Consider the following 144,179-nt stretch of genomic DNA (forward strand, 5'->3'; position numbering starts at 1 on the left):
TAATGCTATTTCAAATGGACACCGTCAGGGTCAAGATACAGAACAAAAAAGCCAACAATATTTGGTGTTGATTTCATGATGTTTCTAAAGGCGGGGTCATCATTTTGCTACAAGATGCCATAGAGCAACCATTTTTGGCTCTATGTAAAAGTATTAGTAAAAGGCAAGAAATAAATGGTTCTTTGGGGAACCAAAAATGGGTTTAATGGGTTAAGCAGGTTAAATTTGGTTTTTCTGTGGCACCACTGTGAAGAGCGTTTTGTAGCACCTTTATTTATAAGATTGTGGAACCAAAAAAAGGTTCTTCTATGGCATCAATAACTCTTCAAAAGCTTTATTGTGAGTGTTTTGCCATTTGTTGGGGCTGTGGTTAACTAGTCTTAACTTGTAATTGTTAACATTTGATTTGAACCTCATTGTTATAAGGTCAAATTTTTTGTCTCTAGTTGTTCAACTAATTTAAATAGCAGGTTTGTACAAAAATGTCTTTATTTAAATCTGTATTGCAGCAATCAATGAGACTTGTTTTAAACTAATGTATGGTTTACTGTGTACACTTCACACTTTCTTGCTACCTAGCAACCTTTATAAAATTGTCCTTCTGTGATGCTATATGCAGTGCTTTTCATGTGGAGGTCAAAGCAAGCAGTGCATAACGTTTGCCTAGAGAGGCAATTGAATTCAACTGTATGTACGATGACAATGTCTTTATTTCTTTGATTAGTAACGCAGGGTAATATTGCCTTTAAGTAGCCATTTGTTTTGTTGCTTGTATTCACGAGTTCAAACAAAACAGCTTGGGTGAGATATGTACAGACTCAGAACGATATGTGAGTTGTAATGTTTAGTAGTGATTGTTAAATCAAAGGGCAATTCAATGTTTTACATTTGCTCTGTGAACATGTAATGTATTTAATCTTTAAAAAATGTCATGCCGTTTTTGTCTGGAAATAAAACATGTAGGCTATATATTCACTCTAAATTCTGCTGGGTTGTTTTTAACCCAATGCTGGGTAAATATTGGACAGAACACATGTTGGGTTAATAAATAAACCTGTGCTGGGTTGTTTTTATGCAATGCTGGGTTGTTTCAACTCATGGTTGAGTTAACAACAATTAACCAGCATAGGTTTATTTATAAAAGCATTCTGTTAAAAAATAACCCAGCAGAATTGAATTAAGCTTGTTCCATGTGTTACACACACTGTAAACATTTTTTATAGCATTTTATTTTACGCTACTTTAACTTAAGTTAAACAATTTAAAGTTGTTTTTATAAGTCAAATTTTAAAATAGTAGGTTGAATTGACTTCATGCTGAACTTTTTCCTGTAAATAAGCAGCACTTGTTTATTTTGGCAAACATGTTAACATGTTACAACATTTATGGTACATACGTAAACACTGTAGATATCAAGTTTAAAGGCTACATTTCGAATCACCCTGCTGAAAAAACAGCATGGACCAGCATAATTCCCATGCTGGTCCACGCTGGTGGTCACAACCAAAACACAACATATACTGGTCTTGCTGGTATGCTGTTTTTTCAGCAGTGCATAGTCATAAGCTGGATTTCCATCCAAACGTGAAGTTAATATTTTCAAAATTCGCAAAAAAGAAAACAAACTAATGTAAATTAGGAAACGTTTCCATCAAGTAGTGATGGGAGAAACGAAGCTTTTCGAAGCTTCGAATCAATTGAACCAATTGCTTCGAAAATTGATTCAGTTTTCCGAAACAGTTCGAAACCCACACACGCTGGCGACCCCTGCTGGTCAAAACAGTGTAAAAGCAGATCTGTCCACACATTTGACACTTTTTTTTACAAAATAATAGCAAGATTTTTATTAAAATATGTTAAAAAAAATTATTTAACTTAATTAAGACATAGTTAAAAGTGTATAATGTGTTTTTAGTTTTATTTAAGGCAAACAAATGAATAAAACTAACTACCCTTTTAATTATGCACATTTTTGTCATTAAATATGTCTATAAACAAAAAGTAGACAACATGGCAGTGTTATTAGTCAGAAGGATAAATGTTTTATGAACTTTCATAATAAAACTGACCCGAGTTCACCTAAACTTATTAGACACTGGTCATGTGATCAACTCCCCCTAGTGGTGAACCATCGGATTTTCGAAACGTTTCGAAACAGTTGTGACGTAATGAAGCCTCGTTTGCTAAAATCACGTGACTTTGGCCAGTTTGAAACAAGCTCCGAACCACTGATTCGAAACAAAAGATTCGTAAATGTTTCGAAGCCTCATGAAGCAGTGCTTCGAAAACGACCATCACTACCATCAAGTCGTTTGAGCGAATGACGGTGAGTGGTCTTGGTAACCTAGTTACCGACAGTAAACAAAACAAGGCACGCTTGGAAAATTGAGACAGGACTTACGATGGGGCAAGTTATTAATGTATTTGCCGTGCAGCTTGTAATTTCCAAACTGAATGCTGTGCACAGAAGAAAGAATGCAGACTATTACGAAGGCACTCGACGTCGAGCCCCTTAACGTTATATGGGGCACGTTCAATCTCACACCGGTGCACAACGTTTTGCTACGGTTTCCGGGTTGAACGACATGTTTCCTTGAAACGGTGTGCAACGGAATGCAACAGGTTTTAGAAGCGTTTTCTCGTTTGGTGGGTGTGTCAGAAATGTCAGCCCAATCAGCGGCAAGATGTATAAAACCACGCGATAGTAAAGAGACAGCTCTCTCAATGGGTTCAAGTTGGAATGTTGTCTTTCATTCTGGACGGCAAGGTCAGTGACTGTAACATCGAGGGTATTTTACAGTATTAAACACACATTTATAACGATATCAAGCTTCAGAAACATTTAAAAAAGAACACAAAGAATGGCTTCTCAGCTACCGTAGTTGCAACTCTTGCGTCATCACAACAGGGTGTTCAATGCATCACCGTCTCAGTTTAATAAACGTTGTGCAACGTTTTGTCGGGGCTGAACGCAGCCATGGTAAAGACAACTCCAGCGGAAACAGCAAGACGGTCAGTCAAGTGGGTTTAATGTTCACTACGTCGGAATTATCCGGCAAATGCGTTTCCAGCTCCCATGTTCGCATTCACTCTTTATTGCATAAATTACAAAAACCATAAATCAAGCGAGCGCAAAAACGTTTTTGCAAATTAATTTGATCGAAATTTGGCGTTTCTATATCACTCTTTGATGCGATACTTCAAAATGAGCAGAATTCATTCGGCAAATGCGTTTCCATCTCCCATTATTCGCATTTACTCATTATTGCATAAATCATAAAACCCGAGCGCAAACGTTTTTACAAATTAAGGGATTTTAAATCGAAATGTGGCGTTTCCATCACTCGTCTTTGATGCGATACTTCATAAAACCATGGTCAACAATAGCTGGGTTTATCCAAACGAGAGGCGAATCTTTTCAAAATTAGCAAAAAAAGAAAAAACTAACAAATGCGAAATAGGTGCGTTTTCATCAAATTGTTTGAGGGAATGACGGTGGTATTGGTAACCTAGCAACCAACAGTAAACAAAAAAGGGACGCTTGGAAAATGGAGTAAGGACTGCATGCAGTTACGATGGGGCAAGTTATTAATTTATTTTTACAGTAGTCATGCTTCCATTACCATGATTTCTAGCGCATTTTGAAGTCAGAAACGAGTGATGGAAATGCCAATTTCGATTAAAAATTATTTTATTACATGTAAAATATTGATACCAATAGCTGGGTTTTCATCCAAATCTTTTCAAAATTCGCCAAAAAAGAAAAACAAAGAAATGTGAATAAGGTGCTTTTCCATCGGTATTGGTAACCTAGTAACCAACAGTAAACAAGGCACGCTTGAAAAGTGGAGACAGGACTACATGTAGTAACGATGGGGCAAATTATTAATTTGTTAGCCGTGCAGCTTGTTTATCTATGCTTAGAAGAAGAAGGAATGCAGCATTTTTGATGAAGGCGACGACGTTGAGCCCCATATATGGTAACCTCCAACTCCAGCGGAAACAGACGGTCAGTCACGTGGGTTTAATGTTCACTACGTCAGAATTAATCCGGCAAATGCGTTTCGATCTCCCATTATTCGCATTTACTCATTATTGCATAAATAATAAAACATGAGCGCAAAAACGTTTTTGCAAATTAATGGATTTCTAATCGAAATTCGGGGTTTCACTCGTCTTTGATGCGATACTTCAAATGCGCATAAAATCATGGTCAACAATAGCTGGGTTTCCATCCAAACAAGAGGCGAATCTTTTCAAAATTAGCAAAAAAAGAAAAAACTAACAAATGCGAATTAGGTGCGTTTTCATAAAATTGTTAGAGGGAATGACGGTGGTATTGGTAACCTAGCAACCAACAGTAAACAAAAGAAGGTACGCTTGGAAAATGGAGACAAGACTAGATATGTATAAAGGCTAGATGGCTTACCGCTGAGTCCCTAATGGCATCACCTGGCGGCCATCTTACGACAGGGCGCTCGCTCACTCGTAGCATTGAGTTTAATTGTGAAGGTACTTTTAAATGACCATAACTTGCTCAATTTTCTACCGATTTTCAAACGGTTTGGTTTTTACAAACGTTATTAACGTGGCTATAATACTGGATGCTTTGACATGTTTCATGAATTTTTAATATATTTTTAGTATAGGTATGCAGTGTCATAGTTACATCTTTGATGTTTATAACAAACCAAACCGTTTGAAAATCGGTAAAAAATTAAGCAAGTTATGGTCATTTAAAAGTACCTGCATCATTAAAACTCAATGCTAGGAGTGAGCGAGCGCCCTGTTGTAAGATGGCCGCCAAAATGCAGACGTTCCACTCAATTGGCCAGCAGCGCGGGCGAGCCATCTAGCCTTTATACATATCTATGGACAAGACTGCATGCAGTCACGATGGGGCAAGTTATTAAATTATTATTATTATTACAGTAGCTATACTTCCATCACCATGATTCCATGCGCATTTTGAAGTAGGCTAGCATCAAAAACGAGTGATGGAACACAATTTTGATTAAAAACTTCATAATTCGCAAAAACTGTTTTACTCTCGCTTAAGGTGGTTTTTGATTCATGCGAAAAAGAGTAGCCTAATGCAAATAATGGGAGATGGAAACGCATTTGCCGATTGGGACGTAGCGAACATTAAACTGACCGTATGTTTCAGCTGGAGTTGTCTTTACCATACGTCAACGTCGTCGCAATGTCATTGTTGCTAGTGCCTTCATCAAAAATGGTGCTAACCTTCTTCTTTGCACAGCATTCAGTTTGGCAATTACAAGCTGCACGGCAAATAACATAATAACTTGCCCCATCGTGAATAGGATACATGTCCTGTCTCCATGTTCCACGCGTACCTTGTTTGTTTACTGGTTACTAGGTTACCAATACCACAGTCATTCACTCAAACAACTTGATGGAAACGCACCTAATTCACATTTCTTTGTTTTTCTTTTTTTTTTTTTTTGAAAAGATTTGGATGGAAACCCAACTATTGGTATCAATATTTTACATGTAATAATTCAAATAAAGTTGAATTAACTTTATTGAGTTAATTGAGATTTTTGGTGCATCCATATCACATCAAGATTTGCGAGATTTGGGGGTTTGGTTTTCACATAATTCACACGATACACCTGCCCATGTAAACAGATTTCCTGGCGATCAAGTTCGTATCTGCTCTCAAATCCATTTCATAATTAATGGCTGTTATCCAAGAAAACACTTAATGTGGTAAACAATATAAATAAATCACTAGTTTCTGTGTTGTCGAGGCATAGTTTGCATTACATCGCTTTTTATTGCTTCGGCTCTGCTTACTTGCTGCTTTTTCAAGCGCTGTGAAACAGGCCTTTGTAACTTATATGTAAATATGGCAGTTCTTGTCTTTGGTACAGTGCGTTTTATGTATCTCAAGTAATATGAAAAGAGAAACACATTTAATTTTATAGGAAGAATGTACAGCAGTTGTGAGATGTTGTGATTAGACATGCTAAATATTGCAAAAAAAAATCAATCAGTCAACGCACATAGTCCCTTGTATCAATATGCAGTTCACTCAGTGTTAATATGAGTTTCAGTGTACAGTCGTATCAATACCCATGTTTTCTAAATAAAATATTTTGTGAATGAATATTCTATTGCTTATTTATTCCCTTAATATAATAAGTCGATCTATTGAAACTAATCTGACTTGTTCAAGTGGAAATAATGGAAACAGATATAATAAATATATTTAATATTTAATGATTAAACAGAGCGTGTGCTTTTAATTAACACCCAGATGTAATTCACCACGCAAAGCTTCTTCCTGTCAGATGTGGTTTTCTCCTATTTAAAACTTGACTGTAATTTAGTTCATTAATGAGGTTTGTTTGCAATTGGTTCTCACCAGGATGCAAAATGTAATTTCTCACGAAAATTGCTTAGATTTAATATCTTGACAACTATTATACATCATTGTTACTTTAATTACCAACTTACAATGAAACGGGCAGACACATTGTATAGAACAACTCTGTAAGAGAAATGTGAGCCACAAACAGAATATCATTAGGGCTACCAAGGAGCCTAGCAACCACCTATAGGGCACCCTAGCAAATCCATAGCAATCCACTATAGACTATTCAGAACACCTTTGGTGGTTACACTTAATTTTGATAGTCCACTTGAGACATTTTACACACTACACTCAAAAAAGCTCATTGACTGTTTTATGATTCAATCATGGACGTGATTGGCCTACATTTCTCAACATGTAAATAAACATGTACTTAATTATTTCATGTCAATAGAACATGACTAAATCATGCTTACTTACAATGAAAAAACAAATACTTTATGTAGACACAACATGACTGAATCATGTAAACCCAACAAGATTTTTAAATAAAAACTATTTGTCACTCTTTGGTTAACTTTTATCCAACTTTATCAAACAGTGCACACTGACATCAAGGTAAGAATCAAAAGCTGATTAATCAATATAATGCCCTCAGATCAAGCGACATTTAAAGGGACAGTAAGTAGGGTTTTAAGTTTTTTTTTATAAATATGTCCTCGTTGGTGTCAAATGACCTCTGCCAATGATCTGACTTTTTTGTATGCTTAGAATTTCTTCTCTTTATTTACATTGAACGGGTAAGTCCAAGGAGGCTTCCATGTCGTTCCGCCATAATGATAAAATATAATAGCAGAGAGGGACAAAAAGCACTAGCCTAGCAACGCGTTTCCACAACGCGTTTTTATTCAAAACACGTGAACTAGCTGAAACGGACAAGGAGATCAGTGAGTACATAACGGCTACCGTAGTTGCAACACGCGAGGCGCTAGAGAGCACTATTCGTTGAATGCAAAATACAATTTCATCACTAGATGGGGGTAAATCCTACTTATTGTCCCTTTAAAAATATCTTCAGTTACTCTGTTCACTACATATAATGCTCTTCTCTTCGGCACAACGATAACCTCCTAAAAAGCTGATTAAAAATGCATAAAATAGGACTTCATTTCTACATTTGCTCTCCTTATTCAGTCCCATGTAAAAAAAAACATGGGATACCATTGGAAAACTATCATTAGACTGTAGTTACCATATTTTTTATTATTTACAAGACTGCTGACAACATGGTGTGACAACCTGGTTATATCGTGTTGTTGCTGAAGCAAACTAATATGTTGTCCTTATGATAATATAATATTAACATTTATTATTTAATTCGGAGGGCATAATTCATAAAACATTATTCTACATTAAGACCTAATTACTGAGATATACTCCCACTTCCCTGTGTGACATCTAGCCCAGGTCTCCCTTTTAATTTAAAGCATCATTAAAGGATGGCTAATTTTGTTCTCATATCAACATGCATTAATTAAGTATTTCTAGATTGCCCAAACTCTTCAATATCCGTAGAAAATGATATACTAGATGATAAACAACAAAAATAAAAGATGCATCTGCACGGAAGCTCCCAAACACAGTTTTCCCAATGGTGCGGAGCTTTAAGATGAACATCAAGAACATATCAAAGAAGAAGATATTTTAATAAATGATAGTAAGCACACAGTTAACAGTAGGGGATAGTTTTCACACTGTTTAACATTTACTGAGCACCATACATCACAATGTATAAATAAATCTCATACCAAACGAAAAAAGGAAGTCTTGGGCACGTTTGCTTTCCATCATTTATCAAAATATCTTCTTTTATATTCAACACAATAAAGAAACTCATACAACAAGATGAGGGTGAGTAAATGTTGACAACATTTTCATTATTAACGATCCCTTTAAATTATGATACTAATGATTTCAAGGCCGTCACCCACAAGGAATGAATACATATAGCTTGAATCCATTTACTGTACTGTAAGTAGCTTGTCTGCCAAACATGCAATAAAAGTCACTCACTTTTTAGTACTGATCTTAGATGTGTAATGCAGCTGTCGTATGCATCACTTACCAATAAGGACATCAAGTGACTTTATTGAGTGCCGCTCAAGGGCTTCTGCGCCCACTTCTACAGGTCAAAATCTCGTGCACTGAAATGTGACTTATGAATTAAAATTTCTCACTCGAGGGTTTGCCATCTGCTCTGGTGGATGTGTCTTACAACACTGCTTCATCTTAGCGACAGCTACTACCTACTCCTTTATCCCTCCTGGGAACCGAAGGCACCCTTACTTCACTTAAACTCAATATAACAGCGGAAAGTCTGGGTTTGCGGGTTTATTGCGCATTAATGCTTTCTGACATTTCGTCGTAGCAAGCTATCGAGCTTTCAAGCTAAATATGTTCACATTTGCTCCACATCTCCGAGCTAAGAGTCTCAGATACTCACAAACACCAGCTAATGTTAGATGGATATCTAGCTATATGGCAATTTTTGCACATTGCACCATCATTAAGTTCTGCATAGTGTTGCAACATTCGATCCACCTCATTTATGAAAGATGTGCGTATTTCTGTGTAAAAACAAACTGCAAAAAATCCAGGTAGGATTGCAAACAGTTGAGCTCAGGTTTTAAAATAAATCACAAGAGTTGGCAGAAAGAGTCACATAAAAGACTATCTCATGTAATTTTTCCAACTGCCTTTGTGAAGTGCTGTCCTATTATTGTAGGGCCTTTTATAAGGTATTTTGGTTGAAAAAAATTAATAGACATAGATTGCCGGGAGTTGGGTCACACTTAAAGTAAAATTACATGCACACATGCACTTACAAGTCGAGCCAGCTAATACAACTAATTGAAATGAGATCAAAGCAGAAGAGGCGGAAACTTCAAAGTGTATAACTTGAGTACTATATGCTGCTTGATAGGAAACTATATTAGGTTTGCATTGACTGCATGGGATCAAAGAGGTCCCATATGCACAGACAAAGTTTTTTAATTGCCATTTATTGTCATTGCATTTGGAATAGTTTACTCACTGAGGTTAGTAATTCCTACATTTTCTAACCTCACACCGCCATTCATGTAATATTAATCCCTTTTATGCCTTACAATTTTACAGTGCATTTTGCTCATTTTATTTGATATAAGCTATGCATATGATATAAGAAATGCATCTACATTTATGCATCATGCATATGTGTATCCCTGATATAATTCATTGCACCTGCAGTAATGTAATTTAATAAACCAATGAGAGTCTCATCGCTCATCCCCTTTAAAAGCCAATTGTGCTCACACCAAAGTGGATTCCCTATACATGGTTGCATCAACTTCACTTTATGAAGCGCCATGGCTACTTCCGTCTTCCATCATCTCGCTTTCTGATTGGATATTGTTTCGTTTCACATGCTAATCTCAAGAGTGTGCGTGCAATTGTCCTCGGGGTTCCCCCCACACATCAGGATTTCTGATTGTAGATACGATTCGCGATCGGGGTGGCTCTGACGTTCTTCCGACCAGGTTTGGACACTCTTAACATACCATACAAGATAGTCTGTAGAACCATCAAGATAATCGGGACATAGTTAGGCTTGTCAAGATAAATAATAGTAAGTTGACATGACTTTTTGACATGACATTAAAAACTACAGTTTTACAGTGTAAAAAAAATCCAGTTTTTAAATTTAGTTAAATAGTTAATTCAACTTAAAAATATTAGTTGACAATATTTACACAATTCTTTTTGAGTCAACTAATATTTGTAAATTAAATTTGAAAGGAAACCAGCTAACTTACTTTTTTAAGTTGAACCAATTAATCTTTTTTTACGTGTACAGTGTCGAATTTGAGACTTTCATAAAAATAAGTACATTAAGCCCTCATCTAGTGATCTCAATGCCCCAAATAGAAATAAATGATCTAAAATGATCTTTTTTAAAATGTTTTCGAGGTGTACACTGTAAAAAGTAAAAGCTGCTTTACTTAAAAAATGTATTTATTTTATAAATTTTTTTAGAAACTTAATTTTTTTACTTTAAGTAAAAAAAATGTAAGGCTAAAAAACTTTTAAAAATACTTCATTTGGTAACACCTAAAATTTTTAAACATTTTCAACTTTTAAGTTTCAAAATTTAAGTTGAAATTTTTTTTAAGTTTTATGAATTAAAGAAATAGTTTTTAACTAAATCCAGCTTTTACAGTGTACTATGAAAGTTTTTTTCTGCTAATTTGATAAATAATGGTAAGTACACAGTTGATGGTACCCAATGTCTTCCATAGTATTCATTTATTCTATGGAAGTAAATATGTATGTCAACTGTGTGGTAAGCATCAAAATATCTTTTTTTGTATTAATGGTCTTAAATTGAAATAGAAAACAAAAACATGCTAAAGTACTAAATTCCAGAATAATCTGCATTTTGTATAGGGTCATATTGTAACTTATACCTTACATAATATTTTAAGCGTAAGAGTAACTATCTTATACAGTACATACTGTATGTTTAACTATGAGGTCTACAATAGCAACATTTAAAAGCTGCCAGTTAGCATTCCCATTGATTTCAGCGGTAGTTGCTCCGCTAGCCCAGGAAGTTCACAAGTATGCTGTGCTCATGAGACCACAGGACATTTTCAGCCAATCACCTTAACTGTAAATATCATGTACCATAACAAAACTGACTGGATGATGAATGCACCAGAACATACACAGTCCCTAGAGCCTCTTCATCCCAAAAATGAACAGAATACTGTAAAGGAATATCGGTGATATATAAAACATGTCTCATTATGAACGGGATCAATGGAGAAAATGCTTTTTGATTCAAGATGGTGTGCTTACCCCATCCATCAAAATGAACTAAAGGGTCTTTTTCAGCTCAGACCCATTAGTTTTAACATACAGCTATAAAATTGATTCCATAAATGTATATGGCATAAAATATATCTCATATATAATCCAGTTCCAAATCTTCTATGACCCCATTTGCAATTCTAAAAAGTTTTTTTAAGCCTTATTGGTACAGTACATATAATGAACACTGACTGAAACGAGCAGGTGTATAGATGAAGTGATTCTGTTCGTTCCCCATGGTTGTCTTTTGTCTATAGATGAGTCATAGGCGCTCACGTGACCCGTCTCCAATTATTCTATTGTGGGAGTAAAACAGCCAGAAGCCCATTTAGACCTCCAGAAAGTGAAAGAAATGGCAGTAAAGTCTAATGACCTGATGGGCCACCTGAGGATTTGCCACTCCATCACACAATGAAGATCAGCAGTGGCGCTCCTGCAAATTAAATTCAGCTGAACATTATAGACAGGGTGTTTTATGAGGTGGGCACAGGAGTGGAGTTTGTGCGGAAGTAATAAGTGAAAGTGACTTCCGCAAATGTGGTTAAAGTCAACACGTTTAACGTATGTTGCTGTACTGTATAGCTTTACTGGTAAATCAATGTGTTACCTAGTGGTTCTGGGTTTGTGACATGTGTCAATTTATTCTATAAAACCTATTCAGTTTAAAGTGCACCTATTTCATTGTTAAAAACTTTATTTTGTGTATTTGATATCATACAATGTGTTCGTGTGGTTAATGGTTAAAAAACACATTATTTTCCACATACCATACATTTTTGTAGCTCCAGATGTCACTCTCTTCCTGAAACGCACTGATTTTGTACAAAACTCATCGATTTGAAAAGCGCTGTGTCCCTGATTGGCCAGCTAATCTGTACGTTTATATGATCACAGACATTGCACACCTAAAAAGACAGTCAAGTGGAGTGCACTGATTTGTGAGATGCAATATTTCATACAGTAAACCACATACTACGTAACACAGCCTTTTTAAGCAGGTCACTAAAGGGTTAACACTCTCAGCTCCCTGGGTTGCTATTTATTTATTTATTTACATTTGTTTGTTTATAACAAAAGTATGATTTATTACATTTATGTACATTGTACATGTCTGAAAGACAACAGTAATTTAATCATTTTTGTACCCAAGAAATAGCCCAATAAATATTGTTTATGCTGCCTGCGAGATCTACTGTATTGAGCACTGCTGACATCTTCTGTTTAACCATGGCAAAAACAGGCCAGCAGGCAATAAATCAAACTTTTTACAACTGACAGTGCCTGTTGTAATCTATCTAAAGACTTTAGTGTTTAAGAAAAGATCTGCAATTGCCTTAAGTGCATCAATTTCATACATTTACAAGTGAGGCTACTTTCAGTTTATTTTATTAATAAAATCACTAAAATCCCTTTACGCTGCAAAGTGATATAAATTATACCAGACAAAATAATGAAAAAATATTTTTGAGCGCAAGACAGGGAGATAATATTTTTTTTATTATACTTTTATATTATTAGGAATGAACCATAAAAACGAAACTGAACAAGCGGGCATTGTTTCTTCATTTTGTTAATTTTCTTCCTTTTCTTAATTTTTAAAAATAAACCCATCAATTAAGTTAGTTTTGGTGCAGTGATCTGAAATGATTATGGGGTCGACAGAACTGGAATTATTTCATAAGAAGAATAAAGCGGTATAAGAGTTATATAATACAGTCACCCAAATCACATTCATACCCAGAAAATGTCTTATCGTAATTCTCACAATCAATTCATGTACACAACACAGACTGTAACATGAAGCTTTTATTGTCATTGTTGCACAGTGTTACAGATAATTTGGTGAGATGCATGACTATGAACATACCCATGACTGCTGGACAGTATCTGTTGTAAGCGTGTGATACATGATAACACCTATATGCAGGTTCCAGTTTAAACCCGAACCTCCGAACTTTACAGATTTGCATGTGTCTTTATGTGTAGCGAAGATCTTCTAACTTTGTTGTTTTTTTTTTAAAGCCAGTTACAACCTACAGTGTTAAGCGCAGACCAAAAGCCTGAGCTTAGCACCAAGCCTGAGCTTAGATATTTCATACTAATTCACGATAAAAACACTGTAGCTATGTGCACGAATAGGTATTGTAGATCATAATGCCGTTTATAGGTCAGACTCTTGATAAATAATATAGACTAAGTGTCCATGCATTTTATTTTATGAATGATCTAGAACGTTGTTCTTTTAAGAACATTTGGTTCTAATGTTAGAAATGTCAATGTAGTGATCTTTCTTTTTTTACATATAAACACTAACAATAAATAAAAACAATATGATATATGTACATCACCATACATGTGTGGGATACAATAAATTAAGTTACACATTGAAGTGAAATATCAGTAACCACATAGAAAAATGATGGTTAATTAAATCTTTGTGTAAATATATAGGCCTATATTATAAATTTCTCTGGGCACTTTTAAGATTTGAATTGTATTGATGTTAAGCGTAAAGAGGGAGTTGGAATATTCATTATGGAATTCCATGAGAATCCATGTTTTCAGACTTGATGGGAAGAATCCTCATCCTGCTTGTTATTTACGCCTTATACTGTTGTGAATGTGGTTGAAATAACATTTGGTAATGTGATATCATCTCACTTGCTTATCTTGACATGTCTGCATAGCATCCGTATTAGATTAGCATGGATATTATTGGTCTCTCGGTATGGAGAGTTTTGAGTGTCCGAGTCCAAATGTCCACATGTTAGAAAAGGGACACTTTTTTCTTCAGGTCATTCCGTTTCCAAAGTGACAGACGATCGAATTCTGTGATGGTCATTTCAAATAAAGTCTGAAATTCCTCTGGAGACAGGTGTCTCTTTAAAGAGGGAAAGACAAATAAATAAAGTAAATTACATATATAATACAGTACATTACGTGTACAGTACAGTAAAACTTAATTTTCAGGAATGTAAAACTTTATAATCGGTGGGACACATCCCCCACCCAGCTGTGTAAGACACTGATTTACAATTAATTTTATAAATAAAATGCACTGTTCACTGTACAGATTCTACATTGCTGTGTTTGTTTGATGAACTTCTTTCTTAAGTTTGTTAAGTTTTAAAGGGTACCCTGCCTATAAACACATGTATGTTGTAATAGATTAACATTGGGATTGGCTATATAAATGTGAAATAAAAAAACTGTACAAATGTAAGAGTCTTACATTCATAATTTAAAAAAAAATTTTTTTAATCAGAGGCCGTCATTTTGTTTTTAAAAAAATCCTTAAAACTCATCTTTTTAGAAAAGCGTATTGCTAAAATTGCCATTTTAATGTCTTTTAAGTTATTTAAGTCTTTTGTGTGTTTTGTAGGACTTTGAGGTCATTGAGTTGATGTAAAGTGCTCTATAAATAAAATGTATTAATATAATTATTGTTGATTATTTCACAAGACATGCATTAAAAACATTTTAACACTACAGTATTTAATCAGTATGTAAAATGATGTGAAACAGAAGAGTAATAAATGCACACAGACAGTAGGTGGCGGTATTGGTCTTGACATCCGCATGCCATTAAAGGGGCCATGGCATGAAAATGTTAGCATTGCCACTTTGTAGGTGTGAGCAAAAATAGGTCATTGAAATTTGGCTTTCATTATGATGTCATAAGGATATCTTATTAGAATAATACCGCCCCCTTAATCTGGACTTTCCAACCACTGCACTGCTATTTAGTGCAGAGAGAAAGAGAGAGAAAAGAAGGACTTGACAGCACAATTGAGTTTGAATTACAACAAACTACCATCATTGTGATCAGTGTTTGCACTTCAGCCGCTCATTTGCATTTTAAAAAACACACCCAAAACGACACATTTTTGCTCAAACCTACAAAGTGGCAATGCTAACATTTTCATGCTATGACCCCTTTAAAAATACAGGAACATCAACGTCTTCTGTTCAGACCTTTCAATATGAACCGCAGAGTAACATAAATAATGAACAATACAGAAAACATACAAATGAAAGATGATCAAAATAAAGATGATCGGAAAGTAAAACATTATCACATAAAAAACTATAGTGGCCTAGATGTCATAGTATTTACTATAGTAAACTATAGTAAAATTTTACGATAACCATTACACGTCAATGATCCAAAATACACTTTGCACGAAACATAATGGCTACCTCCATAGGTTAAAATAAGCATTACATGTTGGGAATTTTTGAAGTAATTCTATCAGTGCAGTATAGTGGTAGAAGGCAAATATTATGAAGTATTAAAGGGACACTACACTTAAAAAATTATAATAATGGGCTTTATGCCCAGCTGCACTACTTCCTGAACTTCAGCCAGCTCCTTTTTTCCTGTCTTCCATTATTGGACAAACCGATTAATCCAGGTGTGCCTGACCTCAGTAGTCAGAACAACAATAATAATCAGACCCACCTGGATTAATCAGTTTGTCCAATAATGGCAGACAGGAAACAAGGAGCTAGCTGAAGTTCAGGAACTTGACTACAGAAGAGTCAAGTTTTAAATATTAAAAATATCCAAACTCTTTGGTAATTTTTGAGTTCAATGCTAATGGTCTAATCAGATTCAATGGATTATGCTAAGCTATGCTAAAAGTGGTACCACCAGACCCAGAGATCGGCTGAATAGATTGCAAAACGATAAAAATTAAATGTTTAACTCTAGGGGAGCAGGAAAATGAGCATATTTTCAAAAAAAGTGGAGTGTCCTTTTAAAGCATACAAGTCTTCATAGTTGGGGTACCCTTTACATAAGTTTCATTAAGTTTGGTACTAAAAGCACAGAAACTCAAAGTAAACTCACATATAGTCCTTAAACACCGACTTTTTTGTAATGATTTTGAAAATTAACCATGCTTTTACTTCAGATAAAACAATAAAAAACATGATTATTATAGTAAAACCATAGTAACACCATGATATTACGAATGCTAATCAATATGATAAAAAACATGCTTACTACACTTTTACTATAACAAAACCATGGTTAATGTTCGACAAAATTAGTGCTTAGGAAGTCATTTACCTCTAATCTGGTCCTGTCAACTCCTGGTGGAAGTTTAGAGCGCCCTCTGTGTGTCACAATCAGCATTTCATATGGATATATCTAAAGAAAGATTACATTTAGTACACTTTTAGCGTCAAAATCAGGTCCTCTTTGTTTCACAAGACACAAAAACAAGAAGAACACTTACTAAAATTCTACCTCCAAAGTTTTCAGTTTAGAATAAATTTCAGAAATAAAGCTTTATTGAGTTCATTCAAGGGATGCAAGGCTTAGAAGCAATATGAAATATGATGGCATGATGACATGAGGTTAAAAACAGCGCATGAAAACCTGAAAACCCAGCAAGCAATAGCCGTCATTTCACCATCTAGGTTAACCAAAGACCCAACATAGTCCGGCTATGAGTAACCAACTTCTAGCCAAAATAAACACATTTTTTGCTTTCATTAACTTATTTATTTTATTTCTTTTTTTGTAGTTCGATGCCTATTAAATTTAGACTGTGTTTGGACGACTTTATGACGTCTTGTCGACGCACAATTGCTTGCTGGGAACTGTGAGCGTAACAGATTGAGTCACCACATCTACCTCACCTTTTGCTCCAGAATACTAGGAAGAGAGTTTCCTCGGTCCATTCGCCCACTCTCTGATTCACCGTTCTATAAACAGACATCACCCCATCCCCAAAAAATGTCCCCGGGACAAAGGAGACCAATGTGAGAGAAACAGTACATTTATTGAGGGGGCTCATTGCATCCGTAATAATGAAAGTCATTGGATTCATTATTAATAATCTGATTCATTATGAATACGTATGGAGTTGGAAGCCATGAAATAGGGAGGGAAGGCTAATGTCTGCCACTTAGGGCAAAGATACATTAGGAGCAGGAAGTGGCAAACAGGAAAGGATGTGGTTTCCACGTGAAAGCCTAGTAACTGCATCAGCTTTTTTCATTTCGTAAGATCCAATAGCCATGCTTGTTAAATGTAATAGTGTAAAGCATCTTACCTGTACACCTGCAGAACATCAAAAAAAGAGATATAATGTGTTTTTACATCATTTTGGTGATATATCTTGTACATTATGTGGCAAGATTTTATGCCACATAAAACTAAATTCTAATCTTACCTGTTTTTGCTTTTCCATTCTCTGTAGAGGTAAAGTCTGCCGACTGCAGCTGTAGCGAATAAAACAAAACACAAATAAATCAGAAACACTTAAGAATGACAGTAAAACAACAGGTGTTTAACATGCATACTGTATCTCATGTTGAAAACTCTTGTACTATAAAACAATCTGTGACTTTCACTTTGCTTGCAAAACATCTTGCTCAGTGCTTGCCGGGTTGTGCTTTTGTGTTATCAAAATCACGAACACATTAACAGATTGCCACCCACATTTAAACACTTTGACAGATGGCCACCCACACCAGTGCAACCGAACTGAACCCAACAGCAAACCCAAAAACACATTTCACATGCACAGAGGTTAGTCAATCATTACAGAGAACATACATATTCAAGATCATTTGCGATATATATATACAAGAAAGGGGTGTCACTCTTACCCTTGTGAGGCCTGTTCGACTGCAGGGGGGTAAAGATGCAGATTTGGTAGTACTGGATGTGTAACCTGCAATGAACAGAAACACAGTAGAATTGTAGTTCAAGACTGATTTTAATAGAGATATAAAGCTCTGAAGATGCAAAAAACACCTAGCACACACAAATATTAAACATTATAATTTGATAAAATTGATCACAGACTGACTACCTTAAAGGAATAGTCTACTCATTTTCAATATTAAAATATGTTATTACCTTAACTAAGAACTGTTGAATCATCCCTCTGTCATCTGTGTGTGTGCACGTAAGCGCTGGAGCGCGCTGCGACGCTACGATAGCATTTAGCTTAGCCCCATTCATTCAATGGTACCATTTAGAGATAAAGTTAGAAGTGACCAAACACATCAACGTTTTTCCTATTTAAGACGAGTAGTTATACGAGCAAGTTTGGTGGTACAAAATAAAACATAGCGCTTTTCTAAGCGGATTTAAAAGAGGAACTATATTGTATGGCGTAATAGCACTTTTGGGAGTACTTCGACTCGCCTGAAAAGTCCGCTCCCCTTCTCACTCTCATAATGGGAGAGGGAGGGTGTTACTGCGCCGAGTCGAAGTACTCCCAAAAGTGCTATTACGCCATAAAATATAGTTACTCTTTTAAATCCGCTTAGAAAAGCGCTATGTTTTATTTTGTACCACCAAACTTGCTCGTATAACTACTCGTCTTAAATAGGAAAAACGTTGATGTGTTTGGTCACTTCTAACTTTATCTCTGATTGGTACCATTGAATGAATGGGGCTAAGCTAAATGCTATCGTAGCGTCGCAGCGCGCTCCAGCGCTTACGTGCACAAACACAGATGATAGAGGGATGATTCAACAGTTCTTAGTTAAGGTAATAACATATTTTAATATTGAAAATGAGTAGACTATTCCTTTAAGAATCAAACCCATTATATTAGGGTTGCTAGCCATAGACATCATAGAGGTAGACGCCCTATCGACCGCTACTGCCTACTGGCGCGGTGAGATATGGGGCCGCCATCTTAGATCGGTCACCCGCTCCACTCAGTGTAATCTGTATGACTGGTGGAATGAGCTATCAGCGCATTTAATGAATCATATCTCAGTGAATACCGAACAGATTTTCACGCGGGTTTTTTTGCTGCAAAGGTCATTCATGGAGCTATGATATAGGACACATGGTTCGGCGTATTTTAACCCCTTATGTGCCGCAAATCCCGTTTGAGTGGGGGTGACAATGTGATGTACATCTTTAAATGAATATTTCTCTGGGATTCTTTGGGCTAGAAACCTAATCTTGGTCTTGTTTTAAAGAAGACAATTTAGGGTTTTTCACAAATGAGTTGGAACATAAAAATATTGAATATAAATACTTTTATAGCCGTTTACCTTTATTTTAATATATCAAATTATGCAGTAACATATTAATTTATAAATAAAATTACATAAAAGTTAATGTTTCACACAATAAATAATGTTAACATGAAGCAATATGTCTCAAGTAGTTGTGATCCAAATCACAAAAAAATGATGTTTGGGTCACAATTTTAATGGTTTTACCAACAACTGCCACTAGATTTTGCCACATACTCTTGTACTCTTGTATACTCACAAACTAATAAATTACTGTCACCGCAATATTATTCATGCAAAAAGATTTTGAAATATTAAAACTACATTCTGAGAGCTTTCCGATGATATATAGCTTGCCATGATTTTTTAGGTTTAGAGTAGGGTTTTAGTGTTATATGCAAAAACAAATTTGGCCTACCTGTGGGCCCGTAACATTTTTAGAAACTGACTCTCACTGTGTCATAATTTTCCCCAAATGGTAATGAAATATGAAAATTATACTATTTGAGCTTTCCAACAATATATAGTTTGTCAATATTTAGGTTTAGAATCTTAGTGTTACCAACACTAATGTGGACAGCGCCACTTAATGTTCATAGTAGGAATGAATGAATATTCACTAAACAGTAATAAAATATTCTGATATAAGATATAAAGTGAGTGCAAAATCAAAATGTGGTGTAGGACATAAGATATTTTATAAATCACACACTATAAATATGACAAAGATGCAGAAACAGATAGTTGCAATAAAATAAGACTTTTTAATATGGTGAAGAAACAATTTAAAATGATTTGTAAACCCCCCCACACACTCACACGCGCGCGCACGCACGCACGCACGCACACACACACACACACACCCCTGTCCAGAGCTTCTTTCCCGTGCTCCCTTTCTGTAGTTCAAGAGAGGTGAGTTTGGCAACATGGTGGAGCCAAAAACACAGACACAACCAGTGACAACGAGTCAGACTGATAGTTGTCGATTCCAAACCGAGTCTCCTCAATGTCCTCCCTACGAAGGAAAACATCCTCTGTTCCTGTTGACATCTCAGCTTTTTAAAGCTCGGCGGATCACGCAGCTCACAGCACCTTATAATAATAATATTAATAATAATAATAATACACATTTATATAGCGCTTTACACAATACTCACACCAGAGAAACTCTTGTAATTATTACTTTACTTTACCCCACTCTCCTTGCAGGGTGAACAGCGGCTGGTGCAGTAAACATAGCGAACGTTAGCTGGCTACGATTTCAGTACAGTAAAATCAATAAGCTGGCTCTTTCTCAATTTTCTGGTAATATTCTATTCACAAAATACAACCAATAGTACCGCGATGTTAAAAAGTACTTGTGAAAATAATCCTCCGGGCTCTATTTGCGATCGTCCGCCGATTAGAACAGGAAAATGCTCCACAGTGCTCTGACATCTTATCTGCTGCCATGCAACGAAACTAGGAGAACGACCGGTTTAAGATGGCCGCCGTATTTCTCAGTCCCCAGCGGCCAATAGGGCATCTAGTCTTCTATATGATATCTATGTTGCTAGCGCTATGCCCCTACACTCTCTTCAGAAATAAAAGGTACCTTTCTGTTACTGTGTCCCTTTAAAAAGGTCCTAATATGTTGCATTATGGTACAGATATGTATCTTTGAGGTACCAGTATGTACCTCTTATGCCGGGTACACACCAAAATAATTTTTTACATCTTTTACAAGATTTTCAAAATGTGATAGACCACAAAGATTTAACCAGTTTGCTCCTATAGTGTGTGGTGTGCCATGATGTGTCAAATACAGCACACTACACATGGAACAGATTTTCAAGCAGAGTCTCGACGGTGAACACAGGAAATCTCACAAAATCGTGCGAGACTTCAGAATAAGCATGGCGGACGATATGCAGGAAGAAAATTTGATGATAGTGTTTGGAATGATTTTCACAGAAAATTCAAGGAATAAAAAGAAAAGGGTTTGGGTGAAGTCATTGTGGGAACATGGTCTGTACAAGTTCAACTTCAATTTGTGCTGCGCCATGACTGCTTCCGTCTTCCATCGCCTCGCTTTCTGATGGGATATTGTTTCGTTTCATGTGATAATCTCAAGAGCATGCGCGCGTTTGTCCTCGGTGTTCCCCCCACACATCAGGTTTTTTTATTCTGATTCGCGATCGGGCGGCTCCGACGTTTTTCCGATCAGGTTCGGACACTCTAAACAAGATAATCTGTAGAACCATAAAGATAATCGGGACATAGCTAGGATTGTCGGAAAGGGGGAAATCAGCTCAAAATCAGCCGGATTATCTTTTGGTGTGTACCCAGCATAAGGCAGTGTTTCCCAACCAGGGGGTCGAGGGCCCACAAGGGGGCCTCAGCAGATTTCCAAGGGGGCCTCAAGATAACTGAAAAATTATTAAAAATTGGACAAAACAAACAGTAATGTACAACAGTAATCTAAAACAAGCTAAAATCAAGATGTTTCTTATTTTTGGCCATTTTAGTAGCAAATATACATCTGTCTAGTCATTCCAAGTTCTAGTTAATTTTATGTGGAAAAAATTGAATGAGTGGGCTTTTAAATATTGTTGTGGTCAACTAGGGGGCCTTGAATTAAAAAAGGTTGGGAACATCATGTATCTTTTATTCTGAGAGTGTACCTGTAAAATTACATAAACTCTTGAATGCAACTCATGTTTTATGAATCAGTCCCTCCAGAAAAATGCGATTTGAATCATCCAAAGTACGCATATTTATGCGGGGGCCGCATTTTTTCCAAATACGCCGCACTTTCGCAGCATAAATTGCAGATTTCCGTGCGCAACATATGCGGGGCTTGCATGATTTCATAATAAAAGTTTCAAACAGCTTTTGCAAGTTCCCGCAATTTCAGCACGTAATACTGCATAAATATCCTGCGTAATACATCACATTTTTTAAGAAAACGTGCCGCAAAGATCAAGGATTTTTGCCTGCAACAATCACACAAAAAACTCACATTTTAGTAGAAGGATATATTACTGCATTATACATACTCATTTTTAAGTGTACTTAATTCTAACATAAGTGACCCTAACATACGTCTGTGAAAACCCAGCTGAAGTCATTTTTTACTGTTTTCTACATAAAATTCATCCTACAAAATGTAAAGAACATTCTGTGAAATATAACCTTGATATCTTTAATATTGACTGAGTAAGGTCATGTTAAAGATTGAAATCAAACTTTGATGCCCCCATAATTAAGATTATAAGACTTAAGTCTGGATTTAACAACAGATTGTTTTTAAATAAAACTATATTAACTATATAAGCAATCACATACCCAAGTGAATGTTTGTCCCATCCGGCAGTGAACGTGTTTTTCTACGGATGAGCTCTGATTTCTCTTTCTCCTCCTTGAGGATTAATTTGCCCATGTTGGACTGTATCTGTAAAACAAACAGCACAGTCATAATTTAAGAGCTCCATTAAACCCCGCCCTCATGTGCCTGCATATCCACCCAGCACTTACTGAAATTTAATGGCTCAAAAACGAAACACTTCTTTATCTGGCTGTCAAAAACATTCGTAGTCCGATTTATTCTGGACAAATTTAAGGATTTTAACTTTAACCGGATGAAATGATTTGGGACTGTGAGGCTCGATCCATTAAAAAAACGTGCTTTGACCTTCTCAATTTCCTGCTCCTGGAGTCTCTTTGCATCTTCTGTCAGGTCCTCAAAGTCATCGTCCTCGATTGGTTTTCCCTGCTCGGCTGCTTTCTTCCTCCATTCAATTTCTGAGAGGGACAGACTGGTATTAGTATTATATAACAAATATAGAATATTACATCATACACTATTGTAATGACATGCTTTCTTCTGTCAAGGGGGTCGCACACTGGACGAGAAGTGCAGCGCCGCACCGCGTCTAGGACAACTCAGAGGTGTCGTACACCGGAAGTGCACATTAAATAGCGCAAGCTTAGTCCAAAAGCATCTACTTCAAAAAGCAAAATATACGTTAGCAGCCAATGTTAATCATTAATGATTTGGGACAAATATGATGTTATTTAATGTTGAACTATGTGAGTGGTGCTCTATGGCGCTACAAGGATTTGACCAACTTCATGAGTAGTAGCTGGGCACAGCGGACAGGCGCCACCTGTCGGCGCCGGTGTGCGTATACTCATATGCTGCGTCTGAAACCGCCTACTTCCATACTATATAATACGTGAAAAGCAGTAGGAGAGGCGAGTAATATGTTCGAATACTAGGGCTGTGTTGAAAAAATCGATTCACCGATTCTGAATCGATTTTCATATTATTTTCTAAAGATCGATCCATAACTCAGAGAATCGATTTAATAATGAATAACTTAAACTTGCCGCTTCATTAAAGATTATATCACTTGCTCACCGCGACACCGTCTTTCACCGTCGTTTTGATATTCTCTTGTAATTAAATCATTTAGTTTGGTTAGAGAGAGCAAACACTAAGAACTGAATGTGTCTGCTGCCTGAATTCAGCGGAGTTGAACGCGCATCACATCACAGAGCAGCAGGTGTCAGATTTCATTTATTTCTGTCAGTGTGCGAGGCAGGCTGACTGACCGACCAGACGTTGGCAGAACCCGCGTTCTTACTCGTTTTTGTTATTATATATATATATATTTATATATATATGATTTTTAATACAAGCGAGATGGTTTTGTTGTTGTGTTTATCATCAAGAAAAACAATAAACCCATCATTCAAGCAGCGCTTTATGGAGAAGTAGCCGGTTGCTCTGCTTGGGACTGGCGGGTTCTGTGAGATATACCTTGCACACATTGACTCAAGTACTTAATTAAACCAGCTGTTGCACTCGCATTGCACGCAAATTCATACGCGATTTAACGCAGCTTACGCAAGCGCTGCATTTAAACAGTTGCGTAATTCAAAAGTGAAAGTAAAATGCGCACGTCTGCATGCGCATTAAGCCCACCGGTGGGAAGATTCTGTCACTGCAGCAACACTAGATTGAATTCACGCATGCGTGCGAGGTGGAAGGACATTAAAACAATGAACATGGCGGTCAGTAACGTTAAGCAAGCGGTTGTTTTGAAAACTCCAGAAATGCAAATAGTATCAATATGTTGCATAACTACAGTCCTGTAATTCAGGTAACAGCTGGAAAAAAATGCTTTTTTCAAAAACACTAATCTAAATCTCGGATCGAATCGAATAATCATAATCGATTCAAGATCTTGAGAATCGGAATCGAATCGATCCTTAAAATTTGAATCGAAACCCAGCCCTATCGAATACTAAAACAGAATGCGAATAGTACCTGGATGACTTACAACTTCTGGTCAGATTTTGCAGTGTGCATACGATGGACACTACACTATCCCATGATGCCCCGGGAGAGGAGTTATCCAACGAAGAAGACAACGCGTCGTCATATTAGGCTGTATTCGTGCTCGAATGACTTGACGTTACATTGTACTCCCTACTGAAAAATCCAGCTAAGACCAGCACAAGCTGGTAGCTGGTTTTTGCTGGTTTAAGGTGGCAGTAGCTGGTTTAAGCTGGTCCTCCCAACTTAAAAAGTGACCAAAACACAGCTAGACCAGCTTTATAAGTGACCAAAACACAGCTAGACCAGCTTGCTACCCCAGCAATAGCAGTTCAAAACCTAGCTGGGAGACCATCTTAAACCAGCTCACCAGCTTATGCTGGTCTTAGCTGGATTTTTCAGTAAGGCTGATAGCAGCAGTTTGACTCTTGGGGCCCTATCATACACCCGGCACAATTCAGCACAAAGCACGAAACGTTTTTGCTAGTTTCAGCCCGGCATAGTTATCATTTTCACGTCTAGCATCACGTTGTTTAAATAGCGAATGCGTTTGCGCCCATTTGTGCACCCATGGGCGTTCTGGTCTGAAAACGAGGTTGTGTTCAGGCGCATCGTTGGCGCTTTGCTATTTTGAGGGAACTTAAATAGACTACGCCATTGACCAATTAAAACCTCATCTAAAGTCAATGCGTCAATCTTTGCGTCTGCCAAAAACACAGAATTATAAACTAAGTGACATTGGACAGATGAAAGACGGTGAGCATTTACCCATAGTGGCTAAAGAAGGTGGACACGGCCAGTACTCTGTCTCTATCTTTGAGGGCAGGTTGGGATCAGGCGGCTGAGCTGCTGGGAATTTGGACGACTCGATAATGGTGTCATGTTTGCTTTGAGATGCTCCAGTATTTGCATCTGGGAAAATAAACAGAACAGTGTTACTGATTCATTGTTTATTGTTCCTTAAAAATCAATGTACAGCTTCTTATTAAAGTCTTGAGAAAAACAAATACCATGTTTGTAAATTGGAGGCTTCTTATACATATTTGAGCCATTGTCTGAAAGAGGAACATACCAAAAAACGTTCAGAAACATATAAATGTGCAACATAAACGACCGCTTGTGAATGATATAATAACCTGGCCTGTGGAAATGCTGCAGCGGGCCTTTGGATGCAGGACTTATCTTACGAGGCTGCACCGTAGAGCCCGTAGATCCGCCTGGAGACCCCTGCTCCGGCTCTTTTGTGGCAAATATCTGAAGAAAATCACATATTGCATTATTTTGAAAAGCTAATACATCTTGATGCTTTCATCATCAACTTTCTGACAACAACTCAGCATGTTAAAGGATGCCAAATCATCATTTTCACCGTCTGATCAATAATATTACACTGCAAACCTATGCCTTACTGTAAACTATGCTAATAGCTGCCAGCAGATTTGGTTTAGTTTGTTAAGCCACCAAGTAATTTTCACGCTGTATCATAATAATACTCCTGTATATTTCCATCTGAGCATCCTAAAATAAGATAAAGTTCATGCAAAACTAAATCTCTTTTATAAAAATAATGGCATACAGGTTTAGAGGTGTAGAAAATATTAACAGAATTTTTATTATATTTATTGAGGTCAGATGCAAAACCCTCTAAGTGCGTCTTAGATGTTTTCTTGTAAATTAGAATTTTTATGGATTCTCAAACAAACCGAATGGCCTAAGACTAAGATTAAGCAGATTTGAAGCAAATGTATTTAATAAACGTGCCAAGAGCATTTGGCTAATATCATTTTTTATGGAGGTGGAGTTTAGTGGCTTTTGCATCTGAGCTCCTCAACTCCTTTACATTTAGTTGTGTAATCAAAAACATTTTAACACATTGATAAATCAGATTCAGATTCATGCTCGTATTGATAAGGTAGTAAAAACGATAATATCTCCTGGCTTTCACTATTGCTTTGGGATCTCATCTTTCAAAACATGGCAAGGAGCGTCACATTTCCATTTACGTAATTACGGTATTCGGCCAATCACAATGCATTGGATAGCTGGCCAGTCAGTTCATACTGCGCTTTTTCAGAGCGATGAGCTTTGTACAAAACCTGTTACAGATGGGCCGGACTTTAAGGTGCTAATAACATGAAAATAATGCTTTTTAACACCATAATGTGATTTTTTTGGCCACAAAATATGGGCTCTTTAAATGACTTCACAATAAAAGGATCAATGAAGACTTCACCCTGGTAAATAAAATTACTATGCAACCTTCAAATAGAGAAGTAATTAAAGGGCCAGCACTTTTCATTATTATTAAGTAACTCACTAAAAATAACAAGGTACAGGTAGATTAATGTTAAAGTTGTGACCTGTGACTACCCAAAATAGTCTCACCTCAGGAGAAGGAGGGGGTGAGATTGAATGAGGTGACATTGATCTCTGGAGGAAAACAAGAAAACAGAAGACTTCTTAACCTGACATTCAAATGGCTCAATCTCTGTCACATACATATGATCAAATACACATCATCAATATTTTACTGTTTTAAATAATAGAAAATCTACCTTTCAATATTGATTAAGCACTATAAGACCTATAAAAAAACATGCAATAAACGTGTTCAAATGCATCTAAGTGTAACAATAAAAGACTTTTTTTCTGGCATTCTAACCTCTCTGCTTTTCGGGAGCCCCGTACGACTCAGTGCTGCGATGTTGAAATGCGGCTCGTACACCATCAGATCCGGCCTTTCTACCTCAAGTATGGCTTTGTCTTTGGGAATGGCTGCCAAGTCCTTATATCCAATGACCTGATTGTCCATTCTTGCCTTGGGGAGAATGAAAAAAGTGTGTAAAATGTGAGTTCAGTTTGTAGTGAAAGAAATGGTTGTCTTCTGGCTCATGAGCTCCCTGGGAATATCAAGCATGTGCTTTATGATGGACCAGAATTTATTATCATTATAAAACCGTAAGTTATTGACAACTCAGTTATTCAGTCATTAGGGTCAGTTTTTTTGAAATTGAGATTTATACATCATCTGAAAGCTGAAAAAATAAGCCTTACATTGATGTATGGGTAGGATAGGACAATATTTGGCCGAGATAAAACTATTTGAAAATCTGGAATCTGAGGGTGCAAAAAATCGAAATATTGAGAAAATCGCCTTTAAAGTTGTCCAAATGAAGTCCTTAGCAACATGTTTTACTAATGATATATACATTTTGACATATTTACAATAGGACGTTCACAAAAACTCTTCTTAAAACATAAACATTACTTAAAGGATAATTCCGGTATTTAACACTTTGAGTCTCATTTCTGGTTTGTTTTGGATGAACTACAGTGATGGACACAGAAATTTTGACAATGGGTCGTGTCTTGAGTTTTTGACTCATTTAGAAGCGTCTCTTGACTGCTTCAGAATGGAAGTCAATGACCATGCACAAATATGTCATTAAAACAACACTTAACGTTTATTTTCAAAACTGTGCTACTCACTGAGTGGTTCGTGTTCGTTGATAATTAAAAACAAGTGTATTGGCGCAATGTATGATTTCAATCCGTGTTATTTGCTATAGTGGAACTATTTTTTCAGATACCTCACAACCGCGTATATACTTCCGCTCTATATTTGAGTCTGAAGCGTTAGCACACTCCCGACCACTTGATGGCGACAACCACTTTGCCATACAAGTACCTCGGTGTCTAGCGTCACAATCGAGCTCAACTTCAAACCTACATATTGTCACTGAGCCATCAAATATGGGAAAAATTTCTTCTGAGAGAAACCGAGCGAAAAAACTACAACCACATGTAAACAGACCCTTTTCTGTTTCCTGGTGGCGGAGTGATATATCAGCGAGCAATGAGTCTTCCAAGAGAAGTCAATGGAATTTTACAAAATGCCAAATAAAACACGACAGAAACGGTATTTCGCTACACAACTTGTTTTTAATCATCAACGAACACCACGAACCACTCGATGAGTAGCACAGTTTTGAAATGAACGTTAAGTGTTGTTTTAATGACATGTTTGTGCATGGTCATTGACTTCCATTCTGAAGCAGTCAAGAGACGCTTCTAAACGAGTCAAAAAGTCAAGACACGACCCATTGTCAAAATGTCAGTGTCCATCACTGTAGTTCATCCAAAACAAACCAGAAATGAGACTCAAAGTGTTAAATACCGGAATTATCCTTTAATATCCAAATGATCTTTGGAATAAAAAATATATAATTTTGACCCATACAATGTAGTGTTGGCTAATGCTACAAATATACCTGTGGGACTTATGACTTATTTCCTGGACCAGGGTCACATTTGTGCAAAATCATAATTTAGTGCTCAAACATTGCTTAAAATCAAATGGCTTACCACAATAGAGGTGGCTGGCGAGCCAGGTGCGCTAGGACCCCGGGAAGATGGGGCCGTCCCTGTCTGCAGGCGTAGGCCAAATCAAAAAGGTCACAGGTTATAACATAAAATGGTCCCATTCGATGACATGTCATTAATGAAAAATAAGATCTCTTTCTAATATCATCAATCAAACTGATGTTATCTGTCACTCTGCCACGCCCCCTTTCATTGCTTACTAAATGGAAAACCCAGTGCAGATCTATTCACACTTAATAGGTTCTTTATATCTATATCACACAATATAAATACAGTAATACAGTGAATCTAGGCATCTACATAAAGAATTAAATGAATCCAATGTGTTATATTCAGTAAAACAGTACCACAAACATTACCTTCTGCATGACTGCAAACTACAAACTCCTGGCTTTTGTTATTCCGGTTATACAGCTCTGCAAAAAAGCATGAAAAGAGCAAACATGAATTTAAAATGAAAGCAAATTAGATTATGGATTACTTTATGTACCAGTAATTCAGTTGTTACCAAGACCTTTGGGCATGTTATTTAAGTTGGTAAGCATTTTTTATATTATATTATTTCCACATATATGAACATGTGAATTAGTGAGATTTATTGAGAGAGAGAGAGAGAGAGAGAGAGAGAGAGCGAGAGAGAGAGAGAGAGAGAGAGAGAGAGAGAGAACAAGATTAATATTCAAATTCAACCAATCTATTTAATAGCCCACCGACGGCGTTCAACACCTTTGCTCATATTAGACACAACAATAGGGGGATAACAAAGTTATTGCATTGCGTGTTACTGCAATCACATTCAGAGGTGCATATACTTTATTTAAAAGATTATAAAATATCAGAATAATTCTATTTTCAACAGCTGCTACCCGCTGGAATATGCATGAGGTGCAGCAATATCATTTCCACTAAGAGGATAATGTCTTCCTCCAATGAGCGGCTAATTCATTGGACGCAGGGACATCCTGTTAGCGTGGGGGAGGGGGAGTGACATCATAATCCATGTATTACCCTAAACAGCTTTTTGGTCCAATAGAAATGTCTCGTCTCACATGCGATGGGAAAGACTGGGATGGCAGTCAATGTGCTAATTCACTTCAAAAGTTAATTTCAATTTAGTTTATGACATGCTCACTAACTGAGTTGGGCATTTTTAATCCATTTTTACTAAAACTATAGGCAAAGACGCTCTGTGTGGTCTTCTATCAGTGTTTTTGTGATCCCTCATGACTCTCACACATGATGATTGTTTTGGGGTGAAATTTAACTGAGGAATGTATTGCTTGTTTACCCTTTCACAAAATAAAACCCTCCCCTCTTCTACGTCATCATTCAAAGGTCAATAAAAGAGCCAGATTTCTTTAAGAGGATGAAACCAATATATATTGGCACCTCCTGTAGACCCTCTAAGACAAAAGATTTCTATTTTGGCATGAAACAAACATCACATCACCCTGAGTCAAACTGATCTGTCTCTGCTGGTTAAAAAGATCAGCGATCAACACGGGTCAGGTCCACTCTGGCGTGAAGGACATTGTACTGAGACCACATGTGTGCTGAAGAACCTCGAATCTCTTTACAGTCACGATTAATCAAATAGAGCACAATGTAAACGGCCTTTAGTTTGGAAAGAGGGACCCATCTGCATCCAGCTGCCTTTAATTCAAGTTCACTCTGGCTCAGACATGGGTCCCTAAACACAAAGCGCAGATAAAGTTTGATTTACTGGTGATTCACATGACAGAAGGCCATTTAATACATCACTAAAGATGTATACTGGCAGCCTATATTTTAATTCACAAAGCCTCGCCTTTTAATCCCAACCAGTTATTTACAATACAGAAATCTAGGACGCTATTTCGCTATTAACCCCTTCAGACCTGATTTTTCCAGTGTTTAATCAGTGTGCCTTATTTTGATTGGTTGATCAGGATTTCTATCGGTTTGAAACAAAGAACATGTGACGGCCATTCCAAAGGGACACAGGGTCTGAAGGGGTTAAGAGACCCCTGATATTCAAATGAGTTCTTCAGTTTTGAACATTTGATTTGTGCACTGCGAATAAAGATTTGTGGTTCTATTTTAAGATAATTCAACAGGGTTTTTTTTAGTTAATTTTCTGGACTATAAGTCACACTTTTTTCGTAGTTTGGCTGGTCCTGGAATTTATAGTCAGGTGCGACGTATATGTCAAAATTATTTCATATGAACCAAGAGAAACCATTACCGTCTACAGCCGCGAGAGTTCCCTCTATGCGCACGTATTTATGAAATTCAATGGATTCAGTGATGCGGAATGACTTCGGAACCTTTTTGAACTTGACCACCCTTTGGAACTCACTCCCCATCCACATCAGACTCACTGACCACCTATAAAAAACTGCTAAAAGCTCACCTGTTTCAACTAGCATGTTCGAGGCACTCTCATTTGTAAAGCGTCTTTGCGTTCTTTGAAAAGCGCTATATAAGACTTTTGTATTATTTGGCTTGTTGTGTTAATGTAGCGGCTAAATTAAATTTTAGCCTATTCAGCCTCCCAGGTATGTTCTGTATGCTATTGTGTATCGTGTAAATAACTGTTAATGTTACTTTAACAGGTACGAACACCTATTCAGCCTGCTGTTCTGTGCTATTGTTTAGTTGAATAACTTGCCTTTCCGGCTTGAATTTTATGAAATCATTTTCTAAATAAACGTGTGACATATAGTCCAATGCGACTTATATATGTTTTTAATCTTCAAAACACATTTTTGACTGATCCGACTTTTACTCCGGAGTGACTTATAGTCCGGAAAAAACTGTAATATTTTAAGTTGAATGAACTTAAATCTTTAAGGCAGCACGAACACTTACTTTTTTACGTTGAACCAGCAAATCTTATTTTTTAACACTGTTTGGAAAGCCCACTGGTGTTACTGTGCACAATTGATAAAGCATGGTCATGGTTTTGTTTCATATATTGTGTAAAGTAATAACTGAATCTACTTTTAAAAAAGCTTGTAACTATAACCTATAGGGAACATACATACTAATACAACTCGCACTGAGACTGTTTTAGATCAAATGTCTACCAAATGCATGCATGTCAAAATAAATTAAGTCTTTCAAAATGTCTGCAGTGCATAAATGCTAGTTTTTGTATATATGCGCCGCAGTTTGGAAAAACTAAAGCATTCTGCTTCTGGTGCACATTACAGATAACTCAAAAATACAGCTGTATCAGTTCATGCTGTCCCAACTGGAATTGAATCCACAGATGACCTCATAGTCACAATAGACTTATTTCTAAGACCAACAACCAAACAGCATCTATAAAATGTCCTCCAAATCTAATGCATTGGACAAGATTTTAAGATCTGTTTAACACAACTGCATGCATGCTTATAGTAATAGTCAGAATGAAAACATGCAAACAAATCATACAAATCAAACACATGAATGTTTAAAATATTTACAGCCCAGTATTACATATATGACATAAAATGGGCCAGCTTTATTATAGTGTTTGTTAATAAGAAAGCATGGCAGGTACTCATGAGATGAAGAGCATGCCTCTTATCTCCTACCAGAGAGGGAGTTGAGTAAGCATGCATGAGTAAGCAGTGAGGGAATATGATTGTTATTCACTGAAAAATGCATGCAATTTTAAATATTTTGAATTCATATTTTCCCTTACCCATTGGTAACTTGTTTTGTTTCTTGTTTTAAGCAAAACCTCACTGTATTTGGTTTGTTTTGGCCGATTTGCTATTGGGTTAAGAAATAATTCAAGATACATTCTCTGAAAATGATATATTATTTTATATTACACAAATTTGCTTTCCTGTTTTAGATATTTAGATACAAATACTGATTAAGAAAATTATTTTTGGTCTGGTTGAACATCAACAGCTTGAGACAAACATCGTCACAAGCATAAAAAAACATCTCCTCCTAATTTTTCAGCAATGTGCGAACGCTATTGCAATCTTAACCTAAATATAACAATTTGGTTTGGCTTTTCCAAAGAAATAAGTAAACAAATGATTTCACAATATAAAACAATTCAAGAACTGCACAGGACTCATCAATACTCTCAAACTGCTTTAAAAGAAACATAAAAAAAAGAAAGGAAGGAAGTGAGCAAGAAATCGTAAGAAAGGAAAGGCTCATTTTTGGAGACAAAACAAACAACGATACACACCAGGATTTCAGCTCCAGCTCTGGGATGAAGAGGAAATCCTATTCTGATAGATCCAGACTTCCTGCCACCCCTCTCCTATCTCCTGTTTTCCTCACTTCTCTCTCCCTCTCTTTCTCTCCCTCTCTCTCTCTCGCTTAAAAGACCCCACCCACTTCTTTCTCCACCCAAACTGAAATGCACTTATCTCAGCAGAGCAAGAGCAGCCAACGCCCAATCAGACCCGTCGGTTGCGTCACCGGGGCAACGCTCTCCGTCTGATGAGAATTCTCTAAGCAGTGTGGATGGATACAGGATACATTACCTCGACAAGGCCTTTCTGATCCACTGGGAGCGCAATGGTAGGAGATGAGGAGCCACCATATTTGTGACAAACAGCCTGAGGAAAGTCCTCGTTTTTAAAATCACTTTGTTGGTAGAATAATGGCCATCACCCCCCCCAAACACTTTTCTAATCCTACCTCCACCCCTTTAAACCTGAGCAGGTTTGGGATGCCATATTTCTCATCCCAGGCTGTTACATATGTAGTAATAATTAGGCTACAAGTCATTGGTGTAGATCTAAACATGTCAGACTCTTGCTTAGTCAGTATTAGTTTAGGTCTAAGACACCAGAAGAGAGACTGACAGCTGGATTTGCTCAATCAGATTACTTTTCTATTGATTAAACACAGTTCGCTCTTGTAGTAAAGCACTTAAGGGCATGACAGAAAGTGAAAGGTGTCTTATCAGGAGTCAACAAGAAATGGACTTTTAGACAAAATACTGGGGTTGATATTTATAGAATTAAATAAAACATTAGGCAGGTATCTCAAAGGTAAAATAGGTCAACGGCATTATTACGCAGCCCTCTAAAATGGTTGTGATTTATTTGGATAAAAGCATCTGTAAACGTGATTGGTCTGTCACTGCATTTTATGGTCCATTTACTGACTCATTTAGATGCTGCACTCTAAAAAAAATGCTGGGTTGTTTCACCTACGTCTGAATCAAATACAGACATACAATTTAATTTAATTTAAATTAAATTGATAAGTTACATTAACTTGGTCATTAATATGGTCATTTACCCAACCATGAATTGAAACACCTCAGCCATTTTTGTAATACGCAGAATATGACACAAAAATGCTCTTAAACCATATTTCATATTGCAGTCTAACATATTCTGTCATTCATTCTTTGCTTTATTCAGATTTATTTTAAGCAACATTTGTGCTCTGGTCTTCTATGCAAATACAGTCTAAGTCATGCAGAGACACCTGCTGTCTTATTGGATTTACAATATCAAACAGTTGTGCAGGCAATAAATGAATGAAATCCCCCCATCTGTTAAGTTCCATTATGTTCTACCGCTACATATCTTCATTTGTTTTATTAAATGGTCCTCACCATAATGGTTAATAAAAAAGCTACAGGTGGAAATATCTTGAAACTAATAACAGCAGGGAACACGCCATCACATATCAAAAGAATGTCTCGATCTAGTCAAGCATGCATTTCATTGCAACTATGAACTATCAGTGTTGTATGTGATAGTTTACAAGAGGAAATTGCTCATTTTGTGTTTGCAGTCAATCATTTTATGAATAGTTTTACAAATATGAATCAGAGTTGCTGGAATCAGTCAATCAGCTGATTGTAGGCTACAGCTTGAAAAGACACTTTGTACGAAAATATGGGATTGAATATTAAAAATAGTCAAAAATAGCACAAAATGCATTTAATAATAATATTTTTAAAGACTCAATAACAAACTAATACAAAAATAAACTAAAAGTAAATAATAAACATTTACTAAGTAAGCTATAGATGAAAAGATGTTCAAAGGAAACAGTTTCCTGTTGCTTTTGACAGGAAAGGACTGAAACAGCGGGTGTCTGTCTCCTAAGTGTTTGTTTTTGTCCCTTTATTTATTAAATCTGTTTGGTGTTATTTTGTGACACTGGTAGACCACATAAAATATAATTTTATTTTTTTATTTAACAAAAATCACAACAAAAATAAATAAATAAATAAACGTAAAAAGGTAATCTAAATACTGTTCACTGGACAGGCCTTAACAGAGCAAATTCTTTATAAGATTTAAACATGCTGAAGGTTATTCCCGTATATGGCCTATCCAAAACGACTCTTTAAAATGTATAATAGCTTTGCTATTTTTTTAATAAATCCTACAAGAGAATTTAATGATCATCATCTAGTCTAGTGATATGATCTTAAGCCCTTCGGTGCACATTACTGTAATTATTTGCATCTCGTTAAACCGAGAGCTGAAAACGCTGTGATAAATTGTTAACATACATCAAATGTTAATCAACATACACATCTAACACGAAGTAAATCCTATTTATTTTAAATCGTAGAGGCAAAATCTGAGCATTTATAGATTATATTTTCATCCTGTGCATTGATATGATAAAGATAAACATCACGCATAACCTTACCTCTAATGTCCTTTCACGACAATTTATATCCGTCCTTTCCGTCCGGAGACGCAAGATTTCAAACGAATCCAAAACACTCACTCAGAAATAATGCGCGTATAACGCATTTATTTGCGCTTGTCACAATGGCTGTGTCTTAAAACCCAAGATAGCTGTCTACTTAGACAGCATTTTAGGCTTTGTGGGCGCATTTCAAGTCACCTGACTTCTATGATGCGCCAAAATAATAGGCGCTGCGCAGATTGATCAGCGTATGAGATCATATTACCGCGAGAGCGGTTCAAAAGCACCGCTTTTGAGTCGCTCTCGCGGTACTGAAGTCGAGCACACCCTTTGTTTTTGTTTCGATACACAGACATTGAGAAGAAAATGCGCATCGAAAGCATCTTTTATAATAAATGTCTATACATTAAGCAACATACTTTTAGTCTTGGATTTATAATTTAACATCAATAAACATTAGGAAAAATATAACAGGGTATTCCTTATTTTTATTGAAATGAACAAGGGTACATTTAGATGTGTTTTTCTTAAGATATAGCACAAATAATAAACTAAGCTGTTATTAAAACGATCTATCTACAATGGTATATCAAACAGAGCTCTAACAGGTCTTGACCACTAGGGTGCGCAGTAAAACATTATTAAAGCCTACTTTCATCTATTTGATTATAAATTATACAAATACGTTGATAATGTTTCGCATTTATTTATACATTTTCCATTAAAGAATGGTAAAAATTATTAAAAGAAAATTGATTTCACTCCTTAAACGCAGACACCACGTGGTTATTCGTCATGACGCTTTTGTGCTCATCCGGGTCAGAAGGCGTCAGCATGGACACGGGGGATGTGCTTGCATCTTTGGTAGGGGGCTAGTTATTATGTTAAATCATTAAACATACTACTTAAAAATAATGTGCCAGGCAAAAATAACATTGTGTTAAGGTGTTGTAAACATGTAATGTTTTCACTCACCGTTTAGAGGTCAAGTTAGTAAATATAGACGCCTTAGTTAGCGTGCATGCTAACATATATGTTGTGTACATGTGACCAAAATCTGGCAAAACATACAGAAAAGGGTGCCAGATATTAACGTTAGATATGTATATAAGTACTAAGACAAATGCTATAAATAATACTAATGTGAACGTTTAGTCTTACCTATAGCAATTATTACTGTGAATCGATTATAACAACTGTTATAATGGCGTTAAATAGTCTGTAATAGCGTTTGTCTGTCAATGTATTCTTGTCATATTAGATTTATCAATGCAGTGTTGTTTAATTTTGCTTTCAGACAGACAAAATAATTGTTTTATTTATAAATAGGGGATTGAGGGAGCCACCGCTGCTGCGCATGCGCTCTCTCTTCCAGCAGAGGCTTATGGAAATGACGTGAGTGATGTTTTGACATTTGCGATCAATAATTTGTTTATGTTAACAACACAACATAAGGCTAACCTTATTTTTCAAACATGTCCATCAGGCCCAGTTGGAAGTAATGTGGGCAATGAAAGCCTACAACCATGCAGAAATTTACTTTAATGTAAGTGACTGAATTTATTACAAGTTATGTTACTTAAAATTCATTCTATGGCCAGCTTAAGTAAACCGCTTATTTCTCCACTCTCCAGCTTATTTCTGCAGTTGATCCAAAATTTCTAAAGCTAACTAAATCAGACGACCAGATCTACACTAAATTTCGGGAAGCGTTTCCTGACCTCAGTATTCAAGTTCTGGACCCAGAGCTGCTGAAGTCAGCAGAGGCTAAAGAGGTTTGTAAAGAGACTACATTTGACTTAAGAGTAGTACACTTCAATGGGTGCAAGTAATTTTACTTTGACGCTTTTTTGTTTTACAGAAATGGAGGCCCTTTTGTAACCAGTTTGATGGTATTGTAGAGGACTTCAATTATGGTACATTATTACGTATTGACTGTCAAAAGGACTACACAGAAGAAAACACAATATTTGGTATGATACGTCAGACATAATACACATCTGTATACTAGAACCTGCAAACTAAAGATGTGTACAAGACAATGCTCATAATCACATTTAAGGCTTTAAGTAGATGGGAGGTTTTGATATGAACTATTATTTTTTTGTTTCAGCCACCAGAATCCAGTTTTACGCCGTTGAGATTGCAAGAAACAGGGAAGGATATAATGATGCCGTCCACAATGCCGCCACAAAAGCCAAACAACAGAAAAAAGATCAGAGTTAATCATGCCAATGACGTAATGTGTCAAGTGGCCGCCTTATTATTAAAGAGACATTTATTACACATTATTATTATCAACAGTGGAAAAAACATTACCCAGTGGTCCTAAAATAATATGGAACAGCAAGAATTAAATGTTCCTCTTTGTAAATGTATGTAATAAAATTTGCTTTTTCTCATCTGTACCCCATCATTATGTTTTATAGTGAATTGTTTTGATTTTCCAGTTTAAGTCTTGAATTTATTTTGTATAAATACAAGTAAAAACTAACTTCTGAGAATGACTGCTTTGTGTAACACTTAAGCCAGTATGCGACAAAGATCTTGTTGCCTTCCATTATTAGATCCTTGACAAATTTAGTCAGATAGTAAAGTTTGGAAAATATGACCCTGCCTGTGAAAACCATGTACTGCTTTTTACATAAAATCATCATACATAATATAAATAACATTCTGCGAAAAAATTACCCTGATGTATTTCAATATTAACAGAGTATGGTCATATTAATGATTGAAATTAATATGAAATCAAAACTGATGCTCCAAATCTAATAATTAGTTTGAGACTTTAGCCTGGATTATTATTAGAAAATATGGCATTTTTATAAACACCTTAGAAAAATACATGACTGGTGTGCATCTTGTATAAAAATTATAAATAAATGGCACTGTCCATTATATATTCAAGTTATTTTCAGTCAGTCTAGGACTAGCCTTAAAGGGGTCATAGTGTGAAATTTTTGACTTTTTCCATGTTTAAGTGCTATAATTGGGTCCCCAGTGCTTCTATCAACTTGGAAAACGTAAAAAAGAACAACCCAGTAACTTTGTTTTGGTAACCCATTTTTTTGCAAGCACGTGAAAAAATAGGTAATTGACATTTGGCTCCCCTTGTGATGTCACAAGGGGATAATAACGCTCCCTTAATCTGCACTATCCGAGAGAAAAGAAATAATTGACAGCACAATTGAGTTGCAATTGCAACAAACCACCCTCATTGCGATCAGTGTTTGCATTTCATCAGTTCATTTGCATTTTAAAGGGTACACCCCAAAATGTCAAATTTTTTATCAGACTTACAAAATGGGAATTTTAACATGTTATAGTAAATTATCTGTGGGGTATTTTGAGCTTAAACTTCACATAAGCACTCTGGGGACACCAAGGACATATTTTACATCTTAAAAAAAATCTCATAATATGACCCCTTTAAGCCTCGTCTTTAAAACCTGGGGTATATGATGTTATTCTAATGACTCAAGATCCCAAACATGTATCTTGAGAAACCGTACGTCATTGCTACTAAAACTTTTCATTGCGATGACGCCGACATTGTAAACAAGGTGAGGGTGTATTAGAGAATCTGCCACAGGCTGCCAGTCACAAAACGTGCACGTAGTAGTACAAACCAATGATGTTTATTTTGCAGTCACAATGCTTACACTATATGTAGCAGACATCCAAACAAACAAATTCAACCAGCTACCTTATCACTCGATGGACCCAACACACAGTCGCCAAAAAACACATTCACATCAGGGAACCAAGAGAAGAAAAAAAAACAGAACTTAATGAACATCCATGAGTGTTGGACATGGTTAAGAGATGAGCTAGTTCTTCACAAACAGTTAGCAGCAACACCTGTTGAGTAGCACAAGCTGCAAATATATTCTGTCCGATTTCTACCACATTCCGATAACATCTTCTGGTCATGCTTTTCTTTTATTAAAAATAAATCTGGATTTTTTTTTGAGGTTGGGGAGAACTGAAAAACGGGAAGTTAAAGCTAAAGAAAGACAACAGTCCAGAGTGATCCACTCCTGTCGCGACGACTCGAGCACCAGGGTCTTTAGTTAAGGACACGGCTACATTCTAGAGAGGCTTCGCTACCAAAGAACGCCAGATCAACATTAAAGCCACGAGAGACTGGAAGCCTGTGAGATTAAAAAGCAGGGAAAAGAGTTGACGAAAACTCAACTTCACCACAACCATAAGTCACTTTATCTAATCAAATCCACAAAAGACATGGTCAAATCCTTCAGAGACAACAGGGAGGAACCAGTTAGCATGTATTGTCCTTTAAATGAGATCTCGGAATGATTTATACACGGGGATGGTGAAAAATCAATTAGTGTGATGCTCTGAATCTGTAGTTTTAGGGCTGTTCCCAGGTCAGCGATGACCAGCACCAAGAGCAACCTTGGTGATGAAGACGGGAGGATGTCACGGCGGCTCTAAACGGGGAAGGTTGACCCAAGCGTCGTGCACGGGATATGAATGAGGTATGTGGTAAACCTCTTGAAGACTTCACTGCAATGTAGAGTATTTACAAACTGCTCTGTGCTCCAATTTTGACCACAGATTGAATTTGAAGAAAAACTAGTGATCAACCTTTAACCCCGCCCCAATCCACTGACAGGTGTCAACCCCAGCACTCACGCCACAATCCCACATTACCCGGATATAAACGATTTTTTTTCTCTCCATACATACAAACCCACACTTCAGCACAGCTGCACTAACTTACTAGACTGTAAAAAGATTCAATCACACTCATTATTTTTCTTTAAATCGTATTCATTATAAACATTGTTGAAAATGTTATGAAAAAAATGTACACTTTTTCCTTATGTGTTTCTATACAAGGCAGGCAAAAGCAGAGCGCTATGTATATCAGCCCATCTTAACCCTTCCTCCCACGGACATGCACTCAAAATACACACACACGCGCAAACACACACACACACACACATACATTCTACGCCCGTTTTCCCATCATCCCTATGGGCGTTTCGGACTTCTGCCGCCCACTTTAGAATCCACACCAGTGCCGTCCCACACCCCAAACCCATTCCCTACCATTTCCCAGCAGTACCCTCTCTCTTTGGACTTTGAGCCCCGAATGACAAGATAATGGTCAAGGCAATGACCTCTAGAAACTGGCTTTAAAATATGTATATATTTATATGTGTATATTTATATATATATAATATAATATAAAAAGGGGTGGTGGGGTGTGAGGGGAGAGAGGTTGGTGGGGGTTTTCTTAGGGATTGGGGAGCGGGAGGTGCAGGCTTGCGCAGCTGTGGTCCCCCGGCATCCAGGCCAGGGGTGGGTGGGAGTACAGGGCGGGGCCGGGACACGTGGGCGGAGCCCGGTTCTCTATGGAATGTCAGCTCATCATATCGTTGCTGTTTACCCCGTATGTGGAATTCTTCATGGAGTCATTGACTTCTCTTCTAAATACTGAAAGATTTTGTGTAAACCTGTAGGTGGAGAGAGAGAATCTGAGTTGGCTGTAAGGAAATAAATACGATGCGAGTGTAAAAACTGTAATTTAATGACCTGTCTCTGTTTTTTGTCAGCAAGTTTCTCTCTATGCCCTCCATAAGATTTTCAAAGCATAAGTGCATGGCTTGTTGCTTTTCTGGTGGCTGGCTGTTGACAATGCTGTTCCTCAGATCTGCAAAATACTAAATAATGCCCTCGCAATTACAACATGGACTAAAATCAACATTTATATCTATATTTACGCTTAAAAAAAATTCTAAGCATCACTTACCTTCTCATTGAGTAGAATCAAACCAAGCAGCGGCCTTGACATGGACCACTGATTCCTACAATCTTCAAAAATGATGATATTCAACACTGTGGACAGCATCTAGATCGTGGGAACGTGAAGAAGTGTTAGAAGATCACCACCTCGATGGGTTAAAAATGAGAAAGCTTTCAGACGGAGCTCACCTGCTGGATCATCTCAGGGTGCTGCTGCATTATGTGGAGGAAGCGGTCGCTCTCCTGGGCCATGGGCGCCGCTCTCTTCTTGGTGCTGCGTGAAAGCTGTTTAAACAGGTAGGTGACTATGTGGTCCAGACTGGAACAGCAACCAGTGCATACCATTGTGTCTGCGAGGGGAGAAATAAACAACAACCACCAACAGTAATTTAGTAAAACGAAATCGTTTTTCAACTACAATGCACTCGCGAGAGGTTCCTTACCAAGTGCTGTGAGCCCCTCTGAAATAGAGGACAGGATGTACATGACCACATGAGGCTCCAGGCTGGCGATGAAGTTCATATGGTCTTGAGTTAGCACCTCCAGAAGAGAGTAGTAAGACTGACTGAGCTTTGGATAGTCCTACGGAAAGCATGAATGCATAAATGGTTAGGACACTGACACGGTAAATCATTTAAGCAGCAGTTAGTGATGGCCTCACCAGCAGATCACTGTGAGGGATGGACAGGAGGAGCTTAATGAAGGTCTGCAAGGCGTTGTCCAGGGCGTCGTCACCGTATAGCCGGAAGACGCCGAAGTTGACATAGTTGCCGCTTAGGACGGCTTTCAGCATGGAGAAACAGATGGAGATTCCCTTTAGTTTCAGCGCGTATACCTGATCTTTTGGCACCTCACCCAGCGTCAGGATCCGATTTCCTTTAAAAGAGGAAAACAATAGTGAGGGGGTATGTTCATATCACTACATATCTACATAACCTTTTAAGTTAATGCACTGAATAGAAGATAAGTATTATTTTAATAACAATAATCAACAAAGACTCTTATATTATAGCTAGGATTTGTGCATCTTACACACAAGATGAAGATGAAGAAAACAAGTCAAGGACAGAAGAAGGTGACATACCATATGTTGTTATCATCTTGCTAGTCTCTCTGAACAGCAGGATCCCATTCGGCGAGGACACATCAAATTGTAATCTCTGTGACCTACGGGTAGAAAATGAGTCTTATAAACCATGTGCTATATAAACAGCTAACACTGACACTGTTCAAAGTACCCAATTTTTTTAGTACCACATCGATTGGGGTTCCAAGGGACCCGAGCTGATACCAAAATGTGACACGGAAACACCGTAGATCACTGATTGGTCTGAGAGAACCGTCACTACCAGCGTCATCGCTACAATGTAAAAGATTAGCTTTACCTTCATGCTAGCTTGCGCTCTCTCGAGCAAACCTGTTGTCATCTGTGCTTTGCTCTAAGTTCCCAAACTCCCTTTTAGCGATGAAAACATCCACTGGTTGAAAATCTGGAACACTATACCAGGTTTTTCCAGACTTGCAGTTTGTGGCGGCATATTCGCGTCACGCACGTCCGCATATATATGCTTAAATGCAACTAAAAGAGTAACTAAACCCTAAAGCAACTTTTATTAGTTAATGATCTGTAAGAATGGGGCTTTATCAGTGCTGTTTATTGATTTTAGTAAGTTTTTTGACATTTGGATGTAAAGTGTTTCAATACTACAATATATGGTGTAAAAACGCCTGAGTGCTGCCCTCTTCAGGTTGAACGGTGGCTACTGCAATTGAATTTTCATATTGGATGTTGGGTCCAAAAATGACTCGTGACGTAAGCAGGTTCAAGATCACCACGCCCTTGTTAAGATCTCACCACACACTTAGTTCGTCCCCTCTATCTCCTTGGGATCTGCCCACTTTTCAAATATTGCCAGTGGGTGGAGTCAGGCTCTGACCAGGGGTTTAGTTACGCTTTAAATGAGGCTCAGCGGACGCGACGACTGACACCACGGGTGTTTGTACAGAAACTGTCATGTGAGACAGAGGTAGTGATAAATGCGATGTGCATCTATTTGTGGTGGTCATTTTTAATTTTGTGGCGGACTGAGAAATATATCAAGTTATGGGGATGTATGGGGCATTCCAACACACATATAATCCCTCTCACTCCGAAGTGTTACAAAACTCGATGGAAAAGCTAACCAAGCCAAAGTAAGGTGAGCCGATCTGACCGGACATAAACCGCTGGGTACTATGAAGTGGAGAAGCGCCATAAATGTTTACATGCCTGTTGTGGACGAGTTCAGCCATGAGTTTGAGGACAGGTGTGGTGCAGGCTGGTACATGGTACCATAGCTCTATTGCCCTCTGTAAAATCGGCATGTAGGAGGGATAGCTGTTCAAACAAGCTCTGTTAAGGAAAAAGTCAATACTAGCATCTTATCACAATATTAAAATCATTTTTAAAATGTGTTATTTAGTTTCAACGCAAGGATACATCCAATCAAAAAGCATCATAAAGCTGGTCTTGGCATTGAAGGCAAAAGCAATTCCTCTCAGGTCTCTCACCAGTCCCACTAAAGTCCTCTGAAAGGAAAGACAACATTTTTAATCTCTCATGTGTGAAATGCAGCGGATAAACTAGTGTTTAGCAAGTGATGCATGACGTGCGTGTATAAAGCAGATGACATCTCACTTTCGCTTCTTGTTCATTGAAGGTGTTGGTGCTAAACATCTGAGCGACGGCTTCAAATGCAGCAGTGAGAGGAAGCATGAACTGTTCAAACTGGTCCTCGTCCTCCCCTGTCAAACACGCAGACATAACCACAGGTGTCACCACAGAATGGTGAGTGTATTGAGATGCTTTTTTGGTACATTTCTAAACCTGATGCATCTTAAAAACGCTATACTTCTGGTGGGATGCGAAATAAAAATCTTACAATGATCAAAAACAATCCTGGAATGTATAAGGATTTATTTAACAGCTGACAAACGAATTGTCAACAAACAAATAAAACCACATCCCTTAGACATTAATATAACAATATGACCTCTCTCCTGTAATGGTTAAAGCATAGCACTAGCAATGATCATGGATTGAATTCTTAAGAAAGGCAAGTACACAGTGTTTGACACCTTTTTTCCAAGTCGAAATGAGATCTATAACGGTTACACCCTTACCCAAATCTACCATAAGAAGTCTTCCCAGGGCTGTGTAAAATGTGGTCCGACACCTCATGTCACTGAGGTTAGCCTGATTGTTCACGCCCAGGAAAGAAAAGTGCTCACTCTGTTAGACAAAATAAATGCGAAATTGTCAGTTTGTTAGATAATAAAATAGCTTAAATAGTAAACAGGCAAAAGCTGAAGTTGGTGACTTACTGTATGGTTGTTTAGCATGAACTGTACAGCAGTGAGCTTTACTAGTTTTCTAACACTGCTGTAAGTGAGAACAGAGGTTAAGGAAACAAAACCATACACGTTGTCAAAAACATTACAGATAGAAAAAAGGTGAATTGTAATTGTTGAAAATTTGTGGGTAAGGATATCCAATTGAGAGGTCATTGAGAAGCTGTAGTGTTTTGGATGTGATTGGCTCACACTGCCCCCAGTACTTCAGGTTGGTGATTCTGCGTCAAATAAAACATTCATAGTTAGCATGTTTTTTTTTTTGTTTGCTGGCATTATTTCGTTTAGCGACTCTATAAATGCTTGATAGTTGACATATACTCACATTTTTCCAATGAAGACACTAAGTACCATGGTTTCATCATTTAGCCCAAGAACTTCTGATAGTCTCCGATATAACTGGGGATCAATCAAAGAAAAAAAATATTTACTGATATCTCGCATTAAAAGCTGCAATCCATAACTTTTGCATCTCTATCACTATCTCTCTGTTAAAGATACAACCGCAAAAGATATTTGCAGAGTTATTTACTTTATGTGTGTTAAAGTGAAATAAAGTCAAACTCGTATTACTCATCTGCGAAATCGTACCAGTTACCTTAAAGGGATAGTTCGGCCAAAAATGATATTAAACCCATGATTTACTCACCCCCAAGCTGTCCGAGTTGCATATGTCCATCGTTTTTCAGACAAACACATTTTCGGATATTTTAGAAAATGTTTTAGATCTTTCAGTTGATTAAATGTAATGTTACGGGGTCCACGACCTTCAAGTCCAAAAAAGTGCGTACATCCTTCACAAATTAAATCCAAACGGCTCAAGGATGATAAACAAAGGTCTTCTGAGGGTAATCCACGCGGTGTTGTTGTAGAAATATCCATATTTAAAACTTTATTAACGTAAATAACTACCTTCCGGTAGCGCCGCCATCTTAGTCGCGTCCGCATTCAGGATGAGAGCTCACGCAGCCTACGGAGGCTACTCTGCTGCTGCTCTGTGCCCCCGCCCTCCGAATTTGTCATACGTCACGAAGAAAAGTGCGTACACTACGCTAATACTCTCTCCTGAATACAGAGGAGTCTAAGATGGCGGCGCTACCGGAAGGTAGTTATTTACGTTAATAAAGTTTTAAATAGGGATATGTCTACAACAACGCCCCGCGGATTACCCTCAGAAGACCTTTGTTTATCATCCTGGAGCCGTTTGGAGTTCTTTTGTGAAGGATGGATGCACTTTTTTTGGACTTGAAGGTCGTGGACCCCGTAACATTACATTTAATCAACTGAAAGATCTAAAACATTTTCTAAAATATCCGAAAATGTGTTTGTCTGAAAAACGATGGACATATGCAACTCCGACAGCTTGGGGGTGAGTAAATCATGGGTTTAATATCATTTTTGGCCGAACTATCCCTTTAAATAATAAATCATTATTATATGCTTTCAATTGTGAATCAGGGTAAGGTAAAAAGACACCACTGATCTATTTTTGTCTATTTTTAACAAAACAAAAAGTTAATGATTGAAACTAATATGTATAATAATATTACTATACATATTAGCTGCAATCTGTAACCTTTTTGTTAAAAATAAACAAAAAATATTTTTTATTCCTAATAGGTATAAAAGAAAAGCATATATTGAAATTAGTCATGGCTAAAGGTAGCCGTTATGCCTTGTTCAAATTACAAGCGACACCCAGCGACAAAGCGACGCGGTCCTATTCATTTTAAAGCAGGGCTGGCAATTTCAGACGACAGTAGCTGCGTTGCCAATACCCTTTAAAAATATGCACAATGGAAACACGACAACTTCCAAAAACCTTCAACTTTATGCTATTTAGGAATATCAATTTATGCAATTTTCCATATTCGATAATCGTTTAAATTTACAATCAATCAATCAATCGATTAAATAATCATTAACTGTAACAGTGCAATAAGCCTTTACTGCAGTGGCATAAAGCCAATGACATGGCAATAAAAACACCAGCTTCCTTGCGATTTTTTTCTAAATAACATGCCAGTGGGATTGTAAAATGAGTCAAATCTAGTTGGCGTTTTAATAAAATCATCAATTTAAACTTATCTCTTAATGAAATATAATGACTAATAGACACAGTGTAACTCCGCCCCACATACACAATCCATGTCATATTAAGGATTTATTATCATCAAGTGTTATTTTTCTAGTTGTTCACCTCCCTATCGGAGTCGTTGATACACTGTTTGTTGTAATTATATCCAAGAAGCATACAAAGAACACTTTTCTCCAGCTTGGACCAGCAGAGATACTTTAATGATACAAATGATAGTAGGACAACAAGAATCAAGGCTTCTAACGTCCTCATTGAAAAATCTGGCTGCAATGCCCCAAACATTTTTAGTTGTGACATATAGTACAATTTATTTATATAGCACTTAAGTCTGTGCTATATTGTAAGTGTCTGGAATGACAGGAGTGCGAGTTAACATCAACAGAAATTTCATTTTGACCGCACTGTTCCTTTAACACGTTTCTCTATCGTTAACCACTTATCATCGTTATTTATGCTTTGAAAGTGGCACACTTTAGAGAAAACGATTAACTTTGTGGTTAGACAAACACTTTGATCGCTGACATAAAAGAGAAACATATTTGTTTAAGCCTGCATGTCCATTTTATAAACCCCCATAAATAAAAAACAAATAAAACAAAGCCCACAACACAGCAGATAAAACAAAGCACTCAACACAGCATGCTACAGAGCTGAGTCAAGTGTCCCTTTACAAAACCCAGATGTAACACCATCACCAGTCAACCATTTAAAGAGTTCAAAGGTAAAACTCTCTGTGCGTGTGCAAGAAAGGTCAACAATGATTCACTGCTAGCTAATTTTTTGTTTTGTAAAAACAAACCTGTAAAGCCCTGGGTACAGTCTGTTATTTTATGCATACAGCCTTGCAATGCATAGTTCATTTGACATATGCGCAATGCGACAATTTGCAATACTTCTCATGGCCTACATACTACATACTGTGGTACGTGTATGCTCAACCAACGCGTACAATGATTAAAAAATCTGGCGGTGCGCTTACAGTATGCGCACACTTTTTTGATAACGAAAAAAGCGTCATGCACACACAGTACATGGACCTCCATACACGTAAAAAACTGACCATACTTCAACCTTTAGGAGGCACTTGAAGATGTAGTGTACAGCAAACAAATGAAACACAAAAAAATGTGTCTGCTTTAATTACCTTTGATGATTTTTGCACCTGGTCACCGATGTAGATCTTGCGAAACTGTTCAAAGAAACTTAGCATGGCCAACTCAAGCTTTTCATTTCCCGCTTGGGCCAGTCGAGAGTCTGTGAGATTCATTAACTGCAAAACTCTGAAAACGACAAAATCAAAAACAATTTTAAATACAGAATTACCAAATCACAATGCATCCGGTATTTAACACATAACTACGGATGAATCCTCACCGACAAACAAGCTCCCCATCCATGGCATCTTGTTCATCTGTGCTAGCGAATGAAACTCTTCCTCCGATAACGGCGCCAATGATGTAAACCAGCCACGTCAAACGCCCTGAACAGAACCATAACATTTGCTTTACATAGTAATTTAGTGTTCAATCATAGGCCTGGATTCTTCAGTGTTAAACCTCACCTTCCTGTACCGCTATATCCATCGTGCTGGAGTTGGTGGACTGCAGAAGCTCTTGGTACGATTGGGCCGACTGGTCGAAGAGCTGGACCAGCAGAGCACAGGTCTTTTCATACTCGCATCGCCCGATGGTAGACAGCTGATCCAACTGCTGTTGCACCAAGCCGGCATCATCCAAGGGGTCTTCAAGACCATCCCTATGTATACCGGAAATATCATTATTAGTACACAACACAATATTTTTCTCCTTCCTGTGATTGTTTATAAAAAAAAGTGAAAGTGTGCTCATTGCAATACCTTAAAATAATGTGTATCGACTCCAGACGAGATGTGATGTAGGCCTTGGTCACTTCAGGGGTGTAGGTCTCCAACATGTGCGGCTCTGTGGCCTTTACGTAGGGAACAGATGCCGCCAAGCGCTGCCACAGACTTAGCAGATAGTGCACACTGTTGGGGGCAAACTCCCAGTGCTGTAAGATATTAAAGCGATTATTATTATTATTATTTTAATTTCCATTTTAGCAGCAACTCTGTGATTATTTGGCTTTTGGCTGGTTTTAGCTTTTGTATTGCTCAGAGACATGATAGAAAACAAATATGAAGCTCTGGGTTCAGCATGTGGAGGATCTGACCCACCTGCAGACTGGTTACTGTGAAGTTAGCGATCAATCTGATGACCTCTGGGTAGTTTTCTACTTTCACCAGCTCGCCTAACTGATAGTTGCTCTTGAGTCGAGCCAGCAGTCGGCAGAACTCGTGGTAGTTGTTTGGGTCTGACAAACTCTACAAACCAATGATAAAAAAATTGTGAATCGCAAAATATGTCAAAACGTAGTTTAAAGGAAAACACCACCGTTTTTCAATATTTTACTAATTGTTTTTACTTTAACTTAGACAAATTAATACATCCCTATCTTTTATCAATGCGTGCACTTTATCTTTGTACAGCGCGTTGTGAAGGTGTTAGCATTTAGCCTAGCCCCATTCATTCCTTAGGATCCAAACAGGGATGAATTTAGAAGCTTCCATGTTTTCCCTATTTAAAGACTGTTACATGAGTAGTTAGACAAGTATGGTGGCATAAAATAAAACGTGGCTATTTTTAAAGCGGATAAAATGATAACTATATTGTATGGCAAAAGGGCACTTAGTTTGCAGCAATTGGACCTCAGTGTGCAGTAACATCATCACTCCTGACTACTCCACCTCTCGCTCAAACTTCCATTAATATTACTGCGCCCAAAAGTTTTTTATTTTGTGCCACGATACTTACTCGTGTAACTACTCATCTAACAGTCTTTAAATAGGAAAAACATGAAAGTGTTTGGTGGCTTCTAAATTCATCCCTATTTGGATCCTAAGGAATGAATGGTGCTAGGCTTAGTGCTAACACATTCACGACACGCTGTACAAAAATAAAGTGCACACACTGAATAAAGATAGGTATGTATTAATTTGTCTTAGCTGAGGTAAGAACACAGCAAAGTATTGAAAAACGGTGTTGTTTTCCTTTAAGTAAGTTCTAAAACAATTTGTAGTTTATTTTCTTACTTTCTGAAAAAAACTGCCACATAAAAAGATGTTTTGGTAAACACGGGCAGACGTTTTTATCCAAACCAACTTACAGTGCATTCAAAATACATTTCTATCAATATGTGGAAATCAAACCAATGACCTTTATGATTATTTAAATAGATGTGCGTTTAAGGAATAGTTCACCCAAATATAAAAATGATGTCATTCACTTCACGTTGTTCTAAACCTGTATGAATTTCTTCTGTTGAACACAAAAAAATAAATTTTGCTAAATGATGGTAACCATAAAGCTGACAGGACCAATAGGCTTTATGCCCAGCTGCACTACTTCCTGAACTTCAGCCAGCTCCTTGTTTCCTGTCTGCCATTATTGGACAAACTGATTAATCAAGGTGTGCCTGACCTCAGTAGTCACAAACAAACTGATTAATCCAGGTGTGCCTGACCTCAGTAGTCACAACAACAATAATCAGACACACCTGGATTAATAAGTTTGTCCAATAATGGCAGACAGGAAACAAGGAGCTGGCTGAAGTTCAGGAAGTAGTGCAGCTGGGGATAAAGCCTATTGACTTCCATAGTATTTGTTTCTCCCCAACCATGTGGCTGCCACCATTTATCAAAATATATTTTGTGTTCAACAGATTAAAGAAGCTCATTCAGGTTTATAACAACATGAAGGTGAGTAAATTATGACATCATTTTAATTTTTTGGGTGAACTATTCCTTTAACAAGAGTAAAGTTGGATGTCGTACTTGTGGATTCTCCAATATTCTTTTTACACCATCTACTAAATGGGAGAGGAACTTGGCTCTTTCTGCGTTGTTGAAGAGAGACCTCCGGACAGATGCTATCTGGACTAGACAAGACAAAACCTGAAGGAAACAAAGAGCAGCACATTAAACACCAAGCAGTTAACAATACTAAGTGAAAGATTAAAAAGCATGTGTTAATGTACACATTAACAGTTTCATACACTTACCAATGGAGAAAGTGAAGGAGGGATGGAATGATACAGATCAAAAAACAGCTGCAAGGTTGAGGAATCCAAAAAGGCTGCAGACATATAATGAGAAACATGATTTTCTTTTAACTTTTTACCATTCAAAAGTTTACATTTACTCATTTGGCAGATGTATGCATTTTACAGCTTTGTGCCTGGGAATCAAACCCACAACTCTGGTGTTGCAAGCGCTTGAAGCTCACCTGATCTCCAGCTGGTGGGGATCTGGACGGTGCACAGATCGTCTGAAGACTCATCAGTGGATGTACCGATGAAGTCGAAGTTGAGGCAGTTGTGGGCCAGTTTGAGGAGCTGCATGAGCAGCCCATGCTGGCTCTCATCGTTCAGATTCAAGTTCTTCCCAGACGCCTAGAGACAAACAGAATAATCCACTGAGCCTTATTTGCACTGTTGGGAAGTCAGTCTGAACATGCTACAGCTTTTGTGGTTTCTGGTGAGACACCGAATAGCAAATACGGCACCTGCTTGAGAAGGTTGCAGGAAAGTGTGAAGATGTCAAACAAGGAGGAATCTCGAAACGATGATGCAATCTTCCTGTGCTTTGTAAGCGGATGCGTTGAATCAGCCTAATGAAGCAAAAATTAAGTCAGTGTGACTTTCTGACCACAAATATCCAAGACACATCTGATCACATGACTAGCAGGTTACATACATCATATTACCTAATCTCTGTATTTAAAGATTTTGGGAAAATAACTTAAAAGGAAACAACGTACAACAAAAATGTCACCCCTCAAATAGGAGAAAATTATATAAATGAAAAAATGGACAAAACATAGAGCACTTACTTGGTTAATCTCATTGGTTAACTGGGAAAGAATTGTGACTCCTATAATGCAGTGTTCAACACTATCCTGAAATAATGTAAAATAATAAATTAATTTGTTTTTCTAACAATAATTGTAAATAATTAAAATAAACCAGTCCAACAATATTTATTAAACGTATGAATAAATATTTCATGTATTTAATATATTCATGTGACATTTTAAGAATATAAATTAATTTACACATTCAAGTTATATAGTTTATTCAAACTATACTTGGAAATCACATACATGGCATGCCAGTACCATGTTCGACACGTTGAGCTAGAGGAACACATTTCATCATTTAAGGATTCAAACATACATCAAAATGATCATTTATCCCATCATTCACAGTGCATTTACATTACAGGCAAATGCTTATTTAAAGCAACATACAGTGCATTCAAATTATATTTCTTTATTACTGTATTCCTAGGAACACGTGTCTGCGAAATGCATGTAAAGTTTTCAATAAACTTTGAAAGTCGAGATCTTGGGTCCAGATAATGTGATTTGCATTAGCATTTAAATTATGTTACACATTGAGAGTCCTGCACAAGAAATAAAACTGCACTAAATTTGCAATAAGGTTTGAAATTTGATCACAAACGGCTTTCACAGACATTAAAATAAACCTAAGCATTTTACTTGTACACTACTTCTTCACATTTAAAGTGTTTTCTTAAAAAAACAGCTCTAGTCCATGCGCAGTTAAAACAGGAAGTCCATGAGTTATATTTGTAAGTGTAAAGTCTCTGTGTTTTTTTAAAAGATGTTATCTTACCTGCAAGAATCTTGTCACATCGACTATGACATTCCTGAAGACATAATCTTCCTTTTGGCAGTCGAACCAGCCAAGCTTGGTGATTCTGGCGTAGAGTTGGATCAAGGCTTGTGTCACAAAGGCAGCAAGCTTTGGCCGGGTTGCCAGATAATTAAGAACATAATTTCCTAAGGAACCAACAGTAAATAAGTATCATTTCAGAAAATCGATGTAATGCCAATAAATGACTTTACACCTCCTTTCGACATGTTTATCCAAAATGACCACTCTGTCAGCTTTTACTTGATTTATACTTCTGCGTCTGACTTAAGCCATAGACTCTATGCCATAGACTGCTTAAAATGTATCAGTACCATTGTTTTGTCTCACGATTCACACCAGTAATTGTAAGGTATGTTTATAAAAACGACCCAGAGAATGTAAGGCCAAGTCCTGGATAAATCTAAACCTTGTCTAAGAAACCGCCCCATAACGTTTTAAACTTACGAATGTCAATGCGTTGTTCCAGGGGAAGCGGGTTGCTTGTACGGGATACCAACTTGGAGAGACACGTTGCAGCCAACAACTGCGAGTACGAGGACTGTTAAAATACCACAAAAGCACAGTATCTGGTTAGCTATCAGCGATGCAAAAATATGAAAGCATGATGCTAGACTCAAACTAATGGAGATCTTAAACAGAGATAATTTCAGAAATCCAGCACAGTTTCCTAAATGTACTTACACTTCCTCTCTCCAGCAACAGCTGGCATTTGCTCAGGCAGTCAGGACTGTTGGTAAACTCCACCAGGGCTTTCTCAGCCTGCAGACGTGTGGTGGTGTCTGTGGTCTCATATAGCTGCTTGCACAGGATCTCTAGCTGGGCTAGGCTCTGAAAGAGACCAACATTAAGTTAGTGTCAGCAAAAAACATCGAAGAAATTTTAATACTCCAAGAACACAGTAACATCACGCACAAACTTTCCCTTTCCAAAGTCTTATAACCTGCAGTATGGAAAAATTAAGGCTATGTATCATTCATCCTTTTCAACAGCAGCATGGATTCAAAAAGCACATCAATTCATTGCAAAATGACATTATTTTACTAGCCCTAACTGTTTTATTAATGTCACATCATATTTTAAAGACAATGCATTAAGTGAACTGCATGGCTGGCAAAAAATTGCATTATGCACCAAAAAATCATGACTTAAAGAAAATCTTTACACTGCAAATTTTGATGCCCAATTCCGATTTGTTGCCTAAATCATTATTTTTTTTGGACAACCCGCTTACATTATCTTTAAAAACCAACTTGTATCCGCTATCAGCATTTACACTAAACACTTGGCAAAAAAAATCATATTAGGATATGCATTTCAATGGACACAGACAAAATGATTATAAAAGATTATAGAGCTCTGTAGCAAGTAATAAAACTTCAAAATTACTCCACTAAGTGGAGTGGCCATCCTCCATTGTACTAAGAAATGTGATCGCAGGTGGTGTTGATGTCATTTGCCAGCGTCGCATTTTCAATGACGCACAACACGTCTTGACATGGGAATATCCACTGTCCTCTTACATTGTGGACGCGAATGCATGTATCCAATTCATATCAGATTTATTTCCACATGTGCTTTTTTCCTGCTTACACATTCGTGGGTCATATCTAGAGCCCGACCGATTTATCGTTTTGCCGATTTTATCGGCCGATATGAGCCTGTCGCAGATATATCTGTATCGGCGTATAAGCCGCAGATATGAAGCCGATATGAACGTTCGTTACAGAAGACATTAAATGCTTTTGAAAGATGTAAGTACTTGTTTGTCCAGCAGAGTGCGCCCTACTGGTTTCTAATGGTGACCCAGGTCACTCACTGTAGTGACACCAGCCAACCCCCCTTCACTTCTGTCAGTCCCTCAGTTCAGGTGGTGGCAGTCACGCGGTTTCTTCACAACATTTTACACCTGGTATTAAGACGCGCTTTGGTCGATTGGATTATAAGTGGGCGAGAAAGACACATTCCGGTTTACATTTGGTGTTTTTAATCCGTCTCTTTTGTCCACTTGCGAGATGTTTAAAACGCAAGCGGAAGAAATGACGCGAGGCGGAGAAAGGACGCGCTTTAACTGCCGCGCAGTCTGTGGGAGTATAGCTGCTTGTGCTGTTACTGAACATGCTCATTTCAAAGCAATTGATTAAATAAGCTCGCGCAACTTTACACCCTCGCTAAATTAAAGCGGCGGAGATAAGACGCTTTAGTTTTATAAAAGTTTAAAGTCCCGGCAGAACACTGTGGGTTCGTGTTATAAAAACGTTGTGCAGTACATTAAACATAAGCCTACATCATTATGTTGTCAGCAAGTCAAGCATTGTCGTCTTAACGGTAAGTTTCTAATTAATTTGTGAAGCACATAACTTATTGTAAAGCTAATAAAAAATGACTTTATAAGTTTCCATTTTCAAAATAAGCCCAATATAACATTATTCTCGTCAAAACTGACAATCATTTAAGTTATATGTATTTTGTTTTGTTTGTGTTTTAAAGTTATTTATAATTAGTCAAGTTTACTGTTTTGTGCACTTATATCAGAATCATTTTGGATAATAAAGTTTATTGTTAACTTGTAAAACACACCTGCCTATATTACATATCTTTGTCACGTCATTTTAAGTGTTTGAGCACCACATTTGTGAGTGATCATTGCAAAAAAAGTATTTATATATAGTATATTCTGTTAATGTATATAGTGTATTATATGTACAGTAGCCTGCTGTAGTATAATATACTGTAGTATGTGTGTACTGTACTATAATATACACAAAGAATATCGGCCGATATATCGTTATCGGTGTTTTTTTACTCCCTAATATCTGTATCGGCATCGGCCCAAAAAAATGCGTATCGGTCGGGCTCTAGTCATATCCCATCTGTACCACAAGATGCAAAACTCATCACCATGATACTATGATGATGCAAGAGGCCAGGGTGTTGCTATGCAGCTGCTAGTGTGTGATGGTCACGCATTGATATTAGGGATGCTCCGGTCAGGATTTTTGCAGCCGATGACGATTTGCTGTCTTCGTGATCGGAGATACCAATGCCGATACAGATTCTTCAAGCTGATATGCAAGCTCTTTGATGACTGTAACTATTAACATTTTTTTCTAGATAAAGTAATACCACAGATGTTGCCTTTGTTATATTACTCGCAGTAATTATGTACATTATTGTTTTAATAGAGAATCAAATAAATAAGCACAACAAATATTCGTAAAAATGCTCTCTAACTGCAGCCGCATTCAGGAGCCCTATGATGACAAAAGTAAACAGAAAAATCGGTTTATGAGATCGGCAAATTTAGCGAGTACCGATCGAGTTATTTAATGCCATTATCGGCTGATACCGATCTGCGGCCGATCGATCGGAGCATCCCTACTTGCTATATAGCATTAATGACCCAAAAGAGATCAGAGCCCCCTACATCCAATGCTTACAAAAGTGATATAACACAATTTGAGATATTATACAAACAGTGCAGAATGAGTTATGTGGATTAGGAGTTTGTTTACATTATTACTAATGGAAATTTTACCCTTAGCAAGCACCAAAATTATAATAATAATGCACAAGAAACGTGTGCTTTTCTGCTAGAGAAGATTTCATAACCCATTTATTTAATCATCGAAATAGATGTTACAGCTAACGATTTTCTGAAGTTATTGTTTCAGGTCACTAAGGGAGTATCTAGTTTGCATAAGGATAAAAAATTAGACGACGGCAATTGAAAAAAGTCTGTGATACACAGCAACAACACCATAAAACGGCTAGCAAACATCTTACCAGTGTGACAAGCCTTTGACTCAGAACAGTCTTTTGTTCCCTTATGGAGCATAACCATACAAAATCAACATCAGCAGATAAAATGCAGAGCTTCAAATACAAAGTTCATGTCCATGCTAAAAAAATAATAGGGCTCAATGCAAAGAATTTTTTAAACGGTCGGGCCAGTGGTTCAGGTTTTCACTTGCCCTGCCAAAATGTTCACTGGCCCCAATAAAAAAATTTCAGTGTCACATATTTAAAAATAATAATTCAAAGCCAAATATAATTGTATGCATATACAACAGACATGTTTCAACAAAAAAAAAAAGGTTCCCAACTTTTCTGCTTTACCTGTAAACTGACAGCAAACTGTGCAAAATATTGCATTGTTTCTTACGTCGTGTTTTACCCAAGTAAATGTCCGCTTCAAAGATGTCAAATAATATACATTAATGAAAATATATTTTAGTAACCGAGGGTGAAGCACTGGCCTGATTGGGCAAGTGAAATTACTGTTTACTGGCCTGAATGTCTCTCACGCTTGCCCCGGGCCACCCGGCAGTCCTTTATGATGAGCCCACATATAGCTTAAAAGCACAATATTGTGCATCCGCCAACTTAAAGTTGCCATTTCATTCCCACATGTGTCAGATAAAAGAAAAACATCTTGATAACTAAATCAGCCATGCCTAAATGAACAGGGAGTACCCCAAAAGTTTAAAGGAACTGAGATATAATGCATTTTGCATCCCAACAGATAAATTCAAGTTGTATGTGCAAGGCACTGCAGAGAGGAGATAAGACAACTCCAGTTAAAGACAAGCAACATGCATGGGGTTTACTACAGCTAATGTCATTATGAACATGTAATATGGTTATGGCTCAGTTAATGATTTCAATATTAACTTGCCGTGGGTATGCTGTCACTAAATGTTGTATGCAAATAATAAGGCCATCTTATACAAGGCCACAGTTAAGTTTTCAAGTCTCTGAGCACCTACAATTAAAGCCTAAAATGCTGAGTCATTTAAACTTAACATATATTTGACAACTTCATAAATGTACATGAATTGGAACAAGTTAGTTGGTTCGGTACAAGACAAGTGCATTACAGTAAGTAAATACACAGGACTCTGCAAGACGCTCATGTGGTAATAAATAATCTATTACTGCTAATTGAATGACAGAGGAAGGGGACGCATTAGAGGAAAGCACAGAGGAAATTTCTTTACATGTATGCATTTGGCAGACGATTTTATTCTCAGCATCTCATATTCAAGCAAACTATTAGCTATATTTTATTAATATCGGTGTTAATTGGGATCGATCCTATGACCTTTGCACTGCTGGTGTAATGGCGCTATACGATCTGAGCAACAGAAACGCAAGAGCTAATGTTTACGTATGTTCACTCAGATGACACTGAGGTAAACAAGGTAAATATCCCCAACAAACACGCTTCATTACATTTCAAGGTAAGTTTTTTAACACTGTGTTTAACCCTTAGACCCCCTTAACCTCTGACCTCGACCTGTCAGATGTTAGGGACAGCTTGTTTACAAGATGAGTGATCACACTGTAGTGTTCATCGTGTAAAAAAAATGCTGTCTTGTTTGGCAGTTCACAGCTATAATAATGTAGCTGTCAAAAGCAGCAATGGCTGACAGTGCAACTATGCAAACACACAAAAATAATGAGGGGCACATAAACAGTTTTTCACTACATCTGCAGACGAGAAAAAGGTTGCCAGGAGTGCCTCACAAATCCCTCATATGAGCAAAACCGTGACCGGTAATTAAATAAGACAAGAGTTAACGTCGATGTAAAAGGAACCGGGCTGACTGCACCGCGTGCTTTTCGTTGAAAAGCACAACATCGCGATACATACCGATATAGTCCGCATAACAACAACAACAAATAATGAACTATTAAATAAGATGCATGATCATTTCTGAAAAGCTTTTATTTGGTACTACTTGTTTCAATGTGTGCCTTCATCACATCGTCTGAGTAATTCCGCGTAGTCACTTGAGTGTACTATTACTACAATTATTAAGAAAATGTTGACAAAATACATATTTAATATCATTAAACGTATCCTTTAAAAATAACGGAATATTTTAAAGTATTTTTATATCATAATTTTAATGAAAAAGTGAATTCCCGTTGGGCTTTTCCTTTGGCGAGGCGGCGCGCGGGAGAATCTCGTGAGTTAGCACACTAGCTACAGGCTAACATCGCGAGGAGCTACAGAACAAACTGATCGCATTTGCTTACCGCAACACAGTGACAGATAACTGAATGCAAATGTGTTTTTGAGCCCACCGCAAGGCTTTAGTCTTGAACAAATTCTCGATGAGCACAAATTATCATCGATCACCAAACGAAGTCAGTGCATCCAATGCACTGCAAGGGGTTACGAGAGATGATGCCTTGTTTACAATGTAAAAATTACTGTCGCTATGGAGTTACATGCAGCGTATTATAAACGATATATCCGGGATGAGCGATCCCCGGTGCTTACAATCAAAACCGTTGCAATTTGCTTTCAGATAACTTTGAACAATACTGCAGAGTAATGTGTTATCGTGGACCACAGAGTTAAAATCAACATGATGACAGGCCACAAGTCAACACTTGGTAATCGCATCCAATAAACCATGCCAGTCTGTTTCTTCCGTAACGCGACGCGTGCATTTAAAACATACGTGCACGCATCACCGAAATGAGCCTCTGAAACTATCACCAGACTGAACTAGATCAAAATTTGATTAATTTAATGCTAGCAAAACAAATTCATTTACTTACCTGCACATGATCCGCCATTTTGCTCCATTCATGCTCCTCTCACTCCCCCTGACAATGAGCATGCGCGCATCTGCCCACAATCACTGACACACGTACGCAGTTGACGCACGCAGTAATAAAGCCAGATGTTCGCAGAATGCTTCGTGAATAGCTCGATGGCATGCATCCAGCACCGAAACTAACGCAGAAAAGAGCCTTTGTTTACATGCTTCTTAAAGTGAAACTGCGACTCCACATATTAGAGGTCACGTGCATTTATGTTTCTAATAATATCTAGGCGTGATTGACAGGGCTTATTTGGAAGTCGAGAAATAATGCTATTAAGTTAAACGTTCATAAATTCTTTTGTGGGTCGTTTTACCTGAATACGGACTAGACCTGTTTAAATTGATATCGTCACCTGCAGTGCTACTGTATGTGAAGGTCATGCATTTTAAGTTGATGCATCCTTGGTTGTATTCCTCTTAGTATCCAATATCTGTGTACAAAATACCAACTAATGAAATTAAATAACATAAAACTATACATAACAAATCAAGATTTTTATTGTCATTGCACTGTGTGAGATTATTATTGTACAATGACATTATTTTTGCATTAAATTAAAATATAGTGATACAAATGTCAACATAAAATTGTTATATATTTTTAAAGACATCAAATAAATAAAAATAATAATGAAAAAAGCAGTGCCACATAGTAAGCCTAGCCTATGTGTAGTAAACTTAAAAAGATGTTAAATGTCAAATGTTGTGTAAAATTATTTTTATTTTTGTTTGAAATAATACTTTTGATTACCGTAGTATTGTTTTTATTTATAAAAGCCCAAATATCAAAGTAAATATAATATGAAACAGATTAACAAAATAGCCCTTTGAAAATTACACAAATTTATTTTCTAAATGTTTATTACAAATATTTTACAATAAAAATTTAAAATTATTACATGTCGATTAAAAGTTATGCATACATTATACATAGATTTCAAAATAAAAGCATACGAAAAGATGCCTTGTTCCTTCTTACAGAAAAGAATAATAAAAAAGTAGATTAAGGGGTGGTTTCCCAGACAGGAATTAGCTTAAGCCAGGACTAGACCTTAGTTTAATTAGGAAATATAACTACTAGTTTTAACAAACATGCCTTGCGAATGCAAATGGCAACTAATGCTTCAGTCCACCACTCACATCTTCATTTCAAAGCACATAAAGAAGCTACAATATAGGCTTATTTGGAAGTTGAGACAAACATATCGTTGTCTGTAATCCAGTTTGACCATTTAGGGCTACTATAGAAACATGGCGTAGCAAAAAGGCGACCTCCATGTGAGGAGACCAGTGGTGCATGTAGATAAAAACGGCTCATTCTAGTTCATTATGTAAGATCCTTATGCACCACTGAAAACATATAAAAAATACTTAAAATGTACACATTGCACCTTTAAATTTGAACCAATGCTAATGCAAATCTGCAGATGTTACCATAAGTATCTTTATGTTGTACTTATCATAGGACTGACCTGAATATAATATTGAGAAGATTGAAAAAAAAAACAGATTTTCAAAATAAAGTTTATTGTTGTAAGACCCTTACACTAAAATGCATTCAATGTAGAATAATCCCTATACAGACATATAGAAAAACTGGAAGCACATGCATTAATAAGTAAGAAGTCATCACTTTAACTGATTATCATGTGAGGATGGTAAAGTCAGGTGTCCATTAAACATGATACTCGTCAACAACCAATCTGGGTCATATAGAGGTCTGGAGATAGTGAGAGTGACAGGTTTCAGGCTCTCCACCAAACCATGAGCTATTCACAGCTTAATACTTGTGTCTAGAAGTTTGACTCTGATCTGAGCCAGCTAACAGCTCATTTAAAATGTTCACTGAAGTGAAAGAGAGGGTGTGGAGTCAGGCAGGATTAGGTGCTTTTTCACTCAGAGTTTATGTTCCTTATTATTGTAATGTTTTATCACACTCTGACTCAACATTGCCTTTAGTCTGTCGCCAGCTGTGCAACTACCTTTGAGGATATTAGACATCCATACATGGATACTCGGTCCTACCAGACAAGTAGATGGACAGATAGATAAATAGATAGATAGATAGATAGATAGATAGATAGATAGATAGATAGATAGATAGATAGATAGATAGATAGATAGATAGATAGATAGATAGATAGATACAGTAGTGTAGTGCAGGGTATACGCAGGTATACAGAGTATACCCACCTCTTTATTTGATGGCAGGGGGTATACGCACTTCTACTGGGGGCATACATTAAGAGTATACCCACTTCTACTGGGGCATAAATTAAGAGTATACCCACTTCTCCAGACACCACTACACCACTGGATAGATAGATAGATAGATAGATAGATAGATAGATAGATAGATAGATAGATAGATAGATAGATAGATAGATAGATAGATAGATAGATAGATAGATAGATAGATAGATAGATAGATAGATAGATAGATAGTTTGATTGATTGATTGATTGATTGATTGACAGAAAAAAACTGCTCTGTCACAATATCTGGTCTTAAAAATTGTACATATGATGTATTAATGATAATTTCATGTTGTTGAGTGTGCTGTAATATCCCACAATGGTCACAAAGGGGCACCATAGATTCATGCTCAAACCTGTGTACCAAATGTGTACAGATAACATCCACATCACAACAGTTTCCTGAGTCTTTCACACGGTTAGAGTGTACGAATGAACATGCATTCACGAGATGATGCACAAGCTCTCCGGTTTAACAAGTTAAAGTTGTCAAGCACATGAAGAATGACATATCCGCACTTTGCTTGCCTTGTCATTTGCATGTTAAACTAATTTGAGTCTAATGCAGTAAGTTGCAATGCACAACTCATTTAATTTTGGAGCTCAGCATGAGTACACGTGAGTAGGTACTTCTCATAATCAAGTCACTGAGTCTGATGTGGCAACAGTAGGATGTTAACACATTCACACATTGTATATAGACAAGATGCAGCATTACCCTTAAATAGTGTCAAACAGGAAGAATCATACATGTAGGAAACCAAGCCTACCACAGCCAAGCAGACACACACACCCACTCATCTGACTTCTCCAAGTGACAGATTTAGACTTCATTTTAGAAAGGAAGTAAGAGTGACTAAAGTTTTATAGGCCAGTTCGCCCTGCACCAGTGCCAAAACCTACACAGCAATGCATCTCACGCTTAAGCAAACCATTTAAAAGCAAGAACGAGGGAAGAAAGTGAGAGCGTAGGAAATAAATCAAAGAGAAAGGCCAGCTGACGAACCATGGAGGAGGACATCAGGAGAAACGGGAAGCTTTACCTCCACCAGAAGCGCTTCGGAAAGGTAAGACTCCTTGGGATATGAAAATATTTTACACAAGTTTATTTTTGTGAATCAGAGGTAATTCAGCATGCAAAAGTTAACTGAGGTCAACAAAGATCAGAGCCGTTGTCGTTGTTACTGTTTCCAAGGTTTCCAAACTTGTAGATTGACCACAAAAAAGCACAAAATATATTTAAGTTTTAATCATAATTTACACGTTATTTGTGGCTCACTGGCATTGCGTTAGCAGCACAAAGTTCGATCCATGAAAATGCATAACCTGAATGCACTATACTGTAAGTCGCAAAGCCAAATGCATAAGATGTGTTTTATGCAACTTTATGTATGTTTGCAGAAGAAAATAAACTGTTCTGTTAAAACAGATAATGAGGAACATTAAGACATTTCAAGAGTGGGATGAATACATTAAGACATTGGTTTTAAAAAGCTGTTATGGTTGCAATGCTAATGATGAAACAAAATAAAAAATTTTATAGTGAAGCTTTGGCTGTTGCCGTATATGTATGCATCATATAAATCCAAGTGGTGTCCAATGCAAAACCCCTTTAAGTGCATCTGACATGTTTTCTTTGAGTCTCTTGATGGATTTTGCCAACAAACCGATATTTGTGAATGGCTGAGGCCGACATCAAGTTGATTTGAAGTGAAAGTATTTACTAAACGTGTAAAACTTGCTGACAGCATTTACTTCATTTCTTTTTTGACGGAGGTTGCATTTAGCAACTTTTGCATTTTTGAGTTCCTCGATTGCTGCTAGACATATTCTTAAACATTTAGTCAATTACTTTTGACCACTTTTTTGCTATTACTTGAGAGAAGGTCATTTTTAATGGCTGTATAAAGTCAACTCCCTTGAAGTTCACAGAGGAGAGTGATTAAACTGTAGACAGTTTCAACCACCGTTGTATTTTGAAGAGTATAGGCCTACTGTCTATTGATTTTTAATTTAAACTTTTTGGACACTAATGTCACACTTTATTATGTAAATGCCACTGCATTACAGATAACAGAAGATCAAACCAAGTGACATTTATTTTAATGAAAGAAAGTACAAGCATGCTTTTCAAGCAAAGAACAAATCGCACATAGACAATAATGTATGGAAATTGTATAGCTGTCAAACTGATCTGTGATAAAATACACTAGTGGTTGCTGTACATATATGGATTTTAAAACGACTTTATACATCCATCCACAACCTTGGAATCACTTATAAAACTGTTCACACTCTTAAATGCTGGGTTGTTTCAACACAACTGGATAAAATATCCAACCATTGGATTTAAATCACTCTATCCTAAATTGTTTCAGTGTTTCAACCAAAGCAGTTTGTAACAACAAAGCATTTATATGTTTTATAGACATATTACAGACTATAACATGAACATGTTCTCTCTTCAGAGGTGGAGGAAGGTGTGGTGTGTATTATTAGCTGAGGGCAGACGCAGCGTGGCACGGCTGGAGCTCTACGAGCATAAGCACACATCTGTCAAGGAGGGATCCACCAAACACAAAGCCGACTACAAGCAGGTGATCAGGCTGAGGGAATGCATCAGGATATCGGAAAACGAGATGTCCGACTGCCCCAAAGACTGCGCTACTTTCCTTCTCGAAACCACTGACAAACTTTACGTGTTTGCTGCCCACCAATCAGAAGTGGAGGAATGGATCAAGTGCCTTTGCGAGCAGGCATTTCCTGTAAGTCGATTCAGAATGCATCAAATGATGATGATGAGTGTTTTGCAAATGTTTAAAATATTTAAGTGTCATTTTTATAAACCACTTAATGTTTTTTAGGACACACAGGTCGATAAAAGATTGCAAAGTGCGATCTTCTCGGAACATGCGAGTAATTACAGAGAAACCAAGGAAAACTCTCTTTACGACACAGCAGATAGTGGTAAGGAACGTTAACAACCAAAATTACACTGGCTTAACCAATGGCTTGATTCGGGGCAGGGTGACTTATTTGCCTGACCAATGGCAGCTGGGAGGAGTGTTCCTCATTTGGTCATGTGCTTTGTGTGGCACAGAAATAACACTCCATCATTTAATTTGATTAAATTTATTTAATTGTATTTAATAACTTTTTATTACATTATTATGTATATAATACTCTCATATTGCACACACATATACACACATCATTACACACTACATTATTTAATGTAGGTATTTAATTTAATTTAATTTAATTTAATTTAATTTAATTTAATTTAATTTAATTTAATTTTATTTTATTTTATTTTATTTTATTTTATTTTATTTTATTTTATTTTATTTTATTTACATTTTTTAGTTCATTATTGCATGCAGTTGAATATAACTTTCAATTGTCTCACCCTAACAGATAATATAAGGTACAGTAAAATGTCATAGAGAAATGCTATTTTAGTTTGTCCTATTGCAAGGACGAGCAGCCTCTTTTTCGAGCGAAACCTTAGGCCTGCGTCAAATTGCCCATTTGGGCCACAGGTGGCCAACCTTGATTCCATTAAAGGACAGGAAAGAGGGGACACTGTTTTCAGGTGTATGTATGAGAGCTCATTCAGGGGAGACGACGAATGAAATGAAGCAGAGGGATGCACGCTGTCCTCAGATTCACCCAAAGCGACTTCCTATTGACTTCCTGTCTTTTTGCTTTTCATTTTGTCCAAGACGTCCCATTGGCCCACGTGCTTTATTGAGAACAGGGCACAACTTCTGTAAGGGCTTTTTTAGTTTGTTAGGGACACTTGCATTTGTCCTCTACCGTATTTCACATTTGGAAAGTTTTTAATGGCGGCTGCTAAGGCAAAGATCCATTTTAATATCGCTCATGGATCATTGTTGGGTCAAATATAAACATTTTCTTGATTCATTTAACCCAACGGCTGGGATTGTCTCTTTTTGACCCAATGCTAAGTTTAAAATAACCCAGTATATTTTAGAGAGTGTCAGGAGTCAACTTAAAAGGTGTGCTATAACTTTTTTTTATATTACAACATTTTGGATTTTCTTTGTTGGATGACATAATCAAAAGTCATATAAGGTGATGTGACACTATACAGTTAAAAAATGCAAAATTGCTTCGAACACTGCAACATATACACTGTAAAAAATTTGCACTTTATTTTATAAGTAAAAAAGTTAATTAAGTTAAAGTTAAAATAAGTTAAGCTAATTTAACTTTATTTTATAAGTTACAGCAACAATCACTAGTCAAGATAAAAAATAAAAGTTGAAATGACTTGTGCAACAATATTTCTTCACAGTTTGCACGCAAAAATGCTATTTGTTATTTTCAACCCAACGTTGGTTCAAAAGCAACAAACCCAGCCCCGTTGGGCTGTAATTTAACCTATTGTATGCTGGGCTATTTTAACCCATCGTTGGGTCAAATATAAACATGTTCTAGGTTGATTTAACCCAGTAGCTGGGTTTGTCCCTTTCTGACTCAACGTTGGATTTAAAATAAGCCAGCGTTATTAGAGTGCATGGACAGGATGCATGCTCTTGGGTTCATGTTTCTGTACACAATACACCATCTGCTCTACTTTCATGCAACACTGCTCACCACATAGCTTCTTTGTCACGTTTGTAATTTTGGTGTTAATTTAGTAGCAGTTCACTTTTTTATTAATAATTAGAGCCATGCAGTTCACAACTACTATTTTTATATAAAAAAAGAGCATGAAGTTAAAACAACTTGAATTTGCAAGTCAATTAAACCTACTATTTTAGGTTTTGACCTGTGATAAGTTGACATAATTTATAACATAACTTATTATAAGGTATTTATTTAAAGGTAACATAAAAATATAATAATATATATATATATATATATATATATATATATATATTCAACATGCAAGATGTAACAACTTTGACACACAAGCAAAGGTGAAACATCCATGCAAGTGCTTGCATTCCCACTCTCATGCACAGGTCACAGGAAAACCACACCTGTACCCTTGCATAAAATGGAAGACTTGAGTCATAACAAAAGGCAAGAACATCACAGACACTTAGTTTCGCTTGGGTTAGACTGTGAGAGTCATGAGTGTCAGACATGATTTGTAAAGTTCATTTTGAGAGCTGAAACAAAAGCAGCTGACCTACCGAGGAGCTCCAACTTCTGCTTTAACATTATGGGTGAAATCGAAGGTGTCAGAAAAGTTTTCGAACAGCACATGCGGACAAAATGCCATTGCTGTTGGACTGTCTTGAACTTTAAACTTCAGGACTATTTTTGAGCAGTGACACATCACATTCTCAATTTGCTGTACTCATTGGCACAAAAAGTAATTTCAGACTTCTTCTTTCGTAAATAAGGCATGCAGTCTGGAAACAAGTTTGTGAACTCAAATTTATTCAGATTATGTAACTTGGTAATTTATCCTTGATGCAAGAAACTGCAATTCCCTTTACTTTAGAAAATAGCAAGTTAGTTAAGTAACTAAGCAAATAGATTTGAGTTAACTTATGCTCAGATTGTGAAGTATATATATATGGAGCTGAGATGCAAAAGCCACTAAACGCCTCCTTCATCCAAAAAACGAATGCTCTTGGGACATATTATATGTTCATCAAATACTTTTATAGAAATTTTGAATCGAAAAATAAGAGATAATGCTCAGTTTTTAAACCTGCACTTACCAAAATGTCTATTTAGATGGAAATTTAACTTTATTCCCTTCGGTTTGGAGGGGAAAAAAGATCTCAGTATAAAGTTGTCAACAGACTTGAAATGCATTTCCGTCTAGCCGCCTGTCTCCTAAATCCAATGTGATGGTAAGTTTAAAGATACCAGCTAGAGGTCAGGCTCACAGCAGTTTAGGGATAATTGGATTGCAACCACCCTCTGACAGATTTGATTGGACGAGCACGAATGTTTTGAGTCGTAAGGTTGTGGGTGGTGTATGATGTTCGCAAAAAAGCTTGAGGAAAACTTCAGAAAATAAAATGGAACCTAAACATTTAAAAAATGTTTTTTCCATCTGGCACTTAAATTCTTGCGATCAGAGAGGCAAATATTTGGTTGATGGTTTACATACTCTGCCCTTCAAACAACATGAATTATTCATATTACTAGTCATTTAAATATTCAACATGGATATGCAAATTTTTTATATTGCATGATTATCAGTTTAAGCTAAACATAAGATGAGCATAACATCATGTTTAATACAAACCACTAGTTACTTACAGCACCGTACTGTGCAAAATACACTTGTATGCAAGTGTAGTAGTAGTTCCTTTGGTCTATTTTCAGTCTAAACATACTCAGTGTGTAAACCCATGTGCCACATAGGAAGGAAGTACGCTTGGTTTCTGTCTCTGATCTACAGTCTGAGAAGAGAGATAGTATCAGCAGCTCGCAGCTGGGAATGCATTTATCTCGCCTTCCCTTAGCAAAACGCACCAGACTCATCTACTGAATTCACTCTGCAGTCCCTAACCTGAAATACACAACCTTCTTGTTTATGCAGGTTTGGTTTGAACTTCACAACGGTCTTGTGGTGGTCTCTAATAATACCACAGGTATTGATGCGGTTTTGAGCGTACCTTTGATAGACTTGTGAGCTTAAAGCATAGCACAAGAACAGAAAACGCATTAGTATGGTTATTTCTTTATTACGCAAGTGATCGTGGTTCAGAAATAAAGATGACGAAGGAAGTGCATTTTCGGTTTTGAAAAGAATGAAAGTTAAACCAATCATGGATATTTTGAATGTGCATACAATGTGAATTATTTAGGGCCCTATTGTAACGATCATGGTCTAAATCGCAAGTGCATATAAGGTGTGTCAGAATCCATATTTGCTAGTTTAACAACGGGGAAATGGTCTATGCGTCATGTGCACAATGTCTAAAAGGGTTGTTCCTATTCTCGTAATGAGTAATGTGTGTGTTTTGGGCGTAACTTGCAATAATCCAATGACAGTCTCATCTCCCATCCCCTTTAAAAGTTGCGCTCGTGCCAAGGGAGATTGCCTATTTACATGGTGAAGTTTGTAAGCGGAAAAACTGTAAGCAGAGGAAGAAGACCACCAGTTTAAGATTGGTGTTAAAAAAGTTATGTTGGTATATTGGTTCTATTTGAAAGTCTTTAGTTCAGTCATGGAGTATTTATGTAGTACTGGAGTATACTCTTTAAAAAAGGGTTTTAATGTTTTTTGTGTGCTGCTGCGCATGCATGTTTGTAATAAACCAGCATAAGTTGTCGTCCATTAATAGGCGCATATTACTAATGCACGCTTTAAATTACAAAAACTTGCACCATTGATTTAAACTTTAGACCAGGTTTTAGTTGGTCATTTTTGTAGTCTATTTTAGTTGCCTCAAAATAGCAATGTGCCAACAATGTGCCTATACACACCTAGTTTTCAAGCCAGCACGCCCATGGCCACACAAATGGGCGCAAATGTATTTGCTATGCACTCAAAAAAATATTCATTGAATTAACTCAATAAAATTGTGGGCAGGATTTCCATCCAATATGAATGTGTACCCCTAACTCATAAAAAACTGCTTTACACAATAAAAATATATTGAGTTAGTCCAACTCAATTTAAAGCAAATGGCAATACTCAATTAGTTGCCTCAACTCAATTTAGTGTAGTCTGAATAACTTATTTTAGCGTAGTTTGAGTAACTCAATGAAGTGTAGTCTTAATAACTCAATTCTGTTATTTTATATAAAACGCTTTTACATCATACTAATTAACATAAGCACATGTTAGCATGCTACTAATATTAACATATGATACTTTGGACGAGCATGTGAGAAGAGACCAAGATCTCCAAACAGACATTAACACAGTTAGTGCTCATTGAGAGAAATATGTCACATCCACAACCTAACCACAAGCGCCACTCTTCTGCACGATGGTAACCAAACAATTGGAAAATGTAACACAAACGCTTCTAAATCAATAAGATAAATGGACATTAAACACTATTAAGTCTTTCTCTTTACCTAAAAATGCATAAAATAACACTTAATTAAAAAAATGACTCTCCAAAAGCAGTTGCATGCAAAGCATGCTGGGAAATTCTTTTTCCAGAACCCAGACTCAAACTAATTGTGTTAATGCAATTAAAAAGAAATCAATAAATTATAGTACATATTTATTTTGTGTTACTAATTAAATATATATACTTACTGCTCTTAATGAGGTATTTTCAATTCATTGAACACAATTTTAATGTGTCATTTCTAAGAAGGGCTTGAATAATTTTTTTGAGTAAAAATTATCATTGCGCCGGTCTGAAACTAGCAAAAACACTTGCGTCGCACATTGTGCTACATTGCACCGGGTGTATAATAGGGCCCTAGGAGTCAATAATATGACCTTTCTATAAATGTCACAAAATATTAAATATTTAATATAAATATATAGTATATCAAATGGTAACACTTTATTTGGATAGTCCACTTTAGACATTTTACTAATTATAAGTAACTTTGCAACTACTTATCAACTACCAATCTTTAGAGAATTAGTAGACTTTCTGCTCAATATCTACTAACACTTTATTGGGATGATATCTCAACAAACTTTCAACTGACTATAAGTATCTTTGCAGGTGCATGTCAACTTATTCCACTAACCCAAACCTCTTCCCTAACCCCAACCCTTACAGTCTACTAATACACTAATGACAGTTAGTTGACGTATAGTTGCAAATTATTGAAAGTTAGTTGACATGTAGTTGCAAAGTTGTTTATAGTTAGTAGAATGTCTAAAGTGGACTATCAAAATAAAGTGTAACCTATCAAATAAAGTATAACAAATGCAAAATGCATATACACTGTCAGAAAGATGGTCACAAATTGGTCCCTAGCTGTCACTGGGGCAGTACCTACCTAAAGGGTCTACCCTTAAAGTTTTTCCCCTCAGTTTTTCAATATTTTACTATGTTCTTATCTTATAGACAAATTAATACATACCTATCTTTTTTCAATTCGTGCACTTAATCTTTGTACAGCACTTCTTGAATGTGTTAACATTTAGCCTAGCCTCATTCATTTCTTAGGATCCAAACAGGAATTAATTTATAAGCCACAGTGTTTGCAGCACTTCGACCTCGGTGCGCAGTAACATCATCACTCCTGACTACTCACACCTTTGCTCAAACTTCTGTCAATATAACTGCGCCCGAGGTCGAAATGCGCTTCAACCATACAATATAGTTCCAATTTTTTATCCGCTTAAAAAATCGCCACATTTTATTTTGTGCCACCATATTTACTCGTGTAACTGTCTCTAAATAGGGAAAATATTAGGGATGTAACGATTCAATCACGATTCAATCGCGGTCCCCATTAAAAATGCCTGTCTGAAATCGATTCTGAATCGCAAGGCTGCGATTCTTTGTTTTATGCACAGCTTGTGCGTGTACTACGACATTTGGTCAGTAGGAAGTCCTTATCAATCTAAAATCATTATGAGTCTGAGTCGTTTATAACGTGCATTTAAAAAAGCAACAATCGTTAAGCAAAATCATTCAAAATATTCTTTATTATCATGAAAATACCTGAAACAATTTGAAGAACAGCGTATAATATTCCTGTGTAGACATTTCCTGGAATAGTGTTTGCAATGATACTTCTTGTGTGGCACAAAGGGAGTTTCTGCATGAGAGCGCCCCCTGGCGTTCGGATGTGCCGGGATTTCACCGTAATTCATTCAAATTCATTCATTGAGAAAACGCGCATTTGCACGGTTAATCGTTACACCCCTAGAAAATATGGAAGTATTTAGTGGCTTCTAAATTCATCCCTGTTTGGATCCTAAGGAATGAATGTGGCTAGGCTAAATGCTAACACATTCACAATGCGCAGTACAATGATTAAGTGCATGCATTAAAAAAAGATAGGTATGTATTAATTTGTCTAAGTTGAGGTAAGAACATAGTAAAATATTGAAAAACTGTGGTGTTTTCCTTTAAGTACCGATATGTTTATATTTGGTACTGTACTAATATGCACCTTTGAGGTACTAATATGCACAACTGACGTATACTAATATGTGCATTTAAGGAACCAATATGCACCTCTAATATGGACCTTTTGAGTAAATAAAATGCCCTCTTTAATTACAAATGTGTACTTGACAGCTAGGGACCATTTTCTGACCTTTTTGTTTCCGACAGTGCATGGAATAATCAAACGCATAATGACATTAAATAATATTTTAATTTGAAATGAAAATCTCTGATCTTGACAAACACTTCACAGCAGATTCTTATGTGCAGTGCACTTCATCAGGCACAAACGGTGACGTTTTTATGAAATTTGCAGAATTTTGCTGATCCACAAAGCAGACAGCTAATTATTATATCATCTTTTCTGATCTGCGCGATACGCTGATGAACAGGGGTCTTTAAGAGATTTTAATCAGTGACCCAACAATCAGCCACTGATTAACACTCACCAGATCTCATCAGACACACTTCAAAGTCAATTTACCATCAATGAACATAGAAGTAATTGTTTTGCACTCCTTTGTTCCGAAATACAGAACAAATGTGGAAATTAAACAGAAAGGGCATGTCCATGAAGTATGCATTAAACTTTTTAAAATAACAAAATGTTTCTGTAGCTCAGCTGGTATAGCATTGCATTAGCAGTGCAAAAGGGTATAGGTTCAAACCCAGATAACCCAAACACTGATAAAATCTACATTTTGTAATGCACTTTGGCTAAAAGCGTCTGCCTGATACATGAATGTAAATCTTCTTGAAAATTACGTTATTAAAATCAAAACTTTTTTAGTGCATTTCGAAAGAGAGCTACTCATGTTATTAAAAATTAACAATAGACCAAGTTTAAGTAATTAAAGTGCAAACTACAAAAAACATTTTCTCTTCAAGTCTGAAAGCTTCACATCTGACACTAACAATATCAAGTGTCCAATGAGCCTCATGCCAGATAGTGTGAGAACCATGCATGCATGGTGACGTGTAGCTTTCTCCCTGAGCGCTGCTGCAAACTGCTGCGAGGCGGAGAAACAAATAAATCTGACATTCACGGTCACGGGTGAGGTTTCTTAGGGCAGGAAGCCAGCAGCCTGAGAGCTTGTTTCATCCTGGAAGATGTAGCGCGAGGAGGAAGAGGCTTGGAAAATGACAGCTGCGAACAAATTGTGAGGGAACAAAGGCTGAAGTTAGACAGCACTGCCTTCTCTGACTTTCCTCTGCTCATGTGGACATTCAGTTTTACATTTCAAAGCTATACAGAGGGAAAGCAGTGGATTATGTTCCCTGTTGACTTCCGGTGTGATGTCTCAGTGATAAAAATGATCAAACATACTGCAGATTCAATTTTTGCTCATGAAAGTAGAAATATTGGAAGTGGATGCAAATGAATGCCAAACTTAAAGATACCAAGGATATTTCTTACATTATTATTCTTTACATTATTTAGGTTGATTTTATATGTAGAAAACAGTAAATGACAAAAAAATGACTTTAGCTGGGTTTTAATTCACAGACAGGCTTAAATTTGTAAATGGTAATCCAAAAGTCTATGGGAAAAATGAATGGGCTTTTTGTGCGAGTCAACCCAGTGTCCCGCTAACGTCCAGGTTGGCCTACACTCTAAAAACAAATGAGGCTAAATAGCACTAAAAGTGATTTACTGGCTCGAGGGGAACCATTTTATAGTACCTGTGTAGAACCATATTGTGCTATATAGAACCATATCTGGTGCTATAGTGGTGCTATCACCCTCATATGGTTCTTCAAAGGTGCTTTAGGTGCTTTATAGCACTCAAAATGGTTCTCCTATGATTAAGAGCTTTACGTGGTATTTAGCACCACTTTTTAAAGTGTACAAAAATGTGTAATTCCTGTGGCACTCTATTGGTCTTAATTTTTTTTACCCCAGCATTGAAAATCTTCGTGTCTTTGTCAGGAGATTAAAAAAGAAAAACATGTGAAATTGCCCATTTCCAAAGAGCCCATTTATTCAGACCTTTATTTTATTCAGACCAAAATCAGTTTTATTGCATTATAATTGCAACTTCTGAAATTATATTCAACATTCAATTTAATTTCTGTTTCACTTTTCCCAGTGTGCAGAATTACAGAGAGCCACTGTTATGGTGCCAGGTCATAGAGGTGTCAATATCACCATGTGTGCTGCCATCTCCAATGATGGTGTCCTATACCATATTGGCCAATACAATACAGAATACCTCCTCAAATTTCTTGAAAGAGTGGTTCCACCTGAAGAAAGAGGGCTATTGGCATTGTATCAGTGGCGGCTCGTGACTGCTCTTCGGACATGTGTCTTGTGTGTCATGTGTGTTGCTTGTGTTTTCAAAATATCTGTTTGTTGCTTCATGAACCATGTGCATCACGTGTTTTGTCAAAATAAGTGCCTGCTGCACACGCGTCAAAACCGTTTATGATAAAAGAGACGCTCACGTTCACAAAATACACGCAAGACACTCCCTTAACAGTAAACTCTGATTATGCATAAGATTATGCGAGTATCTGGCAAACGCGAGCGTCTTTTTTATCATAAACCCTTTAGACGCATCTGCAGCAGGCACTTATTTTGACTGAACTTTGACCCATACTACAGTATATTGCTTCAAATATAACCATGCAACTTATGACTTGTTTTGTGGTCACATACAAGAGCATAATATAAAATGTTTAATTCCTTGTAACATTTGATTTTAGTTTGCTCACTTGGTGATATTTTTGCATATTTTTTATTTAAAAAAATTGCAATATTTATCATCTATTACAGTTTTTCTCATTTGTATAGACAAGCTTAATAAAACTAAGATCCACTTGATTTATATCTTCACCTTAATACATTTTCACATTTTTTTTGTTTGTTTGTTTGTTTAACACATTTTCACACCCTTTTTCAAAACATTTACAGGATCACAGATCCCATTGCAGATTAACTGATTAACTGTGTTGAACAAAAGGAAAAAAATCTATTTACAACAAATAGAAAGTACTTGCATAATTATAAATCTTTAATATGCATGTGCTTCATGAACCATGTGCATCACGTGTTTTGTCAAAATAAGTGCCTGCTGCACACTATGTAGTTTTTTTACCTTTAAATAATGTCTCTAAAATTATTTCAGTGATAGAACAACTTTTAACTGGACAAATTGTACTGTTGCTGCAACCTGAGCAGCCTCCTAGCTGCTACAAGCACACTCTGAAAGTGGCGGTGGAGGGTAGAGCACACAGCCCCGCCCCTCCCCCTGCCTGCAGAAGAGTGTCTGATACCACATGGGGGAGCTGCAAGTCATTTTTACATGGAAACTACATAGTGTTGCTTTAAGTAAAGATCATGTTCAATGAAGAGATATTTTTTAAATTTCCTTACGTAAATACATCAAAGATTTATTTATGATTACAGTAGTAATATGTGTTGCTAAGAACTTCATTTGGACAACTTTAAAGAGTAACTAAACCCTAAACCAACTTTTTTTAGTTAATGATCTGTAAGAATGATGCTTTATTAGTGCTGTTCATTGATTTTAGTAAGTTTTTTGACATTTGGATATAAAGTGTTTCAATACTACAATATATGGTGTAAAAACGTCTGAGTGCTGCCCTCTTCAGGTTGAACGATGGCTACTGCAGTTGAATTTTCCTATTGGATGTTGGGTCCAAGAAATAACTCGTGACGTAAGCAGGTTCAAGCTCACCACGCCCTTGTTACGATCTCACCACACACTTGATACGAGCTTAGTTCGTCCCCTCTATCTCCGTTGGGATCTGCCCACCTTTCTTGCATTTTTCAAATATTGCAGTGGGTGGAGTCAGGCTCTGACCAGGGGTTTAGTTACGCTTTAAAGGCGATTTTATCAATATTTGGATTTTTGCACCCTTTAGGGGCAAATCACACCAAACGTGTTTATTGCAGTTGTAGGCGTCTTTTTGAATGATTTTCTATGGTCAGTGAGCGTATGGCGCTCGGTTTACGCGCGCCGAACGGCTTGAGTTTTTTTGCCGTCTGCTGCAACACGCATTTTTGAAGGAGCGCTGAGGGCGGAAAAGTGGCTGACCTCATTCGTGTCTTTCCATTGTCCAATCGAATGAGGGGAGAGGCGGGCCTTCGGTTGTGGTGACGGAAGTTTACAGTTGTTTGGAACAACTGGAATGCAGTCACTAACTCCTGTGTGTTTGTGCACCTCTCACCCTCGATCAAGGTCAAAGCAAGCGTACTCTTTTTAAAGTTTCTGCTAATATGACAGTTAACAGCAAAAGTGCGCTCACGCTTCAATATTTGACTGACAGGACAGCTGCGTCAGTGGTTGCCTAGCTATATAAAAAGCCACGCCCCACTGCTCTTTTTAAAGTTAACAAAATAAAAAGGCATTGCAGCGCGCCTTGCGTTTCCCTGCGTTTAAAATGATTTTGGTGTGATTGGCCCCTTAGATTCCAGGGCCCGGTTGCATAAAGCACCTTAAGTTTACCCTTATGTTTCCCTTAAACTTAAGGGTGTTGCAGAAAAACCCTTAAGTTTGACAACATGGCAACAATAGTATTTTATAACAGCAAACATGGGTCGCTGTCGTGAAACACTTAAGGATTACCCTTACCTAAGAGAACCGTTTAAGGGATTATAATGTATGCAACACCCTTAAATTATTCTCTTAGGTAAGGGGAATACCCCTTAAGTGTCATATACTTAAGGGAAAAACTTAAGGTGCTTTATGCAACCTGGCCCTGATTTTTAAATAGTCTATCCTAGCAAAACCATGCATCAATGGAAAGTTTATTTTTTCAGATGATGTTTAGATTTCAATTTCAAAAATGTGACTCTTATAACTGGTTTTGTGGTCCAGGGACCCAGGTTGATATTTCATTGGTCACCCTTATGTAAGAGAAAACTGTCTGCAGTTTTTTTTGGTGTGACTTTATACTGTTCCCAAGTACTGTTCATTTCTTTGGGTTTGAATGTCTAGTAAATGTGCTCAAAGCAGTTTGAAACCAAAGACATTTTGACAAGATGTCTTTTGTAGTTCCGTTAACAGTGCTGATGGATGTTCTGTTGTTTTGCAGTTCGAGAGTTTCTGGTCATAGCAGTGGGTACGGAGGCTGCTGTTCGCTGCAATCTGTACGGAGAATATATCCTTTTACCTCAACTTGACTGTTTACTCCTGAAAGACTACAAGACAAAGCAAGTGCTTCTTAAATGGCCTTACTGCTATGTCAGAAAGTTTGGTCAAGACACGGTAAGACAATCCCTATTTTGTGAGCCTGACGTTGTGCAGGTGTGATTTTTTTTAAATGTTAAAATTTGGAGCTAAAGACTTTCATTTGCATGCCATTGCTCTTGGGAAATAAACGTCCTGTCTTCATTACCGCTTGAGTAATTGTGGACAAACATTTTTGGTCTCAAAATAGTTCTCACAGGTTTCTCTTCTCCTTTTATCTCTCTCAGCTGTCTTTCTCATTTGAGGCCGGCCGCAGATGTGAATCCGGGGAGGGGAATTTCGAGTTTGCAACCCCTCAGGGTGAAAGGCTGTTTAACATGGTCAATGAAGCCATCAAGAATCTACCCAAATCCAAGCAAGGCGGCGGCAGACATGAAACCCAAAGCAAAGATCCAGAAACTTCAGAGACTGATAGAATATACGATGATGCCACTGTAATTGACTGTTTACCGAGAACGGCTCATCATCAAGTGAAAATGCTCAACCCGGCCATGAAAAGCTTTTCTTTGAATGCAATACAACTATCAAGTCAAGCGACAAGCCTCAAAACCAACACTCAGAATGAGGAACCGTTATATGCCATGGTGTCAAAAGCTCAGCCAAAAGTTACTTCCTCTACAGACCCTCAAACGCACTGGCAGAACCTGAAGAAAAACCTCCATCAGTTCGGGTCATCGCAGGACTCTTTCACAGCGGACACTGACATTTCGGAGTTTGCTTTCGTGGTTCCCCAGGAACAGGAAGCGAATGAAGAGACGGTGGCTGGAGAAGATTCGTCTGACTTGTTGGGTGATTCCATCCACCAGTTAGCAATTAATGATGCATTTAATAACATCGGCGCGGAAGCAATTTACGCTGATCCACAGGAACTCGAACCCACAGCTGAGTGGGACGTCGATGCTGTTTATGACGAACCCGAGGTGGTCATCATTAACAATCAAAGAGCTCACGATGGGGTGGACCACCCGGCTCTGCATGACTTCCTCTATGGCCTTGATACTCCCATTACGCAGATCACAGATGCCCAGTCTGACCCAAGTCAAAGTTCGGATGACTCAAATTATGACAATTTTAGGTTAAAGGGGAGGCGAATGTAAAATAGTATATCATTTTTTAAAGTATTAGACAATAGGAAATTATATGTATGCATTTAGCAGATGCTTTTACACAAAGCGACTTACAGTGCATTTAAGCTATAGTATGTGTGAGAATCGAATCCCTGAGAATCAAAGCAATTACATTTAATTTATAAAAAAAAATCAGGTCATGGCGCAAACAGACCCCCCCAAAAAGAAAAAAATCTAAATGCAGTTTGCATGGCACAAAGTGACCCTGGTTGTAAAACCCTAGCTAAAGTTATTTTTTTTGTGATTTACTGTTTATATTTATATTGATTTATATTTCCAACATAAAATCACACTCTTAGAAAGGATATGTTAATTTTTTACACATTTTTTGTGTTATGCTTTTAACACATTATCCGTTATTATCATCATGTGTCATTTTGTGTTGATTTTGTGTTAAAATAAAACACAAGTTGTGTTAAAAGTAACACAAAATGTGTTGTTCCAATAATAACACAGAGATGTGTAGATTCTCATATAGCAAAAATAATTAAAAAAAAAAAATTATTATTTAAATATATTTTTTACATTTGAAAATATATTTAGTTTTAACCTTTTTATATTAACATATATTAAATACATATACAGCAAAACACATACAGCAAAAAAAAAAAAAAAATATATATATATATATATATATATATATTTGTATAAAATATATTAAGTAAAAATATATACAAATATTTATATAAATTATAAGTGTATTTTTGCAGTTGAAAATATATTTAACTTGTTAAATTAACCTTTCAAATCTGTTATTTAAAGGTTTGTAACATGTAAAGTAGGGCTGTCAAAAGATTAATCACGATTAATCGCATACAAAATAAAAGTTTGTGTTTGCATAATATATTTGTGTGTGTTTTGAGTAATTATTGTGTATATATGAATACACACACATGTATACATTTGAGAAAAAAATCATGTATATATTTTTATATATATAATATCAATTATATTATAATCTAAATAAATATGTAAATGTTTCTAAAATAAATGCACCCATGTGTGTGTATTTATATACAAAATAATTACATACAGTGCACACACATATATTATGCAAAACTTTTATTTTGTATGCAATTAATCGTGATTAATCTTTTGAAAGCCCTAATATAACGTTTTTCTTCCACTGCCACGTGCATATAAATAATTTAAAATATATTTATCTTTAAAATAAATTTTAATAAAAAAAAATATATATTTGAAAATATATTTTTTGCCGTATGGGTTCCCTAACTAACACTCAGTGATATCCGTTCTAAGAGTGCATCCTATATAATATAAAGGACATATAGGCCTATATTTAAAAATATAACCTTGATATTTTAAAAATGAACTAATAAGATTTAAATAAATGTGAAATCAACCTTCAATAATCCTAATAATTAGATTATAACAGTTTAACTTGGATTTCACAGATAATTTCCCATCAGGTTTCTGTTTATCACAAACAGTAAGTTTTGGGATTAAGTCACCAATTCGCCCAATTAACATATAAATGATGTGCTTGACAATAACTGCATTATGTTACTACGTAGCAACGCTATACCGGCACAAAAATGTGTGGCTAAACTGGATTACAGGCGTTGTGGGAATAAAACACCAGGTTTAACACTGAAATACCGTGCTTAAAAGTGACACAACTGTTCATTGAATTTCTCCTCTGGGCCTTTTTTTCGTAGAAAAAAACAACAGAAGCACTCCTGAACATTTCATCCATTATGTCTTTGACTTCAATGCCTCTTCCAGGAACTCTTTGATTGCTAGCTAGAGGAATTTTTTAGAAATCTGCTTGGCTGTAATGGACTGGTAATAATGACGTCTGTCTTGGCTGCGGTGCGGACTGAAGTGCAGACTGATTTAATTAACGGTACCAGCGGACCTGCGGCTTTAAACTGATTGGGAGCCCGACCTGCCTGAGAATGAAGATGTCACACCATCGAATTCATCTGCTGTCTGCAGAGATGGACACCTGCTAACAAATGATGGGAGAATGATGGTGCAGTGTCCTTAATTTAATTAAATTTATACTTTAAAAGTGTGTGTTTGTCTTTTTAGAAGATGATAATAAAAAAATCGTAAAAGTAAGAGGTTATCATCATTATATGGCCTATATGTAAAAAAGAAAAATAAGGTCACTAGCTGTCACTGGGGCTTTACCCTTCTAAAAAGGTATACATCTTTGCACCTATAGAGCTCATTTTAGTACCTCACAGGTACATTTTCATACCAAAGTGGGCATATTATTACCTCAAAGATACCGAATGAATACATATCTAAATGGTACACATTAGGACCGTTTTAAAGGGTACTGCCCCAGTGACATAGGAACCATTTTTGACAGTGTTCAATATTTTATATTCATGTTGCAAAATGTGTGTTTAAACTGATTAATAATCATGAGCTATGCATTTTTAAACCATTTCGTGACTTCACAACTTCACAGCAGCACGCATGTAAACCTCAACATGCTACCAAGTGACAGCCGTGCAATAATGAAGTTTAACCCTTGAAGAGATCAGTGACAGAGCAAGACATTGCATGTCATCTTCTTTATTAAGGACACACAGAGATCTAATCTAGATTTCGTATACTTAATATTCAAAGCCAAAACTCCACCCTTTAATGTCTATTTTGATTGACTGACACTAGAGGGCAATCTCCCTCTCTCTCACTCATAATGACTGTGTTATGTTTACGAGTCTCTCTCAATTCTGAATACTCCTTTGCAGATGTAAATTATGAAATGATCAATTTGATACGAGTCTCAAGAGAAACCAATGAGATCTGTGGCAATGATTTGATTTTGCATTTGAAAACACTGCAGTGAGAACGAGTTCAATTGAAGTTTTCCTAAGAGGGTTGGATAAAAAAATGTTGAAAACACACTATTTGGTTATTTTGCATTTGTGATATTCTTGCATGCGCACAATAAAATGCCTTAACACAAAATTAACCTTTATTACATAACTTACTCAAGCATTAACTTGTAATTTTCCATCTGGCCATAAATAATGATGTGATACTCTGCGTAGCCCTTAAAGTCATGCTTGACTTGTCACATGCACTTTGACTAATATTGTGAAAATGAATAAACAATATCCAATGTTAAATTGCAAGTGTAAATAAGAGCAGATTGTGGAAAACAAGAAATCTATATATAGTATATCTATATACACTACAAAACATGGTCATGACTTCAAGTAAGCAAAGCTTTAAGGAAAGCATTAAAAGGTCATAGAGAAACTAAGAAAGGATGTGTTAATTTTTAACACATTGTTTTGTGTTACATGATATTTAATACATTATGTGTTATTTTTAACACAAGATGTGTTGATTTCATGTTCAAATAAATAAAAGGGAAATGCAAGATGTGTTAAAACAGCACAATATGTGCTATTTTAACACACTATGTGTTGATTTTGTGTAACTAATAATAACAACACAAGATGTGTTAAAACACAAAATGTGTTCTAATAATAACACAGAGATTTGGATTCTGGGACAACGCATTTAGGGCCATTTAGCTTAATCCAGGACCAGGCCTTAGATTAATTAGGAAATATAACTAGTTTTAACAAACATGCCTTACTAAAAAATCATTACCTGTGTGCATTTTCAGGCAAAACAAAGGGCACTTATGTATTTTAAGATATGTCAGTGCAAGTTGTTTTCAGTTTGAACAACTCTTAAAAATTTTCTAGTCTAATCCCTATCTGGGAAACCACACCTAAATGTGTTGTCCTCAAGTAGACACAACATTTTAATTTAAAGGAACACGCCCACATTTTGCAAATTTAGCTTATTCACTGTATCCCCCAGAGTTAGATAAGTCCATACATACCTTTCTCATCTCCGTGCGTTCTGTAACTCTGTCTGACGCAGCCCCGGCTAGCTTAGTTTAGCATAAGGACTGGAAGTGAATGGCTCCAGCTAGCAAACTGCTCCCAATAAGTGATAAAATAATGTGAACATTTTCCTATTTATATGTTTGTATAGTCACACCGTGTACAAATAACAAGGTCATATGAGACACAGCCATCTTTTGACAGTATAAGAATCAAACATGTATTTAAACCTGCTGGTGTCTCTGGAATCCCAAGCACCCCTTTAATAAGGGATCATTTAGTGCATAAAGTGTTATTTCTACCCTCACCCAAACCAAAACTTGCAAAAATGAAACATTTGCTGTAGGCTCAGAATAGAAGAAGACTATTTTCACACAGTTTTCTTCAGTGACATGCCATAATACACTGAATAATGTAGATAAATGTCATTCTGCATTGTTGGTGAATAGCCACTAAATTCAAACAAGACTGTAACAGGGAGAGGTGGCAGAGTAATAATATGGACTGGGATATTGGGAAGTAAGATGGTAGGTCCTTTTAGGGTCCCTGATGGGGTTAAAAGGGCAACTAGAAGGTATGCAGAGTTCCTAAAAAGATGTTTTTTTCACAATGGGATATAAAGGGATTCATGTCTTCCGAAATAAATGAAAAAAAGATTCATTCAATTTACTGATTTTTTTTAAGGTAAATGGTTGAAATAAATTTTTTAAGCTACATTTAAATAAAAGTTTATTTTATTTTTTATGACTTTACTAATCTTTTTTGTTTAAATGTATCTTAAGTAAATTTATTGCAACACTTACCTTAAAAAAAATTAGTAAATTGAATGAATATTTTTTTCAGTGTACTTTCATGGAGGATTATATACCATCCCATGCTGCAAAAAGCATCAACAGACTAATTCATATGGGCATAAAATAAGAAAGAAATCAAGGTATTACCACCATCATCCTCTGACCTTAGTCCTATTTAAGAGCCTGTGGTGCATCATTATATGAAAGATCTGTGAGGTGGACAGCACTAATTCAAAACGTCAACTTGGGGATGCAATAGGCTACTAGTGTCTTCAAGTGAAATAAAGACAAAGCCTATACTTGTATACTTACAAGTTTAATGAATGGGAGAATTAAAGTCATGTCAAAGATATGCTCATACATTATTATGTAACTTGTGTAAATTAAAGCAATAAACCCCTCGAAGCAGTGGGTTACCAGTGCATTTTATAACAGCTAAGGGGCGTTGTTAGGCACGACGCGAAGCCTTAGCTGTTATAAAATGCACTGTAACCCCACTGCTTCGAGGGGTTTATTGCGTTTATAAAACGGTTACTTCATATGCATAACGTTAGCGGGATTTTATAAAATAAAACACAAATAAGTTGTAATTATATTAGTACAAATATTACTCACTTCGCCAAACAAAGTAGTTCCACAGAATCAAGTGTGCCTGAAACAGAGCGCAGTTCCCAACCAACACAAACGCAGCAAAGACACAATGAAAATATGATTTAAGACTGTGGTGTTTATTTTATAAAAATTCTGAACTCTTTCCTTGTCAGCATTTTTTTTTTTTAAGTTGCCACCCAGTTTTAGTTTAATGCCTTGCAGAAAAATTATCTTCTTTAAATAAACATAAAATATAAAATGAAAGAACAGACCATATCTGCTTTCAAACAAAAACAAACAAAAAAACGTTTCATCCTACCTTCATTTTTTCTCTTATCACCTCTCAAATTTTTTAGCTAAAAGCGGAGAAAATTCAATTTTTGTGAAGAACTTTAGTAAGAGATCAGATTCAAAGCCATCAAAACTTACACGCGGTGTTTTCAGTGTTGAGTGAATGCGTCAGTGTTTAAGTTGGGTAAGATCGCCACCCAGTGGATAATAGCGGACGTATGAACTTGAGTTAGAAACTCCCCAGACAACGTTTTCTCTTTATCGACGAGACGACTCAACAATATTTATTGACATTTATCTGGATATCGCCATTAATTGTGCAATTGCAGACAAATTAAAAATATAATTAAAGACTGTGGTGTTTATTTTCATAAATCAGTAGCAGCAACAGTGGCGCAGTGATACTTATGTAATGTGGTCTGAACCGTGGGGTTACCGGTGTATTTTATCACGGCTTAGACGCGTTTCAACAAATCAGAATGAAGAACCAGAACTGCCCGTTTTATAAACATTATTTATTTTACATTGTGTTAGTTTTTTGGACAATGTTTGTTTTGTGTCCATGCAGCACATTTGACAGACATCTGTTTTTGGATCATAATAATCCATGATATCATTACAAATTTGGTTAAAGTGCATTCTGCATAATAATTGCATAATAACAGCATGTATTGCATATTTTTCAAAGTGTTAAAGTATCTTTTTGACATTTTTATTTCATTAAAATAGAATAACATCCACACTGTCATAAGTGTTGAGGGTAAAATAAAATTTGTAAACGGTATTGGAAAAATAAACAAAAATGGCATGTGCATAATAATTTGGAACGCTGTGTATTTTTTGTTCACACATAGCGCTTACCAGTAAATTACTATCTTACAACCTCTCTTACTGGTAAATTGGCAGCACTGATTTACCAGAAAGGTTCTGTTCACACATGACCTGTTAACTGCAGTTAACCAGTAAATTACCAGTAAAGACTGTATGTGTAAAAGGGACTAATGACTCGAACTATTGATTAACACATTCACTCTTGTTGATATGATTGGTTGCATATTTGTAATGTTGGTGGAAAAACCAAAGCAATTATAAACTGCGGGAATGAGACTGTCTCCAGTTTTATGGAGAAAATACTCAGCAATGGTGTTGAATGACATAAAAACAACAATAAAAACCTGATTTTCCCCACAGTGGGACTTTAAGATAATACATTCACTGTGTCACTGGCAACACAACAAAGGCACAATATGTAATTATTTCCACAAGACAACGACCATAGCTTGATGAGGATGTGGAATGATCGGAGTTTATAGGAATCAATCGGATAGGATTCACAAATCATGTTCATGTATAACTGTTACATTATAACATGCTTGAATGCCCCAACCCCAGTGTAGCTTCATACGTAGAAGCCACAATAAAGCGGAGTGCTAAGTGTTCAGCATGTGGTGCTGTGCAGATTGATAGGCCTCAAACTATCGCGAGAGTACTACTTTCGAAATGCTTTCAAGGTACTTTGATGTCATAAGATCGATCAGTCTGCGCAGTGCCACATGAAGTCAAACACACTTATGGTTTCTATGGCAATCAAAGCGAAGCTTGAATAAAACCTGGATCAAGGTTGGCCCGTGGTGAGATAGATGTAAAGAAGTGATTGCAGTATCAAAGTGTGTGCGTATCACTTTAAAAGCATTTTTTAAATTAAATTAAATACTGTTTTGGCACATTTAAATACAGGTTATTATAAAATAAAATAAAATTTCTACCCAAGGTGATGTAATAAGTGTTAGTTATGAGATTAGCCTAGATGGCTTCACACCTGCTCTACTAGGAACAAAGTATTTCTTATACTCGGCTGTCTTGCTCTATATTCTGGAGCGAATGCTTTATGCTTTTTGCACCCAGCACTCGTCTCCTATCCAGGGACAAATGCAACATGTCCTATACCTCAGGGTCTGTCAGTACAATTCACCGTGTACTCTCACATCGCACGCCCGTCTCCGTTTAGAAGTTTCCTGAAATGTCTCCCGCCCGGCGTCGGCTACGGCCGTAATTAGAAGTCAGATCCGTGGGAGCTCCTGCACCTCTGTCATCCAACAGCTTCAGAGGGATCTCGCTGGTAAAACCAGCTGGAAGTTTAATGAGCCTTTTCTGTCTTTCCCCAGTTGCCACTGTCACAGCGAGTCTGCGTAGATCTTTCACAGCACTTACTAATAGCATGTACAAACTCCCCCAATCCTGACACATCCCCCTTCCCTCCTCGCAAGTTTTCTCCGAGTGCTAAGGCATCTGGGAACTGTTTTAAGGGTTTGTGGGTGGTAGGTAATCTGATTAGTCTGTGTGTTCACCCCCAACCTACACTCTTACACGAGGGGATAGAGGAGATGATGGATGTTTCTTATCGGTTTTATTGAAAAGAGGACGATTAGGTACGCATGCATACACGGTGCGTGTTTACTCGGTATTGTTGTGGGATTGCTTAAATAGATATGCAAATGAAGTACAAGTTGAATAATCACTGCTTAATCTCCGAATTCCCTTGATGGATATTGCCAGGGGTGCTTAGCGATTAGCTATCCATTACGGGGCAGAAAGCCGAAATTCTGTCCACCCACAGTGCGCAGAAAGGTGAACAGGGAGGTGTAGCCCAAATGGGTGAGGTCACGGGTTCGATGTAAAGAGACGGTGATCAAAATAAAATGACAGTGTAAAATCACAGATGAGTATGCTAGATTACATTAGCTTGCTGTGTTATTGGCAATCTAACACTCAGAACCGACCTGCAAGATATTGCATTATTACAAAACACACTCTGTACAAATTTTGGGGGCATTTTCTAGGATTACCTGCTAGCATTGTTCTTGTGTATAAATGGCACTATCAAGCTATTAGAAAAATCTTATGAAGACCCAATAAAATGTCTTGAAATCCAATTTTTTTATGTTTTAACATAGGCATTTCTCAAAACCAAGATCATACACCACAAGAGAGTTTTAGCATATTAGGCACAGTGACGTCCAAGATGCCGTCGTCACTGGAAGCTAGTTATTATAGTTTATATAGTTCATAAAATATGAATGTTTTTTATTATAAAATCGCAGCGATTGCCTGCAGACCTTTATTTACCCCTTGTAGCCTTGTGGATTACTTCTGTGAAGGATGAATGCAGTTTTTGAGCTTCAAAGTCACAAGTTGCTCTTAAATGTTTTAATGACTTCTATTTAGTATCTGGATTGTCTATTTGCAATAAAAGAGAGACCCAATAACTTATCTGAAGTATGTGGCATTCCAATTAAAGATCAAATTTCTTACTTGGGTATTAAGATCCGCAAAGACCAAAAAGAAAGAATAAATCAAAATTATCTTCCATTAATAAGTAAAATTCAAAAGAAATTCAACATATGGCTAATGAGAGACCTATCCATAAATGGTAGAATTTTATTTATAATTTTTTTTTTAAATCAAAATCAGAAGGGTTATCTAGGTTAGTATATATTGTGATGGTAATAGATATTCCAAAATATATAATTAAGAAGATAAATAAATGTGTGTAGAATTTTATTTGGAAAAATAAACATCATTATTTGAATAAAAACCACTTTGTAATTCACTTTTTTCCCAATATTATTTTTTAAAAAGTAGGTGGCATTAAATTCCTCCTTCATTGTAATTTTAATATTAGCAAACTTCCCATAAAGCTTTCACATTTTCACAAACAGGTACCATGGATTATTGCTTACAAACACAATTTCTCCCCGCACAAATGCTTAATTTGAAATAATAAATACATTATACCAGTGGTTCCCAAACTTTTTCAGCGTGCAGCCCCCCTTGTGTACAGTGCATTTTTCGTGGCCCCCCGAAAGAAAATTTATGACAAAAACAGTTTTAAAATGTAATATTTTAATTAAACAAAACATATAAAATTATACATAGTAGTGCTGTTGGTTAGTTGGCTTATTATTTTTTAGGTTTAATTACACAGAATTCATGATAAATGAATGTATTTTATAAAATGTCATAAAACTGGGGCCCCCCTGGCACCATCTTGCGGCCCCCAGTTTGAAAACCGCTGCATTATACAACAAAATAAATCATCTCTCTTCATAATTAACTGGTATAGAAAAAAATCTCTTTAAAATCAATTGCCATTTACTCACTTGGAATTCTCAAGAAAATTTTAATTTCATATACCCATCGAGGAATATATGATGCTCGTTAATGCTATTCCCTCAGAACTGATTTATTTGCTAGGAAAGGTTTCTGATGAAAAACCAATCTTTGATCTTTGTATGAAATTGGATGGTGTACTTTTAAAAGATAAAACATTTTAATAATAATTTTCTTAGAACAATTTGTCAGAATTACACTGTTCCTTCCTCTATTGGTTTTTGGAGATCACAATTTCAAGATGTTAACTGGAAAGAGACCTTTAAAATTTCCAGAAGATTTTGTATCACCAATGAAATTAGGGAGGTATCATTTAAGATGTTCATCGCATATACCCTGTAAAACAGATAATTGCTAAATTTTGTAAAGATATTGACTTGAAATGTGTTTTTTTGTGGAAAAGAAAATTAGAGCATTGTCCATTTGTTTTATAATTGTATTTACACAAATTATATTGGTGTGATTTGACTTTTTTGTTAAAAATAGTACTAACATTAATATACAATTTAATGAAAAGGACATTTAATTTTAATTTTTTTTTATTAATTTTGATATTTGGCTGGAGTTTGGCTTTAAAGGGGACATTTCACAAGACTTTGATAAGATTTAAAATAAATCTTTGGTGTCCCCAAAGTATGTGTGAAGTTCTAGCTCAAAATACCATATAGATAATTCATTATAGCATTTATTAAAATTGCTATAAAATTGTATAAAATTGTCCTTTTAAATGCAAATGATCACTGTACTAAATGGCGGTGCAGTGGTTGGATATTGCAGATTCTGAGGCGGTATTTTCCCCTTCTGACATCACAAGGGGAGACAAATTTCACATGCTTGCAGAATGGTTTACTAATGGTTTATTACTAGTTTACTTACTGTTTTTTTTTCACATTTTCTAGGTTGATAGAAGCACTGGAGACCCAATTATAGCACAAAAACATGAAAAAAGTCAGATTTTCATGATATGTCCCCTTTTTTAGTATCTATACTAAAATCCCCAAAACTTTATTTTGAAAATCCCAAGAACAAAATTTGGATTAGATGGGGACTTCAAACAAACAATCTAGACCTCACTTAACACATTCATACATATATTCCCCCTTCTCGCTACTCAGATGGAGTTTGAGTTTAATTTCCTTAGAGCCAGCTTACAAATTAGAATGTGAAAGATATTTAGAGGTGCAAAAACAATCGAAGATAAAACCAACAATGTATTCTCTTTAGACACACATTGATTTTCACTGCAGGATATATGTACAATATACCGACAACTGTACTGATACAGCACCTGGAAATCCAAATTAATGTAATTGTTTTGTATACGTTTCCTACCACAGATTCTCTAATGTACTTCTGCATGCACCTAAATTAAAAAGTAAATGATCGGCTGAGATGCATTGTGTGGCTATCATGATAACCTCAAGGGCGGCATTAAATGTCTCTAATTGTGTATTGGCAAAACAATCTCTGTAAGAAAACTTGTTATTTTGAACTTGACACTTGTCTTACAGTCTCATCCTGTAAACTGAACTTTACACCTCTATGTACTGTTGGCAGTTTAACCTTCAGAAAGTGAGGGAGGGCGCAGCCACATGTTGTAAGGAGAGAAGTCATTAGAGACAATGGATGCTGAGTTTAGCAGGTGGCCCGTGAAAGAGGAAAGACCCTTTGGCCACACTTGCTGCACTTTGGCATATGTTAATATACCATTCTGTGCTGATCCAATATACACAATTAAAGGGACACTCCACATTTTTGAAAATATGCTAATTTTCCACATGTTCAACATTTGATTTGTATCGGTTTGGTATCCATTCAGCCGATCTCCGGGTCTGGGGCTACCACTTTTAGCAAAGCTTAGCATAATCCATTGAATCCGATTAGACCATTAGCATTGCACCCAAAAATAACCAAAGAGTTTCGATTTTGTCCTATTTAAAACTTGACTCTTCTGTAGTTACATCATGTACTAGTCCCCATGCTATTAAAAGTTACCAAGGGGACTACTTTCAGGCGCTGCGTAATATCCAGCCCAGTCTCACGAAATTTCGTTATATAGTCACATATTTTTTTTATTCTTTTTTCGTGATATTATCACGAATTTATGCGTTTTTTCGTGATCATATAACGAATTCCTGTTTTCGTGTGATTATCACGTATTGGTTACTCAAATGTTTTGTCCTATTTTCTTACCATCGTTGCTTCGGTTTAGGGTTAGATTTACATAAAATGACATCCCTAACCAAACCCAACTCTAACCCTAACGCCAAGCGATATAAAAAATAAATCAGAAAAAATAGTATAAACCAATGTATAAACTGACATTCTAATGCAAGCACCAAATCTAACCCTAAACCGAAGCGACAATGGTTTAAAAATAGGAAAAAGCAGTTGAGTAACCAATACGTGATAATCACACGAAAACAGGAATTCATTATACGATCACGAAAAAAAACAGAAATTCGTGATAATATCTCGAAAAAAGAATAAAAAAAATACGTGACTATATCACAAAACTTTGTGAGACTGGGTAGGTAATATCATTGCGCCTCCTGCAGCCATGTTACGGCCAAGTATTATCCAAACAAGTCCTTGATTATTACGCCAGAATGAGAGTATAGTTCCTAGTCATATCTGTCTAAAAAAATCGCAAATTTAAATTTTCCGTCGGTCTTAGTACACAATATAATGACAGATTAGTCAAGTTTTAAATAGGAAAAATATCCATGGTAATTTTGAGCGCGATGCTAATGGTCTAATCAGATTCAATGGATTATGCTAAGCTATGCTAAAAGTGGTACCGCCAGACTCGGAGATCAGCTGAATGGATTAAAAAAACAGTAAAAATCAAATGTTTAACTCTAGGGGAGCTGAAAAATGTAGAATATTTTCAAAAAAAGTGGAATGTCCCTTTAAGGAAGAACTCCATAGGATCCTATGATGTGTGTAGAAATGAGAACATATCCCATACTGCAGGTCTCTTTGATGCACATAAAATACAATTTAGAAACCACTGCATACGATCCTTTGATGTATGTTCACATGAGAATCAATTTCAAAGGAATTTGAAGAGCCAGCCTTATCTCACGAGAATTCGTACATATTTTACAAGATGGCTAATTTGTATGAATTCGTATTAAAGAGAAACTGTGGTCCGATTCACGATTTTACATTTCCTTTGGTGTGTAAGTGTTTGTTAGTACATGTTAACAATATGCAAAAGTTACAAACCCCAGAGTAAATGATGACGCAAGTTATCGTCTCCAACGTAAATCTCTTTTCTTGGACTACAACACACGGATTGTAAGCAACAGTTTACTTCCTGGGCCTGTTGACGTACACAAGATCGACATTATACAAATTAGCCACCTTGTAAACGAATTGCCGTGAGATAGCATTGGAAGAGCTCCGGTGCAAAACCCTCTTAGTGCATCTGACATGCTATCTTGTAAATGAGCATTTATTATAAGGCTTATACAAGGTCTTATGTTTGGTGCATGCAAACTTTTTTGGCATAAACCCCACTTTTTCACTAAAGGTGCAACTAAAAAACATTGCAAGTGTTGAGAAAGTCAGAATGTAAAAATTAAGAAATTCAACCACACATTAGGGGGCGCTGTGATGCTAGTGGCTGCCACTTTTGGGTTGTATTCAGATTCAATATTAAATCTTTTATCATTAAAGCTTTGATCTTTACATTATGTAGATTGTTTTTATAGAAAACAGTCAATCACAAAAGAATACTTTAGCTGGGTTTTCACAAGCAGGGTTACACTTAGCAAAGCATCATTTGATGCATTTACAATTAAGAGACTATTACATAGGATCCTTTGATGTATAGACTTTGGTTATTTTAATGCACACATTTCAGAAAAAAAGACTCAGATCTTACCTCAAACCACCAACTAAAGTTTTCAATACCACATATTCCTTATAATAGTTTCCTTTGCAAGTGGAAGGCAGTTAGGACTTTGATTGGCCGTGATCTGACCCACCCGCTGAGAGGACGGGTGATGAGGAATGTGTGAACACTTTAATGTGTTTTGCCACTGAACGGTGTGTCAACTTTGCTCTGTATCAACTAGCGAGGGCTGAGATCCACAGAAGCTTTATCACATGTGACCAGACCAGGGGAGAGCTGACAGTAAAGCGAACCGACGACTTCATCGCTGGCCACATGACAGCGGCGTGCCCGTAACTGATGAGGCGTTGAATCGCTCCTGACAGGGACTTGTGGAGCAGGGCAAGGAGGCTAAACATGACGGCTTTAATAGATTTCTGTCCCTTTTTAAAATAAGACATCTTCAAAAATGTCAGGACCTCGAAACAAATGACTGGAAAAAAAAACAAATCGAAGATTTCTGAGGTTAACAGAGAGGGATGCTGTCGAACGATGAGAAACACGGATAGATCGCTTGTCAATAAAAAGATTGCGTGTGCGTCGACCGAGAACAACAAGCCTGATCACATAGGAATTCATATGTGGTTTATGAGTTGGGTAATTCATACAAAGTGAATCATTCAAGAACCCTTACGAAAATTAACCATGGTTTTATTGTGGTAAAAGTGTAGTAACCATGTTTCTTTGGTGTATTGATTACTAATTAAAGCGAATTAGCCACCTCGTAAAATACATACGAATTGCCGTGAGATTGCAAAAGCAGCTTTTTCTGACTTGAGCACGAATGTCTTTTCCGTGTCACTCAGCAAGAATTTCTATAAATAGTTTTTCGTGTCTGTAGCACGACTTTCTTTTTCGTGTCAGTTTATGTATTGTTTTCTAATTTTTTCCCTATTTTTTAATAATTGTTGCTTGGGGTTAGGATGTTCTTTTATGTATTGGTTTCTACATGTTTTTCTTCCGCTTTTAAAAACGAGTTGGGGTTTGGGTTAGGATGTCTAAAAATGTAACAAAAAGTGACCCAACCCCAAGCGACAATGGTAAGAAAATAGAAAAAAGCTATAAGAAAACAATACATAAAATGACACAAAAAATAAAGTCGTGGCACGGACATGAAAAACTATTTATAGAAATTTGTGCTCAAAGCATGAAAAAAGCAGAATTTCGTGCCATGGACACAAATAAATTAATCACATTTTTTTGTGACTAAACACGACTTTTTGTGAGATCAGTCTGACAAATGTTGTGATGTTAAAATTCCACCAACCAATTACAAATTACTGAGTTAGATGTACAAACAAACACACAGGACTATTATAGCCAAATTAAAGCAAAAAAATGGGACAACATGAAAGCTGTTGGTTCTAGCTTTCATTTCTATGGCAACAGGGCTTGTTTTTCATTCTTATATGTATTTTAACAAGCATATTTTAAGTGTAAGTCATGCATGTCGGCCCGAATGAGATGCGAATGAGCAGCGCGGCGATAATCAGATTAAGAGATAGCACACTGAATCTGTAAACCAGAATTATCCTCATCCATTTTGCAATCTGCTGGCTGCCCTGAATCAAAAAACAAGGGATGTATTCATCCTTGAAATCATTTCTTATTGCCTGCATATTGAATGTGATGCTAAAATCAAGATTCAAACACAAGCAAAGCTGCAATTTAAGCTTGATAATAATACCCTTTATCGTGGTTAAGGCATTTCTACTTCTCTACTTTTATCCGAAGTGACTTACAGTGCATTCCATATACAAGTGATGTGTTCATTATTCATACACATGACCTTTTGCAATGTTAACACAATGTTAAACCAACTGACCTATGGGCCTCTTTTATGCATATACATTTTGTAAACCAAGTAGTCACATATAACTCATAAAATGCGTGTAGGTATGTGCGACTGTGCATTGCCAATTGTGCATTCCCAAGCTTTGTTCAGTGTAAACTAAAGGCTTTGAGACACCGGGAAATAGCGACAGGAGTAGAGCTCAATGTCAGAATGAGGGATATCATGCTATGCATCAGGCTCATTGATAAAGCACAAAGCCTGGGGCTACATGATAGCACTGCACTCCAGGGGCCCAGGGCAATGTGGCTTCGGCTCTCTACAGCATGCCGAACACACACACAAACACACTGTACACAGACCAGATACGAGACAGTATCAGTACTGGGACGGCTGCGGTTTCCTTCGTCTTGAATACCAACAGAGGGATAAATGTTGTTTTTCCGTGGTTGATAAATGTTTCATTCATATAGGCTGGAAATCCTTTGCTGACTGAGGTGTTTTATTGTTAGTATTTTTGTTATTGGAATGGGAGTTATTCTTCTCACCAGGCACATGTACGATTTGACAGATACAGACAGTAAATAGCAAAACGTGTGGTAGAATATAAAGACTGAATTAGAGGAAAAGAGCTTTATAATAGAATTGGGAAATTCATCTCTCATAGGCAGATATGGCATTAATAAATATGAGTGTATTATATGAACAATCCTTTGAAATAATGCTTAAATCCACAATCAAATAGAGGATAAAGCAGCTACTGTAAACCCTGTTGATTTCTCTAATAAAAGTATGGTATAATTATCAGTCATCCGTAACCGTATGATGATTTCTACTTCAGTTAACTAAACTCAGTTAATGGGATAGTTACTGCAGAGAAATATGTTAATATTGCACTATTGGATGAGAGATGATAATTTCCGAAATGACTCGATCGTAGCCCTGATAAATTTGTTGGACCCATTATCATTACATTAAAGAGATTCCCTGGAGAGTGAGTTTGCTTAAAGCAGACGTATTAAAAATGAAGGATATGTCAGTATATAGACACTTATACTTTTCATCAGTTAATAAGACACTGATCTTCTTCATCTATCAAAAAAGTGTGCATAGATAATGTCATCCATGGCAATAATAATCAGCTCAAACTTTCTCGGATCTTATTTACTTTAAAAAGGTTGCTATTAGCATTTACATTTACTTACATTTATGCATTCGGCAGATGCTTTTATCCAAAGCGACTTGCAGTGCATTCAAGTGATACATTATCAGTATGTGTGTTCACTGCACTGTCAATTCAAATTTAACTCGAATTTACAATTCATTTCAACTTTCTTGACTAGTGAGGAGTTGCTATAAATTATTAAAAAAAAGGTGTAATAGCCTAACTTATGCTAATTCAACTTTATTTTATAATTTATAGGGGTGGTTTCCCTGACAGGAATTAGGACTAGGCCTTAGTTTAATTAAGAACTATAACTAGTTTGAAACAAAAATGCCTTACTAAAAACATTACTTGTGTGCAATTTGAGGCAAAGAAAGGGGCACTGATGTATTTTAAGATATGTTAGTTTAAGTTGTTTTCAGTTTGGACAGCTCTTACAATTATTTGTGTCTAGGACATTCCCTGTCCGGGAAACTGCCCCATAGTAACCCCTCACTAGTCAAGAAAGATCAAATTAACTGTAAATTCAAGTTGATTAACCTTAAAAATGTAAGTGCAACAAGAAATATTTAACACACTGTACAAAAAAGAAATTATTGAAATATTAAAATATTGAAGTGCACCTATTTCATTAAAAAACAACAACAATGTTATTTTGTGTATTTAATACAAAGTGTTTGCATGGTTTATGGTTAAAAACACATTATTTTCCACATACCGTACATTTTTATAGCACCAGATATACTGATTTCCTCAAATGCTCTGATTTTGTACAAAACTCATTGATCTGAAAAGTGCTGTGTCACTGATTGGCCAGCAAATCTGTACGTTGTGATTGGCCTGAAAACCTCTGACGTCAGCCGGAAATGTGACGCCCCTTACCATGTTTGAAAGATTAGCTTAAATACAATGCTAACATGAGTTAACTTACAGGCTATGAGCTGCAGCGGGAGAAATTATGATCATGTCGGTCGTGTCCATGGCAACAAGCTCATGAAGTAAACTGTTGCCTACAATCTGTGTGTTTGTTGTAGTCCGAGAAAAGAGATTTACGTTGGAGATGATAATCATCATTAACTTTGAAGTTTGTATATTTTGCATATCGTTAACATGTGCTAGTACACACTTACACACCAAAGGAAATTTAAAACTGTGAATTGGACCACAGTTTCTTTTTAAAATCAATGATAATAAGATTATAAAGCTTCAGACTGAATTTCACAGACGGGGCCACACATATTTAAATAATATAAACATATAATAAATATTATAAAGCAGGCAGTTCTGGTTCTTCATTCTGATTGGTTAGCTAAAAAATCTGAGGTGATAAGAGAACAAATGAAGGTAGGATGAAATGTTTTTTTTTTCTGTTGTTGTTGTTTGAAAGCGGAGGGTCTGTTCTTTCATTTGATATTTTATGTTTATTTAAAGAAGATAATTTTTCTGCAAGGCATTAAACTAAAACTGGGTGGCAACCTAAAAAAAAAAAACTGCTGAAGGGGAAAGAGTTATGCATGCTTCCAAGCATATTTGATAATCACTTTAACAGTTGCACGATATAAATGTTAATGTATAAATTAGATGAGTGTTGGTTTATAAAATAAACACCACAGTCTTAAATTATATTTTCATTGTGTCTTTGCTGCGTCTGTGTTGGTTGGGAACTGCGCTCTGTTTCAGTCACACTTGATTCTGAGGAACTACTTTGTTTGGCGGAAGAGTAATATTTGAACTAATATAATTACAGCTTATTTGTGTTTTATTTTATGAAATCCTGCTAACGTTATGCATATGAAGTAACCGTTTTATAAACGCAATAACCCCCGCAAAGCAGTGGGGTTACAGTGCATTTTATAACAGTTATAAAATGCACTGGTAACCCACTGCTTCTTGGGGCGTATTGCTTTATTAACATGATAACTGTATAATTTGGAAAACTACTGTAAATAGATATGAATATGCAGCAGGTCAATTCTGTGTGAGCTGGATTTCGAAAAGTATTGCCCAAACCTTTGTTTTGAGCCTTAAAATCACAAAATAAAATCACTGAGCCATTTACTGTAAACTCTTCACATTAAGGAATAATCTAGATTTTCTAAGACAGCCTCCTTCCTGTAGAAAATGATGATGATCGCTATACACTCATTTGTTTTGTGCCTCAAACAATTCACCAAAGCGTTCCCAATTTCTTTCGCTCTTAATCATCTGCCATCCGAAGCATCGATATGATTGCAGTCTGCTTCTGGGAAGAACAGTGTCTACAGAGACACAGCTAAACAATTCAAATGAGCATGAAGACTGAATCTGTATCTGTTCACCCATCCTCTGGTAATTAGACTCGCTCGGAGCTTCACAAAAACCTGTGCTCAAGTGCTCTACAAAATATGAGTCTCCTCTCTTTACTAGATTGCTTGTTGTCTTCGGATACAGCAGAAATAGCAGCCCCAGGACATGAATGACAGATAGACATCTTTTTACTGCAACCTTTTGAGAGAACTGAGCAAGATTCGTCCAAACCGCACATTCGGCTAATGGCTACAGCACATATACTGGCAGTAACTGTCAGTTCTACTGCAGGGGAGAGTCTGCAGTTGACTGGCAATAGACTATAACCTAAGACTAAAGAAAAGAGTCACTTGGTGAGAAATAAAATATGGCTACACACAAAGGTACAATTTGTAAGATATTTGCAGTAAAATATCCAAAAACCATTAGTCCGGTGTTATATATTTTGTCCAGCTGATTACTAACAGTATCTATAATGTTTTCAACTACTTGTAAATTATGAGAAAATTGCTGCCCTAAACAGTAACACGGGGCAGTGGAGTCGCCTGTAAATGACGTTAATATCTACGTAACCCTTTGTTACCGCCTTTACTGACTTAATAACCACATGACAACAGTGTCGTGGACAAATGTGGAATTAATAGTGTCTGTCGGGCCACTTGCTTTTTTATGGTAAGTTTGTTCATCTGAACACTTAATTCTGTGCTGTGTTAACAAACCATCGTATTGTACTAATACTGTAACATCTATGACTAACAATTGCGTTTTGAACATTACATGAAACCTTACATAATAAAAAAACCGATGTCATCAAACACAACATTTATAAAACTTGATTACTTTACCTCATGTGTAACATGATTTCTCTTTACTATCTGATTGATGGCCATCAGCGTTTGAGTTAAAGACAACAAATCCCATCAGTCTACGCTGCTTCAGAGCGTCATTAATCTACGTCATTGTTGTTGAGTTGATCTGGCGCCCACTAGCGGCGCAGATTATACAAATTGCATCTTTAAAACGTATCTACTGTATAGTTTTATGTATATTTGTACGTATTTTTGGATACTAATAAGCTCTCAATACCTCTGAGGCATATGAACTCCGTAGGTGGAAATCTGTCATTTTTGAAAGGGTCATGCCCCAGTGTTAGCTGGGGTACATATTTTGAACATTTTTTCCTGATTGTACTGTAGGTATGCAGCCACAGGTTGACTAACCAGCTAAGCCAGCTAACTACCAGCTTGGCCAGGCCTGGAGACCAACTAAACATTCTTATGCTGCATACACACCGAACGGAAAACATTGCGTTCCTCGCTTTTGATTAATTGCGGGATCTAACTTTGTGACGTGAATATTTTTAACTTGCGCAAAGGTGCGTTTAAAGCCTGGGAGACACTGCATGATTTTTGGCTGTCCCAGACAAAGATTGCTATTGTGAAACAATCGTCGCGATTTCTGTGGTCGTGGCTCTTCATCTGTGGTCTTCAACCTCAAGCGACAATGATTTAAGAATAGGGTGAAAAAAAGAGCAAACAATACATAAAATGACACAAAAAAGAAAGTTGTGCCACGGACACGAAAACAATTTGTAGAAATTCTTGCTGAGTGACACGAAAAAAAAAACATTGAAGCTGAATTTTGTTCCATGGACACATATAAATTAATAAAATAATTTTGTCACTATAACACAACTTTCCGTGAGATCATGTTGGTTTTCCCGGTCTTGCGTCCAAAGATAGCCTACGATAGTTTTCTGACAGTGTCAGAAATTCAGCATTATCAACGCACAGTGTGTTTGCTGTTACGACCTGCGTACTGGTATTTGTTTACCACGAGCGTATGCTAGTGACGTTGCACTAACGTGTGACGCAGCCGTCGAAGCCTCCGATTCAATAGATAGGTGTCATCATCGTACAGTTTACATGCTTGTCGTACCCAAGGTCAAATGATCCATGTCACACAATGTAATAAGGTAATGATCTTACAGGAGTGCAATAATCCTGCAGTGTATCGCGGGCTTAAGGCGAATAGTGCATATTTTTGCGACAACCGTGCCACCCAATTTTGCATCATTCACATTTCTCCGCACAAGTTCGCTTCTTTGCATTGACTTTGTGGGCCCTATTTTAACGATATAAGCACATGGTCTAAAGCCCACGGCTAAATGGGCGTGTCCGAACCAACTTTTGCTAATTTAAAGACGGGAAAAATGGTTTGTGCTCCAAGCGCACATCTAAAAGGGTTGTTCCTATTCACCTAATGAGAAATGGGTGTGTTTTTGGCGTAACGTGCAATAAACCAATGACAGTCTCACCTCTCATGCCTTTTAACAGCCAGTTGCGCCTGGCGCCATGCCTAATCTCTATTTAGAAAGCAGAATTTGTAAACTGAAAAACTAAGTGGAGGAAGAAGACCACCAGTTTACGATTAATGTAAAAAATTGTAAAAAAAGCCTTTTTCTTTCAGTCATAGGAGTAAAAATAGCAGGTTTTTAATTTCTGTAAACGTATTGATATCCTACATAATCATTGTAATCTCATAAAATAATTAGCAAATATGCAAGAAAAGGTTTGTACTCTAAAAATACAAAGAAGAGATAAAGAATTTACAAACACGCGGAGAGCCTTCAGCACCCGGACAGCGCCATGTTTTTTTTTTTTTAAAAGCATGACTTAACAATCTTTCTCATCTCACCATATCCACAGGTACAAAGTCAACATATACAATAAATCCGTGGGGTAGCATTTAAAAAATCATTTAAAATAGCTGCATTTGTTTAAAGCAAAGCATTTATTTACTTACCAGGCTACAGGGTGAAGCAGATTTTTACACCTTCTAACGTCTCATAATTTGTCCTCATTTATGTCCAAGAGACTCAATAATAATATTTTACATTTTAATCCTATGTTTTTTATATTTTAAAATGTTTATGTGCTGCTGTGCATTCATGTGACAAGCAAATGCGCATTGTCTCCTGAAAAAAAAAACATTGCCCCATTGAGCAGGTTTTTGTTGGTCAATGGCGTAGTCTATTTTAGTTGCCTTAAAATAGCAACGTGCCAACAATGCGCCTGAACACACCTCATTTTCAGATCATAAAGCCCTTGGGCGCAAAATTGGGTGCAAATGCAGTTGCTATTTAAACAACGTGGCGCTTAACGTGATAATGATCATTGTGCCGAGGTCAAAACTAGCAAAGGACACTTGCGTCGCACATTGCCCTGCTTTGTACCGGGTGTATGATAGGGCCCCACATGTTAACTACTCATGCAAATCATTGATTTCGCATTTGGTGTGTACACCCCAAAAGGCTGGTTTAAACAGCTTTTATCAGTGTATAGGCAAAACACAAAGGTTTCTCACAACAACAGAGCATTTGCAGTACACGACAGCGTGTAGAGATCTGCATTGTTTGTTTACAGGCCCAACGTGAGTCAATTAAACCGAATCTGGCTCCGAGCCCCGAGCTCCTCTGCTTCTCATGTTCTACAGTCGAGTCCTCCTGAGAAGTATGAATAACTCCTCCAATAATTTTCATAAGATAAGATAGTGGAAATCAAAAAAGGTTCGCCCGAGGCAACTCTGGAGCTGCAGGACCTACTAAGAGCGCATCTTCTTGCCGAAAAGGCCCCTTTCCACTTCTAAACAAATGTTGATACGAAGCAAAGGTGTTGCCGATGGTTTTACTGCTGGGAGAATTTATTTGGCAGAAGAACGGCATCTGGATCTCGTAAAGTTGTTTAAAATTTCATAGGTCTATCGCCCTGAGTTACAGCGCAGTGCAAAGTAATGAGGTCGTATGGGAGGGCTCTATTGATTATTGCCAGCCACTCAGCCCACTGTGTAGTGAAAACACTGCACCGCCAGATGGCCGCCCTCAGCCTACAAAGCTATTAAGCCCTTAATGAGAACTTTCAAATCAAACTGGAGTCACATCTAATTGACCGTCCAGCATCCGTATCCATCCGAGGAGTAAAAATGGATTCACTTATACATGTAAAAGAAAGGCTAAACCAAATCTGACTTTTCCAGGAAGACGATTATGCATGCATGATAGAGAACCGTAATGAGGTGACAAATAGGGCAACACGCTACTGTGTACAATATGAAGGCCAGTATTAGCATCTACCGAGATTTAATGAGACCCAATTGCGGCCCAAACTGTTCCTACGGGCATTTTAGGGTCCCCCGTGGGACCTTAATGTGCGACCGAGAGCCAAATGACTCCTCATTCTCATCTTTTTTGTGCATTTATTCGCATGGCCAATGAGGCATTGAATCATTGGTGTGGTTGGAAATCTTAGGTCGTTGCTGCTCCATTGAACCACTGATAAACCTGGCAGTACATGGTATGAAACCCTTCAAGTCGAACTTAAGGAAATAACCATCATTGGGAGAGATTAGTCGAAAACTAAACCAGTGCAAAAGTCTTAGGCCACCACCAGCTTTGTTGTTTAACTTTTAATGCCCATTCATATTTATTTGTCCCTCGGTTTAATAAAATACATACAGAAAAAATTTAAAATATGTATGCAACAAAATGGCTACAGGCAAAAGTCAGTATTTAGTGTGACCTACCTTGAAGTCTTTAGATAAAAAAGTATGCTTTCATTTTTATTTTATTTTTTGGTTTAAAAGAGCAGGTAAGTAAGGGAAGGTCATACTAAATACTTGACACTTTTGCTTATAATTTTTTTGTATTTTCTGATTGTATTGTAATAAAGAGACTGAGAAATAAATAAATATGGTCACTATACCATTGCAAAAACAAAAATCTAATGGTGGCATGGTGGCCTAAACTTTTGCACAGTACTGTTGCTGTAAAACCAAGAGGCACAGACACTAATGTGTTATAAACAGGGCGACCTGGGTTCAAAACCATATGATGTCTTTTATTGCCACCGTCACGCCGCGTCAGCTTCCTAACAAATTAAAAAAAGCAAAAGTCCATCAAATGATTTAAAAACAACAATCATATGATATGACATAAGATTTCCCTCATAGGATCAATGATTCTCTTCAATTTCTACTCTTTGGTTCAAAAAAACTCTTTTTCACTCCCTGTGGTTTCACTTCTTTTTAAGATGTCAGCTTTGGCAGATAACAAACTGTTATCAGCTGGGGTACGGGCCCTTTTGTAATTGCCTTTCACTCACAGGCAGGACCTGCCGGTGACGCCAGCCCTGTGTTTGGCCTTCGTTTTCTCATTCCTGCCCCCCTCCCCGCACCTTCGCCCGCCCCACCGGCACCGACAAACACAGCTGATGCCTGATGTCATGCCTTACGGGTCATGATTGAATGTGTGATTGCTGTACACCGCTGCCTGGCTGGTGCTTTCCTCTGCAGGCCTCACACAAATAAATACACAAATGATGAAAAGTGTGGCTCACAAACAGATATGTACTGTACCAAAGGGGGTTATATGGTTTTCGAAAAGCTTAGAAATTATAAATAATATGGATTCTGGAAAAATAATAACACACAAATTATGTATATGTTTGTGTTTATGTACATGTTATGTATTTATATATTTTGTATTGTGATAAGAAAAAAAATCTAAACGTTTATTTTACCAAGCAGCTTCTTAGGTCTGACTTTGAGATGTTTTTTTTTTAAGCAGTTCTTAATTATTCACGTAATCTATTTTTTTTTATTATTATTTTTTGTATTAAAATAAATAATATGTTGGCAAAAATGTATTTTTATTAGGGCTGTCAAAAGATTAATCGCGATTAATCGCATCCAAAATAAAAGTTTGTGTTTACATAACATATGTGTGTGTACTGTGTATGATTATTATTTATATATAAAAACACACCCAATCATGTATATATTTAAGAAAAAATTGTTATATTTATATATAAAATATTTATATATAATATAAATTATAGAAATGTATATACAGTATTTAAATGCAAATATTTCTTAAATATATACATGAATGTGTGTGTATTTATATATACATAATATTTATACACAGTAAGCACACATATGCTATGTAAACACAAACTTTTATGTTGGATGCGATTAATCGCGATTAATCTTTTGACAGCCCTAATTTTTATATTATGTATAATTATAATATAGTTTTAAATATTAAAGGAAACATATAATAAAAAAATCTGATTTTTCCATGTTTAAGTGCTACACTGGGTCCGCACAAATGAAAAGGTAGATATAGCAGACCACCTTGCAACATATAAACCCACCCAATATCTCCATTGGAACAACCACTTTCAAGACAGACAATGTAGAAAGCATGTTTGTCTGTGTATCACATTACATCTGACTGCACGGCTGGCTCGCAAATGTTTTTTCCTATAATTACCAATGGAAAGCGAAACCACAACGGTTGTAATTGATTTGGACCCAGCGGGTTCATTCTTCAAACAATGATCTCATACCCACTCAACCCCACACGTGAGAGTGCACAGACGCTTTTATGTATGGCGAAGAAACTGCGCCTCTCAAGGTTAAAGATAACAATGTTTTTCTGATATTAAATTCCTTCGGGTGAGGATGAACATTTGCCTAGCAGGAACAAAGGAGCAGGCTGTTGGCTTTATGTCCTGGGCATAATTAAAATTCCCACTTTTGTGCCGAGCCTGTCAACAATGTGACACAATACTCCAAAGGTAGCAGCGGATGAAAAATAAACAGAATTTACTATATGAAAGCATATAAGAGGTTTGAAGTAGTGATATGTGTCGCGTTTAACCCGGAAAATGTCCATGATTACTGATTATAAGCTATTTCTTTCATAACATTATTCATAATTAAACTCCATTCATAACACACTTCCATAAAATTATAATTAACATTCATCACACACATACCTTCTGCCAAATTTTTGATTTCTTCTGTTTGGGCTTACAAAGAATCCATCTATGAAACAAAAAACAAAAAATGTTTAGCTGTTAATCCCACAATGCATTTGAAAAGATCAAAGGAATATTGTTAAGTACAAAATAACAGGTTCATTCATTTTATTTAGATTATTTCTTGGCACACTTTAGTCATCTAGGACTTGAAACATAAAGACAGTAAAGTCAATATCAATACAGCATGAGGGTCAAAAATATTGGAGAAGATGGACACACATAGAGACTGAGCTGTGAGAAGTGAATGAAGTATAAAGTAAAATGCCCCCCGTGGCAGTGGACGATGGACAACTACTGTTTCATTCCTCATTCTTGAAAATAGTTAATTAAATATCTGTTATTATGACATCTTAATCCATATCCTGTATTGCTGGGGTGGCAATATTCTTTCTCTCTTTCCTTTTATCCTGTTATGATTGTCGCTTTGCCACTATGAGGGTCCGCCGGTGTCCTTTCAAAAGCTATTCATGCTGCACATCCATCATCCAAACTCATTGTGCCATGCTTGTTATTTTCCAATTTTCAGCTGGAGAAAGAAATTATTTACTCATAACCACAGTCCGTGCTCTAAATTAAACGGCACACATTGGAAAACGATGTCATTTTCAGTGACTATCTTGTGGGGAGTCGTTCCAAATAATATACAAGACTATTGAATGCCAGTTACACAAGCTGAAATTTTCAATGTAGAATAATGTAATGGAGATTTGAGTACTCCCTATACAAAAGAGAAACAAAATGAATGAAGAGAACTACTTTGTCGTTTATTTTGGCTGTTATTTAAAGGGACACTCCACTTTTTTTGAAAATATGCTCATTTTCCAGCTCCCCTATAGTTAAGTATTAGATTTTTACCGTTTTGTAAATCCATTCAGCTGATCTCTGGATCTGGCGGTACCACTTTTAGCTTAGTTTAGCATAATCCATTGAATCTGATTAGATTATTAGCATCGCGCTAAATAACCAAAGAGTTACTTTCAATAGCAGGGGACTATAATCAGGCGCTGTGAATATTTGACATAATTTCCACTGAAACATTAAGCTGTCAAGAGATACAAAATGGCTCCTCCAACTCTTAAAATAGCCGATAGCTTCTAGTTTACCTTACAGCCTAGATTCTGAGGAAAACTGAAGTGCAGAATGTTGTATTAAAAATCACTGATCTGCACAGGGGAAGGTGAGAGACTATGGGGCTCTATCTTGCACCCGGCGCAATGCAGCGCAATGCGCGACGCAAGTGTCTTTTGCTAGTTTCCACCTTACGCAATTATCATTTTCATGTTTAGCGCCACGTTGTTTACATAGCAAATGCCTTTGCGTCCCCTTTAGCACCCATTGGCGTTCTGATCTGAAAACGAGGTGTGTTCAGGCGCATTGTTGGCGCGTTGCTATTTTGAGGCAACTAAAATAGACTATGCCATTGACCAACAAAAACCTGGTCTAAAGTCTAAAGTCAATGGCGCAATATGTTTTTTGTTATTTAAAGAGCGCATTACTAGTATGCGCCTATATAAACGGCATGACAATGCGGGTTTGCTGATCACATACATGAATGCGCAGCAGCACAAAAACGCTTTTAAATATGAAAGATTAAAGGATTGAATGTAAAAGATTATTATTGAGTCTCTTGGACAGGTTACACTTTATTTTGATAGTCCCCTTTAGACATTCTACTAACCATAAATAACTTTGCAACTACATGTCAACTAACTTTCAATAATTTGCAACTATACGTCAACTAACTGACATAAGTGTATTAGTAGACTGTAAAGGTTGGGGTTAGGGAAGAGGTTTGGGTTAGTGGAATAAGTTGACATGCACCTGCAAAGATACTTATAGTCAGTTGAATGTCTATTGAGATATCATCACAAAAAAGTGTTAGTAGATATTAAGCAGACAGGCTACTAATTCTCTAAAGATTGGTAGTTGATAAGTAGTTGCAAAGTTACTTATAATTAGTAAAATGTCTAAAGTGGACTATCGAAATAAAGTGTTACCAATAAATGCTTTGGTTTAAACAAATGCATGTTTTTAAATGTTTTTTTTTTTTTTTAAATGCTACTTCACGGATTTATTGTATATGATGACTCTGTACCTGTGGATATGGTGAGATGAGAAACATTTTTAAGTAATGCTTAAAAAAAACTCAGGACACTGTCCAAGTGCTGAAACGGCTTTTCGCACATTTGTAAATTCTTTATCTCCTGTTTGGTACAAATAAAGTATTTTTAGAGTACAAACCTTTTCTTACTTGTATTTTTTTTATGATATTGGAATTTTACTCAATGCAAAGTATCTGACCAGAATCATACTTGAGTAAAAGTAAAAAAGTACCACATTAAAATTGTACTTGAATATTAAAAAAGTAAAAGTATCAGGAAGAATGAGAACTCGAGATTCTTGTTTAAGCTTTTAATCTAAAAAAAACATGAAGTGAATGAACCACCTAAAAGGTTTTATCCTGCTTTACAACTGTTTGTATTTATTTATATTTAATTATCAAACTATAAGACTACCTAATTTCAGTATGCAGCATGCTACTCAAAGTTATAAAACATCGAATTTAACTTAAGCAGAAGCTGAATTTCAAAATTGTGAGTATCAAGCCTCTCACAGGCAGCTGATGCAGTAGGAGGTGTATCAGACCTTGTTCACACTGTCAGCCCAAATCCAATTTTGATGCATATCCGATTGGAATCCAATTTCATTTAATGTGTGAACTGTGAACGGCCAAAAACCACTTTTAATCTGTTTTTGCCAATCCGTTTCAGGCTACATCCAGAGGTGGTTTGAAATCGTTTTCAAATTGCATTTCCGGAAATCCATTTCAGTCTGACCGCTCTGATCCCTTTTTATAGCTTTTCATTACGTCATGATGTCACGTCACGTAAAACATAAACACGTCAGATGTCGAGACGTCATTTTTTGGGCAACTAGTACTTTTAGAGTAAATTTAAGGATGGGTGCTTTTTACTCTTACTCAAGTACATTTCTTTTGAAAAAACTGTACTTTTACTTACTTACTACTTGAGTAGTTTTTCATCTAATACTTTTTTACTCTTACTCAAGTAAATAATTAGATTGATACTTTTACTTTTACTTGAGTAAATTATTGTATAAGCACTTGTACTTTTACTTGACTACAGATTTTGGGTACTCTACCCACCTCATGCGCAAGGCATGAAAAAAGCTGAATTTTGTGCCGTGGGACACGAATAAATGAATCAAATTTTTCATGACTATAACACAACTTTCCATGAGATCATGTTGTCTTAGGGCTAACACATTCATACTTCAAGCCAAAAAACTTCCATTTTGATTTCTGCTACATTTCTGGTCCATGCAGGATATAAAAAAAGAATATAACGCTTGCATTTTTCCGCTGTTAGCAGACATCTCTGCTCCTGCAAGGAAGCATGAAAGGAAACGATGGCACTTACATTAAGGTAGCTGCCGTCAGCGGGACATCTCAATGATACTTAAAGTATATTCACTCTGCTAGTGCAAATCTCTCTCTATACACAAGCAACCAGCGGTGCACCGGTGAGAGAGCACCACAGATGTGAGAGTGAAATACACATCATTATTAACTCCCTTGACTTCTTCGCTGCTTGACTGCTGTGATGAGCAGCCCTCCGGTTGTTCCACAATATTTTTTCAGCCAAAGTCATCCTGGAAGGGGGTCTGCATAACAGGGTTGACAGAAAGCTTACTTTTCTCACTGAAGCCAAGAAAAATCAAACTTGTAAACCACATCCTCGAAAGGAAAAATAACACAGTGAGCTCAAAAATATAAGTCAGGATTTAATGATATTACTTTGATGTGAGGAAATTTAATTATAGCATATAGATAGCATCCTAAACTGGACACACATTCGGCTTGCAGAATCTGGAAAATGTTTGTATTTTAAGAATGATAAAAATTTGTTTTTAATTCAGTACTGCCCAGATATCGTCACAACATGTACGTAGCCTGTCATGTGTGTTTGTGGCGTCATGTAAACTTAAGTGCATCACACGTGATGTCAAAATAAGTGCCTTCTGCGGACGCTTCAAAGGGGTTTATGATTTTAAAAAGACGGCTTGTTTGCCAGATACTCGCTTAATCTCATGTGTAATCAGAGTTTAGTGTTAAGTGAGTGTCTTGCGAGTATTTCGTGAACTTGAGCATCTCTTTTATCATAAACCATTTTGACGCGTGTGCAGCAGGCACGTATTTTGAAAAGATGCATGATGCACATGGTTCACATGGCGCAATAGACACATATTTTGACATGAGGAGCAACACACAAGACACTTTTTGAATTTGCGCCCCTCGGAAGAGAAGTCACCAGCGGCCACTGATCTTTTGTATATCTTATGTAGCTTTTGATGGGTTTGACAAAATTAAAAATATGATACGTTAGGAATAGATAAAATATTTTTAATAAAAAAATTACAATTGAAACCTGCAACTGTTGATTTTTTTTCTGTAAGTTCTCACATAATGTTCTTAAAACAGCTTATTTTTTATTAATAAATAAAATTACACGATTTTATTCTAGTCTGTTCTTGATTCGAGGTAACAAACATTTTTATCTATTAACTGTTATATATCCTATAAATTTGTGATATGTTAAACAGCTTTAACTGTCACATATTATAGTACAAGATTTTTTTGCCCATAGTTTGACAACAAATTTAATATGGAAGAAGTAAAAGTTAGCTAGTGTTAAAAAATGCCATAATAATTTTTTTTTGTGTATTAAAACATAATTCTTGTGACCGCTCCAATGTTTTGAATCACTTTGCAGATCACTTTAGCAGAATAAATGCAAAATTTCTAATTATGAAATGTAAATATTGATTATTATTATATCAATATGTAATTCCTTATTACACTGAAAAAAATTATCCATTCAATTAACTAATTTTTTTAAGGTAATTGGTTGCAATCAATCTATTTAAGCTACATTTTAAAAAAGTAAAATAAATTAAAATTAAAAAAAACTTTTGTTTAAATGTAGCTTAAATAAATTGATTGCAACCACTTACCTTAAAATAAAATAAAAAGTAAATTGAATGAATTATTTTTTTCAGTTTATTAAACCAAACTTTGGAAAATAAATTGACACAATGTACGTCACGTTTAAAAACAAAAACTAATTAAAAAACATCTAAAAACAACTTGTGTTGTCCCTTTGATTTATTTTAACACAAAATGACTCAAAATGTATTAAATGGTACGACACAAATAATATGTAAAAAAAAAAAAAAATTAGACTGCAGAGATTTAAAGGGATAGTTCACACAAAACTGAAAATCCTGTCCTCATTTACTTACCCATATCTTATTCATAACTTGTATGAGTTTCTTTATTCTGTTCAATACAAAAGAAGATATTTTCATAAATGTAATGATCTAAGTATCTTAGTTTGATGACAGATTTGTAATTCTTGGGTGAAGTATACCTTTAAGACAACTGTTAGGTTATACTGTAACAACATTAAGATGTTATTTACAAGAATTTGTTTCTTAAAAACAACCTTAATAAAAAATAAAAACACTTCCCTGGGAAGTGTTTTATCTTTAATACAAAATAACTTTTTCTTAAATTTAAATATAAAAAAAATGTAATAAAGAAGCATTTTTTCCTTAAGACTGTTTTAAGAATCCAGCATCAGGCTCTTAATGTAGTATGTTGCCTTCTTGAGCATCAGTGTATAAACACATGATTTCAATAATAAAATGTCTGCATGGATGTTTTACAACACAGATAATGCATATGCACGGTTAGTGATGAGATCCTTTGTTAACAAATGCTCTAAATTATCACAACAGAAAACCAATTTGGTTGCTGAAATCATCGGAGTCTGCCTACATTTTACTTCTGCCCCAGTGGATTAGCACAAACCAGCCTCATGTTTCAATGGCTGATGATGGCAATTTAAGAGAATTGTATGTTCTTATCTATGTCCAGATGAGCTGGTTTTAATAGCAGATATAATTTGATTCAATCAATACTGAGTTCTGCTTGGCATTTAAGTGCTTATTGTGGTTTGATGTGCTTATCAGAGTGGCAGTGCAATTAGTTAGGCGAGGGCAGGGGGGTCAAATGCATTCAGCCAATCATTGAATGAGTAACAATCAGGCCACATGAAAAACAATCTGTCCAATTACAGAAAGACATGACATTAATGGCACACGGGGCCAGAAAAGGTTAGTTCCTGTAATGTGGATTTGGTTAATACGACACTTTGTCGCAATCATGACACACTTATTAAATTGTGAAAAGCTGCAAATATAACAAAAAAAATTACTGTATGTCATTTTACGCAAGTAAAAAGGTGCTGAGTCGCTTTTTTACATCCTTTTGTAGATGCATGTGCTTCCTCTTTCGCTGCAAAACCCTCTAAGTGCATGCAAATTTTTTGGGCAAAACCTTTTAAAACCTTCATCTTTTCGTGTCGTTTTATTTATTTGGTTTATCTTTTTTTTCAGTTTTTTTTAAACCATTGTCACATGGGTTTGGGGTTAGATCTGGAATTTGCTTTAGGATGCAATTTAATATATAAGTTTCTTCATGTTTTGTCTATTTGGTCGCTTGGAGTTTTTGTTTGGGTTAGGATGTCATTTTATGTAACAAAAACTTGCTCTAACCCCAAACCCATGCGACAATGGTAAAAAAAAACAATAAATAAAACGTCATGAAAAGATACGCCATTTAAGTGAACGAGAAGGACTGGCGTATCATATGCATGCAAAATTACCGTATGTATTGCACAACTTTTCAACTGCATGCTATTTTTTATGCATTTCATGAAAATGGGCTCCATATGAAGTCAGAATGTAAACTGAACCACACATTAGGGTGCGCTGTGACCCATGATCATCTTTCTCATACTATGCCCCGTGGCTGTGTAATGAATGTCAAGCTATTATTCCACTCAAGGTTTTTTACTCTTTGAAGTTTTAAAAAAATCTATTAGATTATAAAATGAAATGTTGTTTTAATTAATTTATGGATTAGTGATTTCTTTAAAATCTGTCTGGTGCATCCTGTTTGTGAGGTGTATGAATTTTTTTTATTAAGGCCATCTTGGCCAGGACTCCCTTGAAGAAGAGATTGCTCTTAATTCTAATGGGACCTTCCTGGTAAAATAAAGGTAAAATAAATAAATAAATAATGTGACTGCCACATTTGTGTTGTATTTAGGTCCAAGTACTTACAAGGGACACAAGTTTAAATGTGATTCTTCGTTCATCCTCTGTGCACTTAGAGGACTTTGCTGAGAATTGTTGTGGTGTTTAGTGGATTCTGCCAACAAACTGCTATTTCTGTATGACCTGAGACCGGGATTAAGCGAATTTAAAGCTAAAGAATTTAATAAACATATAATACATGCCGAAAGCATTCATTTAACATCATTATCTCATTACTGACCAAGGTGGCATTTAGAGACTTTTGGATCTGAGCTCTTCATATGGACCAAAAAATGGAGTGAAAAGTGGTAAAGTTAAACTTTAAGTTTTAAGGGATCAGATCAATCACAGCCAATTGAATTACAGCACAGGTTTGAAAGAATATATGTCGGATTGAAAATACTGTAACATATATGAATTAAATGTAAATATAGCATTGCTTAAAGATGGAACAGACACTAAAGAGTTGATGTGGCTTGTTGATAAGATTCTGCCGTAATAATCAAGGACTTTGCTGTAACATGGCTCCAGCAGGTGTAGTGATATTATGCATTGCACGAAAATAGTCCTCTCGGTTACTTTCAATAGCAGGGGACTATTTTCGGCCACTGCGCAATATCACTACGCCTGCTGCAGCCATGTTGCGGCAGCAAAGTCCTTGATTATTACGCCAGAATGAGAGTATAGTTCCTTGCCATATCTGACTAGAAAATCACCACTTTTAATTTTCCGTCGGTCTTAGTACACGAAGTAACTACAGAAGAGTCAAGTTTTAAATATGAAAAATATCGAAACTCTTTGGTTATTTTTTTGCGAGATGCTAATGGTCTAATCAGATTCAATGGACTGTGCTAAGCTATGCTAAAAGTGATAGCACCAGACCCGGAGATCAGCTGAATGGATTCCAAAACGGTAAGAATCAAATGTTTAACTCCCTTTGAGTTCATATAAGTACCTATTAGTGCAAAAGAGTGCATTTTTATTACCTCAAAAGTACATATTGATAACAAATGTATACATATCTGTACCTTAATGATAGATTTTTGGACCTCTTGTATACTGCCCCAGCTTGATATTTTTTTCTGACAGTTTAATTCCAACGTTACTGGGTTGAAAGTAGATTTTACCGAAAACAAACATACAAACGAAAATGCAAAAATTCATACAATTTTAAGCGTAACTAAACCCTAAACCAACTTTTTTAAGTTAATGATTTGTATGAAAGGGGATTTATTAGTGTTGTTCATTGATTTTAGTAAGTTTTTTGACATTTGGATATAAAGTGTTTCAATACTACAATATATGGTGTAAAAACTGAGTGCTGCCCTCTTCAGGTTGAACTGTGGCTACTGCAGTTGAATTTTCCTATTGGATGTTGGGTCCAAAAAATGACGTAAGCAGGTTCAAGATCACCACGCCCTTGTTACAATCTCACCACACATTTAGTTCGTCCCCTCTATCTCCTTGGGATCTGCCCACTTTTCAAATATTGCCAGTGGGTGGAGTCACGCTTTGACCAGGGGTTACGCTTTAACCACCTTGTAACACAAATATATACGGCCATGATATTGTGTGTTTTTTTGCCAGCATGCACCAGCCTGAAACTGCCTAATAATGCATAACACTATGTTCAAAACCACTTACAGTTACAACGAAGCAACTTTTGCGCGGTCAAGCATCACTCAGATTTTCTACTAGATGTACAAATCTAGCTCTCAGAAATCAAGTCTGTCGCTTGACCTATAGGTGAGCTCTTATTGTTGAGATTTGCGATAGTCAATCTTTTCACTGTTGCTGAGTAACAGCATTAAAGCAGTGAAAAGACCGACTGTCCCAAATCTTAAAAAAAAAATGACACAAGCTTTCACGTGTGTTGTTACTTTTCGCAGGGCCTGAAAAAGCAATTCAGTATACCTCTGTGTGTGTTTATCAGTATAAAAGGCAAAAGTGTGTCTGTGTGTGTGTGTGTGTGTGTGTGTGTGTGTATGTTCCTTCCCTTGATCCTCCTATGGCTTATCTCTTATTCTGACCAATGGCTCTATATCATCCCTGTGCAGCTGCTGCACACATCCGTTGAAGCTCTCGCCATCCATAAACAGCCCTATACAGTTTCATTAACCTCAGGCGGTAGCAACGCAATTAATTTTTTCCCATCTTCTCAAGACTCACTCGAACCTGTCCTCAGCATGTGGAGGACGGGACGGAAACCTCAAAATTAAACTCAAATCTGTTTCTGAAATTAAAGCAAGAAATTCCTTATGCTGTGGGTGTTAACATACAAATTTGGATTTTGAGAAATTCTTTTGGGGATCTGCGCTCCTAGCGCAGATATTTCGAAGTGCTTCTTGTGCCAAACATCTCATTTAAGAAAACGCAAAATAAAAAATTCAACAAATCTATATTTTCGAAGGCCAGGAGCTCGGCTGACAGGTGCGCATGTAACTACAACATACAGCTCGCCTCGAATGCGGATTCTTCGGGAATGTTTAATATCTGGCAAATTAGAAAAAGCAACAGTTTCTAAGGCCGTCTTACACGTCAGAGCTAATGCACGAAACATAAAGGGGGTTTTACTTCGGGCACTCTGGTTGAAGTCGACTGAAGTCAGTCCAAACACGAATTCTCAGCTCAGGCGAATGGGAAAAGGGAGTGATGTGGTGCCATGGGTTTTTCGTCTGATCTATGGCAGAGCGGAAATGAGCTTAGATCTCCCTGATATGCATGCCCATCTGGAAAATGAAGATGAATGCCCAGGTTTCTACTACGCGTTGCCTCTGAACTTTATGAGAAAACGTTGATTTGAGCTCCTAAGAGCACACAAGCAGAAATGCACTGCCTTTTCAAACAAAATGTTTGCGAGCACCAAAATGATCTCATAATTTTCTGCGATCATTTGCACACCACCTGGTTTTGTTTTCCATCACTTGATGTTTAGATAACTGTTTTTATTTTTACAATACGTGAAAAGTGCAAATGGGCAGGAACGTAAGAACAAAAATACATTTACGCCCTATTGTGGTCATGTATTATGCAAATTACCTGTTCGGTTCTCTTCACATAGCATGATTAGGCTGAATACGTGCATGTAGTTGATAATTTCCACTACAATAATCCTCTCACTTTATGCTCTCTGTAATTACAATCATCTGCCACATAATTACAATTTTAAAGCATTGTATTGGAGAGCATTGGTGTGTCAGAAGAATAATAGATAAGAGAAAAACGAAATCTGGTTATTTTGGGCACGGTATGGAAAGGCCAGTCGGCAGCTGGGCTGAGTGGGAGTGGGGTGGGCAGATGTTGGGCTATCATGGATAATGAACAAGTTGACAAACTTAACCTCTAACAATCCCTTATTTTCCTGAAGTATCCACAGATGCTTGAAATAGGAGAATACGATAATAGGCGTACTCATGATGTCGTATGTGATGCGTGCTGTAGTGTTTTGTAGCCTGCATATGTGAACCTGTCTGTGAGATCCAGGCTGAAGTCTTATAACCTGCAGTAATGATGAGATTAGGAGCATCAAAGTTTGATTTCACTCATAGATTTCAATATTTGACATGCACTTTCTTAAATATATCAAGGTTATATTTTCACTATATGCCCTCAGATTGTTCTTTACATTATATATCTTTTTGCTGTTATAATATGTCTAATAATTGTGCTGGGATATTTACAGTATGGCTGTGTCCAACATTACATTCTAAGTGTCCTACAATAAAAAGTAGCCTACCTGAGATTACAATTCACAGTAAAATCATGGTACTTTGAAAACAGTACAGAAATTATTGTAAAACTTTACAACAAGGTTGTTTTGTTAATATAAAAAAACACATTAGCTAACATGAACTAACAATGATCAAATGTGCAGTATTTATTAATCTGTGTTTCACTTGTTCGCCTGTGCATTCAGTCTTAATAATTAATGGTAAACGAGTTTGGCTCGTTGTCCTCGAAGGGAGCTCTGAACCTGAGCTCTGAACCTTCAAATAGAACGAGGCTGGGCTTTTATTACAGAAAAAAATTACAGAAAGTCTTAGTGTGAGTTTGTGCATGATTTATTTAGTTAATGTTGCCCATAATTTAGAAAATATGTTTGTGATGGTTCTCTCTTGACCTTTTCAGTTGGTGAAGGGGTGAGGAAAACAAGCCTGAAGCTGCCACAGCAGTATTTAAATGTATGAATCTATAGTCATGAATAATAATGAATTTTAATACATTTAGTTACAAGCCAACGCTTGTATGCAACCAAAAACTATGCAGGACAGGGGGTCTGTGGTACACTGTCAGAAATAAAGGTACAAAACTGTACCTTTTCTGTCACTGGGGCTGTACCCTAAGTTTACGTTTGGTACCATTACATGAATAAAAAACAGAATACAATTTTGGGTAGATTACCGTACCTTAAGGACCTGCATTGTTAGAAAAAAGTCAAAATATGTACCCTAGCTGTCAGTGGGGCAGCACCCTTTAAGGAAGTAATTGTATGGACCATTAGGTACAGATATGTAAATATTTAGTACCAATATGTACCTTTGAGATACTAATATGTATTTTTGAGGTACTAATAAGCTCTCTTTGGTCCCAGCATGTACATCTGAGGTACTAAAATGAAATCCTTAGGTGCAAAGCTGTACTTTTTGAAAGGGTACAGCCCCAGTGACAGAAAAGCTACAGTTTTGTACCTTTATTTCTGAGAGTGTAAAATATTATGAAGCAGAGATAAAAAATGTAAATACCTAAAACCATCCTATGATGTTACCTGGTTTAAGATGGTCTAGCTGGTCTTTAATTTACATTTATGCATGTTTCTATTCAAAGCAACTTGCACAGTGCATGAAAGCTATACATTTCTTTTTCATGGATACACTGCAATGGATTTAGCTTTTAAACTTATCTATGCTGTTTTTTCTTACTCATCTACAAGCATCGGGAAGCATATGAAAATAGTTGATAATATTGTGAATCAAGAAGTACATTTTACTGATTTGTTATTTTCTTCAATAATATATTGACTACAATAAAGTCAAGTTCTATTTTTTTAGTCACATAAAATGTTTTTTTTTTATTACGTCTAATACATAAAAATAATTGAATTTATTCATACAGTTATATATTTAAAAACATTTAAACCCACACATAAAATCCATAAATGTCTTTTCAAACTGTACCAAACAAATAGCATTTATATATATTTTTAAATAAGTACACAAACACACATGTAACACGAAAAGTAGTGCAATACATAATGTTCTGCACTACACCTGTGCTTACTCAGCTAGGACACCTGTGTGACCTTAAGGTTAACAGACTAAACTAAACTAACTCTTGGGAACAAAAAAATGGTGGCATAAGATCTGAAAAAACAAGAAGGGTATAACAGCAGTCTGGAGATCCCTATAGATGGGGTCAGGAAACCCTAAACAGGGTGGGAGCTCCAAAAGGGGGCGTGGCTTTCTTTCACTAGCAAATAGACATTTGGAGATCTTTGGTCTGCTGTTATATCCACCCTGAGCAGCATTTGTCTGCAAATAGCACTTGGTTTGATATTTTATTTATGCAATCTATTGTATATGAGCAACACGATCGCAGATTAAAGAGAACCGAGCAGATGTGTTATGTACATAAATATGCAATTACAATCATATGGCGTAACACTCAGCACATCCTCTCGGCCACGAGGTCAGTGCATCAATCTGCGATTTGTTTTGCTTTCCGTCTTCAGTCATTAACAGTGTTGAGAAATCATTCATCACACGGCATCACATTTAGCCATCTGCGGCGTGGATGACAGCATTCAACAAGCTATAAAATAGCATCAAATGGCATAATAAACCAGAGGAGATATAAGGAGAAAAATACAATGATTTTTAGAGAAGCTTAGATAAAACACATTAGCAGTGCAATCAACATTTTGGTGCAATTTCAGGCTCACGTATTCCCTGCAGTGGTAAAGCCTTGATCCTCATAGTGCACAACAGGACGTAACATCAGGGTGCACACGACAGTATCCTGCAACATGAGAGTGTTTTGCCGTAAGAGCGTCAGCTAATGCTTGCCCGTGGGGCGTCAATAGACACTATAAGAAAAGCTATTGCGAATGACACAGTGGATCTATCTTTAGTCGCCAAAACACTTCAGCTATCTCGCAACACCAATACATATGAATTGAATTTGATGCCATTGGGCTGGCGGTCAGTCCTAGAGTTGCTATCAGTGGTAACAGATGGCTTGGAGATGCCTGCTAACCTTTCTTTAAAATCGAGAAAACCTTTATCTAACTCGCATTTAGTGCCGACTTCGAGGCAATACGTCGTGGTAATGGCTCTCCGAAAGCTAAATAAAATCCGCCAAAGAGCATTCATGGAAAAGCCATCACAAAATCTTATCTAGGGTGGGATTTCAAGAGAAAACACTTATGGGGTTGGACGAAAAGTATATTAGCTCGGCAGTTTGTCTGTGTGATATTTCAGCTAAAATTTCTGAGTAAAATCTGACATCTAAATGGCAAATGACACCCTCGCCGGCCCTCGGATGTGTCGAGTTACTCAAGCACATCCGCAGTAAATGTGCCCGTCGAGTCCGTAATATTGAGGCAATTCAGCAGCTAATTCAACAGCACTCTATTGATGCGATGGTGTTAATGGTGACTGCAAAATACGTAGCGTTGTGAAACATTAGCATGTGGAATCGGTAATATTTGCGAGCAAAAGCATTTACACAACAAATAGATCAGTCTGACTGCAGAGTATAAAGTATAATTCATCCACTTAAATGCTAAATTATCATATGAGTGATATCTCCGGGGGCAATAATGTGGTTTATTTCAGGTCCTCGAGTGACTTAAATGGCTCTGAGTGGATTTAGAGAGTCCAATCCAGTGAAGTAGTCACTGTTTGCTATTTGTTACTTTGGATTTTTATATAAATCGCATATGTTGATAGACTGCGTATCACAACTTGATTGCTACAACCAATAAAATTCGAGAAATTGATCTAAATATACTGTTTGTATGAGAATGATGAATGTTGTGTGTGTGTGTACAGGGTTTAAATTTGGCCAGGTCCGTCCGGGGGTAAGGCTAGGCTGTGTGACGTCTAAAGGCCAAAGTATAGTTTTCGTTTTTTACGCATATGCGAGAGTCTGTGTACGGTGCGTGTGTACTGTACACGCTCTGCCACATTTTTGAAACTCTGCAAACATTGTTTGCCCAGGGTGCACATGTAGTACATAGCAATGATGGCCTGTGATTTCTTTTTTACGAGGGCGCACGATGCGAAGTTCGTCACAACATATGTAGCCCGTTGTGTGTGGTTCGTCATTTCAAAATATGTGTTTGTTGCGTCATGTAAACCATGTGCATCATGTGTTTTGTCAAAATAAGTGCCTGCTGCACATGCGTCAAAACCGTTTATGATAAAAGAGACGCTCACATTCACAAAATACACGCAAGACACTCCCTTAACAGTAAACTCTGATTACGCACGAGATTATGCGAGTATCTGGTATCTCTTTTATCATAAACCCTTTAGATGCATCTGCAGCAGGCACTTATTTTGACAAAACACGTGATGCACATAGGATCACTCTACGTGCGGAACACATATTTTGAAGTTACGAACCACACACATGATGGGCTACATATGAAGAGTTTCGTTGCAAAACGAGATAACTCCGTTTTTAACATTTTTGTTGAAACATGTTTTTTATTATGTTATCATGTTATTATTTTGTTTTATGGTGCTACTTAGCTGTATTATTAAAGTTATGAAGGTTTAAATCAAAACAAACCAACTGCAGTTGAATTGATATTAATTGGAATGCACATCCAAAAAAACGAGATTTCTGAAAAATTAAAAAAACGGAGTTATCTCGTTTTGCAACGAAACCCTTCATATGTTGTGACAAACTTGTCATGATAAATTCTGAGAGATGAGGAAGCAGTTGCAAGTGAACAATGAAAGTTTATTAAAGCACACTTTAAACAGGAAACACAGGAACGAAGGACAACGGTGGAGCCTGAGTGCGGGTGAAGGTGACGGCGTTGGTGGAGTGATGATCAGTGGGGTAAATCCAAACTGATGACCGGAAACATCCACGCGGAGACGAGACGACACGATACGACACAATAACAGGTACATCCACAAACGGATTAGTCCAAGCTTGAGTATCCAACTGTTGAGTGTAAGGATCTGGCAGAGAAACAGAGAAACTGGTGAGTATATATGGAGTTGATGTAATGATGAACAGCTGTGCCGGTGATTAGGGTCTAATGAGAGTGCAGACAGGTGAAGACACTTATCCCCGGCAGGAACAGTCTGCTGACTGTGACAGTACCCCCCCCTTGAGGAGTGGCTACCAGACACTTCCAGAGGCTAGAGATCAGGTGGGAGGTGGACTGGTGGAAGAGCAGGGGGAGGGACGGAGGGCCAGGCCCGGAAAGAGGCCAGGATCCGGGAAACCAGGACGAGGCTGACCGATCAGGGGGCCAAGGAGAAGCCGCCGACGGGATCAGAGGCCAAGGTGGAGTCACAGATGGGACCAAAGACCAAGGCGGAGCCGCAGGCGGAGCCAGAGACCAGTACGGACGTAGAGACCATGGTGGGGCTGGTGGTAACAGGAACCTGGGTAGAGGGCGGAAGCAAACAGAGGCCCTCTGGGCCATGTTAGTGGTGGCAGAAAACTTGTGGAGCTCAGGATCGGCCTTCTTGGACCCGGCAGAGAGTTCAGAAAGCTCGGGATCGGCCATCTTGGGCCAGGCAGAGAGTTCAGGGAACTCGGGAACAGCATACTTGGTAGAGATAGATAACTCATGGGACTCCAATTCAAACTCCTCCTCCATAATGAGAGGTGCATAGAACTCATGTGACCTTAGGGGAACGAGTGGCTCCATTGTGGCAGAGAGAGTGCGTGGTTCAGGTTCGGATCTTTTAGTCCTGACATCGAAGAACACGGGTTCAAATCCTCCAGCCATGCGAGGGTGTTCAGATGATTCATGTTTGTGAGTTTGGGTAATACCCTGTGGAACAGGTGTACAGAAAACAGACCACACCCAACACAACGCCAGAGCAAACATAGACGCTTCATAAAGTTCGTAAAGTTCAAGAAGTTCTTGAGGTTTGAGTAATCCCAGTGGCCAGAACAGTTTCATTGTCTTAGCATCATGAACAATGGTAATTTCATGTGAAAGGGTGACTTTGTTGGCTATAAACAGTTCCACAGAATCATTTACTATTAACAAATCACTTTGAAATGACTCACTCAAAGATGATTTACTCTGGGACTCGTTGGAGAGTTTACTCGGCTCCGATGATTCCCTTGGCTCAGAGGACTCAGGAGACTCACTCGGCTCAGAAGACTCACTCGGCCCAGAGGACTTAGGGGAATCACTTGGCTCAGAAGCCTCACTCGGCCCAGAAGACTCACTCGGCCCAGAAGATTCACTCGGCCCAGAGGACTCAGAAGATTCACTCGGCCCAGAGGACTCAGAAGATTCACTCGGCTCGGAGGACTCACTTGGCACAGAGTCTAGGAATTGAGGCTCGAAAGACTTGTTAGACTCAAAATTCTCTCTTGACTCAAAAATCTCATTAGGCTCAAACATCTCACATGACTCAAAAATTTCACGGGTAACAGAGAGTACCTGTGGTTCCGGATCCGATGATCCAGTTGAGTTGAAGAGTTCAGTTGATTCAGGTTCGAGTCCCCCAGTCCTAACAGGTTGGTCAGATGATTTGGGTTCAAGAGCTTGTGAGGTTTCCTGTTGAGCTGAAGAGCAACACATAGTTCCAACAGTACCCACAGGTAGAGCATCAGCAGGAGATTTAAATAGTTCAAAATATTCATTTAAACTGGATGATTCAAATGAGTTGAATCCTTTCATCAATTCCCGAGATTCTGAGAGGTTCACAGAGTAGTTAGTGTGGATCGGTTCCTTTGAACCGGACAGTTCACCTAGCTCAATAGACTTAGGTATCTCACTGGTTTTGGAAAGCTCACTGGGAGAACGGAGCAGTCTGGGAATTCCGGCCGCTCGAACCGACGTTATCGGGCTGTCCGTTACACTACAGACCAGGCGACGACGTGGAACTTTGACAGAGTCAATAGAACCGGAGACTGACTCATACACCGAGTCGGATACGGCAGCAGCTGTACTGAGTTCGGACACCAGCTCTGACAAGACAGGGCTAAGCAATGCGGTGTCCGGGGCACCAATGGTTTGCTCTGGGTTAACAGGCAGCACTAGCTTCTTCCTCTTCCTGCGATTACGGGGTTTATGTGGTGGTTGAACAATTATGGGCTCAAACGGCATTTCAGTCCTCTGTACAGGGGCGGAGACCGTGACGGAGGATTCCCATAAATCCCGACGGCTGCGGTTGTACAGATAACTCACAAAGGCCCAAAAATCCAACACTTCCAACCCGTCCATCTCCCACCGAGGCATTGGGTCATCCAGACAATGGTTGAGCCAGCTCTTTTGTTCTGACTTATTGAGTCCCAGACCATAAGCGTGGGTCCAAAAGACCTGAGCAAAACCCAGAATTGACTCACCCCGCTGCCGGAGGGAAGCCAAACTCCTCCGTCTCTCTCCCCACTCTCTCTCTGAGGAAGGAGGGCGATCACTGTGGGGCTGAGACATCCCGGAGTACACTCGCTGCTTCCAATTTTGGCCAGATCCTTCTGTCATGATAAATTCTGAGAGATGAGGAAGCAGTTGCAAGTGAACAATGAAAGTTTATTAAAGCACACTTTAAACAGGAAACACAGGAACGAAGGACAACGGTGGAGCCTGAGTGCGGGTGAAGGTGACGGCGTTGGTGGAGTGATGATCAGTGGGGTAAATCCAAACTGATGACCGGAAACATCCACGCGGAGACGAGACGACACGATACGACACAATAACAGGTACATCCACAAACGGATTAGTCCAAGCTTGAGTATCCAACTGTTGAGTGTAAGGATCTGGCAGAGAAACAGAGAAACTGGTGAGTATATATGGAGTTGATGTAATGATGAACAGCTGTGCCGGTGATTAGGGTCTAATGAGAGTGCAGACAGGTGAAGACACTTATCCCCGGCAGGAACAGTCTGCTGACTGTGACAAAACTTTGCATCGAGCGCCCTCTGGGCCCGCGGCAAGAGGGGCATTTGCGGGCCGTGCCCCCGCAAAGAGGTTGTTGTGCCCCAACACAGTTTTTTATTATTTTTATTATATATAAAGAATAATTTAAATAAATTAAACATTGAAATTTTCATGATTTCTAGTGTAATAAAATGAGGAAAATATAGTTGATATATGCTTTTATTAATTAAAATAGACCAGTTTCTCTGATTGGTTGCTTTGCGGCATCTCATGCATCATTACGTTTCGCGGCGTTTTATGGATCGTGTAAAATATGGATATTAGAAAATTTAGAACGAACCAGCATCGCCTGCTCCATCTGACTTCATGCAAACACCGGTTGGCTAAAACTGGAAGATTAGGGCCAACGAGGTTAAGGCAGAATTTTCAAATCTACAGGATACTGTTTTAAGGAAGTTTAATGTTCGCACACGCCGCCTTCAGTTTATTTTAAAGATAAGTTAGACGTTGTTTTAATTTACATAAGCTTAAATGTGAAGTGTGGCTATAGAACGTTAACAGCATATAATTGTCAATCTGTTTTTGCTGCGATGAGATTATGTTAACTCTTTCACCGCCATTGACGAGATATCTCGTCAATTAAGAGAAAACGCTTCCCCGCCAATGACGAGATTTTCCGTCTTTCCGCAATACCGCTATTATTTACCAGGTGGCGCCCTTCCGCAACTTTTTAAACCCGGAAGTATTGCCCTATGCTGCATGTCCGTGTCTGTTTTAAAGATCGCTCTGAATAGGATCTCTATGAAAAGTTTGTCACAAAAATGGAATTATCTCTGCTTTTTGCAGAAACCTACCCACATTCAAAAGCTGATTACAAAAGAACCACTGAAGGTAGGATGAAACGGTTTTTTTTTGTTTGAAAGCAGAGGGTCTGTTCTTTCATTTGGTATATTGTATGTTTATATATTAAAGAAGAACATTTTCTGGAAGGCATTAAACTTTGGTGAAAATCATGAAAAACGCTGGCGCTGGCTGGCAACTTTTTAAAAAACGCTGGCGGTGAAAGAGTTAATATTACTTTGTGAACTTCTGCACTTTATACGGGAGATGAGCTGACAGTCTAACCAGTTGTATGAGTGTGCGCTTGCACTGTATTTGTTGTTTTTATGCCTTGTTTTTGCAAGTTATTGTTGCTGATTGCACGCCCCCCTGTTAGCTATGGTCTGGCGCCGGCTCTGAGCGCCCTCGAAAAAGAAGTCACCGGCCGCCACCAAAAACAGACTATAGACAAGTAGTCCTAAAACAAGGAGTACACTTGGACAGAGTGCACGTAGTAGGTTGATTTAAACATCCTAATGTCACGGTAGGAAATCCACTGTTTCCGCCGTGTCATGTTTTGTGTTTGTGTTTGTACTCACGTAGTCTCCATGTGCTCGTTTAGTTGATTGTTGTCACCTGTGTGTTGATTGTCTCGCTCCAGCTGATCCTCATCATCACTCAGCTACAAATACTCACCCGTTTCTCTCCCTGTTGTCAGATCCTCATTTCATGTTGCTGCAGTCTCTGGTTGGATTATTGTCTCCCGTGTTCGTGTTTTGGATTAGTGTTTCGTGTCGTCGTCTTCGTGTGAATGTTCCGGTCTGTTCCTGGTTTCACCCACTGACCGTCTTCACATTCACCACCGACTTCACCATCCAACACTTCTCACGCCACCATAGACCATCGATCACCATTGCCAACATCCTGGACTCAGTTATCATTTCAGTGTTTCATTGTATTTACCATCATCTTTAATAAACCATTTCTGATTGCCTGCACTTGCTTCCTCCTCTCTCACGAGTCGTTACAGTAGGATCTGACCATCATGGAAGCAGCAGGCGATCGCTCCCCATCTCATCTGGAGGACTTCCTGCAGAGAGCCATTGGTCGTATGGATCGCCAAGACAAAGCGATAGATGAGATGGGTCGAGCTTTCCAAGCAATGGTGACGAAGGTGTCTGAGCTCGCCCTCCAGGCACAACAACAACAACCACCGCCACCCGCTGCGCATCCCACACCACCCGCACCGCCGATCGTCCCCGGGGGGATTTCCCAGTCCGAACCACGCCTCCCTATCCCTGAGAAGTATGCGGGTGAGCCTAAGTTTTGTCGATCATTTTTGTCTCATTGTTCTCTGCATTTCGCTCTGCAGCCCCGCACGTTCACCACTGAAGAGATGAAAGTGGCATTCGTATTGTCTCTGCTCACGGGAAAGGCTGCCCTCTGGGGGACGGCGGTGTGGGAGAACCAAGACAGCTGCTGTGCTTCGTTCCACACCCTTTCGGAGGAGATGAGACGGGTCTTCGACCGCTCCGTCGCCGGGAGGGAGGCGGCTAGAATGCTCACGGACCTGCGTCAGGAGGACAGGTCCGTATCCGACTACTCGATCGAGTTCCGCACCCTGGCGGCGGAGTGTAAGTGGAACGAAGAGGCGCAGTGGGATCACTTCCTGCATGGGTTGGCTGACCGCATTCAACAGGAGATCCGCGCTTTTGAACTCCCCACTTCTCTCAATGGTCTTATCGATCTCGCCATCAGAGTAGACAACCGACTCGACCAAGCCGCCAGACGGAGGGGAAGAGCCGTTCTCACGACCAGACCGGAGGCTCAGCGTCAGCGCGCAGAGATTGCGGTCAGCCCACCTGTAGATCTTGAACCCATGCAGGTGGGGCGAGCTCGGCTCTCCCGGGAGGAGAGGATCAGGCGGAGATCCCTGGGACTATGTTTATACTGTGGCAGCCAAGAACATCACATCCAGCGCTGTCCAGTAAAAGACCAAGCCCGATAGTAAAACGGAGGCTACTATCGGGTGGGATCTCTGCCAAGAAGACCTCATCTACATCGACACTCCTTCCGGTGAGACTACGGTGGTCCACCCACGCACTTGATCTTCACGCTTTGGTGGATTCGGGGGCCGAGGGGTGCTTCATGGACTTCAAGTTTGCTCGTAAGCTCAACATTCCTCTCACCTCCCTCAATCACCCCATTGCACCTTTTGCACTTAACGGACACAGACTGCCAGTCATCACACAGACCACCATACCCGTTTCCCTTGTCACATCCGGTAACCATACAGAGGAGATTTCATTTTTCATCACGGACTCACCTCAGACTCCCATTGTTCTCGGTCACACTTGGCTCCATAAACACAACCCCAGGATCGATTGGCGTCTCGGATCTGTGGTTAGCTGGAGCGAGGAGTGTCATTTGTCTTGTCTCCTGTCTGCTGTTGTTAATGTTTCTGAGTCTGTGTTTCAGGGAGAAGCAGTGGATTTGGCTAACGTGCCCGCGGAGTACCACGACCTGAAGGAGGTGTTCAGTAAGTCTCGGGCTGATTCTCTTCCTCCTCATCGTCCCTACGACTGTGCGATAGAGTTATTACCAGGTACCTCTCCGCCTAAAGGCAAATTATATTCCTTGTCTATTCCAGAGACAGCGGCCATGGAGAAATATATATCCAGTTCTCTAGCAACGGGGTTCATCCGCCCTTCCTCTTCTCCAGCGGGGGCGGGGTTCTTTTTTGTGGGAAAGAAGGACGGATCTCTGCGACCTTGTATTGACTACCGAGGACTGAACAACATAACGGTAAAGAATACTTATCCTTTGCCGCTCATGTCTTCAGCCTTCGAGAGGTTGCAGGGAGCGTCCGTTTTCACTAAATTGGACTTACGTAACGCTTATCATTTGGTCCGCATCAGGGAGGGGGACGAATGGAAGACTGCTTTTAACACCCCTCGTGGCCATTTTGAGTACTGCGTGATGCCTTTCGGGCTCACGAACTCGCCAGCAGTCTTCCAAGCACTCGTTAATGACGTGTTGCGAGACATGGTCGATCTATTCATATATGTTTACCTGGATGACATATTGATTTTTTCTTCGTCTCTCCAGGAACACGTGCAACACGTACGACGAGTGCTTCTACGGTTGCTAGAGAATGGATTGTTTGTCAAAGCGGAGAAATGCGTTTTTCATGCACAGTCTGTTTCTTTTTTAGGACACATCATTTCGACTGAGGGTGTTCGCATGGATCCTGAGAAGGTTAAGGCTGTGGTAGATTGGCCATCCCCAGAGTCTCGCAAGGCCCTGCAGAGATTTCTGGGGCTCGCCAATTTTTACCGGCGTTTTATTCGCAATTTCAGCCAACTAGCCGCGCCTCTGACCGCTTTGACCTCCCCTAGTTTGACGTTCAGGTGGTCAGATGCAGCTGAGGCTGCGTTTGCCAAACTGAAAAGCTGCTTTGTTTCAGCTCCGATTCTCGTCACCCCTGATCGTTCACGTCAATTCATAGTGGAGGTCGATGCGTCAGAGGTGGGGGTAGGAGCAGTGTTGTCCCAGCGCACATCCTCAGACGGAAAGGTGCATCCGTGCGCGTATTATTCTCATCGTTTATCTCCTGCGGAAGTTAATTATGACATTGGCAATCGAGAGTTGTTGGCAGTCAAACTTGCACTGGAAGAATGGCGTCACTGGCTTGAAGGGTCGGGTGTACCCTTCATTGTATGGACGGACCATAAGAATCTCGAATACATTAGAACCGCCAAAAGACTTAACTCCAGGCAGGCTCGGTGGGCATTGTTTTTCGGTCGTTTCGATTTTGCACTTTCTTACCGGCCAGGTTCCAAAAACATCAAACCCGATGCTTTAACCCGTCTTTTTGAGCGTTCCGATCGTACTGCTACTCCCGAGCCCATTTTACCGGAGACCATCATTATCTCCGCGCTCAGATGGGAGGTCGAATCGAAGGTTTTGAATGCCTTAGAAGGGGTAACGCCCCCGGCTCGTTGCCCACCGAACCGATTGTTTGTGCCGGAAGAGTTACGGTCAGACGTCCTCCAGTGGGGTCATTGTTCCAGTGTTGCTTGTCACCCAGGGGTTAGTAGAACTAGGTTTCTAGTCAAGCAACGATTTTGGTGGCCTGGTATGGTTCGTGACGTCCACGACTTCGTCTTGGCTTGTTCGGTTTGTGCTGTTGGTAAGACTTCCAATCGACCTCCAGATGGGTTACTCTTACCGCTGTCTGTCCCTTCGAGACCCTGGTCCCACATTTCGCTAGATTTCATTACCGCCCTCCCACCCTCTAAGGGTAATACGGTGATTTTAACCGTAGTGGACCGGTTCTCGAAGGCGACTCATTTCATTCCCTTGCCCAAATTACCATCAGCCAAGGAAACAGCGGTAGCTGTCATTGACCACGTCTTCCGTATACATGGCCTCCCGACAGACGTGGTCTCTGACAGGGGTCCCCAATTTGTGTCCAAATTTTGGCGTGAGTTCTGTAAATTGTTAGGAGCGACTGTTAGTCTTTCATCCGGGTTCCATCCCCAGAGCAATGGTCAAACCGAACGAGCCAATCAGGATGTCGAGAGGGCATTGCGATGTTTGGCTTCCAATAATCCTTCGTCCTGGTGTCAGCAACTCTCAATTTTGGAGTACGCACACAATTCTCTGCCAGTGTCATCTACGGGCATGTCTCCATTTAAGTGTAGTTTAGGTTACCAACCACCTAATTTTGTCAGTACGGAATCCGAGGTGTCGGTCCCCTCCGCACACGCACTAGTCCAGAGGTGTCACCGCACCTGGACCAGAGCTCGCAGAGCTCTGCTCCAGGCTAGGTCGCGCACCAAGGCTAAGGCCGATCGCCACCGGTCGAAGCCTCCCAGTTACGTCGTCGGTCAAAGAGTGTGGCTTTCTACCCAGAATATTCCGATGCGTTCCGTTTCGAATAAGCTTGCTCCCAAATTTATTGGCCCGTTTTCTGTTACCAAAATTATTAACCCGGTAACAGTGCGTCTTAGCCTTCCACCGGCGTACAGGAGGATTCATCCCGTGTTCCATGTGTCCAAAATTAAACCGGTGATTTTTTCCCGTCTTAACCCGCCTGCCCCGGTTCCCCCCCCGCCTCGTATCGTTAATGGGGAAACCACATATTCGGTTAACCGTATTCTGGACTCTAGACGGAGGGGACGCGGATTTCAGTACTTGGTGGATTGGGAAGGTTACGGTCCGGAGGAGAGAAGGTGGGTTCCTGCTCGGGACATACTGGATCACCGCCTTATTGATGATTACAATCGACAGGTAAGGCAGGCTGGGAACGTCAGGTGACGTCCTAGAGGAGGGGGTACTGTCACGGTAGGAAATCCACTGTTTCCTCCGTGTCATGTTTTGTGTTTGTGTTTGTACTCACGTAGTCTCCATGTGCTCGTTTAGTTGATTGTTGTCACCTGTGTGTTGATTGTCTCGCTCCAGCTGATCCTCATCATCACTCAGCTACAAATACTCACCCGTTTCTCTCCCTGTTGTCAGATCCTCATTTCATGTTGCTGCAGTCACTGGTTGGATTATTGTCTCCCGTGTTCGTGTTTTGGATTAGTGTTTCGTGTCGTCGTCTTCGTGTGAATGTTCCGGTCTGTTCCTGGTTTCACCCACTGACCGTCTTCACATTCACCACCGACTTCACCATCCAACACTTCTCACGCCACCGTAGACCATCGATCACCATTGCCAACATCCTGGACTCAGTTATCATTTCAGTGTTTCATTGTATTTACCATCATCTTTAATAAACCATTTCTGATTGCCTGCACTTGCTTCCTCCTCTCTCACGAGTCGTTACACCTAAAGATGCCAAAGTTGGGTCTTCACATCATCCTAGTCAGATCTCTGTGTGGGCCATACAGTCTGGATTTAGGCTGCATGCTTTAAAAACTAGACACTCATTTAGAAATTCTGAATGATCCATTATTAATGTATTAAAATGCAACATTATTTTAATTTATGTTTAAAATGGAGATAAACAAGTCGTAAGAGGGCACTCGGAGTCAAGCAGAAACAAAAGCAATCAGACAGCATCACCCCGGTCTAATCAACATACCTCTGAAGACCCCCTGAGCTTTGAAGTAATTATCTCATCACGCTTGAATGCATATAACCTTAGGCATGCCCCACTGTAAAACATTATTGATCTCAGCATTTAAAAGACAGAAAACATAAAAAGAACGTAAACATAACTGATGAAATTATCCCCGGAGCCTCCGCGTCTTTGTTTTCATTTTTCCCCAGAACTATGAGTCAAAGCGCATTCATAAATTCATAAACTGTTTTGGATAAAAATACATTATTTACAGTTGACCACAAAGACCACACGAAACCCTAAAGCAGTGGTTTAGAAATTATGTCATTTCACTGGACATCAGCAGTTTGGTCTAAACATTGCATTTTTTCTGTATTTATGATTTATGTGGATGGATCAGACAAGTTAAAAAATAAAATACACTAATATACACTATAATGTGACTCAATAAGGGTTGGTTTCCCGAACAGGGTTTAGATTAAGGGGATAGTTCACCCAAAAATGAAAATTCTGTCATCATTTACTCACTCTCATGCTGTTACAAACCTGTATGAGTTTCTTTGTTCTGATGAACACGAAGGAAGATATTTTGAGAAATGTTTGTAACCAAATCGTTCGTGGACCCAAAATACTTTTTTCCTACTATGGAAGTGAATGGGTCCAAAAACAGTTTGGTTACAAACATTTCTCAAAATGTCTTCCTTATGCTGGTTTGTAACAACATGAGAGAATTTTAATTTTTGGGTGAACTATCCCTTTAATCCAGGACTAGGTCTTAGTTTTATTTAGGTCAATACAAAACAATATTGGTATGCATCTTGAGACATGACATAAAGGCACTAATATGTTTTAAAATATGTCAGTACAAGGTGTTTGTAAATTAAGGCAGCTCAAACATGCATTTTAGTCTAAAACCTGTTTGGGAAACCGCCCCAATATGTCAACATAAAAAAAACTTGCATTGTTAATATTCCTTAAAAGCTCAAATGGTAGAGCATTGTGTTAGCAGTAGGTCTTGGGTTTGAGTCCCAGCCTACACTAATAATAAAAAAGTAATAATAGCTCAAATGCACTTGAGTTTTTTTTTATAAAAGTGTTTGCCCAATGCATAAATGTAAATGTAGAGTAAATTGATTTATAACCCTAACATCAAATGGACCTGAATTTCCATTAAACTGAAACAAAAGGCGGGGAAGGGACGTCTCGTTGCAAATGAAAAGTCACTAGACTGGAGAACAGTACAAGAAAATACAGTATAGGTCTGTCAAGATAAAACTAATTCCAAATAATACAGGCAAGAATCCAGCTCAGAAAACCGTTGCTGAAATTCACATCTCTTCTTGAATGTTGTGCATTAGGAAAAACAGATGTCATGTTACCCTATTTACCGCAGTCAATTCATGCTGAAATAACACCCACAATTAACTGTTAACTGAGAGGGAGAGCGAAAGAGAGAGATAGAGATTATGTAACAGAGGTCTGAGGCTACATGCATTTTCACCTGACATGTAAGCATTACAATGCTAAAGTACAAAATGTGCTCCGGGGCTATAAATGAACTTGTAAAAGAGTATCAAATATTTTAACCTCCAAGGTTGAGTGTGATCTTGCTTTAGGTGCTAAGTATTGTTCTCCTGTATGTCTACATAAGAGTAGTGTAATTCATTTTGTGCATATGTGAGGTGCCCTGGATTGACAAATAATCCCATATTTACATTTCTGATCAATATTTTTGTTTTAACTTCATCTTAAACGCTATCGTTCCAGTGCTCTTTTAGCTGGTAACATACAAAGCACGGTATTATTATCATCTACAATTTAGGAAATATTTTTGATTATAAATATACATATTTTTATTTGCTCATGGCTTTATTTATTTTTTCTAAACCTTATTTACAGTTTTAAAGAGCAGCAAACAGCACAGGTTGTCAGAGATTTTCTTTAATAAATGAAATAACTTTGTAATTTTTATTTTGTAAGGAATAAGTGACGACGGACCTTTACACCGCAGTTACATTCCGCTTATACTACAATTACCAGACAATGCTCTGATGGTTATTTAAAGACATTTCACAGGTTAGGTGTGCGTTTATCGAAAAATAATGTGTACCCATGGAACATTTCTCAACCACCCAGAATAAAGCATTTAACAGCCCTGTGGTATAAAATGTAATCATCTGCTCTGCTTTTGAAACTGCTTTTTTTCAGTTGACATCACCAAACCCTCTTCAACATTTTTTCCAACCGTCAGACTTAAAGACCCCATGAAACATGAAACTGTCTACCAGAACGGAAATACTTAAATCTTTGATGACTTAACATGCACTCACAGTCTTAGGGGCGGTTTTCCCAAGCATGCCGCACAAGCCCTGAAAAGTGAAGCCAAAACGTCTCGATCGCCCCCCAGTGACTGGTCCCAGTATAGGTCATAAACCCCGCCCCCCTATGTTATTCAGTGGGATTTAAGACCAACTAAACAATTTAATTAGACTTCAATTATCTTTTTCCGAAGCTGGTTTCTGTCATTTACTGTAGTTTTTATCACGCTGATGTAAATTCAAGTGTTTGTTTTTTAAAATAAGTTTGTTTTAGTTAGTTATTTAATGCTATGAAAACGGTGGTGTCACGTCATGATTGACAGCTGTGATATGCGCATTCTGCGAGAGCGAGGGCGGGGCCTTCCTTTTGCAGCTTTACTTCCTCCTCACAACAGCACATGACTGGTCCCGAAATCGCTACTGCGCAGACCCAAGACCCAAGATGTCAGTGCTGTATCGGGACACTGACGGCTTCACTTTTCACCAATGGAAGACAGCGAACGGGCGTTGTACTTTTTTTACAGTCTATGGGTTTTGCACACTTAAACCAGGACTATGCCTTAGTTAAATTAGGATATTTAAGTCATTTTTAAAAGCATAATTTAAATAAACATTAATGGCAGTTAATCAACTCAACACTATTTTAAGATATGTCAGAGCAAGTTGTTTTCGGTCAAGACAATACTAACATTTAAATTGGTCTGGGACTAGGCTTAAGCCCTGTCTGGGAAACCACCCCTCTGAAAGTTAGGCTTAAATAATATCAAGGTTTAAATTTAAAATTATCACTCTGAAAGTCAGATATTAAATATTGAATATCTGTTCTGTTAGTAAAGAAACAGACAGTATTAAAGCATTTTAATATGCTAGTCTAATACTTAAGTAAAAAATACTCACAAATGTTAAGTTAGACACATTTTGAAGCAACTTTATTTTGAGCTACCTGTAGGAGACCAAAATGATTGCATAACTACCATTCCACATTACCCTTTAAAATACTGTTTAACCTTTCTTAAAATTATATCCAAATAAAAGTCAAATTTCTTCAAAAGAAAGTCAGATTTTTTTTAAATAAAATTTAAAGGTGCAACAAACCTCAAAAATCTAATTTCTAGTTAGAAATAAAAACATAAAACATGTCATAACAGCGCTACACTATGTGTATGTTTGGATCTGCTGCGAACCTTTGATTTTTCACTTAAACAATTTGGAGATTAAAACATTTTCGATTCTTTTTAACCTTAAGGATTTGATAAATGGCTGTGACTACACAATACTGAAGAGGCAGATTGTGTTTTTGTTTTTTTATGCCTCCAGGCTGAATAGAAAAATGCTGTGCTTATAAATCTACACACGAATATGAATACGATTCTCATACGAGGTTTTGCAATTGATGCAAGGACACTTAAAAATTCATTGCGCATGAAGTTATTTTGCTAAAGGGCAGCAAACCTTACAGTGTCTTAGATATTTTGTTTAATTTCAAATGAAATAAATGTAATAACTTTGTAATATTTCACCATATTGTAATAATCTGCTCTGACACTGAAACAGTTGACATCACTAAACCCTTCAACCAGTTTTTCCAACTACCAGACTTAAAGACTCCATGGAAAATGAAATTGTCTACCAGACCAAAACATACCAAAAGCATTGATGACTCATAATGCACTCAGTCTTTAGCAATACCAAGTACTGAATCGTGCTGTGATGAAACTACAGCTGGATATTTGAAATAGATACAAACCACTTAATAATTCCTATAATCTCTAGAGATTTTATAAAAGTAAGCAACATGCATAAAATATGCACAGTATAAATATCATTTCCTGCAAGCTACATATAGAGTTTATTACTTTATAACTGTAACTGTGATGAATTTTTTAAGGCTGGTCAATCATGGTAAGGAGCGTCACATTTCCGGCTGATGTCAGAGGTATTCACGCTAATCAAACATACAGATTTGCTGGCCAATCAGGAACACAGCGCTTTTCAGATCGATGAGTTTTGTACAAAATCAGAGCATTTGAGGAAAGCAGTATATCTGGAGCTACGAAAATGTACAGTATGTGGAAAATAATGTGTTTTTTTTTTAAACCAAAAAACGATGCAAACACATTGTATTATACCAAATACACAAAATAATGTTGTTTTTAGCAATGAAATAGGTCAAGTATGCAGAAAAAAAATCAAGTATGTTTTTCTGAAATTGTGTCTGTGCTTAAAAGGCAGACATATAGACCGTTTCATCGGACGCACGTGCGCTGACGCAATACACATTTGGATCCGAACTTTACTTCCCGTTTCGTTTTTTTAATGGTCTGACTAGTTGCTAAACTGATGTTTTGAACAAATGCCTCATCGAAAAAAGCAAGTGTATTGGTTTCCTAGGTAATCTATGTGCTGTTTTTTTGCTTGTTATATAAATAAACAACATTTAAAGAACTTTGTTGTTATTTATTCTTAGCGGAGTGCGGACCACGACAGCCGCTTGTTTATGTTGTTACTGCTGAAACCGTCTAGAGAATCCAATTTTGTGCAGATCTGGCAAAGATAACCAATACACTTCAAGGCCTATACAAGATAGTGTTAGAGCTTGGCAGCTTTGACCAGGTGGCCTCACCTTGAAATACAAACATTCGGTAGGGATTTACAGGTTCTATCTGGGCCACTATGGGATTAGCTTGTGAGACTTGACTGACAATTGTAAAAAAAGATTCCCAATACGTTGGAATACCCTTTTACATGGAACGGTTCCTCTAAACATCTCCCTGAACACTGGATAAGCGATTACTGTGAAAGAGATATGTTGTTCATTTAACTTTCACAAGCAGGATCTTTGAACTACAAAATATACGTCACTTTAAAAAAAAAACATTGTTGCATTTAAATTTAAGTTTAATCAACTTGAAATTACAATTAGTTTCAACTTTACTGAGGAGTTGCTTTAAATTATAAAAAATAAAGTTGAATTCCCTTAAATTATAAAAATAAAGTTAAAATAACTTACGTCAACCCCTCACTCACTCGTCAAGAAAGTTTACATTTATTAATTTTATGGGCAATTTCAGTGCAGGAAGAACAGTGGAAGTACTTATATGGGCATTTTAACCAGAATAGCACACACACACACACACACCAACCAAGAGCTGGCACGAAATCAACCTCACCAAAGAACTGTGTTTTGGTTGTGAGGAAAATATAAGCTTCTTCAGCTTCCCAAGCCACCCAACCTTATGGAAACAATGGATATAGTTTGTTTATCCGGGGGAAGCAGCGGAGTTGTGCAAGTGTGTTTGTTTAAAGTGGATTTCTTTAAAATTGGGCAGTCCAGTGTCATGAGTCGCAGGTGTTAAATAAAACTACATCAAATGTGTTTTGTTGGCAATTGTTGCATAAGTGCATATAATGTAAACGACACAAACATGTAGTGAATCAAAAGTTATCCAGAGATAGTAGGATCATGTTTTGTGTGTGTTGCTTGCTCATGACCTGCGGTACGCCTCCACGAACTTGGGTTTATTCAGGAAAAATCGGTAAAGCTGATCTGTCTTTTATAAATCCTATCAAACTAAAGACTCTTTGGATAAAGGAACTAATACTACTCTATAGGTACTAACATGAGATAAGCAGAAACAGCGTGTGTTATGTGACCTTTAACATCTACGCAGTTGGCAGAAACTTCGACTTGCGCATTTCTTAGCATATATTCATCAGTTTGTGTGATCTCTGGGAATTACACGCTTGACCTAAACGTTGTTAGCCCCACGCACTACCAGTACAGCCACAGGGGCAGACAATATCTAAATGATTAAATAGTTGATTTCATGGCCTTTGTTAGAAAAAAATTCTGACATAGACAAAAGAGTTCATTTTAAAAGACAGAGCACTCAATATATATATGACCTAAAATGAAAAATATGGCTCTGTCAAAATTGATCAGTATTTGCTTCAGCCCACACTGTTGCTTTAGGACATTGAGCTATTTTGAGAAAATTACACTGCATAATTGTAGATGACCATTGATTTGTATAAACCTATTAGCCTACCATACAAGACAAACCCATGTGACAGTATATGAGTTGCATGTTCGATACCATGCGATCGTATGTGTGATCGCCCATGGAGTGGAATGCCTAAAGGTCTTGACTTTAGGCTGAAATGTGTCATTACTTGTCAATAATAAATAATTATTGTTTTCAAACCCGGTTTCCACCAAAATTCTCACATATCCCATTGATCGGACTAACAGACAATCCCGCACATCATTGGTTGTGTTCATGGTTGTTATATAAGGATGGTCGGGATGCCTAAATGAGTAATGATTAGTAAAAAGCACCACAAATCAGCAAAAAATGATTTGCCTATAATGGCACCCTTATAGTTATCTAAACATGACGCTATTACAAGAATAAAAAGCATGTTAACATCATAAAAATGACAGGCTTTAGCTCTAAATCTAAACCACTTTCCGAATGACCTTCTTAGCACTTGACAGATTCATCCACGCACTGCAATTCACACACGCTCTCGACTGCTCTACATTACTGTCAGTTCAGTTCTTAAATTAAAAGTCAACCCTATCCTTTGTCATTATTCAGAATCGCACTTGACAGAGGCAGATAAGAATAGACGGTAGGTGAGGCGTGATTCACTGCCGATATGCAGCTGATTCAATAAGAAAGGCATTTTTTCGCAGTTACAGCCAGGGGTGGGAAACGATCAGTCTTCTCTTTGACAGTCTTGGTAAAAGCATCGATTGGAAGGGGGTGTGAGACGCGGTAGTGTGTAAGAACCATATCATATGTCTGCCGTATCACTCCCACACCAAACCAGACCTTTTGCCATCCCATTCATTTGGAGGGGGAGTCGAAAATCAATTGCCATTACAAAGCATTGCAATTATCTGACCTGAGGCCATTTAGATCGGCCATTATTTTTTGTTTGTTCAGCAAATTATCAGACAGTCTTCCAGTTATGGGGTTGGGAAGTCTTATAGAGGCTTTACTGGATGTTCATGTTTTTTAGAAGGTCCATTGTTTCATTTTTTTATGTCATATTTCCTCTTTTTGCTGTTTCATCAATTGTTATTTTCCAAAATGGCTAGTTTCACTGAGACAACTTAGACCACATTGTAAATCGATGCACCGGTTGGTTGTTGTGATGTTTATCCCGCCCCTCCTTCACTGTGATTGGACGGTCGTTTAAGAACTAACATTGACGAGCTGAGCTTGGAAAAAACGCTGAGCGCCACTTTCAATGTGAAAACCCCCCCGCCAATTTTAGGCTTTTTTGAAAAAACGCTTCCACTGGAAACAATTGAAAACATACCCCAGCCACCGACGTAAAAGCTTTGGTGTGCACGCCCCCTAAAGAGTCACAAAAAGCCCTGGCTTCACTTACATTGCTTATAGAAAACATGAGAAGCATCATATTGAACAATTTAAAACCTTATAAATAAAGGACGCAATATTTATATACCGTAACTCTTTTAAACTAAACTTTTTAGCTTTGTATACTTTTTCAAGACACGACTGAGTTATTTAAAGTCATGGCAACTTGGCATTTAAGTAAAGACTTTACTTACACAATTAAGGAATTACATTAAACTCAAACAAAGCCATGTAAACCCTTTACATTCCACATTATTTACGGCGTAGGTAGGAGGATTCCTACCAAGTTACAATGAGAAATGTGGGGTATTTAAGCTGTTAAATGGAGCTTATAATGTGTCTATTATGAGCTTATGTCAATAATCCATGCATTAAGACCCATTAGACATAGTCTATTATATACAGAGTCTAAATCAAACAACCTCAGGGTATTTGAAATGAAAAAAAAAAAAAAAAAATGCATGCTTGCTTATGTTTTCTAATGATCTGTTTCAATGCTGGTTTATAGATAGAGATTTACAGCTTTGATTTTAAACTATCAAAGCTATTGGTATTTTTATCATTTTAAAGAAATCCTAACAATAAGGTTTGAACGTGAGCTGAAGAAAAGCAGTTTTTTATCAAACAGCAGGTGCACGAATGTCTCAGTTCATCGTGAGAAATGAGCGATAGTGTATCTGTTGAAAGTCTTCAAGATCTAATTAGCCCTCAGAAAATTTCAGAAGTGAATAAAGTGAGATGGAAAAATCCAGACGGTGGTGAATCGGAGAACCGACTGTGGGAATTTCCTAGGGGAGATGTCAATTTCCGATAGGATTTGTCCCGTTCAGTGCGGGATGAGACTGATTCGGCCGGCAGATTAGTATAAATTACTATAATCTTGCTCTAGGGACCGTAGCAGAGCGAAGTCGGCTTTCAAAGCAACTGAGTTTTTAGTGCTTTGAGCATATCAGTTTCTTAAAAAAAAAAAACTAGAAATGACAATGAAATAGCTTGTTCATGAGTATAGATACTGTAGATAAAGTGATCAAGCAAACACACCAGTCATGATGATACTAGCATGGTCAGGATTATATGAGAAACTGTAATGGACAGTTTATACCCATCTAAAAACATTTTGGGGAAGTTTCCCGGACAGTGCTTTATAGTCACAGACTGAAATGGATGTTTGAACTTCCTTAATTTAAAAACATCTTGCACTGACACATTCTAACATACATCAGTGCCATTGTTTTGTTTCAAGACATATACCAGTATACAAAAAAGTTTTGTAAGGCATGTTTGTGGAAAACTACACTGTTAACGATTTCCCTGTATTTTTACAGTACGGTACTGGCAGCACGGTTGCCAGTAAGTTACTGTATTTTGGTTTTACAGTACTGTACTGTAATACCATTTTACAGTACACAAACTAGTACTGTATAGTTACAAAGCAGTACTGTACTGTAATTTTACAATATTTTATTACAGTAGTCTATTTTTACAGTAATTTACTGTAATGTCTATATTGACCCATAAATACTATTTATTACTTATTACAGTTAATACAATAATATTATATAAAATAGCTAGAGATTTAGGTTTAAATCTATAGTTATTAATATGGTAAAAATGCTAAATTAAAACATAATGAATTAAAAGGCAATCCAAGCAATGTATGTATCAAAATTTTATTTAAAAAAACATTTAATTGAAACAAAACATATTTAAAACAAGATTTTAAACAATAATAAACATATAATCAAGTAACAAAAAATAAAATCAACAAGTATAAACAAGTTTGGAGACCCCTGCTGTAACATATTTAACTCTGGCAAATAGAACACTGTTCCATAGTTTGAAGTTTTCAGTTTAAAGTCCATCATCGACTAAAAGGTAACATTTCACTGTGGTAAAAAGAACACTGGCCCATAGTTTTAAATATTCTACTTGAATTTCATTTAACACTAAAAATAAATGCATTAAACTGTGGCAGACAGACCACAGTGGCCTTTACTTTGAAGTCGTCCATTCGAACTCAATCAGGGACTGCATGAAGCTGTTCACATGGGGGTTAATGGCCACAGCTTTTCTCTGCACCAAGTTCCTTGTCTTTTTGCTTGCTCCTTGTCTGGATGTGCACTTTTTCCCATTTTTGGAATTAATTCTATCCAGAAACCTGTTAGAAATATCATAAACATTAAGTCAACAAATATAAGATAGAAAAAGATTCTTAAAAAATTAAACTCAGCCTTGAATTTACTCCTATTCTGAAACCTTTTGCTCTTATTCTACTGTTCCACGCCTAATTACATTAAAATACAGAAGATTCACTTACCGCTGAACAAACTCTTTCCTCAATGGACAGCATCCACATGGATCATGTCATGATTGAATGTCCTGAACAGAAAGTACAATTGTTACTGATTTGAACACTTATTCTGAAAACAAAATCTTTTGTCAATAAAGTCCAGGGACACCTCTGCTAAATAAATACAATTATTAAATTAAATTTCTTATAACCAAAGTCTGAATATTTCTGTTTGTATATTTCTACATGGCAAACTAAGACAATTGTGTACATGTTGTGTATGGTCGTGTTACAGTGTTGTGTGTGGGAATTGTGAATGAGTGTATACATGGGTATTTAAAGAAACTGTAGTGGTAAAGTGCAAACTTACCGAACATAATGTGCTTGGTGTGTGTCTGGTATCACCCGTTGTGCCTCCACATCTGCCTTAACTCCTGAAAAGTGCAATGACACTCAGGTAAATTACAAATAAAAAGTCAGCCACATTCCTGTGTAATTTTGCATGTGACGTGAAAGCATTTAATATTGCAGTCGAAAAAATACATTACATGTACTGTAACTGTACATCATGTACTTGCCTGGTGCCTTTAAAGATGATCCATCTTACCCAATCCAGCTTACAAGCAATGGTAAGACTGTAAAAAAGACAAATGTTACAAAGTCTGTTAGCCATAGAAATAAGTAGACATTGTGAAGGAAATGGTAAAAGAAAATTTAGTAACACTTTACTATAAGAGTTTATTCCTTAACATTTGGTAATGCCTTAGCTAATATGAACCAACAATGAACAATATATTTTACAACATTAATAATATTTGATAATGTTCATTGTGCATTAACTAATGTAAACAGAGACAAAGTGATTGATTTAAAAATGTATTAAGTGTTTAAATCTAATATCATGCTATGCTAACAAATAAAACATTACTGTATATATATATATAAGTTATTATATATTATATAAAAATATCTAACTAAGTCTTTTTTTAATTATTATTCTATAACATCTTGTCTACAGAAAATCTCTGAAAATGTCTCGTTTAGTGCAGAAAATAGCGATTTATAGTGACAAGGTAAAAAGACTGTCCCTTTAATGTTTTACCCGGACCGGCTGCGGTGTAACACGCTATTTCACGCAAAGTTTTTTAACAAGTTAACGTTAGTAGCTAGCTGCTCACTTTAAAGATAAACATGATCGCCTAAATCTGAGCAATCCTGGTGATGCCAGTTTCCTACACGATGTTATAATGGACTATTTTACATCCAGCAATGAAGGATCAGATGACAGAGACGAGAAGACAAAGGTACGTAAATGCGGAGCCCATTCTCTTTTCGTGCATTGATTTGATGCGTTTTGGAAACTTATATACAGCGTGTAATGCATCTGAAGTGGTGGAAACAATATGCCATAAAAATGTATTGGACAACTTACTGGACGTGTAAAACGCTTTAGAGAAGATATTCTCTGCTTTTGCTGATATACGTTACCGTAATATAATAACAACAACAATAAGCGCGGCAATCCCTTTCGTTCATCTGATATTAAGATGAGCCCAGGTCTGAATGATATTTGGTCGAAGTTAAAGCTGCGATGAGTTCGATGCATGTATCCAGTTAAATATGAGGTTTCTTGTTTTCACTTCTGTGGAGGAGTTCGGTACTACAGTATGCTGTGTACGGCGTGTCAGGTCCTGACTGTTTACAACCACGAGTCAGCCTTGCCAAACAGTCGAACTTAATACTTTTCTCTGACGCTAACTGAACGGATGAAACGCCGAGATAAACGACCGTTATGCTGGGACCACAAAACCGCGCTGGGGGGTTGTCTTTGTCCATTTCGTTAAAAATAGTTTCATTGTCACCACACTTTCAACACAATATAAACTCACCAAAACCCTCATAATTTAGTTAAAACAACCCTATATTCATTAATAAAGGTGTAAAGCGAGTTAAAGCAGAGGTAGACATCTGTGTGTAACATTAGCTTACTTTCTGAGGGAGATTGAAACTTTGTTGGCGACCGTTTTTCTCTCTCATTGCACGTTTAAAACAATATTGTGACAAACTATTGACAACATTCTTAAACTAAAAATTAAGTTTTCATGAAACAGAAATATTTCAAACTTACCGAACTGCCAGAAATCAATCGTCCTCCTTCAGCTGCAGCCAGGAGTTGTGCTGTCTGTGTGATTTGACTCTGGCGCACTTTCTCTGATTATTGCAAGTACACCTGGCACATTACAGCAATGGCTACAGCAAGGTTACATCAAGACCAAAAGATACTGTAAAATTTTCCCGCTCAAACAAATTTACCCAGAATGCATTATGAACTGCAGTACTGTACTGTAATGTACACATACAGTATAGTACTGTGGATTTTTACAGTAATGTACTGCTAAATCTACAGCGACATCTAACAGTGTACTTAAATGTCCTAATATAACTAAAGCTGTGAAACTGCCCCTTTAAACAAAACATTTCACAATACATTTTTAAGATGTCAAGTAAATGGATGGTGTCCCCAGAGTACGTATGTGAATTTCTAGCTCAAAATATCATCTAGATAATTTATTATGACATGTTAAAATTGCCACTTTGTAGGTTGTGAGCAAAAATGTGCCATTTTGGGTGTGTCCTTTAAAATGCAAATGAGCTAATCTCAGCACTAAATGGCTGTGCCATGGTTGGATAGTGCAGATTAAGAGGCGGTATTATCCCCTTCTGACATCAAAGAGGAGCCACATTTCAATGACCAATTTTTTCACATTTTTCCAGAGAATGGTTTACCAAAACTAAATTACTCGGTTGTACTTTGTCACATTTTCTAGGTTGATAGAAGCACCAGGGACCCAATTAAGCACTTAAACGTGGAAAATGTCATATTTTCATGATATGTCCCCTTTAAAATGTCAAGGATGTAACAAGTGACTCCCCCAAACTGACATTTCTATCCTTTCAGATTGGATTTACTGTATTAGGTCGTTGATCTACTGTCACTCATTAAAATAATTCAAACAGAAATTAAAACAAAGTAAAATAAAAATTGTTTTCGCTATACCTTAAGGGGCAGTTTCCCGGACAGGGTTTAGAATAAGCCAGGACTAGTTCATTCAAAATTTAATTCTGACAATACTTACTCAACGCCATACCATACCATACCATACCATACCATACCATGATACCTTCCTTTACTATTCCAGACCAAACTATACCACACCATATCCCATACCATATCATGATACCGTACTGTACCATATACCGTAGCATACCATAACGTACAAAAGTCATTATGCCTGCAAAGATTTAAAACAAAAGCAACATACTAAAGCACCACATATTCATTCTCTTTGGAGAAAATCTACTATTTTTTATCAACTATAATCCGTATGCCACATCTCAAAGTCCAATCTCCTGCTACCAAAGGTACAGTTATGAAGTTCTTATGCATATTAATAATGCAAAAAATTAACATGCACTGTGTTGTAATGTTTTGCATTAAGAAATTCATAAGCAACTTAAATGTGCACACATCAACACTCAGAAATGATCACTGAGCTCTTAATATATTTCATAATCAAACACAATGAAGTTAATGGTTTGATAAGCATTAATGGCAATAGACCCTTTTACTGTACACAATGATGACGTGGCAACGTATGCGCGCACAGTTTGGCAGCGGAAGTATGGCAAGAATCAGCAGTGAAGCAACACAGACAGAGATGTTATTTTAAAAAGTTGACTTATCAACTTTTTCAACACAGCTACCAGATCCGTGTACTATAGTGGAGTGGATAGAAGACGTTAGCAGATGGCCAAATATAAAGCGGCCAGATATACTGTATAGGCTATACGTATATTAGTATATTATAGTAGAGCAACAAAACGCAACAATCAGACATTTTGATGCTGGGAAACCTATTTAATAAACTTAAGTTGCTAACAAGTTAGAACCGCTGGGAAACAACACCACTTCCGTTGCCAAAATGCGCGCGCAGGCTATTTGATCACGTGGGCTGTAAAAGGGTCTATAGAGCTGAATAAAAGTAAGTGTCTGAATAGGTCATATCTATATTTACGATCATCAAACTGCAAAGTAAAGAATTGTTTCCTCAGTGTACAATGACTTTGACACAGCCTCTTGAGATTAATATCTGTGCACACAAGTATGAAAATGGTCTTCGGTGAGTTTAAAAAAAGATTGAAAAATGTTCCCACAGAGGCAGCAATGACACGGCACAGGTTTCAAAGTGGACTTCACTAACCCATTTCCTGATTTAGATACTGATAATTTCTTCTTCTTTTTTAGGTCTTATGACTTATCACAGTAATTAAATCATCTTTAAACTGCATCGAAAACAGCGATTAAATACTTCACTTCCACTTCATTTAAAAATCCCTTATCTCTCCATTTACTGACTGGTTTCATGCAATAATATGTTTTGTCAAGTCTTCAATTGGCTGGTACTTGACATCTACAATGGCATGGATTTTTTTAAGAGACCTCACCCGCACGAAATGAATAAGGAAGCTAATTGTCCAAGCTTTCAGGCGGGGATTGATTCGTCTGTTTCAGCACTGATAACATGAATAATTATCTCCACTCTTTGAAGCTCGCTCTCTGTGGTTGCTTCCAGATTGAAGCAAAATTTATATTAAATATGATGCAAAGTACCGCTGGAAGCATGGTGGTCTAAGATGAGATTTCGAAAAGGAATTATGATAAAGTGTTTACAGTAAATGGCCAATTATGGGTCCATTACATTTACGTTTATGCATTTGGCAGATGCTTTTATCCAAAGCGACTTGCAGTGCATTCAAGCTATACATATTATTACTATTCTATGAGAAGTCGATCCCACAACCATTGCACGCCTAAAGAAACGCTCTACTACTTGAGCCACAGGGACATTAAAACGATATTAAATCCTAATATAGGGCAAGACCCATACATGAAGTATTAAACTCACAACTTTTCATTCTACTCCTACTTTACTGAATGTTGCCAGGTTGCCATGTTATATGCAGTAACCTCTAAAACGAAAATGTTATTAAATAGTTAAGGTGTTCTTTCGATATTGTCCTTTATGTCTTAAAAATATTAAAACCAAAGAAAACGTAATGCATTTGTAAAATTAATTTAACGAAATCCAGTTCCTAGTGACATCATCCTTTAGGAAATTATATCATTACTTGCGGAATGACCATAGAATAGATGTCCGTAACTATGACTCTATTTAATAACTGATAGAATCTATATTATTTATAGACTGAAGCATATACTGATAAAATGTAGCTTGAATGCATTGTAAGTCACGTTGGACAGAAGCATCTGCCAAATCCATGTTGTAATGTAATAGATGCAAGAAAATCAAATTTGAGTGCTTTGCAAAATCTTTTGTCATCTATTTAAAATATGTACAACAAGGGTTTAAAAATTAGTTT

The 144,179-nt window shown here is 37.3% G+C and overlaps 4 protein-coding genes and 2 long non-coding RNA genes across 8 annotated transcripts; 2 read left to right on the forward strand and 4 right to left on the reverse strand.

The window, feature by feature from the left end:
- Nucleotides 1–13,039: 13,039 nt before the first annotated feature.
- Nucleotides 13,040–35,765, reverse strand: dmtn (dematin actin binding protein). 2 transcript variants are annotated; one of them, XM_065290500.2, is made up of 16 exons: nucleotides 35,580–35,765; nucleotides 29,315–29,371; nucleotides 28,938–29,000; nucleotides 27,235–27,390; nucleotides 26,958–27,002; nucleotides 25,709–25,826; nucleotides 25,583–25,627; nucleotides 25,341–25,484; nucleotides 22,923–23,032; nucleotides 22,577–22,682; nucleotides 17,876–17,940; nucleotides 17,437–17,485; nucleotides 17,317–17,324; nucleotides 16,901–16,966; nucleotides 16,326–16,406; nucleotides 13,040–14,132 (listed from the first exon to the last, which is right to left on the reverse strand). In XM_065290500.2, the coding sequence occupies exons 2-16, from the start codon at nucleotides 29,321–29,323 to the stop codon at nucleotides 14,019–14,021; spliced, it is 1,179 nt and encodes a 392-aa protein (XP_065146572.1). In that variant the 5' UTR covers nucleotides 29,324–29,371; nucleotides 35,580–35,765; the 3' UTR covers nucleotides 13,040–14,018. The 2 variants fall into 2 exon arrangements, with proteins under 2 accessions (XP_065146572.1, XP_065146571.1); XM_065290499.2 differs by lacking the exons at nucleotides 13,040–14,132; nucleotides 16,326–16,406; nucleotides 35,580–35,765 and adding an exon at nucleotides 33,136–33,281 and having other exon boundaries at nucleotides 16,940–17,324.
- LOC135779693 (uncharacterized) lies at nucleotides 19,926–22,555 on the reverse strand. Its single transcript, XR_010544847.1, has 2 exons — nucleotides 20,443–22,555; nucleotides 19,926–20,341 (listed from the first exon to the last, which is right to left on the reverse strand). It is a non-coding gene; the product is annotated as an uncharacterized lncRNA (long non-coding RNA).
- A 605-nt stretch (nucleotides 35,766–36,370) lies between the features above and the next one.
- pbdc1 (polysaccharide biosynthesis domain containing 1) lies at nucleotides 36,371–37,990 on the forward strand. Its single transcript, XM_065290498.2, has 6 exons — nucleotides 36,371–36,446; nucleotides 36,912–36,977; nucleotides 37,069–37,128; nucleotides 37,217–37,357; nucleotides 37,444–37,555; nucleotides 37,696–37,990. Exons 1-6 carry the CDS (start codon nucleotides 36,378–36,380, stop codon nucleotides 37,806–37,808), a joined length of 561 nt encoding a protein of 186 aa, XP_065146570.1. The 5' UTR covers nucleotides 36,371–36,377; the 3' UTR covers nucleotides 37,809–37,990.
- A 1,217-nt stretch (nucleotides 37,991–39,207) lies between these two features.
- xpo7 (exportin 7) lies at nucleotides 39,208–59,331 on the reverse strand. Of its 2 annotated transcripts, XM_065290497.1 has the most exons (29): nucleotides 59,176–59,331; nucleotides 53,284–53,430; nucleotides 53,047–53,140; nucleotides 52,561–52,727; nucleotides 52,026–52,058; nucleotides 51,756–51,821; nucleotides 51,429–51,533; nucleotides 51,150–51,315; nucleotides 50,926–50,999; nucleotides 50,699–50,818; nucleotides 49,043–49,189; nucleotides 48,704–48,876; nucleotides 48,410–48,603; nucleotides 48,223–48,328; nucleotides 47,993–48,128; nucleotides 45,076–45,149; nucleotides 44,891–44,971; nucleotides 44,724–44,787; nucleotides 44,523–44,631; nucleotides 44,038–44,144; nucleotides 43,840–43,928; nucleotides 43,630–43,737; nucleotides 42,445–42,527; nucleotides 42,022–42,236; nucleotides 41,804–41,942; nucleotides 41,550–41,710; nucleotides 41,368–41,466; nucleotides 41,151–41,278; nucleotides 39,208–41,071 (listed from the first exon to the last, which is right to left on the reverse strand). In XM_065290497.1, exons 1-29 carry the CDS (start codon nucleotides 59,191–59,193, stop codon nucleotides 40,978–40,980), a joined length of 3,297 nt encoding a protein of 1,098 aa, XP_065146569.1. In that variant the 5' UTR covers nucleotides 59,194–59,331; the 3' UTR covers nucleotides 39,208–40,977. The 2 variants fall into 2 exon arrangements, with proteins under 2 accessions (XP_065146569.1, XP_065146568.1); XM_065290496.1 differs by lacking the exon at nucleotides 52,026–52,058 and having other exon boundaries at nucleotides 59,176–59,208.
- A 2,885-nt stretch (nucleotides 59,332–62,216) lies between these two features.
- Nucleotides 62,217–78,458, forward strand: dok2l (docking protein 2-like). Its single transcript, XM_065290768.2, has 5 exons — nucleotides 62,217–62,544; nucleotides 63,946–64,242; nucleotides 64,342–64,444; nucleotides 76,579–76,751; nucleotides 76,961–78,458. The coding sequence occupies exons 1-5, from the start codon at nucleotides 62,485–62,487 to the stop codon at nucleotides 77,828–77,830; spliced, it is 1,503 nt and encodes a 500-aa protein (XP_065146840.1). The 5' UTR covers nucleotides 62,217–62,484; the 3' UTR covers nucleotides 77,831–78,458.
- Nucleotides 78,459–137,742: 59,284 nt separating this feature from the next.
- LOC135779862 (uncharacterized) lies at nucleotides 137,743–141,156 on the reverse strand. Its single transcript, XR_010544889.2, has 5 exons — nucleotides 140,866–141,156; nucleotides 139,316–139,372; nucleotides 139,108–139,171; nucleotides 138,765–138,826; nucleotides 137,743–138,605 (listed from the first exon to the last, which is right to left on the reverse strand). It is a non-coding gene; the product is annotated as an uncharacterized lncRNA (long non-coding RNA).
- Nucleotides 141,157–144,179: the final 3,023 nt, after the last annotated feature.

Source organism: Paramisgurnus dabryanus, chromosome 10 (genome assembly GCF_030506205.2).
Source record: "Paramisgurnus dabryanus chromosome 10, PD_genome_1.1, whole genome shotgun sequence".
Lineage (NCBI taxonomy): Eukaryota > Metazoa > Chordata > Actinopteri > Cypriniformes > Cobitidae > Paramisgurnus > Paramisgurnus dabryanus.

Bases quoted from the DNA above. Each gene is read 5' to 3' on its own strand.
- xpo7 (XM_065290497.1), bottom strand. The intron at 41,711-41,803 runs GTAAGGAACCTC...CTCCCCTCGCAG, and splicing joins AGAGGGGCTCACAGCACTTG to ACACAATGGTATGCACTGGT. The intron at 41,467-41,549 runs GTGAGCTCCGTC...CCCACGATCTAG, and splicing joins ACCCTGAGATGATCCAGCAG to ATGCTGTCCACAGTGTTGAA.
- dok2l (XM_065290768.2), top strand. From the start codon at position 62,485: ATGGAGGAGGACATCAGGAGAAACGGGAAGCTTTACCTCCACCAGAAG. The intron at 62,545-63,945 runs GTAAGACTCCTT...TTCTCTCTTCAG, and splicing joins ACCAGAAGCGCTTCGGAAAG to AGGTGGAGGAAGGTGTGGTG. The intron at 64,243-64,341 runs GTAAGTCGATTC...AATGTTTTTTAG, and splicing joins TTTGCGAGCAGGCATTTCCT to GACACACAGGTCGATAAAAG.
- pbdc1 (XM_065290498.2), top strand. From the start codon at position 36,378: ATGACGCTTTTGTGCTCATCCGGGTCAGAAGGCGTCAGCATGGACACG. The intron at 36,978-37,068 runs GTGAGTGATGTT...CATGTCCATCAG, and splicing joins CAGAGGCTTATGGAAATGAC to GCCCAGTTGGAAGTAATGTG. The intron at 37,129-37,216 runs GTAAGTGACTGA...TCCACTCTCCAG, and splicing joins ATGCAGAAATTTACTTTAAT to CTTATTTCTGCAGTTGATCC.
- dmtn (XM_065290500.2), bottom strand. The intron at 27,003-27,234 runs GTTAGAATGCCA...GTTTTCCTCCAG, and splicing joins GGCTCCCGAAAAGCAGAGAG to AGATCAATGTCACCTCATTC. The intron at 14,133-16,325 runs GTAAATGACTTC...CCCTCTTTAAAG, and splicing joins TTGACAGGACCAGATTAGAG to AGACACCTGTCTCCAGAGGA.